This window comes from Phyllobates terribilis, unplaced genomic scaffold (genome assembly GCF_046119375.1).
Source record: "Phyllobates terribilis strain yellow unplaced genomic scaffold, ASM4611937v1 Scaffold_5__5_contigs__length_657084704, whole genome shotgun sequence".
Classification (NCBI taxonomy): Eukaryota; Metazoa; Chordata; class Amphibia; order Anura; family Dendrobatidae; genus Phyllobates; species Phyllobates terribilis.
The window spans coordinates 25,022,018-25,156,010 of record NW_027362765.1 but is presented as its reverse complement, the minus strand read 5'-3'; the positions used below and the strand labels follow the sequence as shown (position 1 = coordinate 25,156,010).

The 133,993-nt window shown below is 44.2% G+C and overlaps 1 protein-coding gene across 1 annotated transcript; it reads right to left on the bottom strand.

Annotated features, from left to right (window-relative positions):
* Nucleotides 1–23,530: 23,530 nt before the first annotated feature.
* Nucleotides 23,531–118,370, bottom strand: LOC141271396 (uncharacterized). Its single transcript, XM_073681485.1, has 26 exons — nucleotides 118,292–118,370; nucleotides 104,108–104,213; nucleotides 103,802–103,981; nucleotides 103,603–103,726; nucleotides 103,422–103,519; nucleotides 98,243–98,392; nucleotides 93,646–93,825; nucleotides 93,438–93,561; nucleotides 93,261–93,358; nucleotides 92,981–93,071; nucleotides 90,247–91,413; nucleotides 65,884–65,951; nucleotides 65,576–65,755; nucleotides 65,379–65,502; nucleotides 65,198–65,295; nucleotides 64,909–64,999; nucleotides 60,312–61,087; nucleotides 50,419–50,643; nucleotides 47,811–48,065; nucleotides 42,030–42,080; nucleotides 34,030–34,179; nucleotides 33,721–33,900; nucleotides 33,514–33,637; nucleotides 33,337–33,434; nucleotides 33,048–33,138; nucleotides 23,531–24,857 (listed from the first exon to the last, which is right to left on the bottom strand). The coding sequence occupies exons 2-26, from the start codon at nucleotides 104,162–104,164 to the stop codon at nucleotides 23,761–23,763; spliced, it is 5,877 nt and encodes a 1,958-aa protein (XP_073537586.1). The 5' UTR covers nucleotides 104,165–104,213; nucleotides 118,292–118,370; the 3' UTR covers nucleotides 23,531–23,760.
* Nucleotides 118,371–133,993: the final 15,623 nt, after the last annotated feature.

The following is a 133,993-nucleotide window of genomic DNA, read 5'->3' as shown; positions in this document are numbered from 1 at the left end:
AAACTTCTGGAACAAGGTAATTTGGAGTGATGAGACCAAAATGTAACTTTTTGGCCACAACCATAAACGTTATATTTGGAGAGAGGTCCACAAGGCCTATGATGAAAGGAACACCATTACTACAGTAAAGCATAGAGGTGGATCGCTTATGTTTTAGGGATGTGTGAGCTACAAAGGCTCAGGAAACTTGGTAAAAGTTGAAGGAGAGATGAATGCAGCACGTTATCAGCAAATACTGGAGGCAAATTTTCACTCATCAGCCCAGAAGCTGTGCATGGGACGTACTTGGACGTTCCAACATGACAACGATCCAAAACACAAGGCCAAGACAACCTGTCATTGGCTACAGCAGAACAAAATGAAGGTTCTGGAGTGGCCATCTCAGTCTCCTGATCTAAATATCATTGAGCCACTCTGGGGAGATCTCAAGCACACAGTTCATGCTAGACAGCCCAGGAATTTACAGGAACTGGAGGTTTTTTGTCAAGAAGAATAAGCAGCTTTACCATCTGAGAAATTAACGAACCTCATCCACAACTACCACAAAAGACTTCAAGCTGTCATTGATGTTAGAGGGGGCAATACACTGTATTAAGAACTGGGGTATGTGAACTTTTGATCAGGGTCATTTGGATATTTTTGGTTGTCATTAAGATTTAAAAAGAGAAAATACTGTAGTTTGACAATAAATGGCTTCACCCAACCAATAACCATGAGTGGAGAAAAAGTTTTTTTGTTATAATTCATATTCTCTGAAACAAGGCCAAGAAAGGAAAAATTCTGCCGGGGTATGTAAACTTTTGAGCACAGTGAGTGTGCCTTTTAGTCCAGAATAAGGTTCCTGTGATAGGGAATGATGCTGTTTCTGCACTCTCCTCTATCACTGAAACAACTGGTCTCTCTGCTCCTGCCCCACACTGATGTATGTGAACACTGCAGAGAATGAGAGAAAGATACTGGGACCTGCATGGTGGCTGCACGTCTTGAGTGAGCAGCTGAAGGACCTTCCACCCACCTAATTCCAGGACCTTTCAGGTCATTTGATCAATCACATATTCTGGAAGGTACTACAAAACGGGATAATGTATACACAGTATGTGTATGTGTAAGAGAGCTGTGTGTATGTAGAGCTGTGTGCAGGGACAAGACGAGGGGTAGACAGGGTATGCGTCCATCTAGGCAGCTATCTCTTGCCTACCCCAGGAGGTGAATTCTGAAAAAAATTGTTGAATGCCTGCAGTCACCAGGCTCCTTTCTCCGGCCGCAGACGTTCAGCACACTGATGTCCAGGGCACAGGCACATAGGTGCGCGGTGTCAGTAAGTCACTGACATGTTCGCCATGCTCACTGCTGCACCCTGGCCGGCGTTACCTTCCCGCAATCAATTATATTCATGTCTGCAAGACGCAAATACAATTGATGTGAGCGCCACCCGGAATAGGAGCAAGGGAGCTGTAATCAGCTTCTCCGTGAACTCCCATCAGAAAGCAGGCTAGTTATGGCCTGTGTCCTGTTGGAGATGGTGCATGCAGGGGACGTCAGGCGGCACTATGACAGTACTGCATTGCACCATACAGCGCCCACTGCTATCCAGGATAACAGAGGAGACAGCAGCTGCGGTATATAGGGAGCCTGGATTAGGTGAGTACAGATTTTTTTGTATACTTATATTCTGTGACCACTTTATGGGAGCTGTGTGGGGGCATCAAATGAGGGGATGTGGTAAACATCACATGAGAGGCTGTAAGAAACATCAAACGGGCTGTGGGGTATATCAAATGAGGGGCTGTGTGTGGAACATCAAACGAGGGGCTGTGGGGTATATCAAATGAGGGGGTGTGTGTGAAATATCCATACTGGATAGGAGACTGTGTTGGATATTATATTGCCTATCATATTGTCTTGGGTACTGTGGAGGACATTATACTATAGATAAGGGGCTGTGGGGGGAATTATACTGTATCAGGAACTGGGAGACTATTATATGAGTGACTGTGGGATCGTAATACTGTATGTGGTACGGTGGTGGCCATCATAGTATGGATGGGGAGCTGTGTTGGACATCATACTATATATTTGGTCTGTGGTGGTGACCATACTATATATTGGGGGTTGTTGTGGATATCATGCCATATGGGTGGCTGTGGTGACCATTATACCGTGTACAGGGACAGTGTAAGGAGGAAAGGAGGGGGTACAGTTTGGAGAGGGCAGCATAGTGGGCAGTTTGAGGGCATAGTGTAAAGAGGAGCACATAATGAATATGGAGAGGAGGCTTTATGAAAAGGCACAATATGGAGTGGAGATGTCAAGCGTGTAAGGGAAAACTAGAGAGGGGACAGCCATGGTATAGGCCATATACAGTGAAAACTGGAATGACAACGCAATAGGGTCTTATCCGGATTACAAAGGGGAAAGGAAAAAGGGACGTGCTCACCTGTGAGGGTTGCGACAGTCATAACCCCTTAGAATGTAGACCGTTTTGTAACAAAAATGGCTGCTGCAGATCCACCAAATGATAAGAAACAAATGTGGAGGTGAAGTGGATATAAACCCGCGCTGCCGAGAATGCAATATACGATAAGAGGCCAGATGCAGTATGGATGCGGTTTTATTTGTCAACGTGTTTCAAGGTAATCATACCTCTTCATCAGGTTCATCATTGTGGTTAGTCCTGATGAGGAAGTATGATTACCTCGAAATGCGTTGACAAAACCGCATCCATACTGCATCTGGCATCTTATTGTATATTGGATCCTCTGCAGTGCAGGTTTACATCTACTTCACCTCCAAATTTGTACCTTATGGTATAGGCCGTGGTTCATAAGGGCTGATGGTGTGACATTTATAACTAATAATAGACGGTGTGGTGGTTATAGCTGATAATGGCAGACAGTGGGGTGGTTATAACTCACTAAGGTGGACAGTGTGGATGCCATATACTATAGGAGGCTTAATTAGGGCATAGTGTGGAAAGATATTTTTATGCAGACATTTTTTTTTAAGGGCTCTGTGTCGGGATGTGCTACAGAAGACCGGAGAAGAGGGAAGTTTCCTGAGTGAAAAGTCATCTTGGCATCTAGACAAGATGGAGATGAAAAGAAAGAGATGACTCCTATCAGAGAAGATGTGACATGTAAGGTACCGGGATGTAGATGTTTATTTGTGATCCTGATTACATCTCATCAGTTCTGTGGTTCCTGTATAGTCTGCAGTCTGATGAGGCTGGTAACAACATCTCCTAGCATCTCCTTACCATTTCAAGAACATACTGGGCATTGTAGGTTGTGCGATACAATTGTATAGGGGGCTGAAATGACATTACAATTGATTGCTGTACTAAGCTTGGTTCTTGTATTCAATTACTTATGGTGGTTCTGTTGATGTATTCATGTGCTTTTGGTGGTTCTTGTGTTGTATTTCTATACTGATAATTGTTTTGGTGTTGCATTCATGTTCTGATTGTGGTTCTGGTGACCTATTCATGTACTGATGGTGGTTCTGGTGATGTATTCATGTACTGATGGTGGGTTTATTGATGTATTTGTTATGATCTGCAACATAAACTAAGGAAAGAAAAGGAAAAGCTGTCCCTACAATAAGACTAAGCTGAATCCCTACGATGTAGAGGGCAGCCTGTTCCTTGTGAACAGACCCGCCTTCATCCTTGGCTATTCTGAATGAAGACCTATAGAATTAAGGGAGGGGTCCCTAAAAGAAGTAATGACTGGGACAAAAATGGGACACCTCCTAAACAGAAGTTGTTGCAGAGCAAAAAGGACAAACTGACAAAAAGTACTAAAGGTCCCAGAGGACCAAGAACTGACAGAGACAGGCACCGAAGCACCTGGCTAGAGAGACAGTTAAAACAACACTGAAGTCCAGCAAAGCCAGAAGGGCGGAGCTGGAATATATAGGCAGCTGGTCACGTGACCGCAAAACACAAGATAGCAAAAACTAACAGGAGGGTTCTAACAGTACCCCCTCTTCTATGAGGATCCTCCGGATCCTCCAGGCCTATCAGGAAGCCTCCTGTGGAAAGCTTTAACAAGCCTAGGAGCAGAGACATCATCCGTCCTTACCCAGGAATTGTCTTCGGGACCGAAACCCTTCCAGGAGACAAGATACTGTAATTTCCCTCTATGCCATCTAGAATTCAAAATACGAGAAATTTCATATTCGTCGTCTTCCACCACAGGGGGAACTGTGACAATGGCGTCCCTATTAGATACATCAGCCTTTTTCAACAAGGAAACATGAAACACAGGATTAATCTTCCAGGAAGTAGGGACATCCAACCTAACCGCAGACTGGTTAACAACCTGAAGCACTTTAAATGGACCCACAAACTTAGGACCCAGTTTTTTAGAGGGAATCCTCAACCACGGGTTCTTCGAGAACAACAAAACCATGTCACCCACAGTAAACAAAACCTCTTTACGTTTCCTGTCAAAATACTTCTTGGGCTTCTTGTTAGCCTCTTGCAGGTTGCAAAGTACATTAGTCCAAACTCTCTCCAAATCACCGGAAAAATTCTCCTCCTCCGGCACCGCCAACCCCAATTTGGAGAACGAACCAAAAGACGGATGTTTCCCAGTACAACAAAAAAAAGGAGAACACCCAGCAGAGGAGGATGTATGATTGTTAAGAGCGAGTTCTGCGAGCTGCAGAAACTCAGACCACACCTCTTGATTGTCCGCCACAAAACAACGCAAAAACTGTTCTACATCCTGGTTCTTTCTTTCAATCTGTCCATTCGACTCAGGGTGATAACCAGACGAAAAGGACAAATGGACTCCCAACCTGTCACAAAAAGCACGCCAAAAGCGAGCCACAAACTGAGGTCCTCTATCAGAAACAATATCCGTGGGAACGCCATGGAGCTTGACAATCTCCTTAACAAACGCCTTAGCGAGTGTCTTGGCGCAGGGCAACTTAACTAATGGAACCAAATGACACATCTTACTAAAACGGTCCACGACCACCCAGATGACAGTAAAACCCTCGGACACCGGAAGATCAGTAATAAAATCCATAGTGAGATGCGTCCAAGGCGCACTAGGAACCTCCAGAGGGCAAAGTAACCCCACAGCAGGAGTATGTGAAGCCTTTGACCTAGCACACACAGCACACTGACACACCCACTTGATGACTTCCTTCTGCCATCCAGGCCACCAAAAACTGCGACTGATAAGTCTCTTAGTCTCCGAAACTCCTGGATGACCTGCCAACCAAGACTCATGACACTTCACAAACAAATCTCTCCTAAAGGCTCTAGGCACGAACAACCTCCCATGGGGAGTGTTAGATGGAGCATCATCTTGAGCATTCAGAATCCCATTCTCCAAAACGGAGTCCAAAGCTGCCACCACAACTCCTTTCTGCAAAATGCTCTCCTCCTCCTCGGCACCGACCGTAGGAGAGAAGCTGCGAGATAAAGCATCGGCTTTAACATTCTTAGTACCAGGGATATAGGTAACAGAAAAATGAAACCGAGAAAAAAAAAGTGCCCACCTAGCTTGACGGGCATTCAAACGCTTGGCAGCATCCAGATAGATCAAATTCTTATGATCTGTGAAAACCTGAATAGGAAATCTAGCGCCTTCCAAAAAATGACGGCAGTGTTCAAACGCAAGTTTAATAGCCAGCAACTCCCGATTTCCAACATCATAATTCAGTTTGGTTTCTGAACATTTTTTCGAAAAAAAGGCACAAGGATGTACTCCACCCTTGTTCTCTTGAGACAAAACTGCTCCGACCCCCACTGATGAAGCATCGACCTCGACCAAAAAAGGCTTGGTCTCATCAGGCTGCATAAGGATAGGGGCAGAACTGAACCTCTCTTTGAGATACTCAAACGCTTCAATGGCCTCAGTAGTCCACTGGGCTGTATTCGCACCTTTCCTGGTGAGATCGGTTAGAGGTTTAACAATTACAGAAAAATTCTTAATGAATTTCCTGTAATAATTGCCAAAAACCAAAAATCTCTGTATAGATTTCAAACCAATAGGCCTAGGCCATTCCTGCGCAGCCTGAACCTTCACAGGGTCCATCTCAAAGCCCTCGCTGGAGACAATGTAGCCCAAAAAAATAATTTTCTGCACAGCGAATTCACATTTCTCCAGCTTAGCAAAGAGTGAATTATCACTCAATAACTGCAAAACTTCACGTACACTTTGCCAATGGGACTCGAGATCTGGTGACTAAATCAAAATGTCATCCAAATACACAACCACATTCTTACCAATCAAAGGTCTCAGGATGTCATTAATAAGGTTCTGAAAAAATGCAGGTGCATTGGTAAGACCAAAAGGCATCACCAGATTCTCAAAGTGACCAACCGGAGTGTTAAAAGCAGTTTTCCATTCATCACGCTGCTTCACACGTAAGAAATTGTATGCCCCCCGGAGATCAATTTTGGAGAACCACTTGGCCCCCACTAACTGGTTAAACAAGTAAGGAATTAACGGCAATGGGTAGGAATTGCGTACGGTAATCATATTCATTTCACGAAAATCAAGACATGGACGTAACCCGCCGTCCTTTTTTTAACAAAGAAGAATTCAACTGCCACAGGTGACTTAGAAGGTCTAATGTGACCAGCAGCCAGGCTAGTCTGTATGTACTCCTCCAAGGCCTTTCTCTCAGGGATAGTCAGATTAAACAAGCGACTTTTGGGAAGAGAAGTGACGCACCCCCTGGGACATATTCCTTTTTGAGGGGAATACCCGGCACCGGATCAGATGGGGGGTTGTAGTCTCCGAGCGGCTGTGACCAGGCCCGTGCCCAGGGCGTCAAGCTCAGTGTTATGTGGCAGTCCTACAGATGTTATCAAGAGTTCTTTTGTGTCGACTACGCCACCCGTTGTGATGCGGTCACTGTGGCCGCCGCTGCAGCAGGGTCCGCTGAGGCTGATGGTGGGTGCGCAGCTTGGTGAGATAACCCCCAACGGGAGGGGTATAGCCTCAGGGGGGACAGGTGCAGAGGATGGGGGTTGTGGTGGTGCAGTGCAAACGGCAATGAAGACAGAGTCGGGTTGTGCAGTTAAGGGTGTTTACTTACTGCAGATGTTGTACTGGTCACTCCAGCTTCGAGTGACCACCCGAGCCGTGCTGCGTCCACCAGGTCCTGGATCCAGCCAACCCCCAAACAAGTCCGGAGCGTGGCCCTGAGCTCTCCTTCTGTCCCGTTCTCTGGCCGTCCCCACCAGTGATCCACCTAGGTCCAGCTCCCTCGGGCCTTCTGTTGGGACACCCTTGGCCCTGGGTTCCCTGACCCTTCATGTGGTGTGCCTTCGGGGTGGATGTGATGGGTGACCGTGACAAACGCTGCCCACGGTCTCCGGTCTCTGGCTAGGGTGTGTTTTCTGCCCCCACCAGCTTGGGATCCGGTACCCTGTGCCGACTCTTCACCCGGGGATTTAAGTTGGGATCTTGGAGTCCTTTTCTGCTGTTTCCCCCTCTGGGTCTCTCTTTCTCTTCTCCTCTCTCACTCTGGGTCTTTCTTCTCCTCTGCTCGCTGACTTGTTCTCTGCATCTGACCCTGTTCTTAGTTGGTGCCCACCTTATATACACCCTCTATGCGTGAGCTCAGGTGACCAGCACCCAATGAGCTCCTAACTTTACCCAGGCTGCTCCCCCTATCTGCCCCTACACTACTTGGGATGTACCACCCCCCTCCCACTCCAGCCAGGAACAGACTCGGTCGTACCTGCACATTTCTAAGTGGGAGTACCGTCGGTCTGCTCCTCGGAAATGGGATGTGTGTAGTGCATGCAGCCTACCGAGCTCAGTTCCACTCTCCATCCTTGCCCGGGAGTGGAATATCACACCTCTGGGTTGAGGTGCAATACCCCTGTAGCAGCCGAATCCTCAGGGTGCTACATTCCCCCCTGGTAAATCACAGCACGTCCTCGGGCTGTAAGACATAAATAACACCAAAACATACAATTTTTTTTTCATAAACATATAAAACAACATATATTAGCAAATAAAACATTCTCGTCGCCTCTGGCTCCTCCTCCGGTCACTGTGCAACGTGTGACCGGGTAAAGTGCGACAGTCTCTCTGGACAACTGGTTCTCCTATAAAACCAGTAGGGGGCGCTTTAGGAAGCGCAACTATATACAGGGAAAGTTGGCCGCTCTCAGTCCTCAGCCTGGTATGGATTACGGAATAACGGGTAAAAGTTCACTCATGCTGGTCCCAACGGGGACTATATATATGTAGCAACAGTTTCTTTGGTACCCGGTCGGGTAACTATTTACATCTCCTGCTCTGCCGCACTCAACGGCGTCTTCCTCCTGCTCTTTGCTTGTAGCTGGTTGTAACTTCAGACCCGTCCGGGTCCTCTTGCTCCTCCTCCTCGCACCGCAACTCCTCCTCCGTCAGGCGGTGTACGTGGAGGGCGTAAGGTCCTTTGGCACACTTGTGCCGGGTGAAGGTGACCTCGTCTCCGATGTAGAGGTCACGACCTCTGTGCCCCTCCGGCAGATGGGACTCCACGTCTCTGCGCGTGACAAAGACGTCGCCGGGGGTGTTGTTGTCTCGAATGAAGCCCCACCCATGCTGCTGGTTGAACTTGATCACTGTCCCGATGGTGCGGGGACAATGCGCTGCACGGGGGTCCCTCCTGGTCCGGCTCTTCTGCTCGGCGCTCCTTATTTGGGCCTGTTGTTCCCGGACCCGCCTCTCTCTCCGCTCCCTCGCGAATTCTTCGAGCTGCTGTCGGCAACACTCAGCACGCTCCGCTGCAGCTGCCCTGGTTTCCTGAGTGAACCCCATTAGATCTTCTCCGGTGGGGTCCCACTCAAACTGTGCTTCCGCTAGCGGGGGCGAGATCCGTGCCACGGGCTTCGGAGCCGGAATCAGGGGTTCATCCAGGGGTCTTAGTCTCTGCTGCCGTTCCAGCTCATGGTATTCTTCGGGCCAGATGAAGGGCCGCCCGTCCGGCCATGTGAGCTGGCTGAACAAGTCCTCCCCCAGGTGTGGCACCCTTGGTTTTACGGGCGCGGGCGCGGTGGTGGTGGCGCCCGGGTTGCCCAGGCCTTGCGGCCAGGCCTGGGGCACCTGGAAGGTGAAGGGCACCGTTAGGACGGCGGCGCCCTGGGCTACCTGGCCTTGCGGCCAGGCCGGAGGCTCCGCGGAGGTAGGGGGCGCTGTTGGTGATGCGGCGCCCGGGGGTACTAGGCCTTGCGACCAGGCTGGTGGTATTTCCTGCTTTGTCACGCTCCGGGTCGAGGCGCGTGACGTCACAGGGGTCGCGGCGGCGGCTTCCGGTCGGGGCCTAGTCCATAGCGGTGACATGGCGGCTACGGGCACAGCAGGGGGACTTTCGGGCTCTGCGACGGGGAGCTGGGGCAGGTGGGCGGTTTCCCGGCTTGGGGTATAGGCGTCCCCTTTACCTGCCTCCATGCGTTCGGCTCCCTTCTCGGCGTCGTCTCCGGCCTTGGGTCCTCCCGCGCCATCCTCAGAGGCGGTCTGTTTCCTCTTCCAGGGTAGCGTGCTCCGTTGACTGGTCTCAGCTTGCTGGGCCATCTCTCGGCTCCACTCCGCCAATGTCTCTCGCTGTACCCGGGCCATCCTCCGTGTGAGGCCCTCCAGAGCGGTCTGTGCACACTCCCGGTCTCGGGGGAGCTGTGCAAGGACCTCCACTAGGCCTAGTGGGGTCGTGGTGTCTAGCAGGCTCCTGACCAACGGGTCGGTGCTGCTCTGCTCTTCTTCCAGCAGGCTCCTGGCCAGCGGGCCGGTGCTGCTCTGCTCTCCTTCCTCGGTCTCTAGCAGACTCCTGGCCAGCGGGCCGGTGCTGTTCTGCTTTCTCTCCATATCCGGGTAAGCTCCTCCGCTACTCCTCGTTAGACTTCTTGCCTCCGGGTGCGCTCGCTCCAGACTGCTCCAGGCGGCACCCATCTTCGTTCTTTTCTTTCGTCTCCTCCCACTTCGAGGGCGGTCCCGGGGCAACTCGGTGACTGTCAGCTCCAGGGGTAGTTCTTTCACGCTGACAGACACCTCCAGCATCACAGTCTCTGTTGGTGGGGGCGGTTTCCACTTTTGGCGCCATTTTCTGTCCTGGCCCACGATGGGAGGCGGCCTCTTGCCCTCCTTTGGCACGCCCATAATGGCGTCCGCTGCTCTTCCAAGGCGGGAAATCTGCGGATTTGGCGGGAAGCGTCGCCCAGTGGCGGGAAACTCTGCAGATGGCGGGAACAAGCTGGAAATGGCGGACAATCGGCGGGAAACGACCTGTGATGGGGTCCGATGGCGTGGACCCTCCGGAACCGGCGGGAGACTTCTTTTTGAGGTAAACTCGTTCTTTTCTTCAGGCACGCAGTACCCGGGTGTTGCGGGCACGTAATCCTGCCGACTACGCCAAAGTCTAGGTCCAGCTCCCTCGGGCCTTCTGTTGGGACACCCTTGGCCCTGGGTTCCCTGACCCTTCATGTGGTGTGCCTTCGGGGTGGATGTGATGGGTGACCGTGACAAACGCTGCCCACGGTCTCCGGTCTCTGGCTAGGGTGTGTTTTCTGCCCCCACCAGCTTGGGATCCGGTACCCTGTGCCGACTCTTCACCCGGGGATTTAAGTTGGGATCTTGGAGTCCTTTTCTGCTGTTTCCCCCTCTGGGTCTCTCTTTCTCTTCTCCTCTCTCACTCTGGGTCTTTCTTCTCCTCTGCTCGCTGACTTGTTCTCTGCATCTGACCCTGTTCTTAGTTGGTGCCCACCTTATATACACCCTCTATGCGTGAGCTCAGGTGACCAGCACCCAATGAGCTCCTAACTTTACCCAGGCTGCTCCCCCTATCTGCCCCTACACTACTTGGGATGTACCACCCCCCTCCCACTCCAGCCAGGAACAGACTCGGTCGTACCTGCACATTTCTAAGTGGGAGTACCGTCGGTCTGCTCCTCGGAAATGGGATGTGTGTAGTGCATGCAGCCTACCGAGCTCAGTTCCACTCTCCATCCTTGCCCGGGAGTGGAATATCACACCTCTGGGTTGAGGTGCAATACCCCTGTAGCAGCCGAATCCTCAGGGTGCTACAGAAGCACCCGGAACAAACTCAATGGCGCAATCATAATCCCTATGAGGAGGTAAAACTTTGTGACTCCTCCTCCGAAAAAAAACTCCAAAAATCTTGAATAGGTACAGGTAATTCCCCTTTTTCCATAGCCGCAATGCGACCATTACAACATTTATCATAGCACTTCGGACTCCAAGACTTAATCACATTAGTAGACCAGTCCAATAAAGGATTGTGCAGTCTTAACCAAGGCAATCCTAGAACAACTGGAGAGGGCAAATTATCCAAGACAACCAAGTCCAAAATTTCTTGGTGATCTCCATTGATAGTGAGAGGAAATGCTGCAGTCTTGTGAGTAATACATTTCAAAGGAGTGTTATCAATTGCAACCACAGAAATAGGTGATGACAAAGGTTTGGATTTCAGTTTAAGGTTTTCCAAAAACCCTTTATCAATCACATTAAGTGTTGAACCACAATCCACAAATACCTGAAATTCAATCAATTCTCCCTGCAGAGCAGTACTCCCAGAAAGGAACACTCCTGCAGAGCGTAAACAAGCTATACGGGCGTAACTGACCTTTTTTTTTCTTTACTTAAACGACGCTCACAATACTTAATCAAATGATCATCTTTACCACAATAAAGACACAAACCTTCGGCAAATCTCTGATCTCTTTCCTGAGAGCGGAGTGACATTGCCCCAACCTCCATTGGTTCTCCGCTGTCAGAGCAGATTTTTTGGGAACTAGGACCTGAAGTTACAGGAGTCTTTACATCATTAACCCTGGACCTCAGTCTCCTGTCCACACGAACAGCTAACTGCATAGCTTCAGGCAGAGTCTCAGGTGCAGGGAATGCAATTAGCAAATCCTTAACCCTTTCACTCAGACCAGCAAGAAATAAACATTTCAGCGCAGAATCATTCCATTTAACTTCTGAGGCCCATCTTCTGAAGTGTGTGCAATAATTTTCAACATCATCTGACCCCTGATTCAAACGTCTAAGTTCTGATTCAGCAGATGAGATTCTATCAGGATCGTCATATAATAGCCCCATAGCAGAAAAAAATTCTTCAACAGAACTTAAACATGGATTATTAGGCTGGAGAGAAAAGGCCCAACCCTGTGGTTCTTTGTGCAAAAGTGACATAATAAAAACAATGCGCTGTGATTCAATCCCAGAGGATCTTGGTCTCAAATGAAAATCTAACAAACAAGCATTTTTAAAGGCAAAAAAATCTTGCTGTTTACCATAAAAAACATCAGGCAGTCCTACCTTGGGTTCAACAAAATGCGCTCCAGGACAGCTACTCACGTGTTCCTGGAGCTCGGCCACCTCCAGAGACAATCCCTGCAGGCGTTGAGCCAACTCCTGGATGGAAACCATACTGATCCCCAAATTTTCTTTCCTTTTAGTCTTTTTTTTGGACTGGACTTACTGTTATGATCTGTAACATAAACTAAGGAAAGAAAAGGAAAAGCTGTCCCTACAATAAGACTAAGCTGAATCCCTACGATGTAGCGGGCTGCCTGTTCCTTGTGAACAGACCCGCCTTCATCCTCGGCTAGTCTGAACGGAGACCTATAGAATTAAGGGAGGGGTCCCTAAAAGAACTAAGGACTGGGGCAAAAATGGGACACCTCCTAAACCTTCTGTTGTTGCAGAGCAAAAAGGACAAACTGACAAAAAGTACTAAAGGTCCCAGAGGACCAAGAACTGACAGAGATAGGCACCGAAGCACCTGGCTAGAGAGACAGTCAAAACAACACTGAAGTCCAGCAAAGCCAGAAGGGCGGAGCTGGAATATATAGGCAGCTGGTCACGTGACCGCAAAACACAAGATAGCAAAAACTAACAGGAGGGTTCTAACAGTATTCATGTACAGATAGTGGTTCTGGTGATGTAATCATGTACTGTTGATGGCTCTGATGTTCTATTTATGTACTGGTGATGATTTAGGTTTCATATTCATGTACTGATGATGGTTCCAGTGAGGAATACATCACCAGAATCATCATTAACTGATAAATACATCACCAGAAACATCACTACATAAATACATAATCAGAGCCATCAAAAGTATATAAATACAACACCAGACCAACCATCACTACATGAATGTCACCAGAATACGTCAGCTTAACCCCCATCAGTACAAGAATAGGACATCAGAACCACCTCCAGTACATGAATACATCACCAGAATCACCATCAGTTTTGTGTAAACTGTATTTGTCTCATGACGGACTGAACAAAATCATATTTTATTTATAAAAGGGATACATATGATTTATATTTATATTTTGTTTACTTTCCTTAAGGGTATCCACTAAAGCACCTTTTACAAATATATTTACTTAGAAAATTGGTGATGTGTCCTCATATTTAGGCAGTTTTTATTATTCTCAAACGTTCTCTGTATGAACAAGATCAGTGAGTCTCATTATACCGAGTAGAGAAGCTCCAGGGACAAAGTCCCCGTCTCCTACTAACACGCTGGAGGCCAGGCCCGGAGTATCCAGCCACAGTGCTCAGATTCTGTCATTTTTGGCTTTAGCAATTCTTGTAGAATACATCACTTTCTCATACAGTCCTGTAGTAATGACTTTGATAATCATGCTTTGTAGGAGAGTTCGTCTGAATCCATCAAAATGTTTTCAATTTGTGTGAGAAACAATAAATGTCCTACCGCAATTTTACCTTGTGTGTCCAGTGTCAGTTCTATGTTCCCTAATAAAATACCTTGGTGTCTCTGACCAAACCTGCTGATTATGATTATACAATTGCAATAACTTCACTCCCAAAAAATTATTTATAATCCCGCAGCATGTGTAGAACCTCAGCAGCTTCCGCTAAGAACTTCGGACCTTTGGCCTGTATGTATGCTGACCTTGTGGAGAAACACATGGGTCATATATACCCTATGGCTTATTTACAGTGGGTACGGAAAGTATTCAGACCCCTTTACATTTTTCACTTTTTGTTTCATTGCAGCTATTTGGTAAATTCTAAGAAGTTCATTTTTTTTCTCATTAAAGTACACTCTGCACCCCATCTTGACTGAAAAAAAAACCGAAATGTAAACATTTTTGCAAATTTGTTAAAAAAGAAAAACTGAAATATCACATGGTCATAAGTATTCAGACCCTTTGCTCAGTATTGAGTAGAAACACCCTTTTGAGCTAATACAGCCATGAGTCTTCTTGAGAATGATGCAACAAGTTTTTCACACCTGGATTTGGGGATCCTCTGCCATTCTTCCTTGCAGATACTCTCCAGTTCCGTCAGGTTGGATGGTGAACGTTGGTGGACAGCCATTTTCAAGTCTCTCCAGAGATGCTCAATTGAGTTTAGGTCAGGGCTCTGGCTGGGCCAGTCAAGAATGGTCACAGAGTTGTTCTGAAGCCACTCCTTTGTTATTTTAGCTGTGTGCTTAGGGTCATTGTCTTGTTGGAAGGTGAACCTTTGGCCAAGTCTGAGGTCCAGAGCACTCTGGAAGAGGTTTTCATCCAGGATATCTCTGTACTTGGCTGCATTCATGTTTCCTTCAATTGCAACCAGTCATCCTGTCCCTGCAGCTGAAAAACACCCCCATAGCATGATGCTGCCACCACCATGTTTCACTGTTGGGATTGTATTGGGCAGGTGATGAGCTTTTCTCCACACATACCACTTAGAATTATCACCAAAAAGTTCTATCTTCGTCTCATCAGACCAGAGAATCTTATTTTTCATAGTCTGGGAGTCATTCATGTGTTTTTGAGCAAACTCTATGCAGGCTTTCATATGTCTTGTACTGAGGAGAAGCTTCCGTCGGGTCACTCTGCCATAAAGGCCCGACTGGTGGAGGGCTGCAGTATTAGTTGACTTTGTGGAACTTTCTCCCATCTCCCTACTGCATCTCTGGAGCTCAGCCACAGTGATCTTGGGTTTCTTCTTTACCTCTCTCACCAAGGCTCTTCTCCCACAATTGCTCAGTTTGGCTGGACGGCCAGGTCTAGGAAGACTTCTGGTGGTCCCAAACTTCCATTTAAGGATTATGGAGGCTCCTGTGCTCTTAGGAACCTTGAGTAATGCAGAAATTCTTTTGTAACCTTGGCCATATCTGTGGCTTGCCACAATTCCGTCTCTGAGCTCCTTGGGCAGTTCCTTTGAGCTCATGATTCTCATTCGGTCTGACATGCACTGTGAGCTGTGAGGTCTTATATAGACAGGTGTGTGCCTTTCCAAATCAAGTCCTATCCGCTTTATTAAACACAACTGGACTCCAATGAAGGAGTAGAACCATCTCAAGAAGGATCACAAGGAAATGGACAGCATGTGACTTAAATATGAGTGTCTGAGCAAAGGGTCTGAATACTTATGACCATGTGATGTTTGTTTTTCTTTTTTAACAAATCTGCAAAAATTTCTACATTTCTGTTTTTTTTCAGTCAAGATGGGGTGCAGAGTGTACTTTAAGGAGACAAAAATGAACTTTTTAGAATTTACCAAATGGCTGCAAAGAAACAGAGTGAAAAATTTAAAGGGGTCTGAATACTTTCCGTACCCACTGTATAGTTATGACAGCCTACCATGTTCCACTAGGGAATTATATTTGATGGCTTGCAGAATGATTGTCCATTGGTCGTCAGTAGTGATGAGCGAATACATTCGGCACTATTCGTTACTCGCACGAATAATACGCTATTCAGACTATTCTTGAGTAATTAGCTATTCACCTCGGTATATTCGAGTGATCCGCCCAGCACGTTTGGCGTTTTATTTGCAGCCAATGAATTTGCCACAACAAAGATAGCGACGGCATTACTGTGATTGGCTGGCCTTACAGCGTCATAGGTGGATATTTAAGCCCTGCCAGCACCATCTTGCGCACATTATATGTGGAAACAGCGTAGTGTGAGCATAGGGAGAGTGAAAGCAGCGTATAGGGAGAGTTTCTGAGTCCAAAAAGCTCTTTTAAGAGCTATTTAGAGTGAAGATTAGTTTTCTGTTAGGTTGAGATAGCATAGGGAGAGATTTATATAGTGTGGATTTATATAGTGTGACCAAGTTGTCAAGCACTTTCCAAGTGATGCTAAAATTGCTTGGAAAGCGCTTGTCAACCCGCATGCGGAAATGCCAGTGAAGAACGCTTCACATCCGCATGTCCCTGGCAGGAAAAACACATGTACAATCCGCATGTACAATCCGCATGCGTTTTTCTGCCAGGGGAGATGCAGAAACGCTCAGGAAAAATCCGGAGCATTTCTGCATCGTGGGCACATAGCCTTACTGTGTAGTGCAGTGCTATGTTTCTTTTTTTGTCATTTCATGCAGTGTAGAAATCTTGGGAAAAGTGTAGATTGTGCTCTGGAAGTGATCAGTTATAGCTAACTATGTTATTTTCTGCAGAGATAAGTCCTGCATAGAAGATGTGATATATCGGTCTGCGGCAGATAAAGAACTTAACCTAGAGACATCACTGGTGAGTATGTGTATTACCTATACACACACACTGACACTATATACAGAGCTCCTGTGTGTAATGTCACTGGTGATCACTGTATTACCTGTACACTGACACCATACACAGAGCTCCTGTGTATAATGTCACTGGTGATCACTGTATTACCTATACACACACACTGACGCTATATACAGAGCTCCTGTGTATAATGTCACTGGTGATCACTGTATTAACTCTACACTGACACCATACACAGAGCTCCTGTGTATAATGTCACTGGTGATCACTGTATTACCTATACACACACACTGACGCTATATACAGAGCTCCTGTGTATAATGTCACTGGTGATCACTGTATTAACTCTACACTGACACCATACACAGAGCTCCTGTGTATAATGTCACTGGTGATCACTGTATTACCTATACACACACACTGACGCTATATACAGAGCTCCTGTGTATAATGTCACTGGTGATCACTGTATTAACTCTACACTGACACTATACACAGAGCTCCTGTGCATAATGTCACTGATAATCTCTACATTATCTGTACACTGACTCTATATACAGAGCTTTTTTACATTTTCATTATCAGTCACTATCTGGTGCCATTATGTGCCATGGTCATGGTGTGGCGGTATTTGTCCCTTGTATGTGGTATTATTTGAAAAGTCACTATGTGGTGGTAATATGTGGTCTTCTCATGGTGTGGCAGTATATATACCTTGTACTTGGTAGTATTTGATCACTATGTGGTGGTATGTGTTCTGGTCATGGTGTGGCAGTATTTCTCTCTTCTATATGGTATTATTAGTCTAGTATCGTATAGTGGATTGTTGTCAGTCAATTGTTTTTTCAGATATTAAGAATGGGAACATATTTTATTTGCAATACATATTAAATACTTGGATGTTTAACCTTTCCCTGTGTTGTGACTACTACACAGCAGCAGAGATGCAAAAAATTTTGAGTCAGCTCAAGACACAAAAAATAAGCCGTCACACAGCCCTAGATCCAAAAAAATGAGAACACTACGGTGCGCAAAAGTGTGTTTTTTTTTTTCAAACTTGTGAATTTGTTTTCACCACTTAGATACCAGTAAAGGTATACATGTTTGGTATCTACGAACTCGTACTTACCCGAAGCATCACATTGTCACGTCGGTTTTACCGTATAGTGAACATGGTGACTAAAAAAAACAATAAACAAACGTGTAATTGCACTTTTTTTGCAATTTTACTGCACTTGGAATTTTTGTTGCCATTTCCCTGTACACTATCTGGTAAAATAAATGATTGCATCTGAAAGTACAACTCGTCCCGCAAAAAAACTGTCTTTCCTGCTGCTACAGACTTATATATGACTACAATTTACATTCTGCTGCTTACACAAATATTTTTGCAGTTTACAAGACACTTCTTACACTTGCTTGCACCCGGGTTTCATGTGAAAGCTGAAAATTGTAAAAAATCGTCTGAGGTCTTTGATTGGACAGGAGCTTTTAGAGTCACTCCTTCTGTTGAACATTGAGTATGACATTTCAAGGAACTTAGACTATGATGACATTATTAATAAGTATGCAATGTCATCTTCTGTTCTGAAAAAAAAACTTTTGTAATTTTGCTGCTGAATGACTGTTAGTGTGTGTTTATTTGTTGTTTTGGGCCTTTCACTAACAATTGAATGGTATTGTATTATAGAGGAGAGGAAAACGTGCAATACAAACTTCCAAAATGCTTACAGAATTCTTTAAGTTTTCCCAGTGGGCCAAGTTTGGTGCTGCTACAATGATGCTGGCTGCTGGGATGGTAGATAGATGCAGGTTCAATTTGTGGCACTTATACTTTAAGGGAATGTACCTTGAAAGTATTTATTGTTCTGTTATGGCACTTTATCACACACTGATGTGAATAAGATAACAGTGTTCCTCTTTTGCCAGGAGTGTTTCTTTAGTTTATTTATTCATTATATTGGTTATTTATTGGTTAATAAAGTTGATTAATTTTCAAAGAGTTTGTGGACTTATGTTATTCCTATATACGGTAACTGCATGATGCTGGTGGGCCCCAAGATTGATTTTTTCCTGGTGGGCCCCAGGTTCTCCAGTCCGGCGGTGCTAAGAATAGCAGGCCCAACTTCCATCAGGGTGGCAGTCTCCTCGTATGCCAGTTCCTGTCTCTCCTCCTCATCATCAGCTGAACTAGCCTTCCCCCATCACTCCCCAGCTGAGAGCTCTGCAGCACTACCTTGGCGAAGTGGCAGCACGCTCTGCTGAAGCTTATCTGTTTAGGTGATAAAGCTCACAACGCAGCAGAGCTGTTGAAAGGGATAAAAGACCAGACTGATCAGTGGCTCTCCCTGCTGAACCTCCAACCCAGGCTGGTTGTGTGCAATAATGGGCATAACTTGGTGGCGGCTTTAAAGCTCGGCAAGTTGGTACACGTTCCATGCATGGCCGACGTGTTGAACTTGGTTGTACAGCAGTTATTAAAAACATACCCTGACTTGCCGGACCTACTTGCCAACGTACGCCGTGTCGGTGCCCATTTCCAAAAGTCATCTCAAGGTTTCGCCGGTCTGGCTGCGCTGCAGCAGTGCTTTAATTTGCCTCGTCACCGACTGATTTGTGACCTGCCCACATGCTGGAATTCGACCTTTCATATGTTGGCAAGGCTTAGTGAGCAGCAGAGGGCAGTGGCTGAATTCCAGCTTCTCAATGCCCGTCAGAGTAACACTCAGCCCCCACACATAACAACTGCTGAGTGGGTGTGGATCACTGACATATGTGAGGTTCTTCAAAACTTTGAGTACTGCACCAAGATGGTGAGCGCTGATGACGCTATTATCAGCATAACCATCCCGCTGCTCTGTCTATTAAAATGGTCACTGCAGAATCTCAAACAGGAAGTTTTGAATGCCGAGCAGGTGGCTATGGAGCAAGATTTTACAGGGGCTGATACCACACAGCCCAGCCTCAGACAATATTCTCAGGCCACATTGGGTGATGATGAGGAGGAACAGGAGTTTTTGGTCTGCACTACAGAGGGGACTCCCAATCCCAGCTTCATGCCAGTTCAGCATGGATGGCCTGAAGAGGATGAGGAGGCGATGCATCTTGAGGAGGAGAGGATGGTTAGTGTTCGTCCTGGTGGGGACACTGTACGCTTGACTCTTTATAATCTGCCACACATGGCACAGTTCATTTCCAGATGCCTTTCCTAAGACCCTCACGAGAAAGACATTTTGTCCACCATTAAATACTGGCTGTGCACCTTTCTTGACACACACACCAGGTGCAACTCGAGGGGGGGGAATGTCCACCAACTGGGCTATTTTCATGAAACCGTCACATCAATAAGGGCTATCTGTGGGTGTAACTATGACAAGGAGGGAGAAGTTGACCAAGATGGTGAAGGAGTACTTAAGTGACCATACCAGTGTCTTTCCTGATTCTTCAGTGCCCTTTAACTATTGGTTGTCCAAGCTGCACACTTGGCCCGATGTCTCCTTGTACGCCTTGGAGATGTGTTGTCTGAGCAGGTTTTTAGTTCAGCCGGTGCAATCATAATGGATAGGCGCACATTCCTGTAAACAGAAAATGCAGACAGGCTGACTCTTCTAAAATTGAACAAGGGCTGGATTTCCTCCGCCTTTGTAAGCCCTACGGATGACAGCAACCCAACGTAAATGCAGTCCAAATGTTCTTTTTTGGAAATTGTCTTAACATCCATCCCTTACCATCCAAACCCATTTTGTTCTGGAAATCACATCTTACTTCTCCTTCTTCTGCAACAAGTACTTAGTGGTCATATATGTATACCCCATGTAGGCAATGTTTTGAAATTTGTAAACCTTTGTAGATTGTACAATGGTGAAACTTGTACTACCTATCTCTAGCAATTATAATAACTGCAAAATATATTGTAAGGTCCCCATCACGGTCTCTTTCAGCATATATGATACAGACCCCTTGGCTAATTTTTGGAAACCTTTGTACATTGTGCAATGGCCAAATTTCTACTCTCAATCTCTATATATTCTATTATAATTTTTTTTATTGTGTTGCTCTTCTCACGGTCTCTTTAAGCGTGTATTTAGGAGCCTGATGTTGATTTTTGGGTCTGCACTTGGACATTGTGGAACATCAATTCATTGATATGCTCCACACACTTCTTCAGGTTTCAGTCTTACACAGAATAATAATATGAAAAAAATCTTCATTTAACACTTCTATTTGTAACCATTACGTATGGATTTTGCACAAAACGTGTGTGAAATTAAGTACGAGATGAACACGAATCTTTATTGTAGCCAAAAATGTACACAATATCATATAAAAAATTATTGAACATTCATTCTGCAACTTTATTGGAAATGAATTCTTGCACCTTTTCCTTTTCTCTTCAAAGCTTCTCTTCATACGGTTTCTCTTATAGAACACCTTTGGATCTTCTATGTAAAGTATCCAGCAGTAGTCCTCCATCATCTTCACATTCTATCTACCTTGGTATCGTCATCCCATCTCCTTGATTTCCTGATGAAATCTTTCTCCTTGCACTTCGCTAACAGCACCAAGGTTTTTCAGGAAAGTAGTCCAAATGGAAATGTAAAAAATTAAACTTTAAATTCATCAGACAACCCAAGGTTTTGAAACGTTTCAGCATGTTCTCCACGATGGACTTACATTTTGGATCTTTGTTGTTACCTATAAATTTCTTCATTACTTCTTTAAAAGAATCCCAAGTCCTTTTCTCAACAGCTTTCATTTTTGTTTGAACAAGTCGTCCTTCATGCGTTTCCGATTATCCGGATCTACAAAAATACCCTCCTTCAGTTTTGCTTTGGACAAGTTTTGAAACTTGGTACACAGGTACTTAAAAGTCTATCCTTTCAGAAGCATTTTCACAAACGGTTCATCAGTCAAGGCTTAATGTGGAGTGGTGGCAGCAGAACTTTAGTGAGATGAATTAAACTTTCCGCAACTATGTTCTTGAGTCCAGGTTGCAAAATTTGGAGCCCAAACTGGATCCCATATTCTAGATGTTTCCTCAAAAGTGATTTATAGAGGGGTATCAATACGTTAGGATTGCGGGATTTTCTCTTTTTATACACCCTAAAAATTTGTTTGCTTTTGCAGCTGCTGCTTGAAATTGAGTACTGCCTGCCCAGGAAGGGGCATAGCTAAGTGGGTACCTGGTGTCCACTGGAGCTTTTGATGGTGGAGACAGACAGGGCTTCAAATAGTCACCAGGTACCACTCCTGGGCAGATTCCGGTACTGCAGCTGCTGACCCCAGGGGTCAGGTTCGCTGACACGGACTAGGACTGTGTTCAGACACACCGGTCTAGGATACTGGATCAGGAACTGGCCACACATGGACCGGAAACAATGTTCAGGCACTGGCCTCACCAGGACCAGGGGACTTCAGGAACAGGACTGTCTGCACCAGGACCAGGGGACAACGTACAGGACACTGGCCTCACTGGGACCAGGGATTTGGGTTCAGGATAATGGCCACACTGGGACCAGGGGACCACACAACTGAACTGGTAGAACATCACACTACCTAATGACTAAACACGTTGCTAGGCAACTCCCTAAGGGAGAAGGAGTATTTCCTACAAGATGCCTATCAGCTATTGCCTGGGAGCCATCTTGCAGGTGTACTAATTATGCTAAATGTCTCTCAGCAACAGGCTGAGGACATTTTGCAATATGCGCGTGCAAGAGGACAACATGCAGGGGCGCCGGCCATAGTGTTACAGTACCCCCCTTATGTCATTTCTTCTTCAAGCCAGCGAGGACTCTCTGCATAGAAGTTGGAGGCCGATACCTCTTCACGGACTCCCACGATTTCTCTTCAGGACCACAACTTCTTCTGTCCACTACAAGAAAAGTGACACGTCTCATCATCTTCACGACTAGGATGCTTCTCTCCATCAAGCTATCCTCCGTATAGGACGAAACGGGCGTAGTACCAGGAACTGGGCATTGAAAAGTCTCTCTCCATTCGTTGAGATCAACTACCACCCCGGAGAATTCAGGGACCAACTGGAGTTTTTCCGCCTGATTGGTGGATTACAGAGACTTGGAAGATGCCGCCACCTTGATGTTCTCTTCACCAGACCACCTAGGGACTTAAGATTCCTCCTCCGGGTCCATCTTCAGCCTGGTCTCCAAGAAGACACAGGGAACTATCTGGGGCAGATCATTGGTACAATCGTCGGGACTGGGTGGGGCATCGCCTCAGATTCCATTCCTTCAGAGACACCAGCACACAGCAACTCGGCGATTAGCAGACCTGGCGGAGAAGATGGCAACACTCATGACTAACCTGGACATATGGGGACCAAATACCTCTTGTGACTCGGCTGTCCCCACCAGACCAGAATGGGCACTAGAGTTCTCCGCTATGGACGACCTATAAGAATACCAGACAGCACATGCAAGGCGATCTTCTCATTGAATAACGCTCCAATCTGGAGATCGAATTGTTCAGACATGACTGTTTCGGAGTAGGGCTCTTGCTTCACCAGACAACACCCTCACGGGATTCTGGAGCTGTCAGACGGAAATCTGCACAGACTCTTCACGGCTTTCAGTACGAAATTTCCTGCCGGACCGAAATTTCCACTTTCCACGGATACAGTCACAGTCATTGGTGGAGAGGGAATACTCTTGCTAAATGCCAGCCTCTCTTACTGGTCCTAGGTTTTGGAGTTTTTTTAGGCTTCACTTTAGACTTTTCCGTTCGTTCCAGGTTATGTGAAAGGTCCTGGAGCTAGTCAGGTGGAAGGGTCTTCAGCTGCTCACTCAGGATGTGCAGTCTCTGTGCAGGTCCTGGTATCTTTCTCTCCTGCTCTGCATCAATGACATAGATCAGTGTTGGGCAGGAGGAGAGAGCAGATTGCTCAGCGATTGGGAAGGACACTGTCTCAGCGTTCTCCTCCGTCACATGACGCTGCCTCCAGACTATAAAAGACATTGACTTATTAGCAAGATTTTTTCACATTAAAAGTGCGACTAATAGTCCAAAAAATACAGTAAGTTCTAATTTTCCTTTCTTGTTTAATTATACGACTGTCTGTTATATGTTTTTGTACAATTTATCAATAAAATATATACAGTAGTTTATCCCCGTGTACATCATTTTTGATGTTTAACAAAATATGTTTTCTGGTAATTCATTTTTCACATTCCAGGTATGATAATGGCTTCTTCCCATGTGGGATTTAAGATGTTTAAGAAAATAGCATTATAGTTCAAAACATTTCCCATATTCTTAATATGAACATTGCTTTCCCCTTGTGTGAATTCTCCAGTGCTGAACAAGACTTGATTTATCTGCAAAACATTTCCCACATTCTGAACATGAAAAAGGCTTCTCTCCTGTGTGAGTTCTCCGGTGAGTAACAAGATGTGATTTCTGTACAAAACATTTTCCACATTCTGAGCATAAATATGGCTTTTCTCCTGTGTGAGTTCTCTGGTGACTAAGAAGATCTGGTTTCTGTGCAAAACATTTCCCACATTCTGAACATGAATATGGCTTCTCCCCTGTGTGTGTTCTTTGGTGAATAACAAGATGTGATTTCTGTAGAAAATTTTTTTCACATTCTGAACAGGAATATGTATTCTCCCCTGTGTGAATTCTTTGATGTGCAACAAGAAATGATTTCTGTGCAAAACATTTCCCACATTCTGAACATGAAAACAGCTTCTCCCCTGTGTGATTTTTCTGGTGTATAACAAGATATGATTTCTGGTTAAAATATTTCCCACATTCTGAACATGAAAAAGGCTTTTCCCCTGTGTGAATTCTCTGGTGTATAACAAGATATGATTTATGGTTAAAATATTTCCCACATTCTGAACATGAAAAAGGCTTCTCCCCTGTGTGAATTCTCTGGTGACTAACCAGAATCGATTTCCGGGTAAAACATTTTCCACATTCTGAACATGAATATGGCTTCTCCCCAGTATGAATTCTCTCATGCCTAACCAGATCTGATTTCCGTTTAAAATATCTCCCACACTTGGAACAAATAAATTTCTCTGTGTGAATTTGTTGATGTATAACAATAGATGATTTTAGGTGAAAACCATTTCCTTGTTCTGAATGTGTAACTGGCTTCTTTGCTTTAACAGCAGTTCGTTTTTCAATGCCTCTTTTATGACTTTTATTTTTCTTAGTAGTCTGTAATGAATCAGAAGATAGGAACTCTTTCATAGGATCAGATGATAGATATTTTCTGTGAAGGGATGATGCTATATCTGGAGTAATGCCATTCCCTTCAATTGTATCCTGTGTAATGTCAAGGTCATCTGATTTAAAAACTGAAGATGTCAGTTGTCCCTCTGATCTCCTGTCACCGTCATCTGCCAAGAATAAAACCAATTATTATTTTTGAATAAAATATCCTTGAAATTTATATTTTTGAACATTTCTACTCAAAATGTCCATAGAAATGAGATGTTATGTAGCAAAATTGAATTATTTAGTAAGACAATGAAAGTTCACAGTCTAATAGAAGACCTTATGGCATGAACCAGTGGACCGTGGTATTCATTTGTTTCTTCTTTCTGCCTCCCAAGTATTGTAATAAAAAGCCACCAAAAACGTTACGAAACTGATGTCAAAAAGATACCAAAAAAAACTTTTACTAATCTTGCAAAAAACAAGCCCTCATTCAGATGTCAAAAAGTCACTACTCTTATAAATTAATTCACTGATGGTTATAATTTACAAAATGGAGTCACTTTATGGGGTTTTCTACTGTTCTGGTTTTCTGATTTTCTGCTCCATTGGGGCTTCTGCAAATGGTGTTTCACATCTCCTCTAGGATCTGCTTCTGCGATATCTACTTCTATCACCAGTCGCCGCCATCAATCATTCTGCGGTCCGCACTGGTAATGAAGGAGACATGGAAACCAGAAGCTCTGGGTGGCACAGGCTCTGTCCAGCCACTAAGAATAGGGTGCCCATGAAGTGTAGTACCACCTAGAGTGGCAATATGGGTGTGAACAGTCTAGCTGCTTCAGGTGATTTGAAAGAACCACACCCTATGAAAGCTCGATGCATAGTGCCGGAAGCTGTCAGATACAGCCTTGTTCTCTTCTGGTTCAGTCCTCTGTGCTCAGCTCTCGGCTTGTGTATGTGATGCTGTTGTGATCCCGCCCCTTTTACTGATTACTCTTGAGTCTTCTGATTGCCCTCCTGTTGCAATCTAAGATATACTCCCCTCAAAGTAATTTCAAAAGTGATTTTTTGCCCAAAAAATTGTTTTTTGTAAAGTTAATTGAACATCTAAAAACTTTTCCTAAACTTGTAAGCCTTCTAGCATACGAAAAAAAATAAAAGAATGTTGAAAAAATAAAAGGGGATGTTGGAAAAATGCTGCTGACCTAAATTAGAAATACGGTAAATGTTATTAACTATTTTATGTGGTATCATTTTCTGATTAACCCCTCTACCCGCGAAGTCGGTTTGCACGTTAATGACCAGGCCAATTTTTACAGTCCTGACCACTGCCACTTTATGAGGTAATAACTTTGGAACGTTTCAACGGATCCCACTGATTCTGAGAATGTTTTTTCGTCACATATTGTACTTCATGATAGTGGTAAAATTTCTTCGATATGACTTGCATTTATTTGTGAAAAAAATCTGAAATTTGGTAAAAATTTAGAAAATTTTGCAATTTTCAAACTTAAAATTTTCATGCCCTTAAATTAGAGAGTTATGTCACACAAAATAGTTAATAAATAACATTTTCCACATGTCTACTTTACATCAGCACAATTTTTGAACCAAATTTTTTTGGGGTTAGGAAGTTATAAGGTTTAAAAGTTGACCAGCGATTTCTCATTTTTCCAACAAAATTGACAAAACCATTTTTTTAGGGACCACATCACATTTGAAGTGACTTTGAGGGGTCTATATGATACAAAATACCCAAAAGTGACACCGTTCTAAAAACTGCACCCCTCAAGGTGCTCAAAACCACATTCAAGAAGTTTATCAACCCTTCATGTGCTTCACAGGAATTTTCTGAATGTGGAAGAAAAAAAATGAACATTTAACTTTTTTCACAAAAATGTTATTTTAGACCCAAATTTTTTTTATTTTTGCAAGGGTAACAGAAAAAAATGGATCCCCTAAATTTGTTGTGCAATTTCTCCTGAGCACGCGGATACCCCATATATAGGGGAAAACCACTGTTTGGGCACACGGAAGGGAAGGAACACCATTTGACTTTTTGAAAGTAAAATTTGCTTGAATAATTTAGCGCACGCCATGTTGCTTTTGGGGAGCCTCTGATGTGCCTAAACAGTGGAAACCCCCCACAAGTAACACCATTTTGGAAACTAGACCCCTCATGGATGTGTGGTGAGCACCCTGAAGCCCCCAGGTGCTTCACAGAAGTTTGTAACGTAGAGCCGTGAAAATAAAAAAATAAAACTTTTTCCACAAAAGTGATCTTTTAGTCCAAAATTTTTTATTTTCAAAAAGTGTTGTGCAATTTCTCCTGAGTACGCCGATACCCCATATGGGGGGAAAATACACTGTTTGGGCGCACGGCAAGTGACCCCATTTTGGAAACTAGACCCCTCAAGGATTTTATCAAGGGGTATAGTGAACATTTTGAACCTAAAGGTACGATACAGAATTTGATAACATTAAGTCATCATATTGAATAAGTTGTCATTAGTCTTGAGCGCAAGTGCTCGCTATTTGAAGTAATTAGAAAAACTCCAGCACCTTCTCTGTATCCATCACAAGAGATGTAAAGTTAAAAAGTCCATTTTATTAGTTCCATTAAATAAGCGCCATATGTAAGGCAGACCTTACGCGTTTCGAACCAAACAGGGGTTCTTAATCATCAATCGTACCTATGATTAAGAACCCCTGTTTGGTTCGAAACGCGTAAGGTCTGCCTTGCATATGGCGCTTTTTTAATGTAACTAATAAAATGGACGTTTTAACTTTACATCTCTTGTGATGGATACGGAGAAGGTGCTGGAGTTTTTCTAATCTACTTCCTACTGCTTCTCATCCCTGGATTTGCTACCAAGGATTTCCGTGCACCAGTGGACCCTTATGGCATATGCATGGTAGGCTGAAATTTTCCCTTTTTTTTTTCCTTATATGCTCGCTACTTGAGTTTGCATCGGGTACTCAGGTATGCACCATGTATCACGGTTGCTCGAGTGACATGCTCGAGTCCCCGCCCGCATGTTTCACGATTGTTAAGACACCCAAAAAAATCCATGAGGGGATTGCTCGTGCATGGCAGGCAATCCCCGTGAGGTTTTTTTGGCTGAAAAACAGCTGTGAAACATATGGGGCGGAGACTCGAGCATGTCACTTGTGCACCTGCGATACTCTGTGCATACCCGAGCACCCGATGTAAACTCAAGTAGTGAGCACTTGGGCTCAACACTAGTCGCCATATCATCATTTTTTTTCTTTACTTTTGAAAAAATCCCAACCCCAACACAACCCTAACCTCAACACTAATACAACCCCTAGCACAACCCTAACCCTAGGACAACCGTGATGATACAGGCTATAATCTTAATAAGCCAGACAATTAGATTTGTTAATCAAAGGGAAATACACTATTATCATTGTGTTGACTTGTGAATGTAGAGTGGTGGCCAAAAGTATTGGCACCCCTGCAATTCTGTCAGATAATACTCAGTTTCTTCCTGAAAATGATTGCAATCACAAATTCTTTGGTATTATCTTCATTTAATTTGTCTTCAATGAAAAAACACAAAAAGGATTGTCCTAAAGCCAAATTGGATATAATTCCACACCAAACCTAAAAAAAGGGGGTGGACAAAAGTATTGCCACTGTTTGAAAAATCATGTGATGCTTTTCTAATTCGTGTAATTAACAGCACCTGTAACTTACCTGTGGCACCTAACAGGTGTTGGCAATAACTAAATCACACTTGCAGCCAGTTAACATGGATTAAAGTTGACTCAACCTCTGTCCTGTGTCCTTGTGTGTACCACATTGAGCATGGAGAAAAGAAAGAAGACCAAAGAACTGTCTGAGGACTTGAGAAACCAAATTGTGAGGAAGCATGAGCAATCACAAGGCTACAAGTCCATCTCCAAAGACCTGAATGCTCCTGTGTCTTCCGTGCGCAGTGTCATCAAGAAGTTTAAAGCCCATGGCACTGTGGCTAACCTCCCTAGATGTGGACGGAAAAGAAAAATTGACGAGCGATTTCAACGCAAGATTGTGCGGATGGTGGATAAAGAACCACGACTAACATCCAAACAAGTTCAAACTGCCCTGCAGTCCGAGGGTACAACAGTGTCAACCCGTACTATCCGACGGCGTCTGAATGAAAAGGGACTGTATGGTAGGATACCCAGGAAGACCCCACTTCTTACCCCGAGACATAAAAGCCAGGCTGGAGTTTGCCAAAACTTACCTGAGAAAGCCTAAAACGTTTTGGAAGAATGTTCTCTGGTCAGATGAGACAAAAGTAGAGCTTTTTGGCAAAAAGCATCAACATAGAGTGTACAGGAAAAAAAAAGAGGCATTCAAAGAAAAGAACACGGTCCCTACAGTCAAACATGGCGGAGGTTCCCTGATGTTTTGGGGTTGCTTTGCTGCCTCTGGCACTGGACTGCTTGACCGTGTGCATGGCATTATGAAGTCTGAAGACTACCAACAAATTTTGCAGCATAATGTAGGGCCCAGTGTGAGAAACCTGGGTCTCCCTCAGAGGTCATGGGTCTTCCAGCAGGACAATGACCCAAAACACACTTCCAAAAGCACTATAAAATGGTTTGAGAGAAAGCACTGGAGACTTCTAAGGTGGCCAGCAATGAGTCCAGACCTGAATCCCATAGAACACCTGTGGAGAGATCTCAAAATGGCAGTTTGGAGAAGGCACCCTTCAAATATCAGGGACCTGGAGCAGTTTGCCAAAGAAGAATGGTCTACAATTCCAGCAGAGCATTGTAAGAAACTCATTGATGGTTACCGGAAGCGGTTGTTCGCAGTTATTTTGGCTAAAGGTTGTGCAACCAAGTATTAGGCTGAGGGTGCCAATACTTTTGCCTGGCCCATTTTTGGAGTTTTGCGTGAAATGATCAATGATTTGATTTTTGCTTCATTCTCTTTTGTGTTTTTTCCTTGCAAGCAAATTAAATGAAGATAATAATACCAAAGAATTTGTGATTGCAATCATTTTCAGGAAGAAAAGGAGTATTATCTGACAGAATTGCAGGGGTGCTAATACTTTTGGCCACCACTGTATGTGTATTTCTATGGCTCAAGAAGGAAATACGATTATTTGTATAACCCTGAATGTTGTCTCCTTTTGGGTCTGTGAAACAATGTTGTATGCTAATATGCTAATTACATATTGTACTAAAAGCCAGCTGAATGTTGATTTAAAGAGCCCAGTGTATACCAACTATGTAAATTGATTAGCTCAAACAATGAGATCTGAGCGTTGCTCTTTCCCACAACCTGTGACTGATGACCTTACACAGATGTAAATATAAACAGGGATGTCTGTAGTGCTGCAAGCAGTATCAAGGAGCATCTGAAAGGCTTTACAAGGAGAATGAGAAACATCCCTCAGGACAGTAGATAGATTGCATGGCTGTCACGCAAACTGAGCTCCCGGCAGCGATTGCGAGCGAAGACAGCGCCTGTGCCGTGCATGATCGCCATGACGTAGCCATTAGAGATGAGTGAGCGTGTTCTGTTAACCGGCGAGCATGCTCGGGTGCTCACCGAGTATTTGCGGCGTGCTCGAATGTTATGTTTGAGTCACTGTGTGTGCATGATTTGCGACTGTTTGACAGCTTTAATACATGTGAGGAATGCCTAGTAAATAGGCATTCCTCACATGTATTAAAGCTGTCAGTTGCAAATCATGCACACGGAGTGACTCAAACATGACATTCGAGCACGCCGAATATACTCGGAAAACACCCGATCATGCTCATAAATCTCGAGTAACGAGCATGCTCGCTCATCACTAGTAGTGTAAGGTGGCTAATGGTTGCGTAGTCGATGGGAGGTATGTATTACAGAGATAGCTGGTCTCTGTGATGTAACCTGGAGTATTTTCTCTAGTGTACGCACACACTAAGTGGACTAATTGGTGCACCTGGTACTGGGTTATGGGTAGCTGTGAAGAGTTGGGCGTGTCTAGCTACCCACATACCTCACCTCTGGGTGTGGTTACAGTCTATATAATGGAGGATATTGTTTGTCACATGGTCTGTGTTTGGAGGGAGAAGGCCTCCTGTGTGTGTTGTCTGCAGACTGAGCTGTGTGCTGGACACGTAACCACCTGTGTGGCCTCAGGTCCAGCTTACCAAGAAACTTTGCTTAAAGGACCGTTTTTCTTTTGCTTTTGCCTGCACTAAAGGTTGTTTGTTTGCATTTTGCTTTTGACGGTTTATGAATTTAATAAACCGCTACGGACATTTAAAGGGACATGCCTCCTGTTTGCCTCACACCGCACCTGAGTGAGTACAATCCCTACAGTAGCCATACATCAAAGGTTGGGAACCCCAATCCGACCATGATGTATGGGTACATCAAAGGTCGTGAAGCGGTTAGAGACTACCAGACTAATATATGTGAGACAGGCTAATCCTACCACAATCAAACATATCATGCAGAAAAAAATCATAAAAAAAGAGACATAGAATAAATAAACATGTTACATTTCCAATGAGAACATATGTTCAGGGGGAAAACTGCAACACTAAATCGGAGTTGCACTCATTTATGGTGGACCATTGCAGCTCCTATAAGTTCTGACCAGAAAAGCAGAGAAAGTATTAGGGCTCCACATTTACAGGAGAGATTGTGCAGTAATCTGAATTCCTTAGTATCGAAAACAAAATGGAAATATTGACAGATTGATGCCATGAAACCAGGGCTCGAGCCATGCCAACACATGTCCTGCAGACGTGAATGTATATTACAGTTATCAACCACGCACAGGTTAGAGATACATCATGGCACAGGTGTAATGTTTTTTGTGTCGGTTATCACAATCCTCTTTGAAGTTAGTTGGTTTTAGAAGAAATGAAAATTCAGGATAAAGGGAAACTCTCTTGTTAATGTACAGCAATTCACACAAGGCCCTTGTGACAACACCGCGTATATTCTTAATTATGACGTATGAGTCTGAGCGTTGACTCTTATATTTTGAATTGATGTTTGCTGAATTGTTAAAGGGCTGCTGTTTACCTGTTGTATCAGTCCCTACAGCTTATTGTTCTGCTATCCTTGGGGGAACAAAGGCACAGGGCAGGATAATTGAACAATCGATGTCTGTTAAAATGTTGATTACCTACTGTATCAGTCCATGTTGTTCGGCAAATATTGAAGGACAAACTATGCAGGTTATTTGAACACTCAAACAATGAGATAACCTCCTTTCACCTTCCCTCCAATACTGTGGAAAAATGCCTGAATAAGAGTTGTGAACTATAAAAGGGGTGTCTGCCTCTGTTTCCAAACCAATTCTACATGACAGTAACCAAGGCACCATGACTCCAACAGGAGGAATACTGATTTGACACTCTACAGGACGTCAGCTTAAGAGATCACGGCCCCACCTGGAGGAATACAGATCTGCTCCATTGACCATTACTGAACCCTCAAAGCCATTTGAATAATCCAGGTAGGGCCAATCAGGTCATCTGGCCACATACCTCACTGTTCTTGGTCAGCTTCCTAAGCTTGCCACTACCTCCTCTTTGTGGAAGCCTGCCAAAAGCGAGGTGCCACTGGTTGGTGAAGTAGGTCCTAGATGCCCCAAATTTGCAGCTGCTCTAATCCCGGCGAGTTAGTGGAAGGGTGAGACTCGGTCATTTGCACCATCTTATGTACTTGCTGGGACTGTATCATATAGTATTGTCTATTGGTGGTTCAATAAAAGTATTGCCACACTGTGGTACCCTCATCCTGTGTTGTCTGAGTACTTTTCTGCCCACAGGAAAGGAGTACGGGTGTTCAGTGGGATTAGCTCTGGTCCATACGATCTTTCTAAAGACTGCCAGGCCAGCGAACAAGAGCACCCACTGACCCTCGTGTCTCACAGCCCTCACTGCACATTTAATGTTGTCGATCATAAAAGCAAAGATTGACCAGAAAGACTGGACCTGAGAAAGAAAATAGAGTCATCCAACAAGGTATCAGGATTCTAGGAAGGGAACAGCATCATTACCCTCTTCTTTCTCTTAGCGGCCGATCATAATATTTTTCTTCGAATGATTTTCTAACTTGTCAGCACATTCTACGTACGCTGTCATTTGGCTTTGTAGTCTACAGATCTGGGCAGGTAAGGGTCAGCATCTTCTAATTTTAGGGGGTAGGTGCATCCTCCATGTTGTAAGCTCTATAGAGCAAGGGCTTTCAATGCCCAAAGTAATTTGAAAACTTTCAGGTGGAGGAATAATGGCAGAATGGTGATCACATGATTGTGATATGTCAGGGTTACACAACTGATAAAGAAGTCAAAGCGAATGGCTGAGAAGAATCTCTGTCTTTAGTGGTTACTACTCACCCGGGCGGTTATCTGTAGGAATCTCCTCTTTACACCAGTCATCACCCCTCATATGTGTCTCTGTAGTATTAATATGGGTCAGATCTTCATCCTGAAACAAATATTGTAAAAGTCACAGACAGATGGAGAAGACACATCTATGATCAGCTCTAATCCTGTCATCTCCACCGTTCTCATTACACAAGTACAAAACATATAATACTGGTGGATAAAACAAGACTGAGCATAAGACCTTCACAGGCATCTACACATCATAGGGGAGGTCTCATGACACCTTCTCTCCATCTACCTGATGATCCTGAGGAACATTAGGATTTTCTTGTTTACAGTCTTGTGGAAGAAGAGGACGGGGACATCTCTCTGGCGTTGTCCTCTTACTGGACAGAACTGGAGAAAACACATACAGGGACTGAATTCATTCTTTACATCCTGATAATTACAGGCCTTGAGTATTTAGTCCTATTACCTGGTGATGTGAGGGGCTGAGGAACCTCCATCATGACGTCCTTGTTCAGATCTTTGTGTCCTTCTAAATACTCCCACTCCTCCATTGAGAAATAGATGGCGACATCCTGACACCTTATAGGAACCTGACACATACAAGGATACCGTCATCCCCCCGATCCCTTCATAGCGTTACTGTATAAAGTCCCAGCATTCCCAGCAGTGTCACCTCTCCAGTCAGCAGCTCAATCATCTTGTAAGTGAGTTCTAGGATCTTCTGATCATTGATGACCTCAAGTATCAGGGGGTCAGGTGAATGCCCTGTGATTGGGCTCAGGGTTCTTCCCCATCCCTCAGACACAAGGGCCTCACAGCGCTCACTAGAGATCTTCTTCACTACTGTGTAATCCTGGTTATGGAGAGACACATTAATAAATCTCACTACAGAGATTTCCAGAGTCCTCACCTCTCCAGTTCTGTCCATCTGTTATTCCCATAGATAAGAATGATGTATTCTGAAGCCATCAGAATCTCTCACCTCTCCAGTAAGCCGGAAGAGGATCTCTAGAGTGAGTTGTAATAGCCTCTCTGACATCTTGTCCCTCTCCCTATCCATCTTTGATAGGTCAATCAGGAAAATTCTCATATAAAGAAGTTCTCCATTGAGAGGATCCGATATTGTAGGGACCTGAATTGGGAGAAGATGAGCTGATGTATTATTATTTAGGATGCGTTATGATGGTACAATTACTTAAAAGAACAAGGGGAAACATATGAGGAGATAACATGTAGATGCTGTATTTTCTTTTCTGTAATGCCTGGTTGCTTTACTTTGGGGAACAGACTGAAAACAACCAAATATAGCAATTGTCTATTCCCGTCAGCTCAATGCAGATGAATAAGAGTAACTATACATGAAATCCTGGCAGCTTCTAATAGGGCTTTCAAGAACAAGATTTTACTCAAGTTATTCCACTTATGAGGTCCCAACTAAACTCTGGCCTTCATACTTTAACCATTGTACAGAGATATTAACTTAGTAATGGGTCCTCTGGGTTACATCCACAGAGTGGCTGCCAAGCAGTGAAGCATACTAGAGTATCGACAAGTTGGGTCAAAACCAGAGTGGTGAGATACAGGTCATAATTAGAGATGAGCGGTGTTCGACTAGAACTGTTCGCCAATCTCAAATTCGAGCTGTTTTGGGCGGTGTTCGAGTTGTTCGACGAACCCGAACGATTTGCAAAAAATTCGGCTGTTCGAGGTTATGTTCGATAACTGTTCGTGCACCAAAAGCGTGTCCTGCATGTCTGGCGCTATTTAGAGCACCAATCATGCAGGGATTGTCTGCCACTCACTGTAATGCCACAGCCATGGTGGTTGTGGCATTACAGTGATTGCCCAAATCGATGGGAACAGTGCCCACAGTGAAACATTAAAAGCCGGCAATTCAGCAGCGGCATACACCTGTACCCGACAATTTAGAACCGAAAGAATAGAGCTTCACACATAGATTAGATAGATATAAACATGTCAGACACATATATACGAAGTACAGTGAAAGTGCTGCTTACTGTACTTGTCATTTAGCGTAAAGGATTTATCAAAAAAAATAATAGTGTTTTCAGGCACCGTCTCTTTAAAAAAGCCGGCCGGCAATTCAGCAGCGGTACCCGACAATTTATAACAGAAAGAATAGAGCTTCACACATAGATTAGATAGATAGAAACATGTCAGTCACATATATAATAAGTACAGTGATAGTGTTGGTTACTGTACTTGTCATTTAGTATTAAAATAAAGGATTTATTATTAAAAAAATTGGCGTGGGGTTCCCCTTAATTTTAGGCTCTAGCGGAGGTTAAGCAGACGGCTGGGGCAGATGTTTGAAGCCTGGGAAGGGGGTAATACCCACGGAGCTTCCCAGGCTACTAATATCAGCCCCCAGCTGAATACATAGCCTTTACTAGCTATTAAAATGGGGGACCCCCCCAAAAAAATGACGTGGGGTCCCCCCTAATTTAATAGCTAGCAAAGGCTAGGCAGACAGCTGGGGGCTGATATTAATAGCCCAGGAAGGGAGCCATGAATATTGGCCCCCTCCCAGGCTAGAAACACCAGCCGTCAGCCGTCCCAGAAATGGCGCATTCATAGGATGCGCCAATTCTGGCACTTAGCCTCGCTCTTCCACGCTGCCCTGGTGCAGTGGCAGGGGGTAATAGGGTTGGGGTTGATGTCAGCTTATAATGCCAGCTGACATCAAGCCCAGGTTAGTAATGGAGAGGCGTCTATAAGACACCCCCATTACTAACCCCATAGTCAAAGTTAAAAAAAAACACAAACACCCAGAATAAAGTCCTTTAATTGAAATAAAGACACAATCCTTTATTGTTCTAAATTAAACCATACTTACCGTCACGCCCATTCCAGCTGAAGCCAACGATCTCCTGCAATAAAAGAAAAATAATAAAGCAACCTCATCCTTACCTTTCCATGGTTCCCACGACAGCTTCAGCTCTGCTACATCGAGATGACAGGCTGGACCGCAGCAGAACGCTGCCATCCAGCCTGTCATCCCGCAGACACTGAGAAGCGCAGGCTTACTTGCGCTCCACAGTGTCTCTCTGTGAGGGCATCCAGATGAGCCGAGTTCATGTCCAATGAACTCGGCTCACCTCATGCACGTCACTGACAGCGTGGGAAAATTCTCCTGCACTCAGCGCTTCAGCGTGGGAGAATTCTCACACTGAAGCGCTGAGTGCAGGAGAATTTTCCCACGCTGTCAGTGACGTGCATAAGGTGAGCTCATGTCCAATGAACTCAGCTCACCTCCTGCACGTCACTGACAGCGTGGGAGAATTCTCCTGCACTCAGCGCTTCAGTGTGAGAATTCTCCCACGCTGAAGCGCTGAGTGCAGGAGAATTTTCCCACGCTGTCAGTGACGTGCATGAGGTGAGCCGAGTTCATTGGACATGAACTCGGCTCATCTGGATGCCCTCACAGAGAGACACTGTGGAGCGCAAGTAAGCCTGCGCTTCTCAGTGTCTGCGGGATGACAGGCTGGATGGCAGCGTTCTGCTGCGGTCCAGCCTGTCATCTCGATGTAGCAGAGCTGAAGCTGTCATGGGAACCATGGAAAGGTAAGGATGATGTTGCTTTATTATTTTTCTTTTATTTCAGGAGATCGTTGGCTTCAGCTGGAATGGGTGTGATGGTAAGTATGGTTTAATTTAGAACAATAAAGAATTGTGTGTTTATTTCAATTAAAGGACTTTTTTCTGGGTGTTGTGTTTTTTTTAAATACTTTACTAGAAATTCATGGTGGTCATGTCTAATATTGGCGTGACCCCATGAATTTCGGGCTTAGGGCCAGCTGATAATGCCAAGCTGGCCCTAACCCCTTTATTACCCAGTGAGCCACCGCATCAGGGCCCTGGATGAGTTGGGTACAGCGCCAGAAGATGGCGCTTCTATGAACGCGCCATTTTCCGGGGTGGCTGCGGACTGCAATTTGCAGCGGGGGTGGCCCAGAAAGCTTGGGCCTCCCTGCGCTGCGGATTCCAGCCCCCAGCTGCCTAGTTGTACCTGGCTGGACACAAAAACAGGGCGAAGCCCCACGTCAATTTTCTTTAAATTATTTCATGAAATAATTAAGAAAAAAAGGGCTTCCCTATATTGTTGTGTCCGGCCAGGTACAAATAGGCAGCTGGTGGTTGGGGGCAGCCCGTTCCTGCCTGCTGTACCTGGCTGGACACAAATATAGTGCGAAGCCCCACGTCAATTTTTTTTAAATTATTTCATGAATTTCCTGAAATAATTTAAAAAAATTGAAGTGGGGCTTCGCACTATATTTGTGTCCAGCCAGGTACAGCAGGCAGGAACGGGCTGCCCCCATCCACCAGCTGCCTATTTGTACCTGGCCGGACACAACAATATAGGGAAGCCCTTTTTTTCTTAATTATTTCATGAATTTCATGAAATAATTTAAAAAAATTGAAGTGGGGCTTCGCACTATATTTGTGTCCAGCCAGGTACAGCAGGCAGGAACGGGCTGCCCCCAACCACCAGCTGCCTATTTGTACCTGGCCGGACACAACAATATAGGGAAGGCCTTTTTTTCTTAATTATTTCATGAATTTCATGAAATAATTAAAAAAAAAGTACGTGGGGCTTCGCCCTATTTTTGTGTCCAGCCAGGTACAACTAGGCAGCTGGGGGCTGGAATCTGCAGCGCAGGGAGGCCCAAGCTTTCTGGGCCCCCCCCCGCTACAAATTGCAGTCCGCAGCCACCCCGGAAAATGGCGCGTTCATAGAAGCGCCATCTTCTGGCGCTGTACCCAACTCATCCAGGGCCCTGGTGCGGTGGCTCACTGGGTAATAAAGGGGTTAGGGCCAGCTTGGTATTATCAGCTGGCCCCAAGCCCAAAATTCATGGGGTCACGCCAGTATTAGACATGACCGCCATGAATTTCTAGTAAAGTATTTAAAAAAAACACAACACCCAGAATAAAGTCCTTTAATTGAAATAAAGACACAATTCTTTATTGTTCTAAATTAAACCATACTTACCATCACACCCATTCCAGCTGAAGCCAACGATCTCCTGCAATAAAAGAAAAATAATAAACCAACCTCATCCTTACCTTTCCATGGTTCCCACGACAGCTTCAGCTCTGCTACATCGAGATGACTGGCTGGACCGCAGCAGAACGCTGCCATCCAGTCTGTCATCCCGCAGACACTGAGAAGCGCAGGCATGCTTGCGCTCCTCACTGTCTCGCTGTGACGGCATCCAGATGAGCCGAGGTCATGTCCAATGAACTCGGCTCACCTCATGCACGTCACTGACAGCGTGGGAAAATTCTCACGCTGAAGTGCTGAGTGCAGGAGAATTCTCCCACGCTGTCAGTGATGTGCATGAGGTGAGCTCATGTCCAATGAACTCAGCTCACCTCCTGCACGTCACTGACAGCGTGGGAAAATTCTCCTGCAATCAGCGCTTCAGCGTGAGAATTTTCCCACGCTGTCAGTGACGTGCATGAGGTGAGCCGAGTTCATTGGACATGAACTCGGCTCATCTGGATGTCGTCACAGAGAGACGCTGAGCAGCGCAAGCATGCCTGCGCTTCTCAGTGTCTGCGGGATGACAGGCTGGATGGCAGCGTTCTGCTGCGGTCCAGCCTGTCATCTCGATGTAGCAGAGCTGAAGCTGTCGTGGGAACCATGGAAAGGTAAGGATGAGGTTGCTTTATTATTTTTCTTTTATTGCAGGAGATCGTTGGCTTCAGCTGGAATGGGCGTGATGGTAAGTATGGTTTAATTTAGAACAATAAAGGATTGTGTCTTTATTTCAATTAAAGGACTTTATTCTGGGTGTTTGTGTTTTTTTTAACTTTGACTATGGGGTTAGTAATGGGGGTGTCTTATAGACGCCTCTCCATTACTAACCTGGGCTTGATGTCAGCTGGCATTATAAGCTGACATCAACCCCAACCCTATTACCCCCTGCCACCGCACCAGGGCAGCGTGGAAGAGCGAGGCTAAGTGCCAGAATTGGCGCATCCTATGAATGCGCCATTTCTGGGGCGGCTGACGGCTGGTGTTTCTAGCCTGGGAGGGGGCCAATATTCATGGCTCCCTTCCTGGGCTATTAATATCAGCCCCCAGCTGTCTGCCTAGCCTTTGCTAGCTATTAAATTAGGGGGGACCCCACGTCATTTTTTTTGGGGGGTCCCCCATTTTAATAGCTAGTAAAGGCTATGTATTCAGCTGGGGGCTGATATTAGTAGCCTGGGAAGCTCCGTGGGTATTACCCCCTTCCCAGGCTTCAAACATCTGCCCCAGCCGTCTGCTTAACCTCCGCTAGAGCCTAAAATTAAGGGGAACCCCACGCCAATTTTTTTAATAATAAATCCTTTATTTTAATACTAAATGACAAGTACAGTAACCAACACTATCACTGTACTTCATATATATGTGACTGACATGTTTCTATCTATCTAATCTATGTGTGATGCTCTATCTTTCTGTTCTAAATTGTCGGGTACCGCTGCTGAATTGCCGGCCGGCTTTTTTAAAGAGACAGTGCATGAAAACACTATTATTTTTTTAAATAAATCCTTTACACTAAATGACAAGTACAGTAAGCAACACTATCACTGTACTTATTATATATGTGACTGACATGTTTCTATCTATCTAATCTATGTGTGAAGCTCTATTCTTTCTGTTCTAAATTGTCGGGTACAGATGCTGAATTGCCGGCCGGCTTTTTTAAAGAGACGGTGCATGAAAACACTATTATTTTTTTTGATAAATCCTTTACATTAAATGACAAGTACAGTAAGCAACACTGTCACTGTGCTTCTTATATGTGTGACTGACATGTTTCTATCTATCTAATCTATGTGTGATGCTCTATTCCTTCTTGTCTAAATTGTCGGGTACCGGTGTATGCCGCTGCTGAATTTGCCGGCCGGCTTTTTTAAAGAGAGTGTCTTCTGAGCAGTTTGTCAGCTTTTGGACACCTTTGCAGGTGTTTTCTATGTGTTTCTATGTGTTTTTGTTTGCCTGCCATTGGTTTTAACGGTGTTCAACGGTGTTCTAAGGTGTTCGACGAACAGTTCGACGAACAGTTCCTCGAACATCCCGGTGTTCGACGAACCGAACCGAACCCGAACACTACGGGGGTGGCTCAACACTAGTCATAATCAAAAGTCAGGAACAAGGTCAGGAGATAGTCAAGGTCAGAATCAGAGGAATGGAGTCAGAGGCATATTTGACAGGTAAATAGATAGTTTCATCAGTTCAGGATCAGCAACAAGTATCAAATAAGCCAAGTCAGGTAGCAGGGTGTCACAGGAAACCAGACCAGGAACAGCAAAGATTTACGGCAAGTGCCAGCAAACAGAGGAAATACAATGCAGAGCACAATACGTTTGAGGTTCCATATCTTGCTCAGTGGTGGTCAGGCTCTGCCTTCCTTACCTCAGAAGTATCTGAGCACTGAACACATTGTACTTCTGTCTTTCTCAGTAGTGGTGTAGTACCCCAAAGATGTTGTGTATGTGCCTTTAAGATGTAGCAGAGTTAGCAGCTACCTCATTATGTGTGCACAATGTTCATATTTCCCCTTTGCAGATTATGTACCTGAGGATCCAGAACAAAGATGTGGTTTAAATATGCATAAAATGATGTACATATTATGTTATGCTATCAGGAGATTACTAAAGAGTTAATAATTCAGCCCTGCTTTCCATATATGGCAATACAGTCACATGGTTAGACCCTATGACCAGGTCCTGGGCATAGCACCCAGAGAGAAGGAGACAATTTTAGAGTGTGTGGTGTTGTCCTTGCCTTAAAGCTGAAGGAGCAGGTATGGAAGTTCAGAGCTCCTGTACATGAAACACCACAGCCTCAGCTGCGTGATAGACTGCGCATATGAGCAGAAGCTGGTACTCAGGAATCACTGCACCATTTATGTATCTGCATTATTATACTGGAGAATAACTGTGCTTGTTGTATCAAGCAGCATCAAGCTTCAAGGCGTTTTGGCGCGGGCATAGAGTTTGCATGTGATCATATATCCCCTACAGTCCTAAACTATAGTTGGCCACCAAAAACAACTGTTTATAAGACGGAATGTATTATTAATTCTAGGGTGATCTGAAGAATTGAATCATGAGATTCCTGTAGGACTTGCAGATGAAATTGAGGAGAACAAACAGTTTTTGGGTGGGGGTATTGACCAGGGCTAAATTTTAATATGTACCAATCTACTCAGTGAGACCTGAAGAAACATAGGACACAACTACATACCAACTGTATACCCTAAGCAAAAAGGGGAAAGTGTTCAGAGCTTTTATACCAAAAAAACACTGATGGTACGGACGGCACACTGATGGAAATTACTGACGACACCTGTACCGGATTTTCACATACGTGTTTTATATGGATCTTATATAGAGTGTGGACATTTTGCTGTGTGATATCAGTGCGTCCATTGTTGCCATGGTAGGCGGAAAAAATAACATCTCCACTTCAAAAGCGACAATATAAAAGCTTTATTCTAGGAAAAGGTGGTGTTATTGTGAAAAACCCCAAAAACATATAATCAGCTACATTATATGGAGCCGAAAATGGCGACAAAATACAACTGGGCAGCACGGTGGCTCAGTGGTTAGCACAGCAGCCTTGCAGCGCTGGGGTCCTGGGTTCAAATCCCACCAAGGACATCTGCAAGGAGTTTGTATGTTCTCCCCGTGTTTCCTCCCACACTCTAAAGACATACTGATAGGGAATTTAGATTGTGAGCCCCAATGGGGACATGGCCACTAATGTCTGTAAGCGCTGTGGAATTAATGGCGCTATAGAAGTAAGTAAAATAAATAAACTCATCCTGTAATAAGCAAAACCTGATACAGAAATGGAGGAAAGAGAAAGGTCACAGCACTAGAAATAAGAGAGGTCACAATAGTCTCAGCACTGAGGGGGTTAATGCGGCCTGTGCCCAGTAATGGGGTCTCTCCACATACCTCCACCTGCAGAGCCGCCACCACATATATGGCTGTTCTGTGCACACAGGACCTGTGATGAGGTCACAGGAGGGGAGGAGTCAGGGGTCACATGATCAGGGGCCTCAGTGGATGCAGGACTCTGCTGTGCTGGTTGTCATGGTGCTGGATGAGGGGAAGTTTATGTGTGGGGTCAGGAGGGGTTTACAGTGTGGATGTAGCAGAGCCGCATGTGTACAGAGAGGAGATGTGTTCGTATAACATGTTAGAACCCTGATTCCTCCCTCCTGATACTGAAGGACTGTCCCATCTCTCCTGCACATGGTGATCTGTTATACGGAGCCATCTGTACAATGTGCACTGACAGCTTATTGTACCACGCTGTGAGGCCTGAGGACTTGATCAGAGAGATGAACATGGATATTTAATTGATGTTTACACCCACTTCTCATAAAAGAGAACAATGTGATGATGGCTTTGTCCTTGTTTTTGAGGTATTGGGAAATAGTAGGGACAGAGGTCTATTCCAGAGACTGGGGTTTAGAGGACAATCAATTTGTTGATGGTTCGTTATATAATACAACCCCTGGCAAAAATTATGGAATCACCGGGTGCATCAAATTAGATCTGCTCATTAGTCTGCATCTAAAAAGGAGAGCTGTTGTACCAAGTGGACTGACATGAATCATGGCTCCAACACGAGAGATGTCAATTGAAACAAAGGAGAGGATTATCAAACTCTTAATAGAAGGTAAATCATCACACAATGTTGCAAAAGATGTTGGTTGTTCACAGTCAGCTGTGTCTAAAATCTGGACCAAATACAAACAACATGGGGAGGTTGTTAAAGGCAAATACTGGTAGACCAAGGAAGACATCAAAGCGTCAAGTCCGGAAACTTAAAGCAATATGTCTCCAAAACAGGAAATGCACAACAAAACAAATGAGGAACGAATGGGAGGAAACTGGAGTCAATGTCTGTGACCGAACTGTAAGAAACCGCCTAAAGGAAATGGGATTTACATACAGAAAAGCTAAACATAAGCCATCATTAACACCTGAACAGAAAAAAACAAGGTTACAATGGGCTAAGGAAAAGCAATCGTGGACTGTGGATGACTGGATGAAAGTCATATTCAGTGATGAATCGCAAATCTGCATTGGGCAAGGTGATGATGATGGAACTTTTGTTTGGTGCCGTTCCAATGAGATTTACAAAGATGACTGCATGAAGAGAACATGCAAATTTCCACAGTCATTGATGATATGGGGCTGCATGTCAGGTAAAGGCACTGGGGAGACGGCTGTCATTACATCTTCAATAAATGCCCAAGTTTACATTGATATTTTGGACAGTTTTCTTATCCCATCAATTGAAAGGATGTTTGGGGATGACGACATCATTTTTCAAGATCATAATGCATCCTGCCATAGAGCAAAAACTGTGAAAACATTCCTTGAAAGAAGGCACATAAGGTCAATGTCATGGCCTGCAAATAGTCCGGATCTCAATCCAATTGAAAATCTTTGGTGGAGGTTAAAGAAAATGGTCCGTGACAAGGCTCCAACCTGCAAAGCTGATCTGGTAACAGCAATCAGAGAAAGTTGGAGCCAGATTGATGAAAAGTACTGTTTGTCACAAATGAAGTCCATGCCTCAGAGACTGCAAGCTGTTATTAAAGCCAGAGATGGTGCAACAAAATACTAGTGATGTATTGGAGTGTTCTTTTGTGAGTTTGTTTTTCATGATTCCATAACTTTTTCCTCAGAATTGAGTGATTCCATAATTTTTTCCCTCTGCTTGGTCTGAAAAAAATTACCCTTACTGAGTACCACATTTTTAATCTTGATTTCTTTTAGCGTTTCTTAAAGCCCTAAAGTTGCCATTTGAAATTACTTTCGTTTTGTGCCATTTCTGTGATCTGCTTTTTTTCAACAACATTAAACAATTGAATGAACATCCTCCGAGCCCGGTGATTCCATAATTTTAAAAGCTCAAAGCCAGAGTAAGGGTCAATACTGGTCTCCCTGGACTTTTTTTTTGTTAGCAAGGGGCAATATATGTACTGTATATACAGGTGCATCTCACAAAATTAGAATATCATCAAAAAGTTAATTTATTTCAGTTCTTCAATACAAAAAGTGAAACTGATATATTATATAGAGTCATTACAAACAGAGTGATCTATTTCAACTGTTTATTTCTGTTAATGTTGATGATTATGGCTTACAGCCAATGAAAACACAAAAATCATTATCTCTGTAAATTAAAATAATTAACAAAAAACACCTGCAAAGGCTTCCTAAGCCTTTAAAAGGGTTCCTTAGTCTGTTTCAGTAGGCTCCACAATCATGGGGAAGACTGCTGACTTGACAGATGTCCAGAAGGCAGTCATTGACACACTCCACAAGATCCCAGAGTTCCAATTTTCATTTGGAAATCAAGGTCCCAGAGTCTGCAGGAAGAGTAGAGAGGCCACAATCCAAGCTGCTTAAGGTCTAGTGTGAAGTTTCCACAATCAGTGATGGTTTGGGGAGCCATGTAATTTGCTGGTGTAGGTCCACTGTGTTTTATCAAGACCAAAGTCAGCGCCGCCGTCTACAAGGAAATTATAGAGCACTTCATGCTTCCCTCTGCTGACAAGCTTTTTGGAGATGGAAATTTCATTCTCCAGCAGGACTTGGCACCTGTCCACATTGCCAAAAGTACCAATACCTGGTTTAAAAACAACAGTATCACTGTGCTTGATTGGCCAGGAAACGCGCCTGAACTTTACCCTATAGATTCTCTATGGGGTTTTGTCAAGAGGAAGATGAGAGACACCAGACCCAACAATGCAGACAAGCTGAAGGCTGCTATCAAAGCAACCTGGGCTTCCATAACACCTCAGCAGTGCCACAGACTGATCCATGCCACACCGCGTTGATGCAGTAATTGATGCAAAAGGAGCCCCGACCAAGTATTGAGTGCATTTACTTAACATACATTTCAGTAGGCCAACATTTCGGATTTTCAAAACATTTTTCAAGCTGTTGTTATAAAGTATTCTAATTTACTGATATAATGACTTTGGTGCTTTCATTGGCTGTAAGCCATAATCATCAACATTAACAGAAATAAACACTTGAAATAGATCACTCTGTTTGTAATGACTCAATATAATGTATGAGTTTCACTTTTTGTATTGAAGAACTGAAATAATATAACTTTTTGATTATATTCTAATTTAGTGAGATGAACCTGTACATCCAAAATACGAATGAGCGTGTTTGCTGTCAATTGTTGATAGTGGTGGGTGAGGAATTTAACTTAAGTTTATCCTAATGACCCCAATCTATATATCTGATTATCGTGCTGTGCTATGTAATCTGCAAATCAGGTTACTTACTGATCATGGAGAATGAAGTGGTGTTCATTGGGTGGGATAATGGGCGGACAAATAATGACGTGTTGATGAGGAATACCCTGGTATGGGATCAGATTGTAGGATTCAATCAGATGCAGGCAAGTTTAAGTGTCACTTTGGGGAGTGGCCGAGGCTTTTAATGACCAGTGTGGTGATGCAGCCATCATGTACTCTGGTGGATGCGACACTCATCATCAGTATGCTGCATAATAGCGATGAGCAAGTGTGCTTATCACTACTTGATTCTTGATTGAGCATCGGGGTGCTTGGGTACGCTCGTTATTTGATCGAGTATCGCAGGTGCTCGATCGCCATACTCGAGGTCTCACCCCACGTTTCGCAGCTGTTAGACAGCCAATAAACATGCAGGGATTGCCTGACATGCACAGTAATGCCATAGTCATGTTGGCTTCTTGCATTACAGTAGTAAGCCGCTCACATCACGTCTTATATAAGATCCGGTGACGCGATGCTTGGCACACTCTCCTCTGGAAGCAGTTCAGGGTGAGTTGATCTAGGGCCTCCTTCGCACGTCAGTGTGTCCGGTTCGTGTGGTGACTGTTTTCATACGTACCTAGTACCTGAGACACTTACACACATAGACCCATTAAAATCTATAGGGCTGCGTATATGTTCTTGTGTTGACATGGACCGTGCATCCGTGTGACCCACACGTGGACATGTTTGTTTTTTTCCGGATGCCCGGCTGTCAATATGTCCCCCACACATACACACGGATGACAAAGTGTATCATCCGTGTGCCCGTCCGTCTGACACGTACTGAAATAGAATGCAGAATAGAAATCACAGATGGTTAGGTGTTAGATGTGGAAAGGTAGAGATTGATAGATAGCAAAATAGATCTTTGTGAAATATATATTTAGTGCCATGAGTATTTCTCTGTACTTGTATTACGCTAGTAAATAAATAATTGAATAAATGACGTGGTGCCCCCCCCTATTTTTGACCAGCACAGGTAAAGTAGGCAGCTCTGGGCTTATATTATCAGGTTGAGAAGGTCCATGAATATTGGGCCCTTCACAGCCTAAAAATACAAGCCCGCAGCCACCCCAGATTTGCTGCATGCCGCTAGATGCGCCAATTCTGGCGCTTTGCCCAACTCTGCCGGATTGCCCTGGTGCGGTCGCAATCGGGGTAATAGTTGTTGGGTTTGATGACAGCTGTGATTTGTCAAAAATCACATCTGGCATCAAACCCTGGGGTTAGTAATGGAGAGGTGTCTATCAGACACCCCTATTAGTAATAATTAAAAATGAAAACACAGAAAAAAAACACTTATATAAAGTCTCCCCCACACTATCCCTCGTTCACCAATTTATTAAAAAAAATGTTGCCACGAAGTTCCGCTGTAGTCCACGTTCCTCGCATCTGGCTCCGGCGTCTGTGAATAGCAGTAAAGTGACCGCTATTCAAGTATTTGGCACCTAATGAGTTAACTTGTTATTTGGTGTTATTAGATAGAGTTCACTGGGGGCTTGTACTTCTTCCTCCTGTATGAGTGCCCCAATTATAAGCAGACTGCAACATAGCAGAAAGAGAACAGGACCCCACCATGGCTTAGGCTTCTCAGTGTGTGAGATGTAATGATTCACCTCTGATCTCCTGGTCTAACCCCCTGCATAATTAGAAAGTTTTGGGCAAAGAGTACAGATAACTCACACCTTTCAGTTAAAGGGAATCTGTCAGATGGTTTTTGCTTTGTAAGACAGCAGGAGATAGAGGCTGAAATACAGAATTCAATCAAGGATGTGTTACTTGTCAAAATGCGTGCTGTTGTTTACTACCTGTAACGGATTAATAACTATGAGATTAACATTGCTGGACTAATCATTGCTGGACTACATTAGTCCAGCAACGCCCCCTCCCCCTGTGATAAGCACCTCACTGCCTATGGACCTTGTACATGGAGAGCCAGGTATGGGTGAGGGCAGCTTTCTCAGCTTTGCTTCATTCTAAATCTAAAAGCTCTGATTGTGTCAGAACGGCTGCACCCAGTAAACTAAGAGATATAAAGTTGGATTCAGCTTCTCTTTGCCTACATCAGGCTCCTCTCAGATAAGTCAGATGGGTGGGATGGCTTTTACGTTTTCTTGATCAAAATTATCATACCTGGGCTGAAGATCACAATGTCGTCTAGGTAAGCGGCGGGGTACTTCCTGTGCGAGGCTAGGATCCGGTCCATGGTCCTCTGGAAGGTACCTGGGGCACCATGCAAACCGAACGGCATCCGGGTATACGGAAAACATCCGTCGGGTGTAGAAAAGGCAGTCTTCTCCTTGGCACTTGGAGACAAGAGGATTTGCCAGTACCCTTTTGTTAGGTCCAGGGTGGTGATGTACCTGGCTGGCCCTAGCCTTTCAATAAGTTTGTCTACCCAGGGCATCGGGTATGCGTCAAGTTCCGACACTTCATTTAGCTTTCTGTAGTCAATCCAGAACCGCCATTCTCCGTCTGGCTGTGGCACAAGAACAATGGGGCTGGACCAACCGCTCCTTGATTTCTCGATGACGCCCAGGTTCAAAATTCTCCACACCTCATTGGAGATCACCTCGCTGCCGGCTTTGGGGATTCGATACAGCCTCTGGTTCACCCGTACATGCGGTTCCGTCCGGATCTCATGTTTCACAACCTGCGTACATCCGGGCAACTCTGAGAACAGGTCTCGGTTTCTCTGCAGCAGTTCTCGGCACTGCTGTTTTTGGGCCGGTGATTGTGTCTCTGCCACTTTAACATCTTCGAAACTGGCTTCAGGATTGGCCCCCAGACACGTAGCTTTCACCGGTTCCCTGTCTAGCCACGGCTTAAGCAAGTTGATGTAGTAGATCTGGTATGGCTTTCATTTTCCTGGCTGGTGGACCTTATAATTGACTTCACTCAACTTCTCGACCACCTCGTACGGCCCTTGCCTCTTGGCCAGAAATTTACTTTCGACCGTGGGTACCAGTACCAATACCCGGTCTCCAGGGCTGAACTGTCTCAGCCTTGCGGCCCGATTGTAGACCCTCGCCTGGGCCTCTTGTGCCTGTAGAAGGCTCTCCTTCACAATTGGCATCACCCTCGTGATCCGGTCCTGCATTTGGGCCACATGCTTGATGACACTCCGGTGGGGTGTAACCTCTGCTTCCCAGGTCTCCTTCGCTATGTCCAGAAGCCCCCGAGGGTGCCGTCCATATAGCAGCTCAAATGGTGAGAACCCCGTAGAGCTCTGGAGAACTTCCCTAATGGAGAATAGCAGGTATGGCAATAGGCAATCTCAGTCTCGCCCATCCTTCTCCAGCATAGACTTCAAGGTCTTATTGAATCTTTCCACCAGGCCGTCCTTCTGGGATGGTATACAGACGTCCGTAGTTGTGTAATCTGCAGAGCCTTACACAATTCCCTCATCCCCTTAGAGATGAAAGGAGTTCCCTGGTCTGTCAGGATCTCCTTCGGCAAGCCTGTCCGGGAGAAAATATGCTCAAGCTCTCTGGCTATACTCCTGGCCGAGGAGTTTCTCAATGGTACCGCCTCCGGATACCGAGTTGCATAGTTCATCACTATCAGGATGTATTGTGACCCCTGGCAGACTTGACCAGGGGCCCGACAAGGTCCATGGCAATCCGGTTAAATGAGACTTCTATAATAGGCACGGGTACTAGGGGGCTGCAGAAGTGGGATACGGGAACAGTTAGCTGACAGGTGGGGCTGGATCGGCAGTAATTAACAATCTCCCTGTGACACCCAGGCCAGTAGAACCTCTGCAAGACCCGCTCGTGTTTTTTCTACTCCCAGGTGACCACCCAAGATGTGAGAATGGGCCAGGTGTAAAACCCTACAATTCCCCCCAGAAATCACCAACTCAGGAATCTCAGCTTCCTGAGTCACCGTCTCATCCTCATCACTGGCAAGGAAACACATGGGGAATTCATCCGCCTCAGACTGCGTTGGGGATTCAGTATGGTGGGACCAGCTCTTTCCTGAGTCACGTGGTACACCTGCTTTCTGTTATTAGTCCCAGAACAGGCTAAAGTCCCGTCCTATTATCACTGGGTGTAACAGGTGCTTCACTACCTCCACCTCATGGGACTCCGCGCCGCAATCAGTTTTTATAGTCACTCTGGCAACAGGGTAGTCTTTGACATCCATGAATATAGCGGACACCCACGTTTTCCCAGGGATTAACTGGTGGGGGAGTGTGGCCCTTATCAGAGTCCCCAAACTCCCCGAGTCCAAGAGTCCCATCACCAGTATCCCATTGATTGTTACGGGACATGCCTGTGGCCCTCCACAGTCCACACTGCAGGCTGGATGAACAATGAACAGCGCCTCCCCAAGCTGCAGTCCATCTGTTCAGAGATCAGAGGGCAGCTACATGGCCGGGTCCGTGACACCTCCAACCAATGATCTCTCCCACAGGGACCTTGGGCACCACCTCCCCCGCCCCTTTGGAGCTTGGATGCCTCGCCCTTTTTGAGATTTGGACTCCTTATGGGTACCCCAGTATGAGGATGCAACAACGCCCGTCTTCCTCAGGGCCTTCTCAACTACCTAGTACCTTTCTACTAGGCCCACTAGGTCATCTGCATTTCAGGGGTCCGGTCTGGAGAGGGAGTCGATAAATCTGTCCATTGTGACCCGTTCCACCATCTCGGCTGCAGTGGAGGACTCCGGCTGCAACCACTTCTGTACCAGATGCAGCAGGTCGAACATTTGGGAGCGAGGGGGTTTATCACGGCAATACGCCCAGTGGTGGACCCTTTGAGCTCTGACAGACACAGGTCACCCTGGAGCATGCAAGTATCTCAGTTTTTAATTGGGATATTCCTGGGCATCCTGTAAGGCCAGGTCTTAATAAGCCTTTTGGGCCTCACCAGTCAGATAGGGGGCCAGCACCTCTGCCCACTGCTCCGGCGGCAGCTTCTCCCACTCTGATACCCTTTCAAAAACAGTCAAAAAAGCTTCCACATCATCTCCCGGGGTCAATTTTGCATCGCTCATCTTACCGCTTTCCGGACAGATGTGTTGTCATCACCTTTACTTGGGGGAGGGGCTTCCGGCCATCCACGAATCGCCTCTGCAAGCAACTCAGTCTGTTGTTGCTGTTGATGGTACTGGTCCTGTTGCTGCTGCAGGTGCTGCTGCTGTTGGATCTGTTGCATCAACAACTTACTCATTTCCTGATGTGCCAGTTGTGGCTGCTGTTGAGCCATCTGTTGCTGCTGCTGGGCCTTCACAAGGTGTTTAAGCAGGTCCTCAATGCTGTCTGATTCCGCCTCCTGGCTCACTGCCGCTTTCACTCAGGACATGCAGTTTCTCCTATAGCAGTCACACGTGTTCGCTGGGAACGCTGGCCGCATTCTCCACCACCTGTGGTAGATCCGCTCACTCGGCTGCACATGGAGGTAAATGCAGAACACTGTCTCTATAAATTTTCAGTTGGTTTATTCAGTAGCATAAACCAATGCAACGTTTATGAAAATAAACATAGCCCATCTGGCAGAAAGACAAAACAAAAATAAGAAAATGTCCAGCAAAGTCCTTGCTCCGGCCGGGGTCCGGCCACTCAGGACACAATTCATCTCTGCACAATAACACAAGCTCCTCTCCCTGGAGCTGGCCTCCAGGTACCGAACACCTCCTGAGTCCACAGGCTGGCTCTTTATAGCCCCCAAGCAACACCCTGGAAAGGAGATAGGGTGGATAATAATAATCTTTTTATTTATATAGCGCCAACATACTCCGCAGCGCTTTACAATTCAGACAATTTTATAGACATTATTGGCACTGTCCCCAATGGGGCTCACAATCTATATTCCCTATCAGTATGTCTTTGGAGTGTGGGAGGAAAGTGGAGAACCCGGAGGAAACCCACGCAAACACTGGGAGAACATACAAACTCCTTGCAGATGTTGTCCTTTGTGGGATTTGAAACCAAGACCCCAGCGCTGCAAGGCTGCTGTGCTAACCACTGAGCCACCTTGCTGCTCCGTCCCAGCACTTAGTCATCCACCTGTAAAGCATGCCCTTGTAACTCCTGGCTATTAACCCTCTCTGCACTTAATGTGCAGGAGAAAACTTCCACGTTTTCACATCACTGAATCTAAAAGTCTCAGTGACACATATCTACCCTCCAGTATTCTGCCAGTGACTCTGTCACACTATTTATTTACTGTAGGCAGGGGTGGATTAAGAGTAGCAAGGGCCCCGGGCAGTTTAGAAGCGCGCCCCCCCCCCCACACACCTGATGTATCACGTGACATGTCACATGATCCCTTGTGATAGATCATGTGATAGTTCACATGAAATTAATTTGGCACAATATTAATTATAATATTTTTTTTTACATTAATTGTATGACTTAATATTGAGCACAATTAAGTATGCTGGCATCCCCTATATACAGTATGAGACCCTACACACAATATGAGCTGCCACTATCCTCCCATACACAGCAGGAGGCCGCACGTAGCCAGCTATACACAGCAGGAGGCCGTACGTAGCCATCTAAACAGCAGGAGGCCGCACTTAGCCATCTATACACTGCGGAAGGCCGCACGTAGCCATCTATACACAGCGGAAGGCCGCACGGTGCCATCTATACACAGCGGGAGGCCGCACGACGCAATCTATACACAGCAGGGGGCCACATGTAGCCATCTATACACAGCGGGAGGCCGCACGTAGCCATCTATACACAGCGGGAAGCCGCATGTAGCCATCTATACACAGCGGGAGGCTGCACAGCGCCATCTATACACAGCAGGAGGCCGCACGGCGCCATCTATACACAGCGGGAGGCCGCACGGTGCCATCTATACACAGCGGGAGGCCGCATGGCGCCACCCCAGAGACAGCGGAAGGCCGCATGGCGCCCCCCCAGAGACAGCGGGAGGCCGCATGGCGCCCCCCCAGTGACAGCAGGAGGCCGCACGCAGTCACGCACACACACACAAACATATACAGACATATACAGTCATATGAAAAAGTTTGGGCACCCCTATTAATCTTAAGCTTAATGTTTTATAAAAATTGGTGTTTTTGCAACAGCTATTTCAGTTTGATATATGTAATAACTGTTGGACACAGTAATGTTTCTGCCTTGAAATGAGGTTTATTGTACTAACAGAAAATGTGCAATCTGCATTCAAACAAAATTTGAAAGGTGCATAAGTATGGGCACCCTTATCATTTTCTTGTTTTAAATACTCCTACCTACTTTTTACTGACTTACTAAAGCACTTTTTTTGGTTTTGTAACCTCATGGAGCTTTGAACTTTATAGCCAGGTGTATGCAATCATGAGAAAAGCTACTTAAAGTGGCCACTTGCAAGTTGTTCTCCTGTTTGAATCTCCTCTGAAGAGTGGCATCATGTGCTCCTCAAAACAACTGTCAAATGATCTGAAAACAAAGATTATTCAACATAGTTGTTCAGGGGAAGCATACAAAAAGCTGTCTCAGAGATTTAACCTGTCAGTTTCCACTGTGAGGAACATAGTAAGGAAATGGAAGAACACAGGGACAGTTCTTGTTAAGGCCAGAAGTGGCAGGCCAAGAAAAACATCAGAAAGGCAGAGAAGAAGAATGGTGAGATCAGTCAAGGACAATCCTCAGACCACCTCCAGAGAGCTGCAGCATCAACTTGCTGCAGATGGTGTCACTGTGCATCGGTCAACTATACAAGGCACTTTGCACAAGGAGAAGCTGTATGGGAGAGTGATGCGAAAGAAGCCGTTTCTGCAAGCACGCCACAAACAGAGTTGGCTGAGGTATGCAAAAGCACATTTGGAGAAGCCAATTTCTTTTTGGAAGAAGGTCCTGTGGACTGATGAAATCAAGATTGAGTTATTTGGTCATACAAAAAGGCGTTATGCATGGTGGCAAAAAAACACAGCATTCCAAGAAAAACACTTGCTACCCACAGTAAAATTTGGTGGAGGTTCCATCATGCTTTGGGGCTGTGTGGTCAATGCTGGCACTGGGAATCTTGTTAAAGTTGAGGGACGCATGGATTCCACTCAGTATCAGCAGATTCTTGACAATAGTGTTCAAGAATCAGTGATAAATATGAAGTTACAAAGTGGATGGATCTTTCAGCAAGACAATGATCCAAAACACCGCTCCAAATCTACTCAGGCATTCATGCAGAGGAACAACTACAATGTTCTGGAATGGCCATCCCAGTCCCCAGACCTGAATATCATTGAACATCTGTGGGATCATTTGAAGAGGGCTGTCCATGCTCGGCGACCATCAAACTTAACTGAACTGGAATTGTTTTGTAAAGAGGAATGGTCAAAAATACCTTCATCCAGGATCCAGGAACTCATTAAAAGCTACAGGAAGCGACTAGAGGCTGTTATTTTTGCAAAAGGAGGATCTACTAACTATTAATGTCACTTTTCTGGTGAGGTGCCCATACTTATGCACCTGTCAAATTTTGTTTGAATGCAGATTGCACATTTTCTGTTAGTACAATGAACCTCATTTCAAGGCAGAAACATTAATGTATCCAACAGTTATTACATATATCAAACTGAAATAGCTGTTGCAAAAACACCAATTTTTATAGAACATTAAGCTTAAGATTAATAGGGGTGCCCAAACTTTTTCATATGACTGTACATACATACACGCATAAACACATTTGAAACACAAAAATACATATAAACAGACATCACACAATGACATCTGCACACACACACACACACACTCACTCACTCATCATCCCCCGGCTCCCTTCGTCCAGCTCCTCTCCGGTAGTAAGTAGCAGTGCAGTGCGCGCACTGCGTGACATCATGTTAGCAGACACGGCCGCGCACAGGGAAGTGTCTCCTAGCTGTGACGCAGCCGGGCCAGCACACAGGGAAGTTAACAGGTGCAGTGCTGGCCGAAGAAGCAGCGGCCGGTATGTGCCGCACATATTATAATGAGGGCAATCTGGCCATGGACCCCAAGGGCGGTAGCCCAGATTGCCCTCATTATAATCTGCCTATGACTGTAGGTTATTTTCTCATTTTGTTTTTATCTTCGATTTTGCTCTCAGATGAGGTAGGAAAAACCTGCTGACAGATTCCCTTTAAGGTCGATGTCATGGGAGGAGCAGCACAGCTGAGTTTAACTATCTCATATTTCAAACCCTTCCATCAGCTCTCATCCTGTCAGCTCTGCTGTACTGCCCCCCACCCATGTACGGAGATGGCACACACTTTTTTCTGTTGACCTCAGGCAGATAGCAGGGTTACAGAACACCTCAGACAGGTTGCAGAGTTACTGAAGACCTCAGACAGGTTGCAGAGTTACTGAAGACCTCAGACAGATAGCAGAGCTACTGGTGATTGTACGAAAACAGGAAGCTATGTGGAGATGCAGACAAGACTCCAGCATAACAAAAAGTCTATTACTATTGAAGCCGCACACAGCCAGGAAGACATCCTGGAAACGAGGCAGACAAACGGAAGAGGCCCTGAAAGTCTGGGGACAGGTATCAGACAGGACTCTGGAGAAACTAAAAAAGTGTGAATACCTTGGAAGCTAAAGAAAGCCAGGAAAACGTCCTGGAAATCGCAGGTAGGGTAATATTGGAAACTGCAGGCAAGTAGATAGCGATACTGGAGACTGCAGGCAGGTAGGTAACTGTACTGGATACCGCAGGCAGGTAGGTAGCGATACTGGAAACCACAGGGAAGTAAGTAATGTGCTCCACAGACAGGAAGCAAGGTTAGGCCGCTAACCCACTATCAGTAATTGGTCAGTATTTTTCCTGAGGAGTGGGAGCCACTGAGGAACAATCAGAGAAAAGGTATAATGGAAACAAGTGCACCAAATCTGCATTTATCACCTAGTCCTAGATTTGGCTCCCACTCCTGAGAAAAAATACTGACCAAATACTGATAATAGGGCCGTGGCCTAACTGGAAACCACAGGCAAGTAGGTTGCGATATTGGAAACCGCAGACAGGTAGGTAGCAAGGTTACTGGAAACCGCAGACATATAACTCAGGGATTGGAAGTCACAGACAAGCAGGAGACATCCTGATGAATGTGGATTGGAACTGTGCACAGCAAACTAAAAGAGTTACTACATTACTACAAGTACTAGAGCAATATCAAGAGACAGGTGTGAGTCTTGGGAGCCTTAAATAGGCCTAGGAAGTTCATTACATTGGAGCACGCCGGCCTACTTGCAAAGCCCAATGTGAAGAACAAGAAAATCAGACGGACGAGGGTATGTGTGTAACATAATCAAATAAATAAGATAGGAATTTGATTTATAAGAAATCTCTAATTGTGAAAACCCACAGTATGAGATGTCTCCTGATGAGTCACCTGGTATATCGGGTAATGAAAAACTGCCCCAAAGTATAATGTTGCCTCAACCATGCTTCACTGCCAGTAAGCTCCCTCATAGATGATTTTATCAATATCTTAAGGTCCGACACCCCTTTGATGCACAAAAGAGAATTAAAAAACGTGAGCTGCAGTCAGACATGATGCTGAACACAATAGCGAATTCAGGGAGAACTTCTGGAATGATTTCTGTGATCCAAATATTTGGGAAAATATCCTCTTGTTAGTAGGCGTAAATAGGAAAGGAACATTGGGCCCGTCTCTGACGACCAATGGATAAGCATCCTTGAAGGGGCCAGATTTATATCCCTAGCAGAAAGTTGCATTCTGTCACAACTATACCTTATTTATTTTGCCTCCACGAGACCAGCATAGATTCCAAATGTCCAAGGTGCTCAGCAAAACCTGCTGATCTTATGCACATGCTGAGGGACTGTTCACTTATACATACTTTTTGGAGTAAAATTATTACAATTGTAAATAAATCATAATCAGCAGGTTTGGTCGGAGACACCAAGGCTTGTTGGTTAGGGTACATAGAAGAACGGACTGGGCACACATGGTAAAATTGCAGAAGGATCTTTCTTATTCCTTGCATGTACACTATGAACATTTAGATGTTATCCAATCAAATGTTATGAAGCACCTGTTCATACAATGGTTTTCCTTGTTTTTATTGAAATATGCACATTCTAGATTCAGGCCGAAGGTAGCAAAATCATGAAGGAACATTTATGGAAACGAGAAAAGATACATATGTGAAACAAACTAGAATGTGTGTTGATCCAGGTATGGTGTGTCTATAGCTGCGCTGCTGATGGAAATCCCAGGACATCAGAAGATTTCTTAAAAGAATACATTTTATTTGTACAGGTTTTACAGTCAACGCATTTCAAAGTCGCTCAGGACAATTTTATCATCAAATAAGAGGAACTGCGATGGGGTCAAAGGTCTCACCGACCTATGCTAACCTTTTTATGGGCATTTTCGAGGAAATATTCATTTTTAAAGATATATATATAAAAAAAAAGCATAATTTTATATAAAAGATTTATTGATGACATCTTCATTATTTGGGAGAGCTCCATAATCACCTCTTTTGTAAACGATCTAAGCTCTAACCTCTAGGGTATTTCCTTCGCCCCTACTGTTCACCATGAGTCCATCAATTTTTTAGATCTGACTATTTTTATTCTATACAACCAGATTTGTACAAATTTCTTTTTAAAATAAAAAGTTTAGTCCAATAGCTACAGCCATTTTAATTGCAGTCATTATTCCAAGTGGTTGGCAAATATTCCACAAAATCAGTTCAAAAGGGTAAGGAAAAAATGCACTTTGGATTCCGACAATAATGATCAAGCCAATATTTTAAAACAAAGATTCCTTGAACAGGATGATCCTAAAGATCACATATCAAAAGACTGACCTTCACTTCCAAAACAAGAAATAGGTGTGTACAGGTGCTTACTAGGAGAAGGCATCTCCATATACAACTAACAAATAAAGTAGCACTCTGCAACGCTAAATCTGCTAACATGAAATATATGAAATTTGAATTGCATTACTGCACATGCACACTTTAGTCTCTAAGAGAGGATTCAGATTAGGTAAATCCTGGTAACATGAAAAGCCTTACCATGGCTACCGGGCACACATGAATTGGCCAATTTATGTGCTAAGAGTTCTCAGTTATTTCTATTTTCTAGAGCAGTAATGCTATTCAAATTTCATATATTTCATGTTCAAATACTCAGCATTACAGAGTGCTAATTTATTTGTTAGTATCCTAAAGACCTCATCCCACAAGCATATAATAACATTAAAAAGGAAAATCAAGGGCTGCTAATTAAGAAAAACACTGAAAAAATGAAAGAAACCAACTCTGATTATAACTTCATCAGCACCTAGAACAGTCATCATAAAAACATCCGCAAAATCATCCAGGATCAATGGCACATTTTGCTTAATTATCCCATACTGGGAAAATCGTTGCCCAGAAATCCAACTTTGACTTTCCCAAGTGCCCCATCTATTAAAAACATTGTAGTAGCCAGTAAAATAAAAAAAGAAATATCCGTTAAATGAGACCCAGCTTCCTAATAAAATTACTAAATGTGATCTGAAGAATTATTTATGTTGTAAAACCATTTGCCATGGTCTCTCCGAATTTATACTAGGAACCTACAGGTGAAATTTTCCCCATAAAAAGCTCTATGTCATGTTCCACTACTTTTGTCATATATGTGATTATATGCTTGTGCAATAAACTAAATGTAGGAAGAATGACTCAACCCCTTCACAAAAGACTCGATTCACAGAAATATATTTTAAAAGGCCTTCTTAAACATGGGCTATCACATCACTCTGCCATCAAAAACAATAAAAAATTCAGACATCTAAAAATATTCCCCATAGAACATATTCCTCCAAGTACCCAAAACTGCATTGAATAACTCAAATCAGAAAGACATTTTGGGGATTTACAAATTAAATACCCTCACTCCTATTGGATTAAATGAAATTACCGATGTGTTTTTATAAATGTTTTTACAATTAATATTTTGTTATGTACCCTTGTTTCCCTCCCTCATTTTTATCAAAACATTTTGCATCCACATTTTCCACCCGTGTCACACACCATGCCTTTTTCATCTTCTGATCTATTCATTGTCATTGGTTTATAAAGTAAATTATACCATAGATGCTCCCCTCAAATTTATACCCCTCAGAATTCTTCCGATCTGCCCACCTTATGGTTTTGTTGCTTTCCCTCTTTCTTGGAATGCTCCTTTCCTGTTCTCTCTGCCTAGCCATTTGGCTGATGTCCTGTGTGCCACATCATTCCATCTCACGCCTGCTTAAACCCACATCCTCTACCTCCTCCTTTTTCTACCCTGCATCACACTATTGTCAAGCCATCTAGCTTCTATGCTAGCAGCCTGCCCTTGAAATACCTCACAGTCTTTGTCCCGGAGCAGTGTTAGCAGCTGCGATCGTGCACCATCACCTCCTGTTCTCCACCCAGCATTTGTTTTCACATACACACACCTTTTAAGACCTTGTCAAATAAAAAACCCTTTTTGCTGTAATATTCCCAAAGATCACTAATATAAATAGTTTAACCCTTGCTTCAGTGCTAAACAATCACTCTGTCAAGTGGTGCACTGCTCGGTCTTACAATCTTCATGATTTCAGGAATCATCTGAATACCAGGTCAAACCTCATTGAGGTAAATAGACATGATAAAAGGTACTAAATAGAGAAGTATTTATATATTGTAAGATAGCTCTCGGACACATAGTTGACGGGAGGTATCTATCACAGAGATGGTTGTTGTCTGTGATGTAATCCTGGAATGTTGCTGTAGTGCACGTAAGCACTAAGAGGATTGTTTGGTGTATCCGGGACCAGGTTTTACGGGCAACCTGAGAGACGGGTCGGTCTGGTTTCCCACATACCTCACTTCTGGGTGTGGCTAAAATGGAGTTCTTTGTTTAACACATGGTCTGTGTATGGAGGGAGAAGGCCTCCTGTGTGTTGTTATCTCTAGACTGAGCCAGTATACGTAATGCTATCCAGCCTGTGTGCCCATAGGACAGGCTAACCAGAGATTTTGGCTAAAGGACTTTTCTTTGTTTTGCCTGCACTAAAGGCTGTTTGTTTTTCTTTTGCTTGTGGACGGTTTATGAGGTAATAAACCGACATGGACATTTAAACGGAAACACTTCCTGTTTGGCCTCCCGACGCACCCAAGTGAGTAGAAACCCCACAATATATATAAACAAATGTATTTTTATTTCACGATTCAAACACTTATTTTCTTCACTTTTAATTGTTCATGTTCACTTTTATTATAATGCTTCAAATGTGATCAATGTAATCATGTTCCACCTATACTTTCAACTGCATTTGTATCCAACGGCCGGACACATGACCTCTGAGAGATCATGTTCCCTGTTCGGCTGTTTTTTTTAATAAAAGACCGCTTATAAAACTGCTCAAGTGTGACATGACACACATAGGTTTTTGTCCTGAGCGACTTCGAAATACGTTGACTGTAAAACCTGTACAAATAAAAAGTATTCTTTTAAGAAATCTTCCGATGTCCTGGGATTTCCATCAGCAGTTCAGATATAGACACACCATACCTGGATCAACAAACTCTTTGGTCTCTCCGACCCGTGTCCTGCAGCAGCTGTTTCATGCGTAAAAATGTTGCATATGTGCAACTACATCAGGTGAGCAGAATACTCCCCTTTTCTTTTTCAATTGTTACCGGTTAAGACCCTATTTTGTGCTCTTTTGCTTCCCAGTATTTTCTTCTATAAACTAGAATGTCTGTCTCTGTTATACTTTGTCTTGTACCATTCGTCAATAATATATACAGTTTCTCCTTGTGTAAATTTTTTTGACCAACAACAAATTTGGATTTTCAAGTTAAACATTTCACAGTTGCTTGGTATGATAATGGCTTCTTTGTTGTGTGAGGTTTTTGATGTTCTTTATGATGCCATTTGTCAGCAAAACATTTCTCACATTCTTAACATGAATATGGCTTCTCCCCAGTGTGAGTTCTCCGATGTGTAATAAGATGTGATTTCTCTGCAAAACATTTCCCACATTCTAAACATGAAAATGGCTTCTCCCCTGTGTGAATTCTCTGATGGTTAACAAGATTTGATTTCTTTGCAAAACATTTCCCACATTCTGAACATGAAAATGGCTTCTTGTTTGTGTGGTTACTTTGGTGTGTAACAAGATTTGATGCACATGCAAAACATTTCCCACAATCTGAACATAAAAATGGCTTCTCCCCCGTGTGAGTTCTCTGATGTCTAACAAGATGTGTTTTATCTGCAAAATATTTCCCACATTCTGAACATGAATGTAGCTTCTCCCCCGTGTGAGTTCTCTGATGTCTAACAAGATGTGTTTTATCTGCAAAATATTTCTCACATTCTGAACATGAATGTAGCTTCTCCCCCGTGTGAAATCTCTGATGTCTAACAAGATGTGATTTATTTGCAAAACATTTCCCACATTCTGAACATGAAAATGGCTTCTCCCCTGTGTGAGTTTTCAGATGGTTAGCAAGATTTGATTTCTTTGCAAAACATTTCCCACATTCTGAACATGAAAATGGCTTGTCTCCTGTGTGAATTCTCTGATGGTTAGCAAGATTTGATTTCTTTGCAAAATATTTCTCACATTCTGTACATGAATGTAGCTTCGCCACAGTGTGAATTCTCTCATGTCTAACATTAGCCTCAGATTTAAAAATTGAAGATGTCAGTTGTCCCTCTGATCTCTTGGTACATCCATCTGCCAAAAATAAAGCTAATTATTGTTTTTGAATAAAATATCCTTATACAATTTTTTTTTTTCAAAGAAAGTGCCACTTACAGTGGGTACGGAAAGTATTCAGACCCCTTTAAATTTTTCACTCTTTGTTTCATTGCAGTTATTTGGTAAATTCTAAAAAGTTCATTTTTTTCCTCATTAAAGTACACTCTGCTCTCCATCTTGACTGAAAAAAATACAGAAATGTAAACATTTTTGCAAATTTATTAAAAAAGAAAAACTGAAATATCACATGGTCATAAGTATACAGACTCTTTGCTCATGATCGCGTAGAAGCACCCTTTTGAGCTAGTACAGCCATGAGTCTTCTTGGGAATGATGCAACAAGTTTTTCACAACTGGATTTGGGGATCCTCTGCCATTCATCCTTGCAGATCCTCTCCAGTTCCGTCAAGTTGGATGGTGAACGTTGGTGGACAGCCATTTTCAGGTCTCTCCAGAGATGGTCAATTGGGTTTAGGTCAGGGCTCTGGCTTGGCCAGTCAAGAATGGTCACAGAGTTGTTCTGAAGCCACACCTTTGTTATTTTAGCTGTCTGCTTAGGGTCATTGTCTTGTTGGAAGGTGAACCTTAGGCCAAGTCTGAGGTCCAGAGCACTATGGAAGAGGTTTTCATCCAGGATATCTCTGTACTTGGCCGCATTCATGTTTCCTTCAATTGCAACCAGTTGTCCTGTCCCTGCAGCTGAAAATCACCACCATAGCAAGATGCTGCCACCACCATGTTTCACTGTTGGGATTGTATTGGGCTGGTGATGAGCAGTGCCTGGTTTTCTCCACACATACTGCTTAGAATTATCACCATAAAGTTCTATCTTCGTCTCATCAGAATAAATGCCTGACTGGTGGAGGGCTGCAGTGATAGTTGACTTTGTGGAACTTTCTCCCATCTCCCTACTGCATCTCTGGAGCTCAGCCACAGTGATCTTAGGGTTCTTCTTTACCTCTCTCACCAAGGCTCTTCTCCCACGATTGCTCAGTTTGGCTGGACGGCCAGGTCTAGGAAGACTTCTGGTGGTCCCAAACTTCTTCCACTGTGCTCTTAGGAACATTGAGTAATGCAGAAATTCTTTTGTAATCTTGGCCATATCTGTGCCTTGCCACAATTCTATCTCTGAGCTCATTGGGCAGTTCCTTTGAGCTCATGATTCTCATTTGGTCTGACATGCACTGTGAGCTGTGAGGTCTTATATAGACAGGTGTGTGCCTTTCCAAATCAAGTGCTATCAGTTTAATTAAACACAGCTGGACTCCAATGAAGGAGTAGAACTATCTCAAGGGGATCACAAGGAAATGGACAGCATGTGACTTAAATATGTGTGTCTGAGCAAAGGGTCTGAATACTTATGACCATGTGATATTTCAGTTTTTCTTTTTTAATAAATGTGCAAAAAGTTCTACATTTCTGTTTTTTTCAGTCAAGATGGGGTGCAGAGTGTACTTTAATGAGAAAAAAAAATTAACTTTTTAGAATTTACCAAATGGCTGCAAAGAAATAAAGAGTGAAAAATTTAAAGGGGTCTGAATACTTTCCGTACCCACTGTATATAGCAAAATTCAATAATTTACTAAGACAAAAACAGTTCACAATAAAACAGCAAACCTCAGAGCACGAACCAGTAAAGCATGATATTTGACTTTGCCTCCCAACTATTGGAATAAGCTACCAAAAAATGTTCTGCAGGCCAAAATGATACCAATGATGATACCAATAAAACCTACTCTGTCCAGAAAAAAATAATCCCCCCACTTACATCCATTGTCAAAGTTAAAATAATGGATTTCCACAGAGCTAGTAGATGAAAAGAATGACAATGGCATCTGAATGGTTAACATCAATGATTGGAGCTCAGTTCTGGCAGCTTCTATTAGGACCAGGTGTCAAGTATGTAATATAGCCGCCATCCATCAAATGTGGAGAGAGAGCTCAGCTAATGAGCAAACTCCATACTTGCAGAGCCCAGCATGGATGTACTGTTAAATCAAATTGTGTGAGTGAGTTAAGCGCCAACATTTTCTGGCTTATCAGATGAGTTTATTGAAGACATTTAGGAGGACCTTTTTAACATAGTCTAAAGCTAAGATGTCTTAAATTTCGCTTCAGGTTTTCAACCTGAAGACACTAGAGACACTTAAAGACCATCAGGTAATTGAAGACTCGCCAAGGGAAGGCAGGTCAATCACACCATGGTAAAAACATATATACATAATGAACCTGTTGAACTAGAAGATGTAAAATAAACTAAAAAAGGTTACATCCCCAACAAGAACATATGTTTAGGGGAAGAACTACAACACTAAACCGGAGTTGTAATAATTTATGATGGACCATAAGAGTACTGGCCAATAAAATAGAGAAATTATTAGTTCTTCCAATTTCAGGAACGATTTTGCAGTAATTTGTATTTTCTGTGATTGAAACCATCATGGAGTTCATGATGTGGAGTCATGCCAAGAAACCAAGGATTCAAGCCATGCCAAAGCATCTCCAACAGCCGTTAATAAATGGATATTAGCAACATCAACCATGCACAGATTGGAGATATATCATTTCATATGTGTAACATTTTTTGTGTAGTTTATCGTAATCCTCTTCAAAGTGACTCTATTCTTCATTCAAAGAAACTGAGTCAGGATGAAGGGAAGTGAAAACTTGAAGATGAAGGGAAACTCTGCTGTTATTGTACAGAAAATCACTGCACATGCAATGGTGTCTCCGTCAGAAAAGCGAAGTTTGGCAGGAAAGAATGGACTGCTGTAGTGACCATATTGCACATTCAGCGGTACAGAAAAGAGAGAAGGTAGAGTAACTCAATAATATTCCTGTGGACGCTGCAAATAAGAGCTCTGCCACCCTATGGGATCGAGAGAGGGCTGAACAGTCTGGATTATGAATGACAGCTCAACCTCCAAATCTGAGGCAGAATTGTGAGTATTGTGAATGACAGCTCAGCCGTCATGTCTGGCTGGGTGTCATCCGTTCTTGGTGATTACGGGGCTATTTAGCACTCTGACAATGATCAGACCATTGGCAATTGTAGCTTTGCTCAAGTGGTGTGTTTTGTTTGTGCTCTGAGTTGTATTCTGATCTCTGTTGCCGACCGTGAATTTACCTTTGACCATCCGTTGGACTTACCCCTTTGTCTTGATCCGCCACCTTCCTGATACTCTGACCTCGGACTGTGACCTGACTACGCTTTTTTTTTTTTTTTTCTAAAACGAGCACTCTTGGTACGGACCCCTGACCTCTTGACTATCCGGTCTCATGGCTAGTCCATGAGTAGTGACTAGCATCACAATGCCAAGATTCTAGCAAGGCAACAATATCACTACCTTCTGCTTTCTCTTAGAGACCTATCATAACGATTATATTATTATGAAATTATTTTTTAAGTTGTCAGCAAATTCTATGTACGCTGCTACTTGACCCATCATAACGATAATATTAAATTATTTCCTAAGTTATCAGCACATTCGATGAACACTATTATTTGGCTTGCGGTTTAGGTATCTGGGCAGGTAAGGCTCAGCATCTTCTAAGTGCAGTCGATAGGGTGGATACACTGGGTTGTAAGCTCTGGCCAAAGCAGGTCAGACTTCAAGAAGGTCTTCCAATGCCCAAAGCAAAGGAGATAGTTTCGAGTGAAGAACCATGCAGTGTTATAGTGGCAGAATGATGACCACTAAATTTTAATATGGCAAGACTGCTCTGCAGATAAAGCAGCCAAAGACAGTAAGTCAGAAGAATCTGTGAATTATCTGCATTTATTGGTTACTACTCACCTGTGCAGTTATCTGTTGGAATCTCCTCTTTACACCGCTCATCACCCCTCACATATATCTCTGTAGTATTAATATGGGTCAGGTTTTCACCCTGAAACAAACAGTGTAAAAGTTACAGAAAGATGGAGAAGACACATCTATGATCAGCTCTAATCCTGCCATCTCCATCATTCTTATTACACAAGTATAAAACATATAATACTTGTGGATAAAACAAGACTGAGGTCAAGACCTTCACAGCGGTCTACACATCATAGGGGAGATCTCATGACACCTTCTCTCCAACTACCTGATGATCCTCAGCAACATTCGGATTTTCTTCTTTACAATTCTGTGGAAGAAGAGGACGGGGACATCTCTCTGGTTTTGTCGTCTTACTGGATAGAACTGGAGGAAACACATACAGGGACTGAATTCATTCTTTACATACAGATAATTATAGGCCGTGTGTATTTAGTGGTGTCTATTACCTGGTGATGTGAGGGGCTGGGGAACCTCCATTATGACGTCCTTGTACATATCTTTGTGTCCTTCTAAATACTCCCACTCCTCCATGGAGAAATAGACAGCGATATCCTGACATCGTATAGGAACCTGACACATACAATGATACCATCATCACCCGATCCCTTCATAGTGTTACTGTATAATGTCCCAGCAGTGTCACCTCTCCAGTCAGCAGCTCAATCATCTTGTAGGTGAGTCCTAGGATCTTCTGGTTATTGATGTCCTCATGAATCAGGGGGTGAGGTGGAGGCCCCATGATTGGGCTCAGGGGTCTTCTCCATCCCTCAGACACAGGGTCCTGACAGTGCTCACTAGAGGTCTTCTTCACTACTGTGTAATCCTGGTTATGGAGAGACACATGAATAAATCTCACTACAGACATTTCCAGAGTCCTCACCTCTCCAGTTCTGTCCATCTGTTTTCCCATAGATAAGAATGATGTAATGTGACGTCATCAGAACCTCTCACCTCTCCAGTAAGCCGGAAGAGGATCTCTAGGGTGAGGTGTAATATCCTCTCCACCATATTGTCCCAGTCTGTAACCATCCTCAAGAGGTTAATTAGGAAACTTCACTTAGATGTTCTCTGAGAGGATCTGATATTGTAGGGACCTGAATGGGAAGAATACGAGGGTTCACTATGTGCGGGGTGGATTTTGGTACTGTGGGAAGATTATATGGTGTGTGGAGGCATCATACATAATGCATGGAGGGCATGAAGAGGGCATCAAACTGTATGAGGCCATGAAAGAGTTAGCGTACTATATAAGCAAATATGTGTTTTCATGTTTGCTATCTTAATAGTTGGGTCTTATGTATCTATCAAAGGAAAAGGAACAATGATTTAAATGAATGAAAATGACTGTTAGAAAGTGGCAATAGAAAATCAAGGTCTCAGTAATGAAGGGGTTAATGCCCCCTGCGCCCAGTACTGGGGTCTCTCCACATACCTCCACCTGCAGAGCCACCACCACATATATGGCTGTTCTGTGCACACAGGACCTGTGATGAGGTCACAGGAGGGGAGGAGTCAGGGGTCACATGATCAGGGGCCTCAGTGGATGCAGGACTCTGCTGTGCTGGTTGTCATGGTGCTGGATGAGGGGAAGGTTATGTGTGGGGTCAGGAGGGGTTTACAGTGTGGATGTAGCAGAGCCGTGTGTGTACGAGGTGTACGGAGCAGAGCCGTGTGTGTACGAGGCGTACGGAGCAGAGCCGTGTGTGTACGAGGCGTACGGAGCGGAGCCGCGCGTGTACGAGGCGTACGGAGCGGAGCCGCGCGTGTACGAGGCGTACGGAGCGGAGCCGCGCGTGTACGAGGCGTACGGAGCGGAGCCGCGCGTGTACGAGGCGTACGGAGCGGAGCCGCGCGTGTCCGAGGCTTACGGAGCGGAGCCGCGCGTGTACGAAGTGTACGGAGCGGAACCGCGCGTGTACGAGGCGTACGGAGCGGAGCCGCGCGTGTACGAGGCGTGCGGAGCCGCGCGTGTACGAGGCGTACGGAGCGGAGCCGCGCGTGTCCGAGGCTTACGGAGCGGAGCCGCGCGTGTACGAGGTGTACGGAGCGGAACCGCGCGTGTACGAGGCGTACGGAGCGGAGCCGCGCGTGTACGAGGCGTACGGAGCGGAGCCGCGCGTGTACGAGGCTTACGGAGCGGAGCCGCGCGTGTCCGAGGCTTACGGAGCGGAGCCGCGCGTGTACGAGGTGTACGGAGCGGAACCGCGCGTGTACGAGGTGTACGGAGCGGAGCCGCGCGTGTACGAGGTGTACGGAGCAGAGCCGCGCGTGTACGAGGTGTACGGAGCAGAGCAGTGTGTATGAGGTGTACGGAGCAGAGCCGTGTGTGTACGAGGCGTACGGAGCAGAGCCGTGTGTGTATGAGGTGTACGGAGCGGAGTCACGCGTGTACGAGGTGTACGGAGCAGAGAGGTGTGTATGAGGTGTACGGAGCAGAGCCGTGTGTGTACGAGGTGTACGGAGCAGAGCCGCGCGTGTACGAGGTGTACGGAGCGGAGCCGTGTGTGTATGAGGTGAGCGGAGTCGCGTGTGTACGAGGTGTACGGAGCGGAGCAGAGCCGCGCGTGTACGAGGTGTACAGAGCGGAGCCGTGTGTGTACGGAGCGGAGTCGCGTGTGTACGGAGCGGAGCCGTGTGTGTACGGAACGGAGCAGAGCCGCGTGCGTACGAAGTGTACGGAGCGGAGCCGCGCGTGTACGAGGCGTACGGAGCGGAGCCGCGCGTGTACGAGGTGTACGGAGCGGAGCCGCGCGTGTACGAGGTGTACGGAGCGGAGTCACGCGTGTACGAGGTGTACGGAGCAGAGCAGTGTGTATGAGGTGTACGGAGCAGAGCCGTGTGTGTACGAGGTGTACGGAGCAGAGCCGCGCGTGTACGAGGTGTACGGAGCGGAGCCGTGTGTGTATGAGGTGAGCGGAGTTGCGTGTGTATGAGGTGAGCGGAGTCGCGTGTGTACGAGGTGTACGGAGCGGAGCAGAGCCGCGCGTGTACGAGGTGTACGGAGCGGAGCAGAGCCACGCGTGTACGAGGTGTACAGAGCGGAGCCGTGTGTGTACGGAGCGGAGCGGAGTCGCGTGTGTACGGAGCGGAGCAGAGCCGCGCGCGTACGAAGTGTACGGAGCGGAGCCGTGCGTGTACGAGGTGTACGGAGCGGAGCAGCGTGTGTACGAGGTGTACGGAGCGGAGCTGCGTGTGTACAAGGTGTACGGAGCAGGGCCGCGTGTGTACGAGGTGTACGGAGCGAAGCCGCGCATGTATGACGTGTACAGAGAGGAGCCTTGTGTGTACGACGTGTATGGAGCGGACGCAGGGCTCACATGAAGTAAACACTTTATGTGAGCCCCGGTAGAGAGAGTTCCGACAGCTCTGGAACGGCGCCGGCACGGGAGGTGAGTATAAGTGTTTTTATTTAGATGGGGGAAAACACAGATTGAGAAGGGGTTGTCCAAGTAGTGGACAATTCCTTTAAGCCTCTTGTTGAATCAGGAGTGTCAAACGAGAGGTATACACCTCTATGTGCGCCTCAACACAAATCCTACTCCAGCCTCGAGCTGTTCTAAGATTCGTGACTTAATGAATACCGCCGCTCATGAATTTGGCGAGCGTCGGTTGCCATGTCCCCGTTTTGACCCAGCTTTGCCCATCTTGTCGCAACTGGGAGAGACTAGCTTGAGAAAGCCAAAAATTGCAAAATTTTGGCACAACTTCAAGTGGCATCTTCATTTTGTTACTTTTCACAGCTTTTATTCTAAAATTCTGGCGTGAAAGCTTATATTCATCGGGCCCTAAGCCTGCTGACATTCTTAGAATGTTCTGTAGAATGCGGTTTTATAAATAACATGTATTCCCAGAAACTAGACACCTCGAAGTCTTTTGAAACATAATGGTCATTGAAAATTAATAATTTGTTCATATTTTGCTTATGCATTTGTTTTTAAGTATTAGGGTATGTGCACACGATGCAGAAATGAAGCGGAAAATTTCTGCATCATTTCTGCATCTCCCTGGCAGAAAAAACGCATGCAGATTGTGCATGCGTTTTTCCTGCAGAATACATGCGGATCCACATGCGGATTCACATGCGTTTCCGCATGCAGATTGACAAGCGCTTTCCAGGCGATTTGAGCATCACCTGGAAAGTGCTTGACAACTAGGTCACACTATATAAATCCATGCAAACAGCATGGATTTATATAGTGTGACCCGAGAGAGTGTATATACTTACCTCCGATGGCCCGCGCTGTCCTGCTTTACACTCCGTTCTGCCGGCAACTTTGAATTGAAAGACCTGCCGACGTCAGCGTCACGTGACCCGTCACATGACTCTGACGTCAGCGAAGGTCCTTCAACTCACTGCAAGTGCCGGGAACCAAGCAGGAGCGCTGCGCGGGCCGACAGATGGTAAGTATATATATATTTTTTATTTTATTCTTGTTTTACAGCTTTTTTAATGGTACCTGGGTGTGGAGGAGACTCTCCTCTCCTCCACACCCGGGTACCATCCGCACATTAGAACGCGCCAATAACGCAAGTACAGATGCAGTCTTGCGGAATTGGCGCGTTCTAATGCAAGTCAATGGCGGCGAAAACGCCGCGTTAACGCAAAATTAATTGACATGCTGCGGATTTTTGAGCGCAGCGTTTACGCTGCGGAAAAATCCGCATCATGGGCACAGCACATGCTGATTTCAATTGGGGAACATTGCTGCCCTTCTACCATGCGTTTTTCATGCGTTTCCACAGCGTTTACGCAACTGCAAAAACGCCGCGGAAACGCATTAAATACGCATCGTGTGAACTCAGCCTTACAGGTGGGCAAAATTCTTTTGTTTAGGCATGCACAGAAACTCCACGACTGTGAGACAGAATTTTTACTTAAATACTGCACCCTTGTGCAGCTGGTCAGATCTTTCTTTCTCTCTTATATTCATGGAGGTCTCCGGACATGTTTTTTTTAAATCTCTCATCTTTATCTCTTTTTACTTTTAACGCTTATTCTTAATACATTTCTTCTTTGTTCAAATCACATGTGAAGTGTTGGAGAATGCGGCCATATCCTGCCGCCTTAGTTCCATTGGCAAAACACCCCAAACAGGGTGCGGAGAGGACAGAGGAGCAGCGGACTGTTATTCTTTTTTTTATTTAAATTAACTTAATGTGTGGAGATTCCGGAAACCAATCAGGACGCAGAAACCATCCACAACATCCAGACACAAGGGCTTGTGTCATTGGCTGCCGAAGTCATATGTTCCTCTCCATACAAGAAGCGGACATGTGGCTTCGGCACCACTTTGTTAGTGTAACAACGTTGTGAGGCTGCTGTTGCTGCAAGTATTAGCGAAGCGGTTTATTGGCAGATAGGTAGGATCCTGTGTCAAATCGACCTTCCAGCTCATCAATCCTTTGTGTAGTCTCGCCAACAGTCCAAATTTCAACATTTTAGCATCTAAATCCTTTGTGCTAATTATGTGTTCCAGACACCAATCCACATTTCATCATCTAAAGCCATTGTGCTAATTGTGTGGTCCAGCCAGCAGTCCACATTTCAGCATCTAAATCTTTAGGTCTAATTCTGTGGTCCAGCTACACTATCTCAGTAAATAAATACTGATTGTTAATGTAGTGACAGGTGATTGAAAGGGTCTGGGCCTAGGTGTCACGACTCATGCATCAGGCGCCAGCTCTTCCCACTGAGCTTTTCAGCTCGCTGGTCAGTTCCTGACTAACCTAGATTCTAGTACCTGTATTGTTCCTGAGTAGCTCCACCATATGTTGTACCTGATTGGCTTCATCCTGATTAAACACTCTACTTAAACCTGGCCTGACACCTCCCTCCTTGCGAGATTATTGAGCTCCCAGCCTCTAGTCAAGCTCTTCCTTCTCCTGCTACTTCCTAGAAACACAATACTTCTTTCCTGTGTACTAAAGTCCTGGCTTCCCTGACTATGCTACCTGCTAAACCCTTCAAGATAATATTGCTTTCCTGTGTACCAAATTCTTGGCTTACCTGACTACTCTGCCAACCAGTGCTGCCCCTGGTGGTTGCAATATCACTACTCCAACCCAGGTTAGTTCCTAAAACTAGGGTTATGAAACATTTGGTTAAAAGAGGGGAAGGTACATCCAACATGAGTGGGAAAAAGCAAGGTTGTGGTGTGGTGGAAGGGGAAATAGGCTTGGTGTTCGAGGTGTACTAAGGTGTAGGTAGTAATGTGTATGTAGTAATGCTACTGAAAGCTCTACTGAACAAACACCGGCTCGTCCTATCCAAAGACAATTGACAACTTTTGGTACTGAATGGGCTACTCCACTTCCTTTGTTTGGCAGCCGCACAGCGGTACACCTTGTACATAAGGATCAGAGAGAGAATAGATGTGGATGGCAAGCGCGGCATCAAGTGGCCTTTCCTCCTCTTCCTCCACCTTAACAACACACACAGTACAGTCCTCAGAGGTGGCACCCCAATTACCCTTGTTTCCCGACGTGTCACAACTCTCCAACCACCCAACTGACTGTGGGTGAACACAGATGGGCGAGCCTGCAGAGCTGTTCACACATTCTATTCCATGGGCATCAGAGGTCTGCGCCAAAGATTTACCGACTCAAGAGGAGGTGATCCTGATGAGTCTCAGATACCTGAGGCGCACGCGGACTGTACTGTGCTGTCAGGACAGGAAGGGGAGTAGGGTGACTCTAAGGGTGAGGAGTAAGAGAACAGAGAGGATGACGATGAGGTTGTAGATCCCACTTGGTGTGAACTCAGACTCAGTAGAGGCAAAAATTCCAATAATTTAACTAGTACATGCATGGACCGGCACATGCGCGATCAACATGCGTTAGTTTGGGAATCTCACTGCGCTAAAATGCAGACTAGTGGGCCTCGCCAACCACCAGCTGCCCCATCAACCGCATCTGCTGCTTCTTCCTCCTCCCTTCACTGTGGCAAATGTTCTCACACAGGTCTCTGGTCACAGAACCTCCACTTGTTTATCTGCTACAGTCGGAGTGAATGAGAGCCTGTCAGATGTTACGGAAGTGGACATGTCTGCTGTTTTTGACCGATCTCAGACACTGAGCACACCACATCTTTCTCAATGCACCATAACATCTCTGCCTGCACCTCATTCACAGTCCAGCAGTTTGTCGTGTTCACCCTACTCCACCCTCTCTCAGCACAGCATCCAGCCCTCGGCCCCACAGTTGTGGTCACGTAAAAGATTGCTTCTTCCTACACATGCCAAAGCTAAAAGCTTGAAGTTCATCATCTCCAATCTCTTGTCCACAGAAATGCCTGGTGGTTACAGACAGTTTCCAAAAGCTGATGGACGTCGTAGTCCCCCAGTACCAGTTGCCCAGTCGGCATTACTTCTCTAAGCAAGTTGTGCCTGCGCTACACCAGCGTGTCGCAGCATTTTACCACTGACACCCAGAGCAAGCATGGCCAGTGGCGTTACATCTCGCTGACTGGGCACTGGGTGACTCTGGTGGCTGTGTGGCTTGCGGAACAAACCTCTGTATCTAATACTTCCTCCACTGCTTCTGCCTCCTCCTCTAGGGCCTCCACCTGTGCCCTCAACCTCTCCCTTAATGAGACACGAGTTCCAACAGAGCAGAGAGAATCCACCCATTTTTGTACTGCGCAGCCAAGGCTCACCACAATCAGGCAGTGTTTAAATGAATATGCTTTGGAGATCGCAGTCACACAGCTCAAAAGTTTTGGACAGATATCCAGGCTGAGTTTGAGCAATGGCTATCTCCACTGAACCTGAAGACAAGGAAGGCCGTGTGCGATAACGGTGCAAACCTGGTGGCGGCCCTACGCCGGGGCAATCTCACATACATGCCTTGCATGGATCATATCCTCAACCTGGTGGTACAGTAAATTTCCCGCCACTATCCTGGCCTGGATGCGCTACTGCAGAAAGCACAGTCGCTGTGTGCTCGCTTCCACCATTCGCACCCCACAGGTCATCGACTTGCATCGCTACAGAGGTCTTTCGACATACCAGTTATCTGGTTGATATGCAATGTGCCGACACAGTGAAATTCAATTCTGGACATGTTGCAACGACTGTGGCCCTTGTGCAGTATGTCACTATGCATAGCCTGGGCCAGTGCAGTACGGACGTGGTGTAAATCATTCTTGCGGAGTGAGCACAGTTGAAGGACCTCTGCATGCAAAGGAGAATGCGGAAGGGATAACAGTATCCCTAAGTTCCGGACTGTTGTCGCACAGGCGGGTGCCATGGGAGGATGGATTACAGCAATCGAGAGGGGCTTATGGTACCAAACTGTTAGTGAAGGTGTGGGAGCCGAGGAACAAATGGAGGAGGAAGAGGTGATGGGCGCGCAAGAGTCAGGAGATGAAGAGGATAATAATCCCCTCTCTGTTTTCCATGGTTGGCGGGAGGGGACGAAGGAAGCAAGCTTGAGTGTTTCCCCGCCACCAACACACCATGGACTTGGACCTCATGGAAGCGCCCTACACATGAGAGCGTCCTTGCTGCACTATCTGCAACATGATGCCTGTACTCTTAGGATTAGAAATAGTGCTGACTACTGGGTTGCCACTCTGTTAGATTCATGGTACAAGAGTAAATTTTGAGAGCTGCTTCCCCCCTGGAAAGGGATGCACACATTCTGGAGTATTGAAACACACTTGTAGACAATCTTACGAGTGGTTTTCCCCAAGACAGCAGTGAGGCACACAGTGTTCAAAACTTCTAACCAGGGAATGTCGAGTCGTCGACGCAAAAACATTAGCAACAGTCCAAGTGACAGAAGCGATTTCTGTGAGTCGCACAAGCAGAACAGAGTACAATAATCACACATATTACTCATGAGGAAATCTAATTAAACAGAAGGTGCCAAAATCTCAAAAAGCTTCTAAGTAACAAATGAACCCATGAATAAAAAGGGTCGGGGAGACCAGAGTTATAGGTGAACCAAATAACATATTTTATTGAACACAAATACATATAATTAAAAACAACATAGCACCACAAAAAAAGGAAACATTCTACAACACACAATCTAATTGAGTGTCATGCTGCTGAATATTATATTGCACAAAACCGCCATAAAGTTCCCAGTGCTGTATGCATCAAGTAAACAGAGCAGTTTAAACAAAAGATCAATAAATATGCAATAGATTCATTATGCCGCCCAAAACCTATGCTGCATGGGCAACATAAAGTGGCAAGTGCATATAATATATCAAGGGCCAAACAAAAACAGTACTACTCAGGCTATACAGCATGCTTCCTACAATGCTTTTCCCTATGACTACACACTGAACACCCATGACAGTATCTCAGATATACTTACAATAGGGACAGCAGTGTGTGGAATGGGTACCTCTGCGCACCAACGCACGTTTCGCCCTTTCTTCGTCAGGGGGCATACAAGTCTGACATATAGTCCTGTACCATCCTTTCCAGTCGTTCACTATCTCAAGCTCAATATCAATGCCATCGGGAGGGGGGTTTGGACCCTTTTGCATTTTGGTCTTCAAAAATGGAGGAGTGGCCTGAGCTCGCCTGTCATGCCTTGGAGGTTTTGTCATGCCTGGCAGCCAGCGTTCTCTCAGAACGTGTCTTCAGCGCTACTTTGGTGTCCTGGTGGATAAGTGCATCCGGCTGTCCCCTGAAAGTGTAGACCATCTAACTTTCATTAAGATGAACAAGTCATGGATCTCCACTGACTTTTGCATCCCAGTCGCAGACTAGGCGATGGTGTCCTTTTTAGTGTGCTGCATTGAGCTCGCGTTATTGCAGTCTGTGACATCTTTGTTCTGGCTTCTGTGCCTGCAGTTGCTACTGCTGCTGGTGTTACTAACATTTTTATTTTAAATGTGGAGATTCCAAGTTGGGTCTCCATCTGGTGTGTTTCCTGTAGTGGAAGGGGTGTCAGAGCCCCATTATACTATTTCTACTGGGGAAATTGATGCCACTTTAGTGGTGACTGTCCCTAATTTTTGGAAATGTTTGGTATCCAAGTTGGGTCTCCTTCATGTGAGTTGCCTGTAGCAGTAGGGCTCTCAGACCGGCAGGCCTGCACTTACTTTCAGTCAACTACCTGTGTTACTATCCTTACATTTTTCTAACAATAGTAGTCTATGAAGCAGATAATTGTGCCACCTGAGTGTGACTGAGCAGAAAGCAGTTTGAGCTGTTGCATGAGGTATCAGGGGTCCCTCACCCACCTCTTAATTTGAACTTACATTCAAAGCTGTAAATGCTAGACCAGACACTGGCTCATGCATGGCCCATGCCTGACTGTTGCTGTTCCATTATAAAATTTCTACTGTGGGTCCATTGATCACACTTTTCCTGGTGTCTGCCCCTAAGTTTTGGAAATGTTTGGACTCCTTCATGTGTGTTGTCTGAAATTGGTAGGACTCTTAGAGCACCAGGACTACACCTGTCACTCATCCACCTGTTACTGATCAATGTTTAAGCTAGAAATTCTGGTCCAGGCCCTGTCCCATGAATCCATGCTGTGCAATTATACTATTTGTATTCTGGCTCAATTGATGGCACTTTTCCTGGTGTCTGCCCCTAATTTGGGCTATTTTGGCAGCTTTCGGCCCCCCTGAAGGTGTTGTCTATGCATTTGGTTTTGCCTCCCATTGAATTAAATAGGGTTCGGATATGTTCGACGAACATCGGGAAGTTCGTCGGTCTGAACCTTAAAAGGTTCGCTCGTCTCTACTCTCTACCAGGTGACTCTTTTTTCCTTTATGTATTTGTACTGTGCGTATGTGTTTTTGCCTACTAACTAGTTGCAAAGTGTGAGGTTGGGGCAATCCTCACACACGGTCACAGAGAAGCAGTATATTTTTCCCCAAGGCTGTTTTTAGGGAAGCAGATCCAGGTGTTCCTAGAGTGTCAGTGACCACTACAGCACTATAATTTATTAACAATGAATACTTTGACTATTTGACACCCACCCCCACAGCTGTCTGCTGTCTACCTGCATAAGTTTTATATGTTTGGCACAGATAAGCGAAGAGATGAACATGAGTGGGTGGAAGGGGGATAACTCATTTGTCAGGACTGCAAATACATTTTTAATTACATTTTGGCCCTTTTTGCCCTCTTTCAAGATGGTGTCTTTTGTCTCATGTGCCCCTTGTCTTCCTTCTTTATAACTCCACCCCAGCCTCTAATCAGTGCTAGAGTATTCTGCCTGTGATCTGCTCCAGGTGGTTTCCTAGTTTCCTGCTCTGCCCTGCAGACTTGTTTGGATCTTCTGTTACCTGCTCTCAGAGACTTTGCTGCATTCAGTTGTTACCAGTATTCCTCCTTCTCCTGGCTGCTCCTGCTGCTACCTCTGAACCTCAGTCTTCACCTGCATTCTGCTAACAAGTAAGCTGGTTTCTGCTCTGACTCACCTGCTTTAGATAGTGCAGCACAGTCCCGTGCTCTGCAGCTATCAGGGACTTCCTACCCAGGCCTCCCTGGATTATCTAAATATTGTATGGACTTCCTTGCATGGACTTGATAAGGACTTCCTTGTTTTCTAGCATCCTCTAGTGTGAATTGTGCTTTACAGATTGCTTTGCTGATTACATTTAGAGCACGGGACTGTGCTGCATTATCTGGGACTTCCTACCCAGGCCTCCCTGGATTATATAATATATATTGTTTGGACTTGATAAAGACTTCCTTGTTTTCTAGCATCCTCTAGTGTGAACAGTGCTTTACAAACTGCTCTGCTAATTGCATTTTCCCCTGAGTGTTTATGGACTTTGTGTTTTCGTCTGCACTTGTTTGAAACACCATGTGTTTATAATATACACTTTGACACCTATAAGTTGTGTTCTGTTGTATCTTTGTTCCACGCAAAAAGACTCCTGTGGTATCCATTATAATTATTACAGGATACTCTAGCCAAAAAATAAGGAGTCTGCTGGAACAATGTCTGCAGAAAGCAAATTAGAGCAGGTGTATTCCGTAATTAGATCTCTTCAGAAGGAGGTGGAAGGTCTGCAAAAGAAACTTGGAGGCATTGAACGTAATGAACAAGCATTTGGACAAACTTTACAGGACTTAAATACCCGAATGGCGGCCCAGGAAAACAAACTTGCAGGCTTGGACTCCCAGTACGGACGGGCTTTCCAGGACATTAGTACTCAAATGGCGGCACAAGTGACTTTACCTTCTGGGATACCGCCACCAGCTAGCCCACCTAAGTTGCCTCCATTCAGATTTAATGGTGAACGTGACAAATTTCGTGGCTTTGTGAATCAGTGTATGCTATATTTTGATGTACATGCTGACTGCTTCCTTACTGATAGATCTAAGGTATTGTGTGTAATTATGCTGCTGACCTCACGAGTACTCGCCTGGGCGAATCCGCCGATGATCGAGTCTCGTGACCCACGGTTAAATAATTTGGATGATTTCTTAGCCGCTATGGCATTAATATTTGATGACCCTAACCGCCGTGCTACCGCTGAGTCTGCTTTACTATCTTTACGCCAGGGTAAACGTTCTGTTATTGAATATGCTACTGAATTTAGGAGATTAGCGGTAGATACCAACTGGGACAGTTATGCACAATTACCTATTTTTAAGAGAGGTCTGTCTAGCATTGTAAAAGATGAATTGGCCCGCTCTGAGTCACCACAAGAGCTAGAAATGTTTATACAGCATTGTGTATGCATAGACATACGCCTTACTGAACGTAGGCAGGAGAAATTGGCTGTATTTAATCGTATGTCTAACTTTTCCCTTCCTCCCAAAGAGCCTGCAGGTAAAACATCTCGGGAGGTAGAAGAAGCGCCCATGCAAATTGATTCTGTGCAGAGGCGTGAGAGTAATGAGCGCCAGGAGCACCGCCTGCGAGAGAGGCTATGTTTCTACTGCGGCCAATCTGACCACTTTCTAATCAACTGTCCCAAGCTTCCTAACAAGGTGTTAGCAGCGGTAGGAGAGTATGATAACACTGATGATGAATCTGACATATCTGAATGTAGCCTGCCATTAAATGGTGTATTCCATTCTCTCTCTATGACTACACCTCCCAAGGAGTTGAAGGAAAAGAACTCTCACTGTTCACTCCCTATTAAGATCCTGTGTTCAGGGCAGTGGATTTCCAGTGCAGCTATGATTGACTCTGGTGCAGGGGACAACTTTATGGACGTTACATTTGCCCAAAAACATGGTATTGAGATGCAGCGAAGAGCCTCTCCAATTACCATGGAAACAGTGGATGGGTCACCTATAATCTCCGGGCCTGTGGATCAGGAGACTGTACCTCTTAAGATTTTGTTGGAGCCTAATCATCAGGAGCAACTTTCTTTCTTGTTAATTTCTTCTCATTTCCCTGTGATTTTAGGCATTCCTTGGTTGCGTTCTCAGAACCCGACTATCAACTGGGAGACCAAGGAGATTATTTTTCCGACTAGGAGCAACCCAGCGATAACTGAAGCTGTCCCTGAGTCCACGGATACAAAATCTACTGTACAGGTATTCACTTTACCTTCAGCATATAAAGCATTCTCTGACATCTGTGACAAGAAGAAAGCAGATCAGCTTCCTCCACATAGGCATTATGACTGTCCCATTGAGCTGCTTCCTGGGGCGGCTATTCCTTTTTGCAACGTATATCCTTTAGCAGCACCTGAACTTCAAGCCTTGAACGAGTATATTGATGAAAATCTGGCCAAAGGCTTTATACGTCCTTCTTCCTCACCAGCAGGGGCGCCTATATTTTTTGTAAAAAAGGATGGGACCCCAAGACCCAGTATTGACCATCGGGAACTCAATAAGGTAACCATACGGAATCGTTATCCTTTGCCTTTGATTCCAGAATTATTGGAAAGAGTCCGCCATGCCAAGGTGTTCTCTAAACTAGATCTTCGTGGGGCTTATAATTTGGTGCGTATTCGTTCCGGTGATGAATGGAAGACAACATTCAGATGCCGGTATGGACACTTTGAATATCTGGTGATGCCCTTCGGGCTTTGTAACGCCCCTGCGTCTTTTCAACATCTGGCTAATGACATTTTTAGAGATTTATTGGATCAGTTTGTGGTGATTTATTTGGACAATATTTTAATTTTTTCTGACTCTCTACAGGAACATGGAGAACATGTCAAAACTGTTTTGAAAATTCTGAAAGAGAACCATCTGTATATTAAGCCGGAGAAGTGTGAGTTCCATCGTTCTGAGATACAGTTTTTAGGTTATGTCATTTCTCCTCAGGGGCTGAGCATGGAATCTGGTAAGATTCAGGCAATCCTTGACTGGCCAGTACCCAGGAACGTTAAAGAGGTCCAACGTTTTATTGGTTTTGCAAATTTCTATAGACGTTTTATTAGAAATTTTTCTGACATTGTCCGTCCCATTACTTCCTTGACAAAGAAGGAAAAGCCCTTTAAGTGGTCATTACAGGCTGAAGAGGCTTTTGATCGACTTAAGGTTTGTTTCACCTCAGCACCGCTGTTGATCCACCTAGACCCAGCACTTCCTTTCATTGTGGAGGTGGACGCTTCTGATAATGCTTTAGGGGCCATTCTCTCCCAAAGAACTGGAGAAAAGACTCTGCTACACCCTTGTGCTTTCTTTTCCCGTAGACTTACTTCAGCTGAGAAAAACTATGATGTGGGAGACAAGGAACTGCTAGCTATTATTGTAGCTTTCAAAGAATGGAGGCATCATCTGCAAGGAGCCACAGATCGTAGTGCTGACTGACCATCGCAATTTGGAGTTTCTCAGATCCGCTAGATGTCTTTCTCCTCGTCAGGCTCGTTGGAACCTATTTTTAAATCCATTTAATTTTGTTATTTCGTACCGTCCAGGTTCTCGTAATGGGAAGGCTGATGCTTTATCCCAAATCCATGCTGCGGATTCCGTACCTGAAGCCCCGTCCAAGACCATTCTATCCAATGCCAACTTCATCGGAGTTATCCACGATCAGGACTTGTGGAAGGAGTTCAAGGAGGCCTATGATGGTGATGTATTTCTGGCCAATCCACCTGTTGATATTAATCTTGTCCTTAAGGGTGGCATGTGGTTCAGGGATTGACGTATCTACGTCCCTGAGACCGTTCGTCTGCAGATCCTCAAGTTGGTCCATGACTCCAAGGTGGCTGGTCACAGGGGGGTACAGAAGACAGAAGAGTTCCTAAGCTGATTATTCTGGTGGCCGACTTGCTTGAAGGATACTAAGGACTATGTTCTCTCTTGCGAGGTATGTGCTCGTTATAAGACTCCTTGTATGTCACCGACGGGTCTTCTTCAACCATTACCTGTTCCATTCTGCCCATGGGGGTCTATCTCAATGGACTTCATTGTGGAGCTGCCAACATCAGGTGGCATGAATACGATCCTGGTGGTAGTGGATCGCCTGACTAAAGCTGCTCATTTTGTTCCTTGCCCCGGTCTTCCCTCAGCTAAGGATACAGTGAACTTGGTTATACAGAATGTTTTTCGGCTGCATGGGGTCCCGGATGAAATCATCTCTGAGCTTGGAGTGCAGTTTACCTAAAGATTCTGGAAGGAGTTTTGCTCTGCACTCAATATTAATGTCTGTCTTTCTTCCGCTTATCACCCCCAGACGAATGGTCAAACCGAGCGTACCAACCAGACCTTGGAACAATATCTACGATGCTATCTCAGCCATCTTCAGGATGATTGGTTGGAGTTACTTCCATTAGCTGAATTCTCATATAACAATTCTCAGAGTGCCTCCACTAAGTTCACACCTTTCTTTGCCAATCTGGGTTACCATCCGAGTATCTTACCTAGGTCTCCGATTAATGCTCCCGTTCCAGCTGTAGAGGAGAGGCTGACTGCGATGAGGCAAAATCTGGAGGTTCTGAAGGAATCTTTAACCTCAGCTCAGGAACGTTACAAGAAATCGGCTGATAGATTTCATAAACCGGCACCCATGTTCAAGGTAGGAGATTCCGTGTGGTTATCCACTAAAAATCTGAAGTTGAACGTTCCTTCACAGAAACTTGGACAGAAATTCATCGGCCCTTTCAAGATCAACGGTATTGTGAGCTCTGTGGCTTGCCGTCTGAAGTTGCCTAGGACTATGAAGGTACACCCAGTTTTCCATGTTTCTTTACTAAAGTCTGTATCTCCTAATACCTTCCAGGGACGTGTTGTGCCACCTCCGCAGCCTGTGGTGATTGATGGGCAGGAACAATTTGTGGTGGAAGAGATTATTGATTCTAGGTTTCGCAGGAATCAGCTCCAATATCTGATAAGATGGCAAGGGTATCCCCCTGAAGAAGACTCTTGGGAACCTGTGGAAAACATCAATGCCCAACAGAAGATTTCTCATTTCCATCAGAGATTGCCTGAGAAACCAGGTCCAGGATCGTCCTGAGGCCGCTTCTAAGGAGGGAGTAATGTCAGGACTGCAAATATTTTTAATTACATTTTGGCCCTTTTTGCCCTCTTTCAAGATGGTGTCTTTTGTCTCATGTGCCCCTTGTCTTCCTGCTTTATAACTCCACCCCAGCCTCTAATCAGTGCTAGAGTATTCTGCCTGTGATCAGCTCCAGGTGGTTTCCTAGTTTCCTGCTCTGCCCTGCAGACTTGTTTGGATCTTCTGTTACCTGCTCTCAGAGACTTTGCTGCATTCAGTTGTTACTAGTATTCCTCCTTCTCCTGGTTGCTACCTCTGAACCTCAGTCTTCACCTGCATTCTGCTAACAAGTAAGCTGGTTTCTGCTCTGACTCACCTGCTTTAGTTGGCTGCAGAGCACGGGACTGTGCTGCACTATCAGGGACTTCCTACCCAGGCCTCCCTGGATTATCTAAATATTGTATGGACTTCCTTGCATGGACTTGATAAGGACTTCCTTGTTTTCTAGCATCCTCTAGTGTGAATTGTGCTTTACAGATTGCTTTGCTGATTACATTTAGAGCACGAGACTGTGCTGCATTATCTGGGACTTCCTACCCAGGCCTCCCTGGATTATATAATATATATTGTTTGGACTTGATAAAGACTTCCTTGTTTTCTAGCATCCTCTAGTGTGAACAGTGCTTTACAAACTGCTCTGCTAATTGCATTTTCCCCTGAGTGTTTATGGACTTTGTGTTTTCGTCGGCACTTGTTTGAAACGCCATGTGTTTATAATATACACTTTGACACCTATAAGTTGTGTTCTGTTGTATCTTTGTTCCACGCAAAAAGACTCCTGTGGTATCCATTATAATTATTACATCATTTTAGACAAGTCCTAGCTGAAGTTTCTACAAAGTTATCGTTACAGTTTCCCCAGAGTTCTGGAGTGACTTCCAAAAACATGACTTGACAAGCATAATTGATTACAAAACAGGCAAACTAGGAGGAGTATGGTGAATTAGTTATGCAGGACTAGTGGGTCCTTTGGTTGAGCCGTGAACTAAAGGAAACTAATGAAAGAAACACCTCCTCCTTCAAAAACCTATATGGTTTTTCCCAGCTCCTAAAATTTGTATGCACCTGCTACAACCCCATATGGACAGATATGACAGTAGTACTTAAGACACTTTGTGATGCAGCAGATTTGTCAACCTATTAATGGATGCAATAGGTTGGGTGGCTGATGACTAAAGACTCGGGGTCTTCTGTGGGCGTAATACTACTCAGACAACACAGAATGAGGGTAAAACAGTGTGGCAATTTATTGAGCCACCAACAATCAATAACATATAGAACAGTCCCAGAAAAACACAAGATGGTGCAAAATTACACAATCTCACCCTTCTGCTGGCCCACCGGGTTTTGATCAGCTTAGATTTTGGGACTTCCATGGCCTACTGCCTCAACCAATGTCCCCCCGCTTTTGGAGGGCACCCACAGAGGAGGTAGCGACAAGCTTAGGAAGCTGACAGTCCATCGAGGTACAAGGCCAGGAGACCAAAGGGTCCCATCTTGGCTTCTCTGAGAGTTTCCAAGGAGCCAGATGATCGGTTGGTCCCAATCTGGCTTCTTTGAACGTCTTCATGGGTTCCAGGTGACCGGAGAGTCCCACCTGACAACCCCAAACAACATATCAATGGGGCCAGGTGACCTCATTGTCCCAACCTTGTTTCCCCAAATGTATCCATGGGTTCTCTGATGGTCTGTCATTGACACATAGACTTTAACTGCAAGGCTTCTAAGAAGCCTAAGCATCACAAGCATGGGTGCAGAGCAACTACTAGCAACAATGAGACTGTGACCACCTTACCCCTCCCCTCCCCCAACCACAAAAAAGGTTAAGATGGTACCGGCTCTGCAGAAAGAAGGCAAAAATGTCTGCTCAACTCGCGTGTAAGAATCACTGACTGAGGTGGGATAACAATAGTTAAAAAATGATATGGCGTACATGAGTGTTGTAGGCGTGTATGTTGATATAGGGATGTACATGCCAAGATGTAGCTGTAGCACCCTGAGCTATAAATAAAGGGGCAGCATGTTTTAAAGGAACAGCTTAATGACAGACTATCTATAGGAGTCTGTACATGATAAAATAAGAGCTGTGTCCTGTGTACATGAGGAGCTGCCATTGACCTATTTGTGATGAAGCAGTAATTAATAGGCAGTAAAAATATATCACATACCAGTGGCGCATAGGTAATATCGTGCTATCAACATTCCCCATCAGTGGACTGGAGTCCATAAATCTTTGTTTAGAACTCCGACTATATATTAGGGGTCCACACTCTGATATCCTAGAGATGGCAAAGTGCAATAATACTTGTAGTTTTTATTTGTAGGAGCAACTGATATCTGCTCAAGAGTTGGTAACTAGGGATATAGGTATAATGAGAGCAGTATCTAGGCATTGGGTATTACACATTGAGTGATTGCTTCTAGGGAATATTAATATCCATAGTATGACCCTTATGATGAAATACAGGATAGACTGCATACAGTATGGTGGTTTAGTTTATGGGATTTTAAATATTTATAAGAAAGTATCGTTTAACTATTGTTATCCCACCTCAGTCAGTGATTCTTGTTTATTTTGGTGGTTTAAATATTTTGAGTTGTTGGTCCTCAGTCAGTGAATTTCTCAACTCGCGTGCAGCCTGCTGAAGACCTGTTTGTTGCACTGGAAATAAACCAAGATTTTCTTCATCAAGATCATTGTCTGTGGCACACCAATGCAAATAATATCGATGCATCCTCAAAAGTCGACAGACTGAAAATCGTGAATGATGCCGCCGAACGCTCCATTGCACCCATGAGTACATTCAGTTCGTCACTGAGCACTCAAGAGGACCAGAAACAGTTTATTCTCCAGTGTGTGGAGAAGCATCACCATGACCATCCTGAACCAAATAAAGCGTGTTTCGTTAAAAAAAAAAGTGAAACCGTGAAACTACTGTAAAATTAGACATTTATTACAAATAATTGTTAGTTTTGTGATGATTGAGCCACAAGTAAACAGTGTTGCAATGTTACGAAATTTTGTGTATGTCATAATCACACCAAAGGGAATTATTCCCAGGAGTGAGATCTAAAAAACTGACCAAAAATTTTTTGGACTGCCACCCTAGTGAACAGTACGGCAAAGTGACCTAGTCTCTAAAATAACACGTACCAAAGTGCCTAGGGTCGACTTAAATGGAAAGATAAACTTGCTTACAGAAACAGAGCAGCTGCCTGTAAAATGCGTCTCATGAGCAAGCAAGCAGCATTTATTCTCAGGAATACCGTGCCATGTAATTTATTGGAATGAGATTTACTATGCAAATTAAATTGTCACATTGTTTGCCACCAGAAGGTATGTAATTATAATTTTCCCAGAAACATGCAGAGGATTTTGAGAATTTCACCCTCTAAGCTGCCTCTTTTTTCCTCTTGACTGTTAGCACTTTTGAGGTATTACTACACGCTGTACCAGAAGATCTTAGATAGTTACAAGTTGAACTCTGCGCCACTAATTATACTTCCCAAGCCCGAACTGGAACCTCCAAAAAATTCTAACTGGAACCCCCAATACTAACTGTTAAGACAGCAAAAGGGAGGGATTGTACCCCTCATAATGGGATTCCTAGACTCTGGTATTGTCATTTACTGTCAGTCAAAAGTGAATATGTCCAAACTTCCAGTAAAGAAACTGAGTAAGAATGTTTACCAATTTCTGCAGGACTTAAAGGCATTGAATTAAATGAAAAAAATCCTATTGTGCCATGGAGCTAAACCCTCATACATAACTTTCTGGAATCCCAATTAGTGCCAAAGTGTTTACGGTAATCAATATGACTGATGCTTTTCTGATGGGTTTCTTTGGGCTGATTTGTTACTACCCATTTTGTCTCTACCTTTCAGGGCACGTAGCTTAGCTTGACCCGACTACTGCAGGAAACAGCCAACAGTCCACCAGAAGTCTTCCTCAGGTGTAATGTTCTAAACCCAGCTAACATGTAGTTTAGAATAGGAGGGTTTACGTGATTGTGCTCAGGTCAATGGGACATTCTTTACTCCTCTGGAAACACCTCTCATATGAACCCATGACTAATGTCTAACTTATATTTTTTTGTAGATGTTTTTTGACCACAATGAGCAGGACACCCCTTACACCACTGTGGATGGTCAGGCTGTAGTGGAGGCGGGTAAACTTGGAGGCGGGTGTCAACTGCCTAGATGATATTTAGCACAGGTTGCAGAGTTGGTAGCTCTTAAAAAAGCCTGCAATTTGGCCAAGGGAAAGGAAGTAAACATTTAAAAGGATTCACACTAAACGGATTCATACTTAATATAACTAAATTAACACAAGCAGTAAGGCTGCATCTGAGCAAATTAATACTGACAAAGCGTCGGGGCCAGATGGCTTTCATCCACAGATACTGAGGGAGTTGAGCTCAGTAATTGACAGACCTCTATATCTCATCTTCTTAAACTCTCTTATAACAGGGTCAGTGCCACAAGATTGGAGAATGGCTAATGTGGTACGAATAATTTAAGAAAGGTAAGAAAATGGATCTAGGTAACAACCATTTGGTAAGTTAGACATCATTGGTGTGCAAAATTTGTTAGGGCATTATAAGATATGACCTGCAGAAATATATTGTAGAATTTAATAACTGACAACCAGCATAGATTGATGAAAGATAAATCTTTTCTAACCTTAGTGCTGGGTATCTATGAGGAGGTAAGTGTAAATTTGGATACTGGCAATGTGATGGATGTGAGATATGTGGACTTTGCAAAGGCATTTGATACTGTACCACACAACAGTCCTGTGCTGAGGCTCCATAAGCAGGGACTATTGGACACAATATGCAGATGGGTAAAGAACTGGTTAAGGGACAGGAAACAAAGAGTTGTCGTAAATGGTACATTCTCTAAATGGGATGAAAATAATGTCATCTATAATTCTTCTGTATAAGACAATATACTAAAACTAACACTTGTTATTAAAATAACATTTTCTTCAAATGACTGATGATGGTGTGTGGGACAGCAGACCGGTGAACAATCACAAAACCTTTATTGCATCCCTTGGAGAATATTCCACTGAACATAAATATAATTCCCCAGAGTCTGTAACACGGCAAGAGGAAGAAATACAAGGGCGCCACCCGGTAATCCGAAGCCAAGGAAAACACAAACACTCCTCAAATAGAATAGCTCCTCAAATCCAGAAGGGTTGGCAAGACAACACAATACCAAGCGACCGATAATTTAAAGTCTCCAATAACGTAAGTAGTGGCACCAGGATCTAGCCGCAGTAACAGGTCCTCGCCCTTCCAAGACAGAAAACAGAAAAAAGGGGCAGAAGCTTGGAACCTCAAGGTATGGTACGGTGCAAGTGAAAATATAATTAAATAATAGAAATATATAGATGTATGTGAAATGGGAGGTGCGACGATCACCAGTGAATGGCACCAGTAGCTAGAACAATATATCCTATAAAGGGCGAAGTGTCAGCCAAAAATATAGAACATTTAATTCATTAAGAAACTGTCAATATGTTGATAATAGATATACATACAATCATAGCAGTTGTCACCCACCATAGAAAATCGCACCAGAAGTAAAATATAAATATAGGTACAAACAATCACATATATGATACCAACCAAGATGGGGGAAATCCAAGGTGCCCGGCCAGCCACACCCACGTTTTACAGTGTGCTTCATCAGGGGTATTTATTAAAGGTGGGCCCAAGATTTTTTTATATACACATGAACCAATAAAACACACAGAACTCACATTGTTAATGTGCCTCGCTGCAAATGCCTGCGTCTAAAACGGTGCTGGACACTGAGGAGCATTTTCAATAATGATCATATGCTTTCATCATAATAATTTTATTTCTATAGCGCTAACATATTCCGCATCACTTTACTTCATCTGATTACACTTTCATCATCTGAGCTATCATGTCATACTAGCAGGGCCGGTGTTAGGGAGGGCAGACTACGGTGTTAGGGAGGGCAGACTAGGCATCTGCCTAGGGACCCCACCCAGTTGGGGGCCCCCAATGTGTACAGCAGCATGCTATTATCAGTGAAGCTTCCGATTTAGACGGGTTCCGGACCTGTAGTGACATCACGATCATGTGACCTATCATTTAACCGTGCTGTCACCACAGGCCTTGCACTCTGGGGAACTTCAGGACCTTGAGCCTGGCATTAAGAAAGGAGGAGCATGCAGCAAAGGACAGGAGCACCGGCCACTGAACCTCCCCCATCAGAGGGATAGAAGCGCTCATTGGCCAGTGCTCCTGTCCTCCTGCACAGAGCCTGAAGGGGAGGGAGAGCCAGAGACCGGCAACTACCCAGCTGATGCCAGATAAGTCTGTGTCCACCTATGTGTGCTTTTCTGAGCTCAGGCTCCTGACAGCTCCTAGCAGATGAGAGGTAGGAGGTGTCTGCTGGGACAGGGCTGCTGTCATCAGGAGAAGCTGCAGCTCATAGTCTGGAAGATCCTCATTCCCTCCAGTATAAAGCAGTGTGGTTATGTGAGGTGTGCAGGGCGTGCTTTGTGAGGTGTCTGTGCATTGTGTGCTATGTGAGGTGTGTGCATGTGAGGTGTGTGCATTTGAGGTGTGTGCATGTGTGGTTTGTGTTGTGTGCATCTGAAGGGTATGCATGTGAGGTTTGTGTTGTGTGCATGTGGTGTGTGCATGTGAGGTGTGTGTGCATGTGAAGTGTGTGTGTGTGCATGTGAGGTGTGTTATGTTAGGTTGTTGTGCAGCATGTGTGTGCTACGTACATATATGTACGTGTGTGTGTGCCGTGTACGTGTGTGTATGTTAATATACTTTATTGCACTATTCTAACTTGTATATATGTAGATGGTCAGGTATAGACCCCCAGTAGCAGTATGTGACAACGCAGTGTGTGTTTGTGTGTGTATGACATCCACATTTATAAATCCCGGCAGTGCAGACGAGAGCTCATAGGTGTAAACATGTCGGCAATCGCCCAACGAACAAGCAAAATGCTCCAATAGGGTGATTGGATTGTTTATGCTGGGACAAAAATCCTTGTTCTCAGCAGCACAGCGCCGGTGTAGACTGCAGATATGCTGCTGATAACATGATGTGTATGGGGACAGATTGATCTACTAGTGATTGTTCTTTGCCCATCATTCTTCCTCAGATGGAGTAAAGAGGCCGGGAAACAAGCATCGAACGACTTCAATATTGTCGATCGCGCTCGTTTAATCGCCTGAACTCAGCTCATGTAAATGCAACCAAAATGTTTAAGTGTGACGGTGCAATGTGTGAGCATTTAGGGCCCCACTTTAAACTTTTGCCTAGGGACCCACTTTGTCTTAAACCGGCCCTGCATACTAGTGTATAGCGCGTCGGTGGGAATGGGGATTGGATGAACCAGGGATTTAGTCACATGATTTCTCATGTGATACCATTAATCATGATACCAGTATTCAGCACATTCACGATGACGCTGCATATACCATCAAAGGAAGGGCGTGAGACAACAAAGGAATAGAGCGATACATCACAGGTTACAACAACCATATCTTCCTCCAGTTGGAAACCATACAATTTACATAACACGTCTGAGGTCTAAGTGTGTCCCGAGTGTCCTAAGTGTCAGTTTAAGTTGGAGGACACCTATTGTCACGCACACTGTAGGAAAGACTAAGTGCAACATAAAGGGATGAGGGAAAGGGAGCCCAAACACTAAGGAAAAGGGCTGGTGGAGACCTCCTAGGCTGATCTAATATCACCCTTTCTTCTCTACCGTCTCTATATTGGCTTCTCACCAATCGCCGAACAGGAACCTAAAGCCATGTATCTCCCTAGAGCTAGGCCCCGGCTAGGGAAGGGCGGGGTGAGCACTAGTCAGTCCCCACTAACAAATAAAGACAACAAGGGAGACAAACACGGGGGAAAGCAACTTAGCTTGAGCCAACTTCAGAGAGATTACACCAAACGTCCTAAAAGCACCAGAGCCTTCACAAGGGAAAATGTGAATATCACCGGCGCCTCCCTATAGCAAACTGAAAGTATTTAAACACCCAGGCCAGGGTGTCAATCAGAGCAGGAGGGAGGTAGCCACTGGGTCCTAGAGTGAGACAGATTTTAAGGTGTCTGTAATGCCAAACAAAGATCTTCTGCAGCCAACTGCAGAGCGACTGTCACTTTTGACACACCTGTGACACCTATTTTATGTTATTATTATGCATTAATGTGTACATTTTGGAGGGTCAGGTTATTGGGACAACCAAGTAAGTATTTAAAATCAAAGTCCCTTAGATTCATTAATATGTGTATTGGTGTATAGAGAAAGGAACCGGCTCTCAATGATGGTGAATAAACTACTACTATACTTAGCACAGAAAGGGATTTAAATTTTTTTTATCACATCAGATGTTCCAAGAAAGGAGGAATGGGTCGTACATGTAACTAGTAATTTGCAATATGAACATGTTTATTATTCTAATATAAATAAGTTAAAGACGTTGTTTACACAAGGAGACTGTGAATTGTAAGAAACTGTAATGAATGGCAGATCACTGAGATTGGGAGTTAGGAAGAAGAGGGAAGAGGGAATGTTAGTTATTTTTGAGGTGGGTTGGGGGAGATATTGCAATACTATTGTCCATATAGTAAATATATAAATATATCACTGTGAAATAATCAATGCACATGTAATGTTGCTTTTTATTAGACTTTTAGACAACAGATGTCGATTAGCAACTACATATATTTTAATTCTAATGTACAGTTTATATTACTTTCCCTTTCTCATTTACTTCTCTCTCTTTTCTGTAACTTCTTGTACAACTTGTCAAAATATATGTTTTTTTCCAATTTGAGTTTTTCTTGGTGGTTATTAAAATATTATTGCCAAGGAAAAAATGTCTCACCTTCTAGGTATGATAATGACTTCTGCCCATGCGAGATTTTTGATGTTCAAGAAGATGCCATTTTTGGTTAAAACATTTCCCACATTCTGAACATGAATATGGCTTCTCCCCTGAGTGAATTCTCCGGTGTTTAACAAGACTTGATTTATTTGCAAAACATTTTCCACATTCTGAACATGGAAAGGGTCTCTCCCCTGTGTGAGTTCTCTGATGACTAACAAGATGTGATTTCCTGGTAAAATTGTTCCCACATTCGGAACATGAATATAGTTTCTCTCCTGTGTGAGTTCTCTGGTGACTAACAAGATGTGATTTCTGGTTAAAATGTTTCTCACATTCTGAACATGAATATGGCTTCTCCCCTGTGTGAGTTCTCTGATGTGTAATAAGATGTGATTTATGTGCATAACATTTCCCACATTCTAAACATGAAAAAGGCTTCTCCCCTGTGTGCAATTTCTGGTGCTTAACAAGAATTGATTTCTTCGCAAAACATCTCCCACAGTCTGAACAGAAATATGGCTTCTCTCCTGTGTGAATTCTCTGGTGTGTAACAAGATTTGATTTATCTGCAAAACATTTCCCACATTCTGAACACGAATATGGCTTCTCCCCTGTGTGAGTTCTCTGATGTTTAACAAGATGTGATTTATTTACAAAACAATTTCCACATTCTGGGCATGAATAAGGCTTCTCCCCTGTATGAGTTCTCTGGTGACTGTCAAGATTTGATTTCTGGTGAAAATTTTTCCCACATTCTGAACATGAATATGGCTTCTCTCCTGTGTGAGTTCTCCTGTGACTAATAAGATGTGATCTCTGGTTAAAATATTTCCCACACTTGGAACAACAAAATCTTTTCTCCTCTATGTGAATTTTTTGATGCGTAACAAAAGATGTTTTGAGGGAAAAAATACTTCCATATTCTGCACTTGAAAGTGTCTTCTTTTCTGGAGGAGCAGTTCTATTTTCAACTCCTTTTTTGTGACTTTTATTTTTCTTAATAGTCTGTGATGAATCAGAAGATAGGACCTCTTTTAACGAATCAGATGATAGATCTTTGCTATGAAGGGATGATGGTATATCTGGAATAGTAGCATGCACCTCAGTTATATCTTGTGTGATATCAAGGTCATCTGATTGAAAAATTGAAAATGTCCGTTGTCCCTCTGATCTAGTACAGTCATCTGTCAAGAATCAAGATTAGTATTTATGTATTTGTATTTTACTTTTTTTTTAATAAAATATCCTTACAAATTATAGATTTTTGTATAACATTTATAAAATATCCAAAGAATTTGCAAGTTAAGTAGCAAAATGCAATTATTTACTAAGACAAAAACAGTTCACAGTCTAATAGAAGACCTCAGAGCATGAACTAGTAGAGCGTGGTGTTCGACTCTTTGTTCGCTCTGGCTGGCAAATACTGGAATAAAAAGCCACCAAATATGTTATGTAGGTCAAAATTATACTAGTAAAATTTCTACTTCAACCCCCAAAAAAACAAGACCCCACTTACGTCAATCATTTCTCAATGGAAAAATACAATTTCCATATTACTGTAAACTGAAAGACTTTTGAAACGCAACATGGCTTCCATAATCCAATCCTGCAAAATCTGCTCTCTCAAAGTCAAATGTCCCCATCGCTTCGGAGCCTTGTAGTGTGCCCAAACCACAGTTAGTATCTATTTATTTTCATTGCAGTAATGAAAAGAACCCGCTTAAAAAATGTCAGTGTGTGTATCTGCAAGAGCATAATCTGGGCACTATGTATTGAACACTAAAATGGCATATTTGCAATTTTTTCTCTGCAACATCCACGGCGTGCTACTTTCCAAAAAAACCCTGTGAGGTCAACATAGTCACTATTCCTACAGATGAATTCCATGAGGGAAATGGAATCACTATATGGGGTTTTCCTTTGTTCTGGTTTTCTCCCATTCAGGCACTTTAGTTGTTCCACAAATGGTGCCTGCAAAGTATCCCACCAAATCCTACATTCCAATAGTCAAATGGTGCTCATTCCCTCCTGAGCAGTGTCACATCCTCGTTTGGAAGGATATTGTCAGATTCAGAAGAAGTTGTAAAATAAACTGTGAGGTCTATTTTTTTCTATTACCTCTTGTGAATATGAAAAGAAGGGGCTACATCAACATATTAGTTTAAAAAAAACGGCATTTAAATGTTTGTTAAAGAGGTTGTCCTCTACTTTTTCACTGATGGCCTATCCTTAGGATAGGTCATCAATGTCTGATCGGTTGGAGGGAGGGAGTCGTGGAGTCGGAGTCGGTGTCATGGAAATTGAGGAGTTGGAACTTTTAATAATAATAATAATAATAATCTTTATTTATATAGTGCCAACATATTCCGCAGTGCTTTACAAAGCCTTCTAATATCCGAAAAAAATAAAAGGATGCTTAAAAATGCTGTTGATGTAAAAGTAGAAATATGGTATGTGCTATTTTGAGTGGTATCACTATATGTTTTAGGTCAGGCTAAGTTATAGATCCCAATATATTAACAGCTGGGATACGTATAAGTTAAGAGCTGTAAGTTCTGGACTGTACATGTCTCATTCCAACAGAAAGGCTTTAAATGCACACAGTTTCGGGTGGCGGAGCATGTTGGTGGTTTATTAGCAGAATAGTAATCACATAATTGAGATCTGGCAGGACTACAGATCAATAAAGCAGTCACAGCCAGTGACTGTGAAGAATCTTTGTTGTCTATGCATTTAGTGATTACTACTCACCTGGGCGGTTTTCTGTAGGAATCTCCTCTTTACATCGCTCATCACGCCTCACATATGTCTCTGTAGTATTAATATGGGTCAGATCTTTACCCTGAAACAATTATTGTAGAAGTCACAGACAGATGATGGAGAAGTCACATCTATGATCAGCTCTAATCCTGCCATCTCCACCGTTCTCATCACACAAGTATAAAACATATAATACTGGTGGATAAAACAAGATATTCACAGCCGTCTACACATCATAGGGGAGATCTCATGACACCTTCTCTCCATCTACCTGATGATCCTGAGGAACATTGGGATCTTCTTGTTTACAGTCCTGTGGAAGAAGAGGACGGGGACATCTCTCTGGTGTTGTCCTCTTACTGGACAGAACTGGAGGAAACAAATACAGGGACTGAATTCATTCTTTACATACAGATAATTATAGGCTGTCTGTATTTAGTCCTATCACCTGGTGATGTGAGGGGCTGGGGAACCTCCATCATGACATCCTTGTATTGATCTTTGTGTCCTTCTAAATACTCCCACTCCTCCATGGAGAAATACACAGAGACATCCTGACACCTTATAGGAACCTGCCACATACAATGATATTGTCACCCCCCCCATTCCCTTTATAAAATTACTTTATAATGTCCCAGCATTCACAGCAGTGTCACCTCTCCAGTCAGCAGCTCAATCATCTTGTAGGCGAGTTCTAGGATCTTCTGGTCATTGATGTCCTCATGTATCAAGGGGTGAGGTGGAGGCACCGTGATTGGGCTCAGAGGTCTTCCCCATCCCTCAGACACAGGGGCCTGTAAGCGCCCACTAGAGGTCTTCTTCACTACTGTGTAATCCTGGTTATGGAGAGACACATTAATAAACTTCACTACAGACGAGTCCTCACCTCTCCAGTTCTGTCCATCTGTTGCTACTAGAGATGAGCGGATCGACCTACAGAGTATCAAATTTGAGTCAAAGTCTCTGAAATCTGAGGTTCCACACAAATTCAAACAATCTGCAACTTGGTTAGCTGCGATTGGAAAAAAATTCCCAGCACCACTTCACACAATCCGATTACATAGTGTAGCACAGCCAATCAGGGGGCTATCACAGACATTACAAAACATACGGGCCAGTCAAAGAACGCCATTTTATGCCTGTACTGTTTAGTGATAGGAGCACAGAGCACACAGGATAGGGATAGATAAAGGTCCGATTGTGGTGCACTACTTCAGTGCTGATGTACCATATTGAAATTGAGGGTGATAGTCTCAGTCTGTGAATCGAAATCCAAGGTTCAAGTGATATATAGTGAATGAATTCTTTTAGCGTCTCATCATCACCACTCAATGTGTGACTTTGAATGAATCATCTGTTATACACAGCAGCACCTTCATAGCTTATTTTTTTACACAGTGCTAGCAAGCAAGGGTAGGATTAAGCCACTCATTAAACATTTTGCGACTAAATCCAAATTCTAAATCCAAGGCTTGTTTCTGTTTATAAATGAAAGTGTTATCCCTTTGTTTTGATATCTGCCATTTTCTTTTTTTAAAAAGAGGACTCTCTTAAATCTTAAAACTTACACACAAGTGTTTACTTATTAAAGAGTGTACACTGTTTAAAATAATTTTTGATCTGTTTCATTGCTCTAATAGTCCAATATTAGACACGTTCACATGCCACCTGAATGCAGTGGCCAGTTAGGCGTGCTTGCTATTGGGACATGATTCTATCTAGATTTCCTGGTCTTATCCAGTTTTGTAAAGACACTTGGCCTTTTTTTATTCACCTTTAGTATAAAAGGTCTCTTTATTTTTGGAATAACTGTTTTAATTGTCTACTATAAACATCGTACTCCCTACGACCATACTGCCATGGTTGCCGAATGTTTGATACTGATTGTGAATCTATATGTTGCAATTTTGCAAGCTATCATTTTAGGTTTTATTAAATTACTTTTCATTTTGGTTCAACATCATTATTAAAAAATAAAAAATGTAAAAAACAAAACAAAAAAAAAAGTTTTTGCAAATGTTTTACTAGTCACATTTAACAATCATAGGAGCCACAGAAATGCTGCTGAATATTGCAGAAAAATACTTTCCATGCGAGTTCTTAACTTATACTCTAGTTCATTTTTTTTCTTAAGTTTCAGGTTTCTGCACTTAGTGCAGGTAAGGGTATGGCCTTTCTTTCTTTGAGCTGGACATTCTATTTATATACTGTAGCTTCCCACTTGCTGGGTATCCTTATTCGGGATGCAGTCCTGCTCGGCCCTTATTCACATTGATGTCACTTTGACACATGGTAAGGTTCTAATATTAGAGGTTAGAACCATCGTAATTTAGGTACACCTTGACGCGGGTGGGATGGCTTTTTCGCTTTTTTTTTTATCAAAATCGGTGTTTACTAAGTATGTTATTTATATGCATTATTGCTTTTACTTATTTACTTACAGCAGGGATAATGTTCATTTTGTTTCTGTCTTGGGTTTTATGAGTGTACTTATGTAGCGACCTCTTTAAACTTTTTTTGTCAAAGGTGGGAGAATTTTAAACCAAAAATTGGTTACAATTTTTAACAAAATTTGTAAATAAATTAAACATTATAATTTTGACCAAAATGACACAGGTGACGGAACGATAGAAAATAACCTAATATCAAAGATAAGAATATGGTTGCCACTAGCAGCAGCTCTAAGAAGCTTGTTAGTGCTGGCAGCAACTGTCCCAGCAGTAGTAGTACCAAACGCAAGACACATTTGGCCTCCTTTGTAAACTCTGGCAAGCACATTAGCGGGGAATATGCTGAAGGTGTAATGGAGTATATGTCCCATGGCTCATCTCAATCACAGCAGAATGATGTAGCTTCTGACAGTAACACTATCAGCTGGAGTCAGCTTTCTGCTTGGTTCACCTCCTCCGCCACCATAACAGGTAATGTTGTAAATAGCAGAATTTCCAATTAATCAATATCACCTATTTCTATTGTGCCACCAAGTTCCCCAATCTAAAGCAACCTGGGATCTAAGGAACATACTACACCAGAAAAAGTTTTTCCAGTTGATATTTGAGAAGACATGAACAGTCAGCCTTTGTTCTCGGAAAAAATGGTGCTGGAGGAGATGGACAACACGTTACTAATGCCAATCTCTGTTGCCGGCTCTGCAAGCCAAGGTGGTACTAACATTCTGAACCAGGGAAAATCTTGAGGTGGGAATCAGGTGAAGGGCCAAGAAGTTCTGGCTGTTTCACACACAGAAGCACCTGTCAGCCGAATCATGGATGATGATGAAGAGTTTGTGTGGAACAAATTTTGGAAATCAGACAGGGGTGACAAGGAGTTGAGGTGATTAGAGGAGGAGATGGCTGGCATCAGCGATACACAGTGCAGGGTACATGCATTAAAAACCTCCTCTGGGGCACTTCTGGAGCAGTATATGCCATACGCGCTTTTGGTATAAGAGGCTCAACAGTGCTTCAAAGGTCTGGTCACGGCAGTGGCGAGTTGTATGCGTGGGCTTCTTGTGTGTGGAAATTGTTTTCTAGAGGACCAATCTATTTAATTGTGCAAACTGTGCTATTGGAAAATGAGTTGGGTACATCCTGGCACACATTCAATCGGAACTACATCACTCCATTAGCACGTGAAACAGCATCACCTATTTACGTAGAGAAAGCAAACTGACCAGCAAAATGAGCAAGACTCTTCTTGTGATCATCTTTATGGTAACCAATCTGCACCCACAAGTTGTGCTTTGTTGTTACCATCAGCCTCATCATTATTCTCACCTACTGCTTTCCACAAGCTTCCTCTTCTATCTCAATTGCATTGTCTGTTTAATCCTCAAATTACATGGAAATTGTACTCCCACATGTCCAAGTTTACCCAAATTGATGCCAGACAACTTGGATTGCAAGGGCTTTTTCTGCAAAAAGATTGCATGAACTCAGACTCAATGGAAGATACCTAGCCGCCATTATTTATTATATCAAAAAGACATCCCATTTGGGCACAAAATGGAACATTTTTTAACCAAAATTTATCGTATTAAGTGCATCAGATTTTTGATACAACATATTCACTTTCTTTATAAATTTTGGGTGAAATTACATATTATTCTGACTGCATTGGTTGAATTTTCCTGGTAGCATCCTGATCAGGATTGTGAGAATGGATAATTTTCAACAATTGTGTCCTATCAAAATTCTTTGAACTTCATAAGTAAAATTAAAAAATATATATATTTTTTTCCAAAATTGTCCAGAAAATTTTGGGGCGATGAAATTGGCATATTAACACAAACCTGCCAAGCATCTCCTTGCCTGCTTTATTTTAACTCTCCGTATTGCTCCTACCACTGTCACTGCACAGCCACACACCTCCTGGCTGCCCACAGTGATTTATAGTGTTAGTACTACTGATGCTAGGAACATACTCTCATGCTTTTGTATCCTCAAGAAACAACTATTAAAATAGGGCTAATTTTTGAAAAAGCTTGGTGACAACAAGCTATAATGTCTACATGTTCAAAACAGAATCACTGTTTTGTCTGCAGAAAAAAAGCCTTTTTAATTACCTAATCATTTTGTGATTAACAAACCAGTTGTGGACCCCAGAAAAGGGCTATTTTTTCACTTCTAGTTGAGAGGTCATTACTTCTTCACATTCAAAGCAGTACACTATACCTGTTTTGTTTCCATAATAAAGGGATAATTTTTGGACAGCTTATGAAAAAGTTATCAATTCTTCATTTGGAAAAGTTCAAAGCTCTTTATACTCCACAAACAGGGATAATTGCTGCACGCAAATGTGTGGAAATGCCATGGCTTCTTCCATGTGCGCCATCTATCTATAAACAACATCAATGCATACATCTGGCCAAAAGAAGGGATAATTTTTAAACCGGTTAAACAATTTAGGTCGCCTAAATAGTCTGATACAGCAGTGGTTTGTAAAATATACTGTTGGTCACCTGTGGTCACAATCTGTTTTCCCGTAGCCAAATAGGTGGAAGTCATTTGGACATTAAAAAGGCTGTGTTTGCATTATAGAGCTCCAAACATGTTCATTTGACTCCAAGGGGAACTCAATGTTCTAGACATATATACCAGGCAATTATAAGCATTTTAATTCTGTGACCTGCATTATTTTATTCGAAGTAAACCGAAAAAAATTGACTAAGCCAACGAATTTGAAAGATCCGCTCATCTCTAGTTATTAACATAGATAAGAATGATGTAATTTGATGCCATCAGAATCTCTCACCTCTCCAGTAAACCAGAAGAGGATCTCTAGAGTGAGGTGTAATAGCCTCTCCGCCATCTTGTCCCTGTCCCTTTTCATTCTTGATGAGTCAATCAGGAAAATTCTATCATATGGAAAATCTTCACTGAGAGGATCCGATATTGGAGAGACCTGAATGGGAAAAAGATGAGCCTATGTAAATCGATGCCAAGGCAGCTGGCACACCTCAATGTACTTTTATATCACACTTTCTACAGGGACTCAAAAGCTGTATTTTTAACTACAACAACCAAGTGTAAATTGGCTTACAGTATGTCATTTCTTTATCTGAATATTTAATTTGTTAGAAATGTTAAATAAATGATATAATCACCCCACGCTTCCACTAGGTAGCACCCCCCCCATCTAACAAGTCCAGGGATCTCTAGTGACAGACTGTGGCAATGACACTTGCCTGCCTTAACCTCCCATTCTATTGCTTCCACTGGTAAAAATGACAGTTGACTCTAATAGCACCGATTTCTCCAAATGCAATTGACCATTATTCACAGATCAATAATAAAGAATCTATTTGGATTTTTTTTTGTAATGCAATTTCTTATACCTGATGGTCTTAAAAGCATTGTCTGAAACCAAAGTTGAATTTAACCCCTCAGTGACCGGACCAATTTTTTTGAAATCTGACCAGTGTCACTTTATGTAGTAATAACTCTGGAACTATTTTCAACATATCCCATTGATTTTGAGATTGTTTTTTTGTGATACATGATACTTTATAATAATGGTAAATTTAGGATGATATGTTTTGTGTTCATTTATTAAAAATATCGGAAATTTGAGAAATGTTTTAAAAAATGCAATTTTCAAACTTTGAATGATTATCCCTTTAACCCCCCCCCACCCCCAGGGTGGTTTGCACGTTAATGACAAGGCCAATTTTTACAATTCTGACCACTGTCACTTTATGAGGTAATTACTCTGGAATGCTTCAACGGATCCCGCTGATTATGAGACTGTTTTTTCGTGACATATTATACTTCATGATCGTGGTAAAATTTCTTTGATATCACTTGCGTTTATTTGTGAAAAAATTGGAAATTTGACGAAAATGTAGAAAATTTCACAATTTTCAAAATTTTAATTTTTATTCCGTTAAATCAGAGAGATATGTTACACAAAATAGTTAATAAATAACATTTCTCACATGTCTACTTTACATCAGCACAATTTTGGAACCAAAATTTTTTTTTATTAGTGTGCTATAAGGGTTAAAAGTTGACCAGCGATTTCTCATTTTTCCAACAAAATTTACAAAACCTTTTTTTATAGGGACCACATCACATTTTAATAGACTTTGGCCTTTATGACAGAAAATACCCAAAAATGACACCATTCTAAAAACTGCACCCCTCAAGGTGCTCAAAACCACATTCAAGAAGTTTATTAACCCTTCACGTGCTTCACAGGAATTTTTGGAATGGGGGATAAAAAAATGAACATTTAACTTTTTTCACAAAAATGTTACTTTAGACCCAATTTATTTATTTATTTTTGCAGCAGTAACAGGAAAAAATGGACCCCAAAATTTGTTGTGCAATTTCCCCTGAGTATGCAGATACCCCATACGTGGGGAAAAAGCACTGTTTGGGCGCACAGCAGGGCTCAGAAGGGAAGGAGCGCCATTTGACTTTTTGAATGTAAAATTTGCTTGAATAATTAGCAGACGCCATGTTGCGTTTGGAGAGACCCTGATGTGCCTAAACAGTAGAAACCCCCCACAAGTGATACCATTTTGGAAACTAGACCCCTCAGGGAACTTATCTAGATGTGTGGTGAGCATCTTGAACCCCCAGGTGCTTCACAGAAGTTTATAACATGGAGCCGTGAAAATAAAATTTTCACATTTTTCCCACAAAAATGTGTTTCTGCCCCCAGTTTTGCATTTTCATAAGTGTAACAGGAGAAATTGCACCATGCAACTTGTGGTGCAATCTCTCCTGAGTAAGCCGATACCCCATATGTGGGGGAAAACCACTGTTTGGGCGCACGGCAGGGTTCGTAAGGGAAGGAGCGCCATTTGACTTTTTGAATGTAAAATTTGCTTGAATAATTAGCGGATGTGCCCATGATGTGCCTAAACAGTGGAAAACCCCCACACGTGACACCATTTTGGAAACTAGACCCCCGAGGGAACTTATCTAGATGTGTGGTGAGCACCCTTTACCCCCAGGTGCTTCACAGAAGTTTGGAACATGAAGCCGTGAAAATAAAAAAAATCGAACTTTTTCCACAAAAATGATCTTTTTGCCCCAATTTTTTTAGTTTCACAAGGGTAAGAGGAGAAAATGGAACCTAAAAACTGTTGTGCAATTTCTCCTGAGTACGCCAATACCCCATATGTGGGGAAAATTCATTGTTTGGGCGCACGTCAGGGTTCAGAAGGGAAGGAGCACTGTGTGACTTTTTGAACCCCATTTTGGAAACTAGACCCCTCAATAATTTTATCAAGGGGTATAGTGTACATTCTGAACCCAAAGGTAAGACAGAATTTGATAACATTAGGTCAACATATTGAATAAGTTGTCATTAGTCTTGAGCGCAAGTCCTCGCTACTTGAGTTTGCATCGGGTACTCGGGTATGCACCAAGTATCGCGGGTGCTCGAATGACATGCTCGAGTCCCCGCCCCGCATGTTTCACGGTTGTTAGACACCCAAAAAAAAACATGCGGGGATCGCTAGTGCATGGCAGGCGATCCCAGCAACGTTTTTTTTGGCCGCGAAGCATATGGGGCGAAGACTCGAGCATGTCACTCGAGCACCCGCGATACTCAGTGCATACCCGAATACCCGATGCAAACACAAGTAGCGAGCACTTGCGCTCAACACTAGTCGCCATATTGTCATCATTTTTTTTTTCTTTACTTTTGAAAAAACCCAACCCTAGCCCCAACCCTAATACATCCCCAACCCTAACCCTAGCACTACCGTAACCCTAGAGTTTATTTTTTTACACCATTCCCAGCGTGGTATAAGTGATTAGACTACTTTATTCTTCGGGTCGGTGTGATTACAGCTATACCAGATACAAATCGGGTTTTTATGACTTAAAGCTGTCACACACTAAAAGACGCTTTTTTTGCAAAGACTAGTGTTTGCATCGCCATATTTTGAGAGCTATAATTTTTCCATATTTCGACCGATAGAGTCATGTGACAGCTTGTTTTTTGCGGGACAAGTTGACGTTTTTATTGGTACCATTTTCGGGCACGTGACATTTTTTGATCGCTTTCTATTCTGACTTTTGGGAGGCAGAATAAACAGAAAACAAAATTCAGGAATTTTTTTTTGCGTTTTTTTTATGCCGTTCCGCGTGTGGTAAAATTGATAATGCAGCGTTATTCTTCGGGTCAGTGCATTTACAGCTGTACCGCATTTATATAGTTTTTTTTTATGTTTTGGCGCTTTTACACAATAAAAACGATTTTCTAGAAAAAATAATTTTTTTGTATCGCTTTATTCTGAGAGCTATAACTTTTTTATTTTTCGGACAATGGAGCTGTGTGGTGGCTTGTTTTTTTACCGTGTTCACTAAAGGGGTTAACTAGTGGGACAGTTTTATAGGTCAGGTCGTTCCGGACGCGGCGATACCAAATATGTGTACTTTTATTGGTTTATTTTTTTTTTTCATAATAAATAAATATTATGGGTTCAATATATTTTTATTTTTTGGAGATTCTTTTTTTCATTTCTTTTTATATTTTTACAATTTTTTTTTATTTTTTTTCTTCACTTTTCTACTTTTTTTTTTTTTTTACTTTTACACATTGTCCCACTATTGGACTTTCACTTTTTGCAGCCTGATCGGCTGCATGGCATAGAGAGCATGTCATGCAGCCTGTCAGCGCTGCACACAGGGGAGACATTACTTTGGTCGCGCACTGCGCATGACCAAAGGAACGTCCTGCCTCCTGGTGACCCGGATGTTGTCATGACGAAATCGGGTTGTCATAGCAACATCCGGAAGCCGCCGCAGACATCGCTAGACGACGGCAGGAGAGGTGAGTATACCGATGACCTCCCCCCTTGCCACCGCAATGCTGCTATCGACTTCGATCGCAGCATTGCGGGGGTTAATGTGCTGGGGGCGGTGCGGGACCGCTCCCAGCACATAGCACCGGTGTCAGCTGTGACAATCAGCTAACACCCGGCGGCGATCGCCCCGCACCACTTGTGTGCGGGCGCGATCGCAGCGCGTGTAATAATATGTAGCTGACCCTATAGGCCCAGGGCGCAGCTACGTACTATTACTGACAAGGTCGGAAAGGGGTTAATCCCAATTAAAGTCATACCACACAAAACAAATTAGTAAATAACATTTCCCTCATGTCTGCTTTACATCAGCACCATTTGTAAAGCATTGTTTTATTTTGTTAGCATTTTAGAAGGTTTAAAAATGTAGCAGTAATTTTTTAATTTTTTCAAGGAAATTTACAAAACTTATTTTTATAGGGACCTGTTCAGTTATGAAGTGACTTTGGGGGTCCTATATGTTGGAAACCATACAAAAGTCATACCATTTAAAAACTGCACCATTCAATGTATTTAAATGGAATATGTCACCCCCCTGGGAGATATCAGACCTCTACTATGGCCATACAGGGTATAGAACAGTGAATCTATACATATCTGTATGGCCCATAGCAGAGGTTTGATTGCAAAGAAATCTGTTTTTATCACCTCTCTTTCCCAGAGGCTTGGCGTCCCACGGACGCCAAGAAATCCTCGCCTAACTGTTTATTATTCCCTGAAATCCCCGCCTATATGCTTAATTACCATATTCCCCCCTCCCCTGCACGTCACAGGGCCTTCGCTGGCTCCAATGAGAAGTGACGAGCCAGCAAGAGAGCGAACTGTCAGTGTGCATTGTAAGGAGAGAACGCGACGAGCAGAGACCAGACCAACACCCGAATCAGACTTCACCACCCTCAAATGGGTAGTCATCAGGTGACAAAATATATACACACTCACAGACAGATGGAGAAGTCACATCTATGATCAGCTCTAATCCTGCCATCTCCACCGTTCTCATTACACAAGTATAAAACATATAATACTAATGGATAAAAAGACTGAGCACAAGACCTTCACAGCCATCTACACATCCTAGGGGAGATCTGATGACACCTTCTCTCCATCTACCTGATCATCCTGAGAAACATTGGGATTATCTTGTTTACAGTCCTGCGGAAGAAGAGGACGGGGACATCTCTCTGGTGTTGTCCTCTTACAGGATTGAACTGGAGGAAACAAATACAGAGACTGAATTCATTCTTTACATACAGATCATTATAGGCCATGTGTATTTAGTCCTGTCTATTACCTGGTGATGCGAGGGGCTGGGGAACCTCCATCATGATGTCTTTGTACAGATCTTTGTGTCTTTCTAAATACTCCCACTCCTCCATGGAGAAATAGACAGCGACATCCTGACACCTTATAGGAACCTAACACATACAATGATACCGTCATCCCCCCCGATCCCGTCATAGCATTACTGTATAATGTCCCAGCAGTGTCACCTCTCCAGTCAGCAGCTCAATCACCTTGCAGGTGAGTTCTAGGATCTTCTGCTCATTGATGTCCTCATGTATCAAGGGGTGAGGTGGAGGCCCCGTGATAGGGCTCAGGGGTCTTCCCCATCCCTCAAACACAGGGGCCTGACAGCGCTCACTAGAGGTCTTCTTCACTACTGTGTAATCCTGGTTATGGAGAGACATATTAATAAATCTCACTACAGACATTTCCAGAGTCTTCACCTCTCTAGTTCTGTCCATCTGTTATTCCCATAGATAAGAATGATGTAATGTGACCTTAGAATCTCTCACCTCTCCAGTAAGCCGGAAAACGATTTCTAGGGTTAGGTGTAATATTCTCTCTGCCATCTTGTCCCTGTCCCTATCCACTCTTTATGGCATCTGATATTGTAGGAACCTGAATGGGAAGAAGATGAGACCATTGTAACATCATAAAGAATCTTATAAATAATACAATTATTGGAGATAACAAGGGGAAACATGTGAGAAGATATAACATAGATGTTGAATTCTCTCATCCTGTATGGACTGGAACGTAAGTTGAATTGATGACTAAGGGCTTATTCAGATGTCCGATATTCTCACTCACAAGAAAAAGGAACCAATTATTTTGATCAGACTTTATTAAGAAGTTTGATCACCATTTAGTCAGTTTTTCCGAATGGCTGGTGGGGACCAAAGCAGTGGTGGCACAGGAGTAGTGGGGGATCATTAATGTATTACTATTTTTATTATTTTACTAATTTTTTTTTTTTTTTTCTGTACATCAACCAATAAATCTTACATATTTTAGACCACACACAACAAGCAGTTTCTTCCTCGGAGTCTGCAGCTGAATACGTTTCTCATAGACTCATCTTCCATAAAACTAATTCTCGTCTCATTTACCGACACTGGAATCGGCATTAGCAATACTGCAGGAGATATTCATTACATGTGACAGGAGAAATAACTGCTTCATGATGAGGACGACATCTTCATCTTCTACTATGGTTCTAGAAACACATTTGGCAAGAGTTCATCAATGACTGCATTACCACCAGCCACCTACAGTCCCTTCAAAAAAAATATTCATACCCCGTGAACTTTTCCACATTTTTTCAAGTTACACCCACAAGCTTAAAAGTATTTTATTGGGATTTTATGTGATACCAACATAAAGTAGCCAGTATTTGTGAAGTGTAAATGAAGTGATACATGGTTTTATAAATATTAACTTGAAACTTGTGACATGCATTTGTATTCAGCCTTCTGTAATCTCATACACTAAATAAAATCCTAAGTGACCAATTGCCTCCAGAAGTCACATAATTAGTAAACTCAGTGTCTGTAATTTCTTCTCAGTATAACTACAGCTGTTCTGTGAAGGCCTCATAATTGAGAACATTAGGGATCAGACAGCATCATGAAAATCATATACACACGAGAGAGGTCAGTGATAAAATTGTGGAGAAGAGTAAAGCAGGGTTAGTTTATAAAAAAAATAGCTGGGCACATCTCAAGGAGCACCGTCCAATCCGTCATCCAAAAATTGAAGTATGGCAAACCTGCAAACCTACCAAGACATGGCCGTCCACCCAACCTGACATCCCAAGCCTGAAGAGCACTAATTAGAGAAGCAGCCAAGAAGCCCATGCTCAATCTGGAGGAGTAGCAGAGATCCAAAGCTAAGGTGGAAAAAATCTGTCCACAGAATAGCTATTAGTTATACAGTCTTGCTCATCGTTATTGGCACTCCTTCAATTCTTTCATAGACTGTACAATATCTTAAAAAATAAATGGAAATGTACCAAAGTTATATCCTCAGGATTTTTTAATTAGTGGTCCAACGTAATACAACAATAATACATTGTTTTTCAACTTGCATGTTGCAATTTCAAAGTAGAAACAGAATAAACAGCATGTGTAGCAATAAAGGCACCCCTAATTAATACTTGGTTGCACACCCTTTGGCATTGATGACAGCCTCCAAACGTTTCTTTAGCCATCTATAAGCTTCTTGCACTTCTCAGCTCAAATTTTCTCCCACTCTTCCTTTGCAGTTTGTTCAAGCTCTTTAATGTATTCAGGGTTCTTTTTCCCAATGGCAGATTTCAGCTCACCCCAAAGATTTTCAATGGGATTGAGGTCAGGACTCTTTGCTGGCCATTTTGAAACAGTCCATTTTTTCTTTTTCAACTATTCCTGTGTACTGTTGGATTTGTGCTTTGAGTCATTGTCTTGCTTGAGGACCCATGATCTTCGACTCAAACCAAGTTTTCTTACACTGGGTAGGACATTTCCCTCTAAAATCTCTTGATAATTCTCGGATTTCATGATTCCTGTGATGCAGGCAAGGCCTCCAGTACCAGATGCAGTAAAGCAACTCCACAGCATTATGGATCCTCCACCATGGTTAAATGTAGGTAAGGTGTTCTTTTCCTTATAAGGTTCCTTGCGCCGTCTGTAAACAAATTGTTGCTTTGCATTGCCAAAAAGCTATATTTTTGTTTCATCTGTCCACACAACATTTTCCCAGAAGGATTGAGGTTTGTCAAGGTACTCTTTGGCAAAGATCAGTTGTTCCTTTTTATGTCTTTTTTTCAGCAATGGTTTCTTCTTTGGCCTTCGCCCATAAAGCTCACTTGGTTTAGTGAGCAACATATGGTACTTGTTGAAACCATGACCCCAGACTATTCCAGGTTGGCCTTCAGGTCTTTGGTTGTTTGGCGTGGTGTTTTTTCCACCATTCAAACCAACCTTCGAAGACATCTCTTATCAATTTTCCTTTTTCCCCCACGTCCAGGGAGTTTCTTGACAGTTCCATGCTTGGCAAACTTCTTAATAACATTGTGCACTGTTGAAACTGGGATAACAAGGTCTTTGGAGATGGCCTTACACACTTTGGAAGTCTTGTGTTTGCTAATAATAGCAGTTCCGATGTCCTCAGACAACTCCTTTGTCTTCACCATTGTGACAAAGGATCAGGGCCTACCATGTGGCTTTTTACATCAATTAAGTCGTCATCCATTGGTTAATTCATGTCACATGGGTACCGACAAGTAATCACAAGTGAATCTCTTTTGTGATTTACCACAGGTGAGTCAAAATGTGTTTACATACTAAATTAATGAAAAGGGTGCCAATACCATTGTCACAACAATCTTTAGGTTTTTCTATTTTTCCCTCCCATTATTTTTGGTTTTAAACAATTGTTTATCATTTGCTTTTTTTGGCTCTGCTGCGGCCGGCGGTCACGTGTGCCCGCTATTAGAGACCATGAATATTCATTCCCATGGAAGTGGGTTGTAGTGAATATTCATGGTCTCTAATAGCGGGCACACAGACCGCAGAATGGCAGCAGGAGCCGCGCTGCAGGTACAGTGTGCGCACTATTAAGGAGAGTGAATGGTCACCGCTTCCCACGCACACAGTCCCGGCGTGGGGAGCAGTAACTATTCCAGCACAGCATCTCGTAGTGTGAGGGCACATGGCAGTTACGCCATGCGCGGCTCACACAGTGAGATCCCTGTCGGAAGCAGAGCAGGACGCAGCGCTAGAAGAGAGAGGAGGTGAGCATAATTGTTTATTTATTGTGTGCAGCGTGATTGGGATCAGGGGGTGCCAAGCATACCAGGATGGAGGGGTGCCAATACCAGGAAGAGGGGGGCCATGTATACCAGGATGAGGGATGAAGGGTGCCATACCTACCAGGATGAGGAATGAAGGATGCCATACATACCAGGAGCCACGCTGCAAGTACAGTGTGCGCGCTATTAAGGAAAATGAATATTCACTGCTCCCCACGCCTATGGCAACGGGCACAGTGTAGGATGCAGCAGCGGGCTACTGCCTCCTGTGCCCCGCTCCTCCGCCGCTGCCTCCGCTCCCCACAGAGCCACAGTTATATATACAGAGAAGGAAATAATTATTTGATCCCTTGCTGTTTTTGTAAGTTTGCCCACTGACAAAGACATGAACAGTCTATAATTTTAAGGGTAGGTTAATTTTAACATAGAGAGATAGAATATCCCAAAAATATCAAGAAAATCACATTGTTTAAATTAGATACATTTATTTGCATTTTGCAGTGAGAAATAAGTATTTGATCCCTCTGGCAAACAACACTTAATACTTGGGGGCAAATACCGTTGTTGCGCAGCAGTCAGATGTTTTTTTTTTAGTTGATGATGAGGGTTTCACACATGTCAGGAGGAATTTTGGTCCACTCCTCTTTGCAGATCATCTCTAAATCATTCAGATTTTGAGGCAGTCGCTTGGCAACTCGGAGCTTCCACTCCCTCCATAAGTTTTCTATGGGATTAAGATCTGGAGACTGGCTAGGACACTCCATGGCCTTAATGTGCTTCTTTTTGAGCCACTCTTTTGTTGCCTTGGCTGTATGTTTTGGGTCATTGTCTTGCTGGAAGACCCAGCCATGACCCATTTTTAATGTCCTGGCGGAGGGAAGGAGGTTGTCTCAGGATTTTACGGTCCATGGCTCCATCCATTCTCCCACTGATGCGGTGAAGTAGTCCTGTGCCCGTAGCAGAGAAACACCCCCAAAAAATAATGTTTCCACCTCCATGCTTGACAATGGGGACGGTGTTCTTTGGGTCATAGGCAGAATTTCTCTTCCTCCAAACATGGCTAGTTGAGTTAATGCCAAACTCACTTTTTGTCTCATCTGACCACAGCACCTTCTCCCAATAACTCACAGAACCATCCAGATGTTCATTGGCAAACTTCAGAGGGGCCTGCACATGTGCCTTCTTGAGCAGGGGGACTTTGCGGGCACTGCAGGATTTTAAACCTTGGTTTTCTTGGTGACTGTGGTCCCAGCTGCCTTGAGATCATTAACAAGTTTCCCCCGTGTAGTTTTAGACTGATCTCTCACCTTCCTCATGATCAAGGATACTCCACGAGGTGAGATTTTGCATAGTGCCCCAGATCGATGTCGATTGACAGTCATTTTGTATTTCTTCCATTTTCTTACTATTGCACCAACAGTTGTCTCCTTCTCACACAGCATCTTACTTATGGTTTTGTAGCCCAATCCAGCTCTGTTCAGGTCTATTATCTTGTCCCTGACATCCTTAGAAATCTCTTTGGTCTTGCCCATGTTGTAGAGGTTAGAGTCTGACTGATTAATTGAGTCTACGGACAGGAGTCTGTTATACAGGTGACTATGTAAGACAGCAGTATTTAATGCAGGTAACGAGTTGATTAGGAGCGTCTAACTGGTCTGTATGAGATCAAATACTTATTTCTCACTGCAAAATGCCAAAAAATGTATCTAATTTATACAATGGGATTTTCTTGATTTTTTTGGGATATTCTATCTCTCAATGTTAAAATTAACCTACCCTTAAAATTATAGACTGTTCATGTCTTTGTCAGTGGGCAAACTTACAAAAACAGCAAGGGATCAAATAATTATTTCCTTCACTGTATATATCAGACTATAAGACGCACCCCCCCACTTTCCTCCAAAATTTTGGAGCAAAAAAGTGGGTCTTATAGTCCGAAAAATACGGTAACTAAAAGGTTTAACCCAGTATTTGAAAATAGTTTCAAGGTAGGACCAACACAAACTTGTGTTAATAAACTGCACAAACTGATAAAGTGATAAATAGATAATAAAGATTACCTTTTTAATAATCACAGAACCTTTAGTAAGGACTTATTTGCCTTTCCAAACAAATAATTATTTCTCCTTCCCTCTTACCCACCCCCCCTACCTGACCTCATCTGCAGATATGCTCCTCCTCTATCTCTCTTTGGAGAACTATGGAATGGTTGCTCGATATGCAACAAACCCCATTTCATTCATGACCCTAGCCCTCACAGAAACATGGCTGACACCCCCTGACACAGCATCACTTGCTGCTCTGTGTTATGGTGGCCTTCATTTCATACACACTCCTTGCCCTAGCAATAAACATGGTGGGGGAGATGATCTTCTCCTTTCTAACACCTTCAAACCAACTCTAGCATTCCTTACCCTTCATTCCTTTGAAGTGCGATCGGTCAAAATACACTCTCCCTACATCTCAATGTGGCCATCATGTACTGACCACCGGGCTCTGCCTTTGCCTTTATTGATCAATTCTAGTCAATTCTAGCACTGGTTTCTGCAATCTCTGCTGACATTCCTACTATCATAAAGGATGATTTCAATATACCCATTGACACCCATCAGTCAGCAGGCTCCAACTTTTGTCATTTGTTTCAACCTTTTGTCTCTCACAACGGTCCTCTACATCTACCCACACAGACTGCCATACTGTAGATCTCACCTTCACCCATTTCTGTTAACATCACAGCCTCACCTCTAACCCTATCTATAAACCATCTACTCACATTCTCATCCCTGTCATTTTCACCTGCTCCCTCCAGTCCAGCAGCTAGCACACTTCCTCAGAAACCTCTCACATCTTGACACTCACACACTTTGACTCTCTTCTAACGAAGTCTATCATATCTTCACTCCACAGTTCAGTCACTGTTTTCTACAACTTCACACTAGCATCAACTATTGACTCGGTTGTCCCTCTCGAAAACAGCAGAGGGCGATGAATAAATAGACAATCCTGGTACACCAATCTCACAAAAAAAAACAGCAGTGGGCATCAAGGGTTGCAGAGAGGAACTGGAAGAAATCCCACAACCCTAAACAGTTATTCAACACTTTTAATTCCCTCCTCCATCCACCTCTGCCCCTCTAACCTTTCCATTTTAGTAGTAAACTTTGCCGTACAATTCAAAAACACAATCAACCACAGAAAAACCTTTAATATACAACCACCACAAACCCTCAGTATAACAGACCAATGCCCATCCCTCATAACCTTCCTTCCCACCATCACTAAAGAAAGCTTACTCATTTTCTCTCCAAATAACATGTCACCACTTGTGCACTTGATCCCATCCCATCTCCTCCCTAACTTCACCACCATGCTTATAATATCTCTAATCCATCTCTTCAACTTATTATTAACCTCTGGTGTCTTCCCTTCTGCTTTCAAACATGCAATAATCACACCTATTCTGAAGAAACCATCCAGTGACTCGACCTGTATTTCTAGCCACGCCCCCTGATGAAGGGAAGACTGAAACGTGCGTCGGGGCATCTCTGCTCCACGTGAGCACCATCCATATAGACCCCCATATCTCCTGACTGCCCCGTGACTGCCCGACATCCCTGGTATGTATACAGTGGCTGTTCAGTGGACTATACAACAGCTTAAGGCAGCGAGTGGTAGCAGTAATCATTCAGTTGTTCCATCTATGGTATTAGGACATTATAGTGGACATCTTATGTTCTAAATCAGAACAATTAATACTGCTATGTTTGTTATTGTATGAACATATATGGAGATGCTATCTATTGCTAGTACTCCATGGTGATGGTCCCTTCGTTTCTATATATATTTGCAATCAATGATTCTATCATGCGTAATGTAGGGTCTATTTTGGAGGTCGCTATGTGGGGAGGGTTATTTTAAAGCTTCACATATTATCTGCACTTACCCCTGTTGTATGCCTAATCGATGATTTGTAATAAATTTGTTATAATCTTTTCAAAATTTGGAGGCTCTGTTTTCGTCTTTCTTTCCCTGTGCCCTTTATGTCTATTTTTGACGATGGAGCCTATTTAGTCCATAATAAGGTAGTATTGATTATAATATTATGGTGATTTAAAATATACATTTGAATTGTGGTGTATATACTACTTCTTCCATGAATTGTGTCTATTTTCCAGTGCCCCATATGGCTACTCATGTTTGCCTCCAAACTCCTCAAACAGCAGGTTCACACAGTACTTTCCTCTCACATCTCATCTAATTCACTCTTCGACAACCTACAGTCTGGCTTCCATTCTTAACATTCCACTAAAACCACCTTACCCAAAGTTACAAATGACTTACTAACTGCCAAAACTAAGACAATTTTCTATACTTCTCCTTCTAAACCTGTCCTCTGTTTTTGACTCCGCTGACCACTCCCTCCCACTACAGATCCTCTTTCCCTTGGAATCACAGACTCTTCCCTCTCCTGGATCTCCTCATACCTCACTAACCGCATCAGCGTCTCCCATTCCCATCCTATCTCTTCATCCCGCTCCCTCTCTATCAGTGTCCATCAAGGCTCTATCCTGGGACCCATACTCTTCTTCATCTATACTTTTGGCCTGGGACAACTCAAAGTCCCATGACTTTCACTATCTGCTGATGACACTCAAATCTAACTCTCTGGCCCAGATGTCACCTCTCTGCTGTCCATAATCCCAGAGTGTCTATTAGACCCTCCTTCTTCTCATCACGTTTTCTAAAATTCAATGTGGACAAAACCAAACTCATCATCTTTGCTCCATCTGAATCAGCCCCCCTACCCGATCTATCACTATAAATGACATAACGCTTTCCCCGGTACCGCAAGTCCACTGTTTCTGAGTAACCCTTGACTCTGCCATGTCTTTCAAGCCTTACATCCAAGCCATCATAACCTCCTGCCACCTCCAACTGAAAAATATTTGCAGAATTTGTCCTTTCTTCAACCCCAAAAAATACAAAAAAGTTAGTTCATGCCCTCATCTCCCACCCGACTACTGCTCTGTGGCATTTTTGCTAACACTCTAGCACCTCTCCAGTCCATACTTAACTCTGCTGCCAAATCAAGCCACCTCTCTCCTCTGCCAGTCTCCTCACTGGCTTTCAATCCCCCAGCGAATCTAGTTTAACCCCTTCGCGAACTTTGACATACCTATATGTCATGGTCGGGTAGGGGTTCCAGACCTTTCACATATACTGTAGGAACATCTTGGCAATCGTGTGTGGCACAGGAGCTGTGCCCGCGTGATCTCCGCCAGGAGCTTGGATTACGTGATAGCTGTGTACTGGCAGTCACAGCCAGGAGCTGTTCCCGCACCGACCCCGGCTGTTTAACCCCTTAAATGCTAAAATCAGTATCGATCGCATTTGGGAGGCTAGGAGACAGAAGGGGCTTCCTCTCTTGTCCGATCGGCACCACCGTGACGTCATCGCAAGGGCCCGATCGTTGTCATGGGTCTGCCAGCAACGGTGGCCTGCTCAGACCAAGCCAGGAGCACAGTCTAAGAGGCTTCTGTCAGTGTAATACTAACAGATATAATACATTACAATGCTGGTGCACTGCAATACATTATACCAGCGCTCAGAATAATAAAAGTTAATGTCCCACAGAGATGCTAAGTAAAAAAAATATATAGATATTTTAAAAAAAATAATACAAATATTTAAAAAAAAAAAATACTATACCATTAAAAATGTATATTAATAGAAAACCAATAAAACATATTTCAGTAAACAAAAAGTGCATGTTTGGTAACGCCGCGTCCGGAACAACCCGCCCTTTAAAACTATCACTAGTTAACAACTTCAGTGAACATCGTAAAAAAAAAAAACGTGGCAACTGTGAAAAGTATGCTTTTTCATCATACTGCCAAACAAAAATGAACCAAAATGAGATAAAAAAAAAAGTTGAATGGGAATAAAAATGTTATCGCTGAAAATTTCATCTTGTCCCGCAAATAACAAGTGACCATACAGCTCCATCAGCGGAAAAACAAAAAAGCTATAACTTTCAGAATACAGCGATGCAAAAACAATTATTTTTTCTACAAAATAGTTTTTATTCTGTCAAAGCGACAAAACATAAAAAAATATATATAAATTTATCGCTGTAATGGTACTGACCAGAAGAATAAAGCTGCCTCATTTTTAGCACATGGAGAACGGCATAAAAAAAAATCCTGAATTGCTGTTTTTTTTTTCATTCTGCTTCTAAACTACTAATAATGACTTGCGAGGCTGTCCGTGATCTGTCTCTGCCATATATCTCCAAACTAATCTCTAGCTCCCACAAGACCTCCTTTTGTCCTCTGCTCCCGTATGTTCCTCATCCCATCTTCTCCAAGATTTTTCCCGAGCATCCCTCATCCTTTAGAACTCAGTGCATGAAGACATTCGATTATCTCCCGTATTTGCAACCTTCAAATGGAACCTGAAAACTCATCTATTCAAAAACCTCAGCCGCTGCAGCCCCCCAACCTATTGTCTCCTTCGCCAATAAACTTTTGATTGTAAGACCGTGACCATGAGGACAGGGTCCTCTCCCTCTCTGTACCTGTCTGACAATCTGTTTATGTAAAATGTTGTGTTATATACAGTTGAAACCAGAAGTTTACATACACTATATAAAAAGACACATATGCATGTTTTTCTCAATATCTGACATGAAATCAGAATAAACCTTGCCCGTTTAGGTCAATTAAGATTACCATAATTTTTAATATTTGCCAAATGCCAGAATAATGAGAGAGAGAGAATATTTGAAGGCATTTTTATTACTTAATGCAAAGTCAAAAGTTTACATACACTAAGATTACTATGCCTTTAAACAATTTTGGACTGCCCATATGATAATGTCATGTGTTTGGAAGCTTCTGATAGTTTTTTTTGGCAACATCTGAGTTAATTAGAGACACACCTGTGGATGTGCTTTAATGCACACCTGAAACACACTGCTTATTTGTGTAGCATCATGGGAAAGTCTAAAGAAATCAGTCAAGATATCAGGAAGAGAATTGTGGACTTGCACAAGTCTGGCTCATCCTTGGGTACAATTTCAAGATACCTGAAGGTGCCTCGTTCAACTGTACAAACAATTATACGCAAGTACAAACAAGATGGGAATGTCCAGCCATCATACCACTCTGGAAGGAGACGGGTTCTGTGTCTCAGAGATGAACGTGCTTTGGTCTGACATGTGCATATCAACCCAAGGACAAAAGCAAAAGACCTTGTGAAGATGATGGCGGAAGCTGGTAAGATTGTGTCAATAACCACTGAGAAACGAGTAGTGTATCAACATGGACTGAAAGACCACTCTGCCAGGATGAAGCCATTACTCCAAAAGAAACATAAAAAATCCAGATTAATGTTTGCAAATGCACACCGGAACAAAGACCTTAATTTTTGGAGACATGTCCTGTGGTCTGATGAAACTAACTTTTTGGGCATAATGACCATCGTTATGTTTGGAGGAAAAAGGGAGAAGCTTGGAAGCCTAAGAACACCATCCCAACTGGGAAACATGGGGGTGGCAGCATCACGTTGTGGGGTTGTTTTGCTGCAGGAGGGACTGGTGCACTTCACAAAATAGCTGGCATCATGAGAAAAGAACAGTATGTGGCAATACTGAAGCAACATCTCAAGACATCAGCCAGGAAGTTAAAGCTTGGGCGGAAATGGGTCTTCCAAATGGACAATGACCCGAAGCATACTGCCAAAATGGTAACAAAGTGGCTTAAGGATAACAAAGTCAATGTTTTGGAGTGGCCATCACAAAACCCTGATCTCAATCCTATTGAAAATTGATGGACAAAGCTGAAAAGGCAGGTGCGAGCAAGGCGACCTACAAACCTGGATCAGTTACACCAGTTTTGTCAAGAGGAATGGGCCCAAATTCCAACCAACTATTGTGAGAAGCTTGTGGAAGGATATCCCAAACGATTGACCCAAGTCATTCAGTTTAAGGGCAATGGTACCAAATACTAATGAAATGTATGTAAACTTTTGACTTTGCAGTAACTAATAAAAATTCCTTAAAACATTCTCTCTCTCTCATTATTCTGGTATTTGACAAATATTAAAAATTATGGTAATCCTAATAGACTTAAAACAGGAAAGGTTTATTCTGATTTCATTTCAGATATGGAGAAAAACATGCATATATGTCTTTTTATATAGTGTATGTAAACTTCTGATTTCTACAGTATATATATAATATGTATGTAACCTCTTTACATGTATGGCACCCTGGAATAGAGGGTGCTTTAAAAATAAATAATAGTAATCACTTTACGCTGTCAAAAGCAACCATGGCATCTAAGATTTGACAGGGCTCCATATTTTTGTTGCTGTGTTGCTACTAATAATAGGCCTAATAATGATGTCTGGGCCTGAAATGTGTGAAAGTCTATTAGGCCCTGCCAGATTCTGTATACAGGTAGTTGCTTCTTATGCCCACATAAAGAGACTATAGTCAGTGGAAACCACTGATTTAGGTAGGATTTGCTGACGCCCTAATATATATTGAGGCTTCCCGATATATGATGTCAGGACAGAGAAGAATCTTGCATGCTGAATTTCAGAGGCGGATTCTTTTGTTCTCTCTGGAGATGATCATTTGCCAGAGAAGTCAGTTCATAAAGATCACAGGAAAACTCAGCCAAGCTGAATGTTTGTGTGGGGGATTCAGGAGAAATAGACATCTGCCGAATGATGGTTCAGCCAACACTTATCTGATGTGTATGGGGCCATTAGTATTACACTGACAGGCAGGGATAATACACCGCACTACAGTAGTTCAGTGCATCACCTGAGCAATCAGAGGCGTGTATGTTGTATGATCGCACTAATGAGGGTTCTTTAAAAAAAAAAAGTTTTGAAATGGGGAAAAAAATCTAATTTTTACAATAAGAAATATGCTTCATTATAGGGAGAACAAATACTGAACAATGTTGGTAAACATACTGTGTGTGGGGGAATGAAGATACGGGGGGAACATTATACTGTGTGTGGGGCGATAGCGGTACTGTGAGAACATTATACTGTATAATATTACAGGTTATATATACTAGATTTCTTGATAGGGCGTTGATCCAGGGAACTAGTCTGATTGTCGTATGGAGTCGGGAAGGAATTTTTTTCCTTAATGCGGAGCTTAGTGTTAGCCACATGTTTTGTTTTTTTGCCTTCCTCTGGATCAACATGTTAGGCTATGGGTTGAACTAGATGGACTTAGTCTTCCTTCAACCTTAAAAACTATGTTACTATGTATGTGGGGGATGGCGGTACTGTGGGAACATTATCATACCTCCCAACTTTTGAAGAAGAGAAAGAGCATTATACGCGTGCCACGGCAAATTCTGGTCACACCCCAATCCACACCCATTTACCATTTCTTTCTCCCCTGGCAAGAGGAATTGCCAGAGGGGCACTGATAATGAGGGGCATTTAGCAGATGGCCCTCATCCCCATTCCTGGTATGCATGGCCCCCTCATCCCTAATCCAGGTATGCATGTCACCCTAAGACCCAATCCTGGTACGCATGGCCCCCTCAGACACAATCATGGTACGCATGGCCCCCTCAGACCCAATCCTGGTATGCACGGCCCCCTCAGACCCAATCCTGGTATGCACGGCCCCCTCAGACCCAATCCTGGTATGCACGGCCCCCTCAGACCCAATCCTGGTACGCACGGCCCCCTCAGACCCAATCCTGGTATGCATGGCCCCCTCAGACCCAATTCAGGTATGCATGGCCCCCTCAGACCCAATCCTGGTATGCATGGCCCCCTCATCCCCAATTACGATGTGCATGCCCCCCCTATCCTGGTATATATGGCCCCCCATCACTGCACACATGAAAAAAATAAACACTTCTACTCACCTTCCTTTCTCCCCTCTGCTCCAGCGCTGCGTCCTGTCTGTAAATAGCTGATCTCAGCATTTGAGCAGCGCATGACATCACTGCCATGCGCCCTCAGACGCCGAGGTGAGCTGCAGGGATATTCACTCCTCTCCATGCCGAGACTATGGGCGTGGAGAGGAGTGAATAGTCATGCTCCTTAATAGCGTGCACTGTCAGCACAGCCGCAGCACCTGCTGTGGCTCCGCGATCCTGTGTGCACACTACTAAAAGAGAATGAGTATTCACTCCTCTCCACGCCCATGGGAGTGGAGAAGAGTGAATATTCATTTTCTCTAATAGCGAGCACCGGCAGGAAGCCGGCGGCTGCGATTGACAGTGTGCGCTATTAAGGAGATTGAACATTCACTCCTCTCCACTCCTATGGACGTGTAGAAGAGTGAATATTCATTTTCTTTAGCAGCAGGCACACGTGGTAGCTGCAACTGCCGGCTACTACCTGAGCCCGCTGCTCCATCGCCGCAACCCGCTCCACCATCCTCCACAGCCGGGAGAACAGCTGAGCCGCGACGGGACGCGAGACTGAGCCCTCAAAGCGGGACAGTCCCGCCGAAAATGGGACGGTTGCGAACTATGACATTATGCTGTATATATATATATACACAGTGTATATATATATATATATATATATATATATATATATATATATATATATATATATATACACACACACAGTGTATATATATATATATATATATATATATATATATATATATATATATATATATACTGAGGGATGGTGGTACTGTGGGAATATTATACTGGGTGTGGGGCCAGGAAAGCGGTACTGTACTATGTGAGTAATACGTGTTTCCTGTCTTTCATAGTTGGGTCATAAGTATCTATTACAGGAAAAGGAGCAAAACATCATGATTCATATAAAGTCACAACACAAAACCAGTCTCAGTAGTGAAGGGGTTAATGCCCCCTGCGCCCAGTAATGGGGGATCTCCACATACCTCCACCTGCAGAGCCGCCACCACATATATGGCTGTTCTGTGCGCACAGGACCTGTGATGAGGTCACAGGAGGGGAGGAGTCAGGGGTCACATGATCAGGGGCCTCAGTGGATGCAGGACTCTGCTGTGCTGGTTGTCATGGTGCTGGATGAGGGGAAGTTTATGTGTGGGGTCAGGAGGGGTTTACAGTGTGGATGTAGCAGAGCCGTGTGTGTACGAGGTGTACGGAGCGGAGCCGCGCATGTACGAGGTGTACGGAGCGGAGCCGTGTGTGTACGAGGCGTACGGAGCAGAGCCGCGTGTGTACGAGGTGTACGGAGAAGAGCCGCGTGTGTACGAGGTGTACGGAGCAGAGCCGCGTGTGTACGAGGTGTACGGAGCAGAGCCGCGTGTGTACGAGGTGTACGGAGCGGGGCCGCGCGTGTGTACGAGGTGTACGGAGCAGAGCCGCGTGTGTACGAGGTGTACGGAGCAGAGCCGCGTGTGTACGAGGTGTACGGAGCAGAACCGCGTGTGTACGAGGTGTACGGAGCAGAGCCGCGTGTGTACGAGGTGTATGGAGCAGAGCCGCGTGTGTACGAGGTGTACGGAGCAGAGCCGCGTGTGTACGAGGTGTACGGAGCAGAGCCGCGCATGTACGAGGCGTACGGAGCGGAGCCGAACGTGTACGAGGCGTACGGAGCGGAGCCGCGTGTGTACGAGGTGTACGGAGCAGAACCGCGTGTGTACGAGGTGTACGGAGCAGAGCCGCGTGTGTACGAGGTGTATGGAGCAGAGCCGCGTGTGTACGAGGTGTACGGAGCAGAGCCGCGTGTGTACGAGGTGTACGGAGCAGAGCCGCGCATGTACGAGGCGTACGGAGCGGAGCCGAACGTGTACGAGGCGTACGGAGCCGCGCGTGTACGAGGCGTACGGAGCGGAGCCGCGCGTGTACGAGGCACACAGAGCGGAGCCGCGCGCGTACGAGGTGCACGTAGCGGAACCGAGTCGCGTGTACGGAGCGGAGCCGCGCTTGTACGAGGTGCACGTAGCGGAACCGAGTCGCGTGTACGGAGCGGAGCCGCACGTGTACGAGGCGTGCGGAGCCGCGCGTGTACGAGGCGTGCGGAGCCGCGCGTGTATGAGGTGCACGTAGCGGAACCGATTCGCATGTACGGAGCAGAGCCGCTCGTGTACGAGGTGTATGGAGCGGAGCCGTGTGTGTACGAGGTGTACGGAGCGGAGCCGCGTGTGTACGAGGTGTACGGAGCGGAGCCGCACGTGTATGAGGCGTACGGAGCGGAGCCACGCGTGTACGAGGCGCACGTAGCGGAGCCACGCGTGTACGAGGCGCACGTAGCGGAGCCGCGCGTGTACGAGGCATACGGAGCGGAGCCGCGCGTGTACGAGGCGTATGGAGCGGAACCACGCATGTACGAGGTGTATGGAGCCGAGCCGCTCATGTACGAAGTGCACGTAGCGGAACCGAGTCGCGTGTACGGAGCGGAGCCGCGCGTGTACGAGGCGTGCAGAGCGGAGTCGCGTGTGTACGAGGTGTACGGAGCGGAGCCGTGTGTGTACGAGGTGTAAGGAGCGGAGCCGCGTGTGTACAGAGCAGAGCAGCGTGTGTATGAGGTGTACGGAGCGAGCCGCGCGTGTACGACGTGTACAGAGAAGAGCCGTGTGTGTACGACGTGTATTGAGTGGAGCTGTTTATGTACAGTATGTATCGGCACATCCAGTTTTGGCCTTACAGCCTCATTTCTCTGCCCTGAGCTCAGTCCCTGGGGTCCGGCGTTCTCTATGTTATAGATTTGGGGCATCTTGGTAGAAGTTTCTCCCGGTCTCTTACTTAGGCAACGTTCACACTTTCAGTATTTGGTCAGTATTTTACATCAGTACTTGTAAGCCAAAATCAGGAGAGTAATAATCCGAGGAAAATTAATGTTAATTACAGCCCTCAAAAAAAATCAGAACAAGGCTCGGATCAGTTTTAGGGCTCGCTTACACTGGCGTGTAATGCGAGAAAACATCACATTGCACTCTGACCAATGTTATTCAATGAGGCAGTGCTCATCTGCGGATTATTTCTTGGGTGTAATAGGCTTCAGGAAATAATCGCAGCATGCTGTGTTTCACTGCGTATATTGGACGAGACTCGTCAATGCTAGTCTATGGGTCCGACAAAAAAAACACATGGCAGATTTGTCAGATTTTTACGCATAAATCTCAAAGGAACCATGAAATTTCATCAGCCAAATACAGTAAATTCACAGCTAGAATCCTCAGAATAGATAGATGTCTTGTAGATATATAATTTCACAAGTCCCCTACATATAATAAACTTTCACCCTTTAGTGCATCACATGTGGCACTAGAGGGTGTTTATTTATTAGGATAAACCTGGCTAAACACCATTTAGTGCAAGTTTATTATATGTAGGAGGCTTGTGAAATTATATATCTACAGGTCATCTATCTATCCTGTCTATCTATTGGACATGTGAGGGGCTTCTACTGTTTTGGTGCCTTAGTGGCCCTGCAAATGATACATGGTGCCCACCATCTCTTTCAGCCAAGTTTGTGTTCCAAAATTCAAATATTGCACCTTCCATTCCAAGCCCTGCCATTTGTCCAAATAGAGATTTTTGACTACATGTGAGGTATAGTTGCGCTTGTAAGAAAGTGGGTAAAAATCTATGGGGTACACTTTTTGGTGTTACCCCTTGCAAAAGTGAAAAAATTGAGACTAAAGCAACATTTTAGAGGTAAAAGTTTATTTTTTTTCATTACACTTTGCATTAATTCCTGTGCAGCACCTGAAGGGTTAATCAATTTCCTGACAGCAGTTTTGTAGTATTTGAGGGGTGTGGTTTTTAAAATGGTATCACTTTTGGGGAGTTTTCAATATATAGGCCCCTCAAGGTCCATTTAAATGTAAATAGGTCCTGTGGTAGATCGGCTCACTCGGCTGCTCAAAGAGGTAGTCACAGGCAGGGCTGTGGAGTTGGAGCCCATTTTGGTGGAGTCGGTATAAAATGGACCAACTCCGACTCCTAAAATATATAATAAATTGGGTACAGTAGTTCAATGCAGTTTGTGGGGAATATTTTTTCATAAGAATTTGGGAGTTATAAAATGTCCTATAAACGTCTGTACTATTCCTGATCTAAGGGTGTAGACTTTTAGCTGAGATTAATCTGTGCTACAGTAAATTTCTCACTTAAACATGAGGTATGTATGAGGGAGTCGGAGTCATGGAGTTGGAGTCAGTGTCATGGAAATTGATGAGTCCGAGGTTTGGCTTACCGACTCCACAGCCCTGGTCACAGGAACACTTTCCGTTTAAGTCTTCAACTAGTTTATTGAAAACATGCTGCATAAAGCAGTCCAAAATTAGGTAAACCTACATGGCACTTCTGGCATAACAGAAAACAAAAATAGCTTACAATACATTCTGTGTAGGTTCGGGGTCGACCTGCTCATAAAACAGGGTTCTGCTCTCTTTAACAGAAGCACAGCTCTGGAGAGCTCACACCAAACACTGAACGAGTCCAAAGGCTTCACAATTATCTTCTGGACACACACTAGGGTAGAGATATGGTGAACAGCATCCCACCCAACTCTTCAGCTATTCACAAAAACCCAGCCCCGTCATGGCCGATTAACCCCTCTCAGCACATAACATGCTTGAGCATACTTCCGGGTTCATATCACTGAGGCTAACATACTCAGTGACACATATCTCCCCTCCAGTATTTTACCAGTGACCTTCTCATATATCCTCCCTCTGCCCAAAGCCGGGGGTTTTGGCACCTTCCGTTATTAGACAGGGAAGCCTTGACAGGGCATCTGCGTTACTGCGTAGTTTCACGGGCCCATGTTCCACAAAGAAGCTGGAGTCCTGGAGCGCTAGAAACCACCTAGTCACCCAGGCATTCTTCCCCTTCCTTTCTCTCATCCATCTCAGGGGAGCATGGTCTGAACTTTCGGCCTAGCAGGTAGTACCTCAGAGTATCAATAGCACATTTGATGGCCAAGCATTCTTATTCCACAATAGCATAATTCTTTTCACAGGAGGAGAGCTTCCTACTGAGGTATAGGATTGGCTATTCCTCACCATTTATTTCCTCTGTCTGGACCACAACATCCTTATTGAACTCAATCAAACAAAAGAGAACAGAACGTTTGTATAGAAAATAGTCAGGATCATCAGTGATAAAATGAAATACATTTTTATTGATGAAAAAACAGCATAATTATAAATGCAATTAAAAAAGCCAACATAGGCTAAACAGTAACCACCACAGGGTCCGTATAGGGACTGGCAATCCTCCAATGTACTTGCACAGGAATTGATTCACAATATTCAAAAATAAGGGGGTCACAGTATAGATACCTTCAGGCACAACAAAACCCCTTACATAAGTTGATGCTTGTTGTAAGGCGAAAATGTGCAAATTTAGGCAACAAAGGCAAGTTAAATACAAAGGGTGTAATCCTGAAACCTCCAAAGTAAGATGGCATAAGGTCAACTAGAAACGGTAATAGTTACAACCAAATGGTGCATCCCCTTCAAATATCCATGCGAATAAATATCAAAGAAGAAATCCCACAAGGGTATATGGATAAAAAGAAATAAACATGCTAAATCAACCAGAGTAAACATAGCATCAGCGTGAGGTTAGAATGAGCAATAAATATAATCCAAAACCTAATGCACAATGTAGCATGAGCCAGCATAGTGCCCTATAGCATGGTCAAGCAAAAGGGTAAGAGGGCTGTTGACGTCATAGTAAAGATAGATCAGTTAAGATGAAACCTGCATGCGGCATGGTAGTGCATTTTCACCCCTGAGGAAGCCATGCTTTTAGGTGGCGATATGAGTGGGGTTCTCCTTCCACTACCATGCCACATGCAGGTTTTATCTTAACTGATCTATCTTTACTATGAGGCCAACAGCCCTCTTACCCCTTTGCTTGACCATGCTATAGGGTGCTTTGCTTGCTCATCCTACATTGCGCATTAGGTTAGGTTTAATGGTCAGTGATCTCATTATTCATAGGCTGTACCCTCAGTTTCTCCTACGCATCCTTATTGAAGTCAGGTGTTACCAAGACTGGCTGTTTACACAAGGCGAGCTTCAACTCTTGGAATGCTGTCTCCGCTTTGGTAGTCCACTTGGCCATCGACATCTTTGTGCCCTTAAGGAGGTCAGTCAGGGGTGCGACTATCATGGCGAAATTTGGGATAAACTGCCAATAGTATAGCACAATTTCCAAAAAACGCTCTAACCTTTCTAACAGTTTGTCAGGCGGTACCTCTGGATACTAAGTTGCGTAGCCCATGACCACCAAAATATATTGGTGCCCCTTGCGGACTTAACCAGGGGCCAAACAAGATTCATGGCAATGCGGTCAAATGAGACCTCTACAATGGGTAATGGCACTAGGACACGACGGAAGTGAGAGATTGGAGCAGTTAGCTGGCAGGTGGGACAGGACCGGCAATAGATCAAAATCTATCGGTGACATCTAGGCCAGTAGAACCTCAGAAGGATCCTCTCTTCGGTTTTGTCTACGCCCAAATGCCCACCCAAAACATGAGAATGGGTCAGGTCTAACACCCTACACATATAGAGGTCCGGTACTAACAGTTGCTCTATTACCTCAGTTTAGTAACCAGGTATAGCAAGTACCCATTTATTGCAAAAACTGTGGAAAGCTGAAGTCGATCCTGGCTCTTGAGCATCCCCATTTAGAATGGTAACATTATCAAACGCCCCTTTTAATGTAAGGTTTTTCATTTCAGCAATCCCAAAATTCCCCCCAGAAAGACCCAACTCAGGAATGTCGACCTCATGGATCACTGTCTAGTCCTCATCACCAGCAAGGACACACAGGGGGAACTCATCCACCTCTTATTGCGATGGGGATTCTTTATGGTCAAACCTGCTCTTATCTGAGTAACTTGGCACTACCGCCTTTCGCCACAAATCCCAGAAAAAGATAAAGTCCTACCCTAGTATAACTGGGTGTAGCAGGTGTATAACTGGGTGAAGCAGGTGTTTAACTACTCCGACCTCATGGGACTCAGTGCCACTGTTCATTTCAATGGTCACTTTGATGACAGGGTAGTCCTTGGCATCCCCATGAATACACCAGTACTCCATTTACTGTCACAGGACATGCCTGTGGCTCCTCGCTGGGTTGACAGTCCACACAGCAGGCCAGAAAGGCTGCAGTCCATCTGTTCGAAGGACATGGGACAACGGATGGCTAAGTGCCCTGAACCGTGACACCTCCAACAAATTAAGTTTTTAACAGCGGCCTTCGGCAACCCCACAGCTGCCCCTTGGACTCCCCCCAGTTGTGGCTCTAGTAAACTTCTTTTTAGAGTCAGGCAACTTTTGGGTACCTCAGTACAGGGATGCGTCAATGCCTGGTTTCCTTAAGGACTCCTCGACGACTTGGTACCTTTCCACTAGGCCAACCAGGTCGTCCGCATTCTGGGAGTCTCCCTGGGCAACCCAGGTCTCCACCAGCCTAGGAAGGGAGTGAATAAATCTGTCCATAACAACGCGCTCGACCATCTGGGCTGAGGAGGACTCTGGCTGCAACCACTTCTGTACAAGATGTAGCAAGTCAAACATTTGGGAGGGGGTTTGTTGCTGAAATACTCCCAGTGGTGGACCCGTTGTGCCTTCACAGACAAAGTCATTGCCAAGCGTGCCAATATTTCTGTCTTTAGTTTAGCATATTCCTTTGCATCCTGTAAGGCAAGGTCATACTAAGCCTTTTGGGGCTCGCCAGTTAGATTGTGTGTCAGCAACTCCGCCCACTGCTCTGGTGGCAGCTTGTCCCACTCTCCGTCCCTTTCAAATACCGCCAAAAATGCCTTGACATCGCCCCCCTAGGTCATCTTTTGCATGGTACGTCTTACCGCCTTCTGGACGTGAAAGTCATCATCTGGACTTGAGGGTGGGGCGGTTTCTCTGCCGCGGACATCCCCTGCCATGAGTTCCATCTGCTATTGCTGCTGTTGTATGTTTTGTATTAGGAGTTTATTTGTCTCCTTGCTGGTCTTGCTGTTGGCTTTGGACCACGTGCTTGATCAGCTCTTCCATTTGTCTGACCGCTGTTCCATCCTTAACTCTTTCACGCCACAGCCTGTTTTCACCTTAATGACCAGGCCAATTTTTTCAAGACTGCGGTGACCCCAACCAAACCCCGATGCGTTTAGACCCCCCACCGCCCCCTTTCCCTTGCCAATAATACACCAGGTACAACTTGATGGATAAAGATTGGTCACAGCTTTATTAAATTATCCGTTTATTTTTCGTTAGAAAGGCATTTAACTTCTCAAACTTGGTCATTCCCAAATGCCCTGACTCTCGTCACAGGTTAGTCGGCCAACAAGCGGTACTTTCCAACATGTCCTTTCTTTATTTCCAGGCCGCTGTGACTTGTAAAGTCTCAAAATAATCCATTTTGCCGTGTTCTCAAAGGGGAGGGAAGGTGGGACAAGTGATTCCCGGATCACAGGGGAAAGAAAGGAGGTTGGGACGTCTCTAGGTTTATATACCTATGGGACGGCTTGTGCCAGCCTTCCCTTTTACTTTATTGGTCCCTTCGGGGACTTCCCATTTCTCTCTGGCTTGTAGGGGGCGGCGGAGGGGACCACCAATCAGCACAGCCTGGGGAGGGGCACCTCAGTCAGAGGCACTATCCCTATTTAGTACAGTGCCTGTCAGACTGCGGGGACCGCAACCAAACCCCGACACGTGTTTAGACCCCCCACCGCCCCCTTTCCCTTGCCAATAATACACCAGGTACAACTTGATGGGTGAAGATCGGTCACAGCTGTATTAAATTATCAGTTTATTTTTCGTTAGAAAGGCATTTAACTTCTCAAACCCGCTTTTTGCCAAATGCCCTGTGTCTTGTCAGAGGCAGGTCAGCCAACAAGCGGAACTTTCCAACATGTCCTTTCTTTATTTTCAGGCCATGGAGGATCCTGCGTACCCATATGCAGGACTCTGACCCTCACCCATCTTGTGTAGTGCTTGTTCAACTCCATCTTGGAGTCCAGACAAGAATATGTGGAGCCCAATGTCCGTGAGGTACACTCCATTGGGCCTTAGGTTTGCGTTGTCCCCTTCTAGTTGGCGGTACCGTATCACCACTCTGCCTCTGTCCCTTACGAATTTTGCATTGACTGTCAGCCTCGTGCATTCGATGGCCGTGTTGTCTTGTGCTCCTTGCCACACTGCTCTCGGCATGATCTCGGACCACACTATTGTCAGTTTGGGAAAAAATGCTCTGAAACGCTCCATATCTAACTTCATCATTGTGATCAATTCTGCAATCTTGTGATGGCAGAGGTTGTTTCCCCCGGCATGTATGACCAGGATGACAGGACCTCTTGCTTCTCTCCCAATGTCGACCACCTCCAAGAGTACATGTGGCCACCGCAGGCCTCTTATGCCTCTCCAATTAAATTTGGTCTCCCAAAACCCCAAATTCCTCCTGGCTGGGCGGCTCTTTGCCCGTTGTTCTGCCCAGTATATGAATTAGTGGCCTACTATCCAAACTGTTGGCTTTGAGTTACCAGGAAGAAAACAAACCGCATTAGGTTAACAAGTCCGGTCTTATGTATCTCGCGAAAAACGCGGATCGCCATCGCCCTATCCTCTGAACTTCCGTTTCTGGCAATCCTGCTTTTGCTGCTTCCGTGGCTGTGCCTATGCGGAATGAGTGTGTCCCGTAATCTTTGGGGTGGTTCCCTGCCGTTGTTAGGCATTTATTAAATATTGATTGGAACTAGTACCTCGTTAATGGAGAGCCATCGAGGTGGGATAGGAAGAAACTGCCTTTGGCCTAATAGCTAGATATGTTTTGACTAGTTTGACCGGACAAACTGCCCCATTTGTGGGATGTAAGAACACCCAAGTGCCCCTGCCGGCTGGATCTACTTTGGACTTGGGTATGCGTAAGCGTATAACAGCTGGCGCGGTTCTTGGTTTGAGGGGGGACTAATTCGCTTATGCGTAGCGCCCCAAAGAAGGCGATCGCAAAGGCGACAGCCAGGAGTGTCTCTTCAAATTGGGAGTGGCATGTTACTGACGTTAGGGATACGATGTGGGTAAGCAATCTTACCGACACAGGTCTACATTCCTTGCTTGGCTGAGCCCTTTTTTCACCCTTTTAAGGCTTGTCTGATGATGAATCTTTTTTCACGTCTCCCCAATTCAGTAGCTGGAAATGAAATGACACTCCGGCCAGCCATTGCTGCGCCGACGCCCCTGATATGCCTCTATTCACTAGCTGTTGGAGAAATTCGATGGTGACTTGGTCACACTCGTCATCTCGTCTGCTTGCCACTAATCATCTGCACGCTTCCCATGCCTTACCGTATGCTTGCCACGTCGATGGCGCGTCAGAAGTTCGAATTAGTGGCGTCAATTGTTCGCCACTATATCCCAGAGGGAGCCCGGAGGATGGGCGCTGGGGAGGAGTTCTCTGAAAACCTGCCAATTAAATTGTGAGTGCGTTAGCAATAGCGTTATTCTCCTCCAAACCATGGCTTGCGCGGAGCCATATATTGTGGTTTAGGCTAAGTGCCCACGATGCAGAAATGCTGCATATTTTTTCCGTTTCTCCCTGGCAGGAAAAACGCATGCGGATTTTACATGCGTTTTTCCTGCCAGGTAGAAGCATTTGTCAAGCGTTTTTGCATGCATTTCTGCATGCGGGTTATCAAGCGCTTTTCCAAGCGATTTTAGCATCACTTGGAAAAGTGCTTGATAACTTGGTCACACTATATAAATCCATGCAACCGGCATGGATTTATATAGTGTGACCAAGTAATAGTTAAAATAAAGAATAAGAAAAAAATTAAAAATAAAGATTATACTTACTTCCGATGGCCCCCGGTGTTTTCTCTGCTATGTCCGGTCTGTTGTATAGGCTGCGGTGGTGTGAAAGGACCTGGTCGCGTGACCTGTCACTTGACTAAATGACGTCATGGCAGGTCCTTTCACACCACCGCAACACATACAACAGACCGGACGCATCGCTTAGGAGACCGGGGGCCATCAGAAGGTAAGTATAATCTTTATTTTTTATTTTAAATTCTATTTTTTAACAGGTTCTATGGTACCTGTGTCTGGAGGAGAGTCTCCTCTCCTCCAAACCCGGGTACCATCCGCACATTGAACCGTATGATATCCGCTTGTGCAAATGTGTTCATACGGATACTAAGCGGTTCAATGCAAGTCAATGGCAGCAATTACGCTGCGTGTCCGCAAAATTAATGGACATGCTGCGTATTTTTCCGCAATGATAATCCGCAGCGAAAAATTTCCGCAGCATGTGCACAGCACATGCGGATTATCATTGGGGACAATGGGGCACGTATTACCAAGCGTTTTTTAAGCATTTTCGCTGCGGAAATTCAGCGGCAAAAACGCTTGAAAAATGCATAGAGTGCACGCAGCCTTAGGCACAGGAGTGCTAGCCGGCGTAGGAGACCTAGCACTGTAGGGGACGATGATGCCATCTTGGTTATGCAGTGCGCCAGGCTAGCGTTTCTTGTTTGAAAACAGATGTTTTTGTTAGCCAGGTGCGTGCCCCAGAGTTCTAGTGCTGCTACTGTTGGAAAGAGTTCAAGGAGCGTCTGTTTTTTTGTCAGTTCTTGCTCGGCCCAATAGGGGGCCATAGGCCTGTGCTCCACTGGGTGTCTAGTATCGCTGCGTAACCGCCCGATTCTGTTGCCCCGGTGAATAGTTTTAGGTCATTGTTGGATGTTTCTGCTGACATGAATAACGTGTGACCATTGAATGACTTTAAGAAGGTTTTGCATACTTCTAAGTCCGCCCGTAGCTGCCTGTTGATTCATATTTTATGGCTCGGTTTGGACGCGCCTTTTGTTGCGAGTGATAAGTGACGAGAAAAGACCCAGCCGACTGGCATCACCCATCTTGTGAACACGAGGAGCCCTAGTAACGCTTGCATTTGCTTTAGGGTTACTTTCCGTACTGCATAAAAACCTTCGATCAGGTGCAATGTTTTTTGTAATTTTTCCGTGGGGAGGCGGAACAACATTGCCGTGGTGTCAATTTCGATGCCTAAGAACGACAGCTTTGTTGTGGGGCCTACGGTTTTTGTTGGGCAAAGTGGAACTCCAAACCGTCGCAAGATGTTTTTAAATTCATTCATTCAGTAGTGATTGGCATTGGTTTGAGTTTATGGGTCCGACAAATAGGAAGTCATCTAGCTAATGGGTGACCAACCTATTGCCGGTTTCGTGCCTTAGCACCCACTCCAGGAAGGAACTGAATAGCTCGAAGTAAGAGCAAGATATTGAACAACCCATTGGGAGGCAAGTGTCGTAGAAGTAGTCGTTGTCCACTTGTCATCCCAACAAGTGGTAGCAATCTGGGTGTACCGGTAGTAGGCAAAAAACGGATTCTATGTCTGATTTTGCGAGCAGCGCTCCTGGCCCCGCGTCGCGTACTAGCTTTACTGCTCTGTCAAAGGACGCGTAGGAGACCGAGGCGTCTTCCGACGAAATTCCGTCGTTCACGGAATCTCCTTTGGGGTACGAAAGATAGTGGATCAGGCGGAATGAACCTGACTCTTTTTTGGGGATTATTCCCAACAGGGAAACTCTCAGGTTGCTGAAGGGTGGGCTTGGGAAGGGGCCTGCTGTTCTGCCTAGGGCTACTTCTTTTTGGATTTTTTTTCTAAATATTTCAGGGTGTTCTCTTGCGGATTTTAGGTTATTTGCGAAGGTGGATGATTTATGGAGCTTGAATGGGATAAAAAAAAACGTGTGTGAAGCTAAAGTGTAAGTGTCCCGCCAAGTCTTTTTCAGGATATCGGCCTAACCTTGGATTCTGACTGTTGGAGTTTGGTTGATAATTTGCTTGTCGGGCGAGAACATCTTGCCGTGGGGTGGGCTCCCCCACATGCTGAGCATTCGTGTTTTAATCTGCATAATCCGAAAAAACGACACTATCCCTCGTTATACTGCCAGCAGGCCCCTGGTCTACATATGACCACTGAATTTTGGCCTGCTGTTGTTGGTTGTCCACTAGCCGCTGTTGGAAAGGGATGGTGCTTTTGAGACATCAGTCGCAGCCAAACGTCGGTTGCTTTTACCCCCCAGCCCAACTGTGGTTGCAGGGCCAACCGCCTCTGGAACTCTTTGTCGTAGCGTCACCATGCGGTTCCGAACAGCGTTCCGGATGCTTTTGACCCATAATGCAACCCAGCACTGAGAATGCTTGTAACCAGTTGCTCACTGTTTTTGCGACCTTTGTCTGTGCTTTTCAAACGGTCTATCGGCTATCTTTCTCTCTTTGTCGATCGTATGCTGGTCAGCGGATATGAGTGACCATATTTCGATTTACTCGTTGTTCCATATTTTTGTTTTGGTTTCCTCATCTATGTCTGATCCCAATGGGCTAATCCCGCAAAAGAATGTGTCCTTATGCACGTCTGCTAATGACAGTGTCACTTTTGTAGTATTATTTACCATGCCTGGTGGCGCGGATAGTTGGTCCACTAGGGTCTTAAGGGCCGCTATCAAGTAGGTGTTGCTATTTCCTGTTCCCGTTATGTCGCACTCACCCATGCCTGCGGCTTGAGGAGGGACTACAACATATGGAGGAACTCTGGCATCAGTATCGTTTGAGGTGTGCAGCATGCCTTGGCTTGAAGTCCTGCGTGATGTCGGTGGCTCGTGCAGGCTGGAAGCCCTGGAGGGTGCCCTTGGCTCGCTTCTGTTCCCCGAAGGACAGAATCGATGCGACTGGTTGTCGGGGCTTGCTGATGTGATCGACATCTCGGATGGTGAAGATGGAGAGCGCCGCCTCGAGGACCGAGATCTGTGACCCCTCCTGTGGGATGCCGATCTCCGCCGTGAATGTGACGACTGCTTCCCTTGCCGGCGTGAGCGCTGGTGACATATGTGTGAGGATTTGGAAGTATCCTATAAGAAACTGTGGTAAGTGCGCCAGTCATGTCTCTCTCCATGAGGGGGGTTCCGCTACGTTTGCGAGTATCCCACTGGGGCATGTGGGTACCAATTGTCGCCAGTTGGGGGGTGTAAAGTGCACGTTGCTGCTGAGCTGATTGGATGGGGGCTGGGTTGCTATCATTTAAGGGGGCGCGAGGTTAACTGTGTCCCCTGCAGGCCGGTGGGGTGTTGTTGAGTGTGCTGTTTTGGGGACTTTTCCTTTTCCTTTTATTTTGATTGGTGACTTTTGTTAGAGCGGACGGCTGAGGGAGGGCACAGCGCCTGGCCGAGCATTCCCAGCCAGTGCTCTGCCCTCCTTCGGCCTCTATATAGTGCTGCAATGGAGGGGGCGGAGACTTCACTCAGTGTGGGTGGTGGCTTAGGCGAGAGCTTCCTGACCGCTGCGTGCTCTGTCTGAAACGCTATGGAGGGCGGGAGTGCCTGCTGGTCCGCTGCTCTCCAGGATGCATCGCCACGGCTGACCGGGGGAGGAGAGGTGAGGCCGGCGTGGGGGGTAGTGCTGGCATCTTCCCCAGTACCACCACGGCTGCCATGGCCACCGGCAGCAGCAGAGAGCCTGGAGCCGGTGCCCCCACGTGGGAAGCCACCTGAGATGTCGGGTAGGGCGCGTAGGAGGCTGTGGTGAGCATGCGACCCATGTGGCTGGCGGGATGGCTGAAATGAGCAGCTGGCAACACTGAGATCCATTGACAATATGGAAAGGAGTCTGCTGCTCACTGAGCAGCTGCTCACTGGGGTAGATGTGGGGGAGGGTGGTAGTAGGGAGCTGCAGGACAGTGAGGCAGCTAGGTGGGTGACAGTTAGAAGGGGGGGAAGAGGGAAGAGTGCCAGGGAGGCTAGTCCTGATCCGGCACACATCAATAAGTTTGCAAAGTTGGCAGATGAGGGGGGTGATGGTACAGGGGTAGCACTGCTGCAGCAAGGCATGTCCCCTGAAAGCCGGAGGAGTGTCAGCTCCAGTAAGGAGGGAAATAGGAGAGCAGGGCAGGCCAGGCAGGTGCTAGTAGTGGGGGACTCAATTATTAGGGGAACAGATAGGGCAATCTGTCACAAAGACAGGGATCGTCGAACAGTGTGCAGCCTACCTGGCGCTCGAGTCTGGCACATTGCTGATCGGGTTGACAGATCACTGGGAGGGGCTGGTGAGGACCCAGCGGTCATGGTGCACATTGGCACAAATGACAAAGTTAGAGGTAGGTGGAAGGTCCTTAAAGATGATTTCTGGGAATTAGGCTGCAAGCTTAATGCAAGGACCTCCAAGCTGGTATTCTCTGAAATACTACCTGTACCACGTGCCATGCCAGAGATTAGGGAGATAAATAGGTGGCTCCAAAATTGGTGTAGGAAGGAGGGATTTGGGTTCCTGGAGAACTGGGCTGACTTCTCAGTTGGCTACAGACTCTACGCTAGGGACCGGCTGCACCTCAATGGGGAGGATGCAGCTGTGCTGGGGGAGAAAATGGCTAGAAGGTTGGAGGAGTGTTTAAACTAGGGATTGGGGGGGAGGGTATTCATTTTATAGTTGGGAAGATAGTGCAGATAGTGACCTGGGCACAAATAAAGAAATTGGGGGTGGGGTTAGAACAGTCAATAAAGTTAAAAGGAATAGAGGTACAGAGAGATACATAAAATGCATGTACACTAATACCAGAAGCCTCACCAACAAAATGGAAGAATTAGAATTAATTTTGTTGGAAAATAATTATGACATGGTGGGGATATCTGAGACGTGGCTGGACGAGAACCATGGCTGGGCAGTTAATTTACAGGGCTATAGTCTGTTCAGAAATGACCGTACAAACAAGCGAGGGGGGGGTGTTTATATGTAAAATCATCCTTAAAACTCATCTTGCGGGAGGATATATGTGAATCTAATGGAAATGTAGAGTCCCTGTGGGTGGAGATAAGGGGAGAGGGAAAAAATAATAAATTACTGATAGGGGTTTGTTATAAGTCTCCAAACATAATGGAAGCAGCGGAGAATATCCTCGTAAAGCAAATAGATGAAGCAGTGACTCAAGGAGAAGTCATTATTATGGGGGACTTCAACTACCCTGAAATACATTGGGGGACAGAAACCTGTAGTTCAAGCAAAGGTAATAGATTTTTGACAACTATGAGAGACAATTACATTTCACAACTGGTTCAGGACCCAACAAGAAGGGCGGCACTGCTAGACCTAATATTAACCAACAGGCCAGACCGCATATCAAATATACGAGTTGGGGGTCACTTGGGTTATAATGATCACAAAATAATAAGTTTTCATGTAACCTTTAAGAAGATGTGTAGTAGAGGGGTTACAAGGACACTAACCTTCAGGAAGGCAAATTTCCAACGGTTGAGAGATGATCTTAGTGCAATAAACTGGGACGATATCCTGAGACATAAAGCTACACAAAGCAAATGGGAGACATTTATTAGCATCCTGTGTAGGACCTGTGCACAATATATACCCTATGGGAATAAACATGCTAGAAATAGGAGGAAACCACTATGGCTAAATAGAGCTGTAAGTGACAAAAAGAAAGCATTTAGAGAACTAAAGCTAGTAGGTAGTGACGAGGCATTAAATAAATATAGAAAATTAAATAAATTCTGTAAAAACCAAATCAAGGCAGCAAAAATTGAGAGAATCATTGCCAGAGAAAGAAAAAATAATCCCAAAATATTCTTTAAC

Coding starts and splice junctions, on each gene's coding strand:
- LOC141271396 (XM_073681485.1), bottom strand. CDS start 104,164: ATGGCAGAGAGAATATTACACCTAACCCTAGAAATCGTTTTCCGGCTT. Junction 48,066..50,418: donor ACACATCTGTCCGGAAAGCG/GTAAGATGAGCG, acceptor GGATGTACGCAG/GTTGTGAAACATGAGATCCG. Junction 33,638..33,720: donor TTGAGCTGCTGACTGGAGAG/GTGACACTGCTG, acceptor TGTATGTGTCAG/GTTCCTATAAGGTGTCAGGA.